Consider the following 142337-nt stretch of genomic DNA (forward strand, 5'->3'; position numbering starts at 1 on the left):
GGTGGCATTGCGTGTGCCATCGTAGGTGTTGGGCTTTGGCACGTCAATGCGGCGCGCATCACTCGAGTTTGCGGAAGCTGGACTTGTGGAGAGTGTGCGCTTGTGCCATGCCCAATCCGAGCGGACTTCATCCACTTCCGCACGGACAGCACGTAGTTCGTCCTGAACAAAACTACGAAGTTTGAGCAACTCATCATGGAAAGAACGAAACTCACCTCGGAGAATGTTTGCTTGCTCATGGATGAGAGCTTTTGTGGCCACCGTGAACTCGGCGTATTCTCCCTCGAGACCATCCACTCTTTCCTCCAATCCCACGAGGCTATCTTGAGCGGCGGACAATGCTATTTCGAGAGTGCCTACACGAGGCTCCAACGCATCCACGGATAGGGCCTTGGACTTGCCGCGAGTCTTGCCTTGGGCGCGTTCTCCCTCTCGGCCACGGCTTGGTTCCGGTGGAACATCCACACCAACAACACCCTCTTGTGCTACGTTCGAAGGGTTGGCCATTGCTTCGTGAGCTAATTTGCGTGCGTGCAAACCTTAGCTCTGATACCACTTGTCACGGGATGAGTGTTTTGCGCAGCTAACCCGTGCGGCACTTAGACAACTTTGCCGAATGTTGCTAAGTAAGCCTAGAGATTCTCGAACAAGAGAAGAGAGCAATTGAGCCAAAGAAACTTGTATTGCACAAAGAGAGATTACAATGCTTGTTGGATACAAATGCCTAATGCCATTCCATATTTATAGGGGAGGCTTTGCCTAACTTTGCCTAACTTTACCTAACTTTGCCAAACTTGGTCAAACTCTAGAGTATTTTACAATTTCCTAGCTATTTGTATGTGCTGGAATTGTATAAAGTATTCTAGAATATTTACATGTTCACATGTGCTAGAGTTGCCTAGAACCTTCCGGAATTGGGCCAAGCTAGCACTCTTGGCCTTGTGTTGGCTCTCTAGCCCGAAATTGTGGGCAATTGGGCTAGCGAATTGGGCGGTCTGCAACATAATGCAAAGTTATATGCATGTAACTTAGGGGATCCTAAATTCAGACCTGCGTTTGGCTGCAAAAAATAATTACACTGATTTAAAAAGATTGTGCGGCAATCGATGTGCAAATAGGACCCGCCCCCCTGCGTGTCTAAATACACATGTATTTTTCTATTTTAACTATTATTTAATATTAGCTATTAGATTCAATATAAATCAAATATTATATTTCTTTAACATATTAATTTATGTTTAATTGATAAATAAGAAAAGATGTTGAAATCTACTGCATATAATTATATTTTTATTAATAAACTTAAATAATAAATTAACTTAAATATTAAAATATTTATTAAATTCATATAATATTTATTTAAAAATATAAATAAATAAGTCCATACTCTACCAAATATAATATTGTATTATTTAATATATTCCATTATAATTTAGTACAATCTAATACAGTGCGGCACACCAAACGCACCCATTGTGACAACTTTTAGCATAATGGATGCTACAAAGAGGTTCATTCAAGTAGGCGTTGAAAACAAATTTTTGCCATTACAATTTTAAAATAAATTGTTTAATTCGCTTATGATGCAGTATTGTGGCACTTTGGTGGTTTACAGTCAAAGGCCAGTGTGATTGACTTGGTCGTAATGTTCGCCATTATCAAAATTTCGATAAAATATCATTTTTTTAAATGAAATTAAGGCAACAAACTTATTAAATGAAAAAAAAAAGCAATTGAACTAGAATCTGTTAATTTTTCAATAAGATTGTTAGGGCTTTAATTTTTTATTGTATGCCAAGCTGTTCTTTTAATTTGTAAATTACTAGTTTGATAAACTTATGAAATGTGTTTCCGATGTCAGTCGACATATTGTGCTCATTAATCTTACTTATTTCCTATATTATCCTTATTTAAATATAAAAGTTAATCATTTTTTTTAAAAAAATTGTTTATTCTCTCTCACCAGCGCCCACTATCTCATTAGGCTTCCTATGACAAACTTGATGTAACAAATTTAGGCTATAAGCCCTTGATCTTGCATTTACAAGTAGACACATGCTTTAGAGAGAAATTCAAGTTCGCACCTTGGTTGGCCATGATTTTCATATTCCAAGCTTGCTGTGAAGCTTATATCACAGCTGCTGCCTCCATGTTTTTAAACAATCTCGGCTGCAAAACCAAGCTTCGAAGCCACTAGAAACAAAGAAGCAAGAGAGAGAGAGAGAGAGAGAGAATGAGTGCTACTCTCTTGCCAATTCTTGAATGAGTGAATAGTGACTCCTAATGGGCTGGAGTCACTTAAATATTTGACCGAGTGTAGAGACTTCTCATGTGTTAATACAAAATCATCTATTTCATTTTGAGTTAAAAATAACACAATTAATACCAACGATTGGTTGGTTCAGTTGGTAACGAACTGAACCCCTCAAGCCTCGACTGGGTTTGCTCCCCAGTTCGAGTCTTGGTGGAGTCGCCTACGTTGGGAGGAGAATCGCCCTCTCTCCGAATCCGGAGTAGTCGGGGCCCAATGTGATCACCGGATACCGGATGGTTTAGACCAAAAAAAAAAAATAACACAATTAAAGATTCCGCTTGTTCATAATATACTACTATATACATAGAGTGTGACAGGATTAGACTTATTAATATAACATTCGATCATTTAATAAATGAGTCATTAATATTTGATATTAATCACTTATTAATCTGATAAAATATAAAATAACTCAAACGATTTTATGCTGGTGCATGCAATATGAGAAATAAATCCAACAGAACCATGAATCAAAAGCAATTGAACAGAGCAATATGAACTAAATAATTGAACTAAAAAAATATTAATTAATTTGTTTTTGTGGATTTGCTGCCTTACACAGTGGCCATCTAATATTGCAACTCATGGCAGTCTATAATTCTGAATCAGAATTGAGAAGAAATTATCTCTGCACGACGATGGAGACTGAGAGAGAAATCGAGACGAGAAAGAAGAAAGAGTCGATAATAACAGATAGTAAGGGCTGCCGTGCCGGTGTCTCCCTTCTAAACCTATTTGGCCACTTAAATGAAACCCGTTGGATTGAAATGGGATTAATCCAACACCTGATTATGAACACGATATAATTCCGGGGTTAATTAGCGCTTAGGCAAAGCAGCTCAAACCTGAATTAATTCAGAGCGAGTCTCAACCATATTTCTAATCAACGTTTTAGTCTCATTGTCATCACGATATTATTTCAATAGCCGGCCGGCGCCGTTAAAACATATTTTCTGATCTAATTTGTTGTTTTTATTTTTCAAAATAGTTCTTTTTTAAAAATAATTTTCAAAACAACAAATTTAAAAAAAAAAAGGCTATCCAGAAAAAGACAACTAATTAAAAGTTAAGAAAAGTTTTTTTTTTTTTACCTAACCGATCGTGATTAGAAATTTCATGGCCGTATAAATAATATTCGAAGCTATGTGATGATAGTGGAGTGATACATCCTTTCAGGAATATATCTCTGATAATTCCTCAATCTCGGCAGCATGAAGTGGACACACTGTTGCTTATTTTTAATTCAGGATAATTACCATATACATCTTTCAGGTGAATTTTGCGACAAAGTAAAGGAATTTTATACGGTCTTGATTCCAAATTGCTTTCCCTTGCTATTAAACTTCTTTAAAAATAAAAAATAAATAGTGATATGTTATAAATAATAAAAATATTAGTTGTTAATTATTAGTTCGTTCCTATATATCTTATAAAGAGCGGACATCTGTACTTGATAATTACTACTTATGAAGATATATGCCGAGCAAGTAGCTAGCTAAGATCAATGTCATTTTACAAATTATCTATGCCGCTGCTGCCTTTTGATTGAGTCTAAAATCATACTCAACTTACAGTTTCCATTGTCAGAAAACATATTCAATTCTTCATGTGTACATTTATGTATAATAATTATAACTTAAAATATGGAGTCGATTGATGTTACATTATCTGCTATAACTCAAAAATACAGCATTAAAATATTTTGTAAACACTAACTGTTGTATTTTAAAAGTTAAGTTGATTTTATCAACCACTTTTATGATGAAAACCTATAATATCTTTACTATTTTTATTAAAAGTATCATTTAAAAATTATAGTTAATATACACTAATAACTTTTATTCTATAGTTACGATTTTTTTTTCCCACGAAAACTGTAGTTTAAAAATGACATTACCTTAATTAATACCCAACAAAACCTTAATATATTTATTATCACCTTCCTTCTGTTGCAATTTCTATTGTTGTTAGCTTCATAGCACTAGAACCAATTGCAAGTACCATTTCAGTTAAGGCAATTAGTTAAAATCAATTAAAATTTGTATCTAAATCAATCTCATTTCGTTTCTATTATATCTGAAATCGTGACATTTGAAACGATTGTTTTGGATTTCCCAAATGTATATTTGTTTAGATCTTTGTTCTTTATTTATTTATTCATATTTTAATCTGGCAATGATTATTTTCATTATCTTTTTTAATTTTTATTTTTATTTTTTAGAATTCTGAGGATATATAATTTGATTTTGCCGACACAACCTGGAAGCATATACGACTTTGTGGATATTTACAAAGAATCTGCTCTCGAGCATCCCTTTCTCGGAGGTCATAAAATCCAGGTTCATTTCGTTTTTTACTTTATTTACGAACAAGTATATATATTTTTTCTTTTTCCAAGAATAAAATGTTACATTTGTGTACGTTCTTTAAAATTGTCTGGAATCTATGTCTCATAAAATCAATGGAAAAGTCGAAATGGGAAAAAAAGCCAAAAAGGAAAACGAATAAACGTGATCTTTATACTACATAATATGTGTGTAACCATCAAGGAATTTCGAATCTCACAATTCATATTGAGAAGAATAATCGAAACCAAATAAAGATGGACTAATTCTCAAAATCCTACTAATCATAAATTGGGCCCATGTGGCCTTTGTTTTTTTTTTTTTCAATTTTCTGTCAATATGCATTATATTCCTGAAAGTAGCTTTTTGTAATAGGTAAAAAGAATATTTGATTAACAGATGCAGCCTAGTTTTGCTGTGCAAAAAAGGCCCCGAAACATCTCGGCCGCGTCTTCGAAAATTGGTTTGAAGGATGAACGCCCAAAGGGAACTGTTCCCATTCTAAGGATGGCAAGTATATTTTACCAAGCATCAGTTTTCAAATGTGTATTAATAATTATTAGTTTCCAGGAGTCTGCTTTGAAAAACAACTCTAACAAATATCATGGAGCTGGAGGATTTGTTAGCTTATATATCATTCGTAGCTGAATACTTTGTCAAGTTGTGTACTTTGGTACTTACAATTACAAAACCCGGACAACGAGTATCATAGCAACCATGCATGGTGCCGTCCACTCCTTGCTGTAAGTGAAATGAATAAAACCTGTAAATTAATCAATTTGTATTATAGCCATAATGATCTTTTAAATTAAAGAAGAAGAGCACCCAATTAAGATAATGGACAAGAATGATGCACCATCCATCCAACCCTAATTCTTCTTTAGCTTGCATGTTAAATGATTCCAAAAGTGACCAAATTATTTATATAGTCAATAGAAACTTAATTACACACACACACACACACAAACACACATATATACATACAACTTGGAAAAAGCTGGAGATAAGAGTAAGCCACTTCCAAGCTATAGCAAGAATATCAACTACTGCCGGCTTCATAAATACATGTTACCTCCTTTTGCTTCTTAAGAAATATAATAAATCTCATTGTAACAATGAGTTAGCCTCACATAATTGTACATTTTACATATTTTTTTTATCTTTAAATGAAACCTTTTAAGACAATTCAGTGAGATTTTTGTCCTCCTGTGATGACCATCAAGGTACACCTTAATTTCACCTTCTGTCTTCTCCTTTTTTTATTTTTTTCCCTCTCTCTCTCCTTACTGCTGAGACTATATGACGCACTGAGGATATGTTAATTGTTGTTGCAGACTATATACTGATACTTTTTTCGATTGTGTGGATCAAATAACCAGCCAGCTCTTGACGATCCTTTGCTCAAAGATCATAAGATACAGGTTAGCTTTAATCTCATTGTTACAAATATGTTTGTCTCATAGATGAGAACAAGCTTCAATCAGAAACCGGATGTATCCAAACCTACAGGCACTAGTCCTTCAAGCAACACCATGGATGCCGGTTTAGACGATGAATGTCCATCAGGAACTGTCCCCATACGTAGGACAACAAAAGAAGAACTAGTAACAGCTGAAACCTAATTCACAGAGCATTTCAAAGGTTCATTTCCGGTAAATGCAGATGAACTAGCCAAACTCATTGTGAGTTACACATATTAATCATCTCTTCCTTTTCCTTTAATTTTTATATTAATTATAATACCCTTTGAACCATCTCAAAAGATTTTGTGATCAAATGTGACGAAAAAATGCATACATATCTTCTTAATTTGCAGGACTTTCTGCAAAACCAACAGCAACCAAGGGGCTGCAGGATACGGTAGTATATGCAATCCAGTTGGCCTTGGACAACTCGGTGCATCCGTAATTTCACTTCATCAAGGCGGTCCGCCTGATTCTTTCAGCACTATTAAGGGTTGGATTGATGGTATAATATCGCGAAATTTTCATTATGTTTCCAATTATGTTTTCTGTTACCTTTCTTGAGCTTCAAGTTACATCTTGAAGGTCAATATAAACATCTTTCAACACAATCGTACTCGTCTTTACACCGTCTGGGGGTATGTATCGCTTCTTCTTTATTTTCTTCGTATTGGTTTCTTTAATTACTTGAGTTCGAAAAGCACTTACAGGATTACATGTTTTCTTCATCGGCAAAGTGTATGTACGGATTTTCATGGTTGCTACAACACATATTATTCAGGTTTCGTACAAACATGCCACATTAACACTTGGGATGGTCCTTGAACCAGTTTCAGTTGTTCGGGGTCCACAGTATTATGTCAAAGTAGCAGTCAATCAGGCAAGAATGAACTGCTATATATTACTAGATAACAACAATTCATATGTTTGGAAGTGCTTTTAAACAAAAGCACCTTTTTATGTGTTCTTCAAAAATAGGACAAGGCCGCGGGGAACTGGTGGCTCCTACATTGTGAAACAAACAAGCCAATCGGGTACTGTTCAAACAGTTTGTTCACTTATTTAAAGGGTGGAGTGGCTTAAGGTGGCACAGAACAGGTGCCGCCGATGGGAAACGGCGACAATGGCAAACTTCACAGCTGTCATTTCAGACAGACTACTCTTCAATATGATTCAGGTTCATCCCTGAATGGCAGCATGGATGTGCCATTAAGTATTATAGATTCCAAGTGTTATAAAGCTGGTGATCAATTCCTAAAAAGGTGATTTTTTGGGATACAGCTTTTATTTTGGGGGCCAAGTGTGGAACTTGGAACCAATGCTTATAAACAAATTCCTTATTAAACCCAACTGGGAGAGGATTACTTTTTGGTCAGGAAAACGACGTTTTTGGCCATGATCAAGGCATACATACGAGAGGTAGATATGCATCAGACAAACTGCTCTTCAATGGGCTATTGTTGAGAAATTTGAATTGAATCCGAGTTTACCTTGAGTTTTAAACAAATGGACACTGTTGTGAATTTGCCATGTGCTTTGTTGCGTGTAGCCTAATCCTATTAATATTTCAACTAATTTTGGCACTGGTTGCTTCTAATTAGATGGGTCAACAGATCGTGTGGCGATTCCCACTCCTTCAAGAATTAATATCGCCTTGGTCTTTAGTCAATCACGATTTTTTCTTCATTATTTTTTTTCGTAAAATAATGGTTAAAAGATGCGTCCATCAGAATCCCAAAATATTTCGGTCACAGAAATAAGCTTGATGAAGAAGAACAAGGAAAGGAAACGATGGTGGGAAGTGTTTGGCAATGCCAACAAACCCATCTACGTTGATGTTAATTTGCTGACTCGACTGGAACAATAAGAGGGACTCCGCGATAATCACTTGGCAATTGCAAATTAAAACTTACACTATTTCCTTATTTTAGACCACCCACTCATCGACTCATGAAGACGCAAAGGAAGATAATTGTCTTGTACATCTCAGCTCACAGGATCTAAACCCTTCGAGGCTACGGGGCCATCAGGATTCATTCTCTCTACTCGACGTTGGAAGAGAATTGACAAGGGAATAACAAACTACCTTGCATACAGTGTTGTAGTACTACTGAATTTCCCATGACCTAAGCTGATATTTTGCTAGTCTGTTTGGTATATACTAGGGGTGTTCGCGGATCGGATTTTACGGATTGGACATCAATCCATATCCGATCCATGATTTTGTGGATTATAATTTTTCAATCCAATCCACGGATTGATAAAATTCAATCCAAATCCAATCCATACATCTGCGGATCGGATGCTGATTTGACTCAATCCATATCCAATCCATACGTCTGCGGATCGGATGTGGATTTGACTCAATCCATATGCAATCCACCATTTTACGCATTAGTTTTCGAATTAAAAATTTTTAGTTCTCTCCAACTAATGAAATAAAAAAATATAATATAAAAATAATTTTGCTACCAATTAAATTTAAAATTGAATAGAATTTAAATAAATAAATTGTTTAAATAAAGCTAAAATAATACATTTAAAGTTTCACAATATAACACAACGAGACTAAGTATTCAAATAAAGCTACAATAATACGTTCAAAGTTTCAAAATATAACACAACAAGCTTAATTGTTCAAATAAAGTTACAATAATACGTTAATATAACACCGAAATTAATTGTTCAAATAAAGCCACAATTAATTGAAATGGCGAAGTTTCGGAAACCAAACATAGTCTGATCCTTCACCAGGGCTGTTGCGCTTGTCGAAAAGTGGTGATTATGGAGCCATCCACGATGGGAACCAGGAGAAGCCGTACGGGTGGCGATTTTGAAGGTTGTGATAGTGAAATTGTTCAACTGGAACCAGTGAATGTGAAGTGGCTCAATGGACTTGAGAAAGAAGATGGTTTGCTCTCGTCGGAATCGCGCGACCGATGTCCTTTAAATCCGTGTTGAGAGTGTATTCAACTAGTATTGAGTGTTGCTAGTGTGTGTGACGGCGGGGAAGCTTAGGGTTTTTTGTTTGCAAATTGTTTGTGACTTGGCGTTATGTTACTTTATTTTTGCTAGTGCGTGTGACTTTTCTTTTATTTTGTTTTACAATTTTTACAAGTTATATTTGTATATTTGATAATTTAATTATTTTTCATTTTATATTATTATTGGGTAATGGCTAAGATATGTTATAGTGCTTAGTAACTATGTAATGTCACATTTATAATTTTTTAATTAAATTTATAATAATTTTTAATTATATATATATATATATGTATATTTTTTTTTTTTTGCGGATTCACGGATTTCTGCGGATTTACAGAAGTAAATTCATATCCAATCCATCGACTGCAGATTTTTAAATTTTCAATTCATATCCAATCCACCAATCCACGGATCGGATTTATACGGATCGGATTCAGCGGATCGGACGGATTGAGCGGATTGGACGGATTGAGCGGATCGGATTGGATTCTGAACACCCCTAGTATATACCTTCCTTGTTCCACTCTTATAAAAAACAATATAAATGAAAAAAAAAATTCCCGAACAAAATGTATGACCAAAAAAATTATTTTTCTACTAATAAATCGGAAACGCAGATTGAGAACAACAATCTTCAATCATTCTATGAATCTATTCTCAAACAAAAAGACATGATAAAAACTTGCTGAACCAAAAAAAACAAAATACCGCGAGGAAAGAAGGGAGAGATAAATTTGCTGTGTATAACGAGAGGGCCAGCTGTGGAACAATTAATCTGATTCGTAGCAATGACATTTACTTTTTCCTCATTTCATTGTACAAGTTTTTTTTTTTTTTTAATTATAAGATTATTAATTAGATTACAACTCATATTTCATGAGATTAATATACCAATATTTAGAATAACATAATTACTGAGATTAATTTACAAATCTTATATAGTATAATCCAGAGACGTCTACTTCACTCAGACGTCTACTTCACTCGCAATTCGAAAAAAAAAAACCCCAGGAAGAAAATTAAACCCCACAATACTCGAACCCATAGTTCTAACCACTAGATTAAAGCCTACTAACTTATCTGTGTACAATTATCTGTGTACAAGTTAGATTGCAAAGGAAACTAAAACAGGCCAGGCAATCCAGGAAAGAAAATGGTGAGTGCATGGCTTTTGGTCTATGAAAATGGAAAATCAGGGAGATCACTTTCTCGCGTACAAAAAATTGCATAAGAAAATGTCATAACATCTGCGTATATTAAAAGAAAAATGATTTATTAATCACCTGGAAACATCAGTGATAACTATAACAAAACTTGAAATGCAAGTTAAAACATCTCCAAAGACACCACTCAACAAACTCTCAGCCCTCCAACGCCATTACCGCTCTGCATACTTGCAGCTTGTACGTACATGATGCCAATAACGAAGGCATTTTGATGGAGATTCTCAGTTTCCTTTAGCCAAAAAGTACGATTTTGTTATTCCAACCTCTGCATATATCAGTGTAGCTCAAAATTTTCTTCACTCGACAGACCCTTCACATCGGACTCGAGCGTCACTCCCTCACTGATCAGCCATTTGTCAACTATATATACTTCTTATTGTATCTTGAAAAGGTTTTTCAGCTTCACCAGCAACCTCCACTCATCCATAGAGAGATCATCCTGAAACATATTAAATTTTCATAAGCAACCAGCCTGACTTTAACCAGAAAGTCGATAAAAGTAGAATTTTTTAAAACTTACCCGGTAATTGGCTTTAAGAACATCAATTGATTTCCTCGAAATGTGGCTCACAAGTTCATCCTCAATATCAAAATGCCTGCCAAACATTTTCTGCTGCTCCTCAGAATTGGATCCAGCTATCTGCAAAAAAAAAATGCGTAGATAAGATCAACTCCAATGAGAGATCAAAGAAGTAGAGCGCAAAAGCATTCACATAATAGTTCAATCACTAAGAATAATCATTTTTACCATCAGCACATATATTGCAAATCAACTCTAGAACTAATAAAGATTCCATGGGCCACATTTATCGGGAATCCTAATTCTACCCATGTCATTCTAGATGTGTTTTTACATTATTTTAATTTCTTTGTTATACATAATCTCCACAATTTCCAGACACAGATAAACCTGAAAGACAACTAGAATCTATTGATTCAATGAAAACTATTTACAAAGATGTATGCTGATTAAGAAAACTTAGAAAAAGCACCATAAAACCAGAAAAAAATATAGCAAAAACTGTGTACCAGAAATAGCATGAGTCTGAGCAGGACCTTAAAAACAGTACAAGCAGTTTATCCTTTAAGGCTATAAACAAAAGATTCTATAATAAGCAACAAGTCAGATCTCATACCTTGATGGCTGCTTTCTGGCCTTTCTTGGCAGTATCAACGGGTTTATGGTTATTTTCAATAGACGCAATTCGGCCAATATCAATAAAATCCCTTTGGGGAATACAAATTGGAGTTCCAACCTGTATAAAAAGGCAGATAGTATCAGAGGGCTGTAAAATCCATACAAGATATCAATGTACAAAAGCTACTCATACTCATTGCAGAACAAGTTATAGGGCACCACAATTCCACTTATACTCAAAATTTCGGGTCTGGTAACTAGTGGAGGCTACGCTATCCCATCCCCAAAATGTAACCCAATTTTTTAAATAAGGTGAAGATGAACATAAAGATTTGGTGGGTCTCAGATTAATTTGAAGTGATGGAGGATTAAATGTTTCTTTGCTACAAGAATTAAATTTTGAGCTTCTATCTCTCCGGAGTTCAAAGATATACTTTCTTCTTTATTTTGATTAATTGGGAAGCAGCTATGGTGTAATATCGTTAGTTAGAATATATGATCTTGTAGAAGTTGAAACTCTTGGACTTGGAGAATTTTTATATTTTCCTTCTCTGTGGACTTCTTGTCCCTCCTCTATGTACACTTCCTACATCTAATATACTTATTTTGTTTCTGAGAAGAAGAAGAAGAAGAATAAAGGCAAGAACAAATTGGAACGCAGACATTCGTACCTTTGCTATGCCTTCAACAACATCAACCCCCAAGACGATTGGATCTTTCTTGTTGAAAACACAGTTTGGTAAAATCTTGAGAACACATGGGAAGACAGCTTCATCAGCAGCTTCCCTCTTCTTCTCCTCCTTGAGATTATTAATATAAGCTGTGAATTGATCGAATAAATGGTAAATAATATCAGCAATGAAAATCTTTACACCCAGTTCTTCTGCAAGTTCCCGAGCCTCCGGTGTAACTTTGACGTCAAATGCCAAGATAGTTGCATACTCCTTTTTCTTCTCAAGCATTACACTGGCCCTCATGACATCTTTCTTATGTACAGGACCTATGCTTATACCACTGACAGGAATCTTAACAGCATCGGACTTCAAGAATTCCAGCAATGCTTCCAAAGAGCCTAAGGTAGATGCTTGTACACAAACACCCTCACCACTTTTGTCAATCCTGCTCATGACTGATTTCATATCTTCCATTGCTTCTTCCTTGACATCTTCCAAATCATCATCAGGCCCAACCACATACAGACCAGTGCCAGCAATAGCATGCTCGAGGCCCTGCAGTAAAATACAAAACTCAATTAAACAGGAAATTAATCTAACAGTACAGGTCACAACTCTACGAAACTGCTAATAAACAAAAAAATTGCCAAGTATGTCAGGCAAGTTACATCACCTGGGCAGTAATCTTAATACCCTGTGCAGCCTTGATCTGTTTATGGTGCAGGTAAGTCCCCTGAAATTCAGCAGCAATAGCATCATCAAAGTTGAGAATAAATATGTTTCGCAACCACAACACTGGTAGCATACCAAACAGCCATACTTTGAGCCATACAAAACAAACAGCATACCAATCTGAAAGATTGTACCATCCATAAATACAGATACAATAGGTGCTGCTCCAATCATTACATGACTATTATGACATCCATTATCTCTGAGAGAGATGTGAAGAAAACGAATATGCTTTAATCAAAAAGTACATTTACCAATATCCAACATTCAACATATTTGTAATGCATTATCTTATCTTTTAATAAGATTGGACCAGATTAATGGAAGAATGGAAAATGGTAACCTATTATCACTATCTTGAGTTTACATGATATAACCAGAAAACAGGCAGTCAATGACAGATTTCCCAACAGGAATTTAATCATTTCCAGTCTTCAGTGAATACAACAGGTATGTAAAGGCTTTCATTTATTCGGTTCAGTGGCAGTAAACATTCAGTTTCCATAAGCATTTTCAAAATATCAAAAATTCATAGGACAAAATTATTTCTTCAATCGCAAACCAATTTATCATTCTATTGTTGGAGAGTAGAAGTCCCAGTGTAGATCCTTACCTTAACACGCAGTTCCTTCATTGGATGGGGTGTCAATAAGGCACGAATCGTGGTGACAATAGGTCCCTAAATATAAAAGTATATTTGTGAGAAACTTAAAACAACATTTTACCAGATTTTATATGAAAATAAGTTGTCAGATCCTTGCCTGCAAGCCACAAACAACAATCTGATCTCCTTCATGAAGCACACCATTAACTAACACAACGTCAATTGTTGTCCCATGGCCTTCAATTACCTTGACCTCCAACACCGTACACTGACAGAAAGATCCAATACACAATTAAGACTCCTCATGCTAATGCAATGCAATATCATTGAAGCAACCAAGGACCAAATGAACAAAATCAAACCTGCAATTCATTTCTGAATGTCAGTTTCTCAACCATTGTTTTCTGAGTCCATTGAACCAGCAATAATAACAAATCAGGGATCCCTTCTCCACTGTAACACCAGAAATTCAATATTATTAGGACAATAACCAAGAAGTAATTAAAGATTTTGCAAGTAACAAGCATTGAACAGAGTTGCTAAAAGCCTAGAGATAGAGGAGATAGATTCCAAAGCATACCTTATTGCACTAGTGGGTACAATATTGAAAGTTTCTCCCCTATCTTTATTTTTGTAGTATAATTCTGTATTCATTCCTTGCTCCTTAAGTTGAGTTACAATCTGCCAAACCAAACAATAACAAAAATAAGAAAACATAAACAGAATCAACAAACAATAAAAGCTAATAGTGACAGAGATGGCTGAATCTATGTCACCTGTACAAGCCTCATGTTAAATTCATTTTGCACATCTGTATTTTGTTGTTTGATTGCTTTCACAATAGGTGCATTGCGGCAAGTTTTCCACCCATAGAGTCTGTCCACCTGAAAAATAAAGCGGTAAAGAAATTGAAATTGAAAATGAAGTGCCGGAAAAGCAAATAACAGTTCCCCTAGAAACTGAATCTTACCTTGTTTAATGCAACAATGAACTCTGTATTCCTCATTTTCAAAAGATTCAATGATTCTATGGTTTGTGGCTCCAAGCCATGCATAATGTCAACAACCAAAATAGCAATATCACAAAGTCCTGAACCTCGTGACCTTAGATTAGTAAAAGACTCGTGCCCAGGGGTATCAATAACTAATAAACCTGGAACCTTCAACGTCGCATTAGCTTTCAATTCCCTAGTTCTCTCGCGTATGTTCTCAGCAGGGAAATATGTTGCACCAATCTGTTGTGTAATGCCCCCGGCCTCACCTTCCTGAACATTAGTCCCTCGGATACAATCCAGTAGCTTCGTTTTACCAGTATCGACATGGCCCATAATGCAGCAAATAGGAGAGCGAAGGTTTTCTTCAGCCTGCTTTGGGGTGGCATCTACTTCTGGTTCTTTACTTTTTGCAGCAGGCTCTTTCTTCCTGGTCACAGCATCCTGAGACTTCAATGGCTGCTCAGGAATGGCTTTCTTAACAGCAACAGCTGGCTTTTCAGCTGAAAACAAATATATTAATACCACAAGGATAAAAAACAAAAAACAAAACAACCGATAGCGACTCAATGGCAATATAAAGCAATAAACCTCACCTGCATCACGTGGAGATGGTATAGCACTCTTTATCTCTTTCTTCACCAGAGGTTCAGGTTCAGAATCAGCCTCTTCATCATCAAATGCCCCTTTGACATTGAGATTAACATCATCCCAGCTCTTTGCATCCCATTCCTCATCATCATCATCATCTTCTTCTTCTACTTCATTTTCCTTGGGCGCATCAGCAATTTCTGGTTTCTCCTCCACAGTTAATGATTCCCCTTCTTCAACTTTCTCTGTTTCCCCAACATCCACCTCCAATAGAGTTTCTTGCTTCTCTTGCTCTTTTTCTTTGGACTCTATGCTGAGCTCCTTAAGAGGCACAGCACCATTTGCTTGATGGTGAGCTGATTTCTTTTTTGTCTGATATTTGGGTCGTTTTGATGCAGCTTCCTTGTCACCAGTGGGAAGAGGAATACCTTTAGCCAGAAACTGGTTCCTCATAGCCTCCAACCGACGTGCTTCTTCCTTCTGCTTGCCAGTTAAAAGCTTGCCTTCCTGTTTCTTCTTCAAAAGCTTCTCCTTTTCTTTTTCCTTCTTTCGACGCTTAGCCTCTTCTGCTTGTCTCTCAAGTTCTTCTAGCCTCTTTCGCTCCTCTTCTTCCTTCCTTAACCTTTCCTCCTCTTCCCTTTTCTTTCTCTCTTCAGCTTCTTTTCGTCGAGCAAGTGCTTCCTGCATCTCCCTAACTTGCTTTGACATTTTCTTCTCTGGTCCTTTACTCTTCCCATCATTCTTTTTGGTTTCCACAGCTTCGCTTTTCCCCTGCTGTTTATCTTCTGCTGCTGCAGCCGCCGCTGCCTTCTTCTCCTTTTCCTTCTCCTTCTTCTTTTTCTTCTTCTTTGATGCGGCAGACTCCTCTTTTTCTTCTTCACCTACCTTCTCATCAGCAGCATCTGGTGGTGCAACAGGTTCAGGAGGCTGAACCTGAACTTTCTCCTCTTGTGGAGCAGGGCCTTGACCAAGCTCTGCAAGAATTTTTTCTAGATCATCCTCTTCTTGAGCTGTCCTTTCACTCCTAGGCTTCTCCTTCTCCTTCTTCTTCTTCTTATTCTTTGATGTTTGTGCCACCACTTCGCCCTTATTAACTTTAAAATCATCGGATTCGACAATACTACTATCCCCACTTTGTTGCTTCGTGTCAACAGCACCTGAAACATCACTTAGCACAGGAGCATCTTCAACAACATTTTCCTCATCAAGCAATACTTCACTAAATGAACTAACAGTCTTCTTTGAAGACTTGGTCTTCTTTTTCTTGTCCGTGAAAATAATAGGTTCATCTTCTTCATCCTTGTCTTTCTTCTCATCATCATCCTCATCCTCATTTTCAAGCAGATCAAATGCAGAACTCCTCATCCTGCCACCCTTATTCGACTTCTTTTTCTTGTCCGTGAAAGTAATAGGTTCATCATCTTCATCTTTGTCTTCCTTGACATCATCATTTTCATTGACAAGCAGATCGAAAGTAGAACTGTTCTTGCCACTCTTCTTTGATTTCTTTTTCTTGTCTGTGAAAATAACAGGTTCATCTTCTTCATCTTTGTCTTCCCTCACATCCTCATCTTCATCATCAAGAAGATCAAAAGCAGAGGCCGAAAATCCAGTAGTACCGCTCTTCTTCTTGCCACCTTTCTTTGACTTCTCCACCACATCATCATCATCATCATCACTCTCCTCCACAGAATGATCATCATCAATCACCTCACTTTCACTACCACCATCAACTGCATCAAAAGCCGCTGCCGCAAACAGACTACCACTCTTATTCCAACCTTTCTTCAAACCCTCCTTCGTTTTACCCTTACTCGCCAGAGAAACATACTTCCCCTTGCTAAGTTTATCCCCTGAATCATCATCATCATCATCCTTATCTGCCCCCTCAAGCAACTCAAAGGCTGATTTAGATAAAGCATTATTACCCCCATTCTTTTTCCCTTTCGACTTCTTCTTCCCAGTGAACACAATTGCCTCTGCATCATTCTCTTCACCCTCCTCCCCCTTAGAATCATCATCTTCAGCCTGCAAATTCTTCTGATTTCCCTTCTTCCCTTTCTTCTTCTTATTGTTATTCACAGCCTCCTCTTCTTGCGGCTCCTCCGTTAGTTCAGTACCTATAGAATACTCATCATCATCAATAACAACCGCCTTCTTCTTCGATTTACCACCGCCCTGAGCCACCGCAGGCAAATTCGCTTCGTCTCTCACTGATGGCTTCTTCCGACCCATCACAATCTAGGGTTAGGTTTCAACAAATTTTGGCTTAATATAACAAGACTTAAGTCTCTAACACCCTGGTTCCAAATCAACAACCAAAAAAAGAGTACGCTCGTATATAGATATCAACGCATGTAACTACAAAAACTGTTCAATTAAATTGTAATAAAATAAATAAAAAATCCTGATCAGATCAACATAAACCCCAACTTTCTTTAATCTTTAATCTACACATTCAATCATTAAATATATACGTGCAAATAATGAATAAAGAAAGAGCAAGAAAGAGCGAAAAAGAGAGCCAACTTGAAGCGATAACGTCGAAAGGACGAACGGAATCGAATGAAAGATTGAGAAGAGATGAGTTGCATAAAATTTGAGGGTCTGTTTTCTTCCCTTCTGCTGTGAGTAACGCACAGAGACACAGCGACAACGAAGAGAGATTTGTTAAGAGACACGGGAAGAGTTGAGCGTGAATTATAATAATGAAATAAATTCTACGCATGATCCTTCTCCTAGGGTTGTGTTTATGGGCCGGGCCGGATCCACAGTGAAATGCCAATCGCCGCCATCTGTTTGATCTGATCTTCTTGTCTGGGATTTTCTATAAATGTTTTATATACAAAATAAAATAAAATAGGAAAATAGTCTGGGGAGTTTTGTTCTAATTTTTTTATATTAGTTTACTGGGATTGGTATTTACTTATCTTATTTTGATAGGATTGTTATGAAATATAATAATCTTACTAATAGGATTGTAATTAGTTATTTTATCATATCATATATAATTCTCAGCGTTGGATTATCCCGCTTTCTTTTCATACAAAATATGATGATAAATGAAGATTAAAGCATATATTTTATAATACATTTGTTAAAGTTTATGCATATTAGTTTTTGATAGGACTACTTAATGATTTCCAATATGCATCGTAATTTGTAGTTCTTCAAAAAAATAATAATATTAATCAATTTTGACATTTTCTGTGAACTAATTTTAATTATCATTTGATTAACTATTTAAAATGTTAGAAAATAAATTGACGACCCAATACGTTTCTAATAGAAAATTTGAACGAAGGTTCATCATATTCCAATTCCTGATATTATTCACATCATAATGAAGGACGCCTTTTCTTTATTATAGATCAGTTCTCAATCCAAAAGGCTGGAAGGGGAAAGCCATTAGCAAAACCAAAATAAACGGTAGCTAGGGGATGGATGAACCAATAAACCATTTGGCTATGGTTGGCTGACATTCGCAAAGAGGAAACGAGAATAAGGCAGCAGATATCCTATTAACTTCATAATCACTTCAGCTGGATGAATAGCTTCGGGGCAACCTGCAAATCACAATGCTGATATGAGCTGGTGACCCCCGGAGGATCTAAATGAACCTTACTGATAATGAGTAGAATTCTTACACATTTATCAACACACGATAAGTAGTCAAAATACTGCCCAGTGCAATGCTTGCTGCCAGTATCATCAGCTTCAATCCTTTTAACGCAAGCCTGTAACAAGTAGCATAGGTTCAGGTTTTAATAACTGAACAAAAACTAATCCTGGAAAAGACCAATTCCCCCTGTTTAATCCCATTAAAATAAAACAATTTGAAAGCGTGACTGATTTATCATGCGCATTGCTTTCTCATTGTCTTCTGTTTTTACTACCTCAAATTTCAAAATGAGCGAGGGAGACAACCAAAACAAAAGCAAAACACAGATAGTTAATGAAGTAATTCGGGGCAACAAGATAAGGAAAATAGTAATATGAACAAAAGAAAGGACAGAAAAACAATCGAATTTCTCGTACTTCATGTCATAAAATTATGACAACAACATGAAAAATAAACAAAAGGTCAGAGTAGCTGTGATACGACTCTGCATGTGCTCGTCGTTCGCACGTACACGCCATCAAGATCATCCCGAAATATCATGCATGAAGTCACGTTTGCATGCAAGGGCAATATCATGCATGAAGTCATGTATCCATGCAAGCATGCAAGGGCCACTTAGCCAAGTTCTTGTTCCATTATGGCCAAGCAATTAGGAGGGATAATAACCACATGCAGGAATGTGTCATGGTTTATGTTGTTGTTCCCCCCACCCCCAAAAAAACCCCCCACTTCTCCTCTGAACTTTATGGTAGTGGTATGGACCTTTAATTTCAGCTATAGTTGCTGAAGTTGGGTAGTGGAATGATTTGCATTTATGCTCATTGGAATCAATTAAAAAAATATGTCAAATATTTTCAATTCCATTTCCAGTGTGGTTTGTTCTCACCCTAAGAGAATATTTACTATTCTTTGCCACCGTTAACAAACCTTTCACTGGGACCTATCAAGCTGCTGCACCTACTAGCATTTCAAAGCAAAATTTATAGTTCAACTCCATGACAACATTTTGAATGTATTTTCAGTTATGTACAAATGGTTAAAAGTACTGGTAAACGTTACTACATGTTCCCAATTGTACCCGCATCCCGTGTAGTTCAATTTCTACAGCAACCATAAATATTTAAATGAAACCTTTGATGATTAACACTTTACAGAATGTCAGAAATTGGCATCTATGATCAATTACACCAACAGACCCCATCGATTTCTGATCTTCTGGCTTCAATTCTTAGTGTTTTGATGAAAGCAAGTGTCCAAAAAATGGTTTCCCATCAGTTATTATCCATTAAGTGCCTGAATATGGACAAAATCTTTTGTCACTATTTTCCAAATATATTCTGCATCCATTTCTCTGCATTCACAAACATATAAAATATCTAACACCTTACTATTCCAACGACCCTCGAGCTCGACTCAAACCAATCAATTTCTCTCAAGAAGGATGAATGAAATTTCACCACCGATGTTGCAAACTACTCTTCTTTATTCATTCCGTACTGTGTCTAAGGTCTGCTCGACGCTCCACTGTAAGCTAAAATCATTCTTTAACCTGCCTAAAGGCATAAATAGAGGCATTCCTCTTCTATTCTAGTAGATCCAAGCCAGATCGAGCATATGTACAAGAATAGCTCTTCCCCCTCTGTGAGAATATTCCATATTACCAGAAGGAATACATTATTTCATATTTGCATCATCACTGATTTCGAATATAGCCACCAGTTAGATGCAAATTGGTGCAAAGATGAATGTATTATTTATCAATCATGAGTTAGATTTCTTTAGATCTTCAATTCACATTTAACTTTCAGACTTCAACCAGCTAATAAGGCCATTTTCTCACACAGTTTCAACTTCAATTAGGACCTTTCAGTGACAATGATATATTACCCATAAATGCACACAAACAGCATTTTCAATGTAGGCAAACAACTAATGAAGTCAAAATGGATGCAGCAACCGTTGGTGGCCAATCAATAGCCACATCGGAGATAGTACACATATCTGCTTTCTCACCCTCAGTTCCTCACTATTAAAAAGCTTCTGCAAGCTATTTCATACTATCTTAACAGCCAAAAAGAATGAAATAAAACAATTTGATAACTATAAAAAACTAAAAGCTGTTATATAGAAACGTGCAACTGTAACTAAATGCATTTCTAAGATTAAAAGATGCAGTGGAAAATACCCAAAAGAGAAGTACAAAATAAGAAAAGAGAACACGGGCATACTATAAAATACATAAAGCTTTACCCATAAAAATTCTCACCTCATATTCAATTAAAGACTTCACACATTTAGGCTTGCAAGCTTCCTCAAGATACTTCTTCGGATCAGCAATTTCCTCATCCGCCCTAAATGTCATCAAAGGAAGACAAGCAAAGATTAGCAAGCATAAATGATCTAAGGAGCAACACCGCTACAGCAAGTGAGCAAATGGTACAATTCTGTAATGTAAATGGAGTTGAAATTGTAAATTACTCACATCTAGTTGTCTAAAAGCGAGTGTGTATGCATGTTTCTAGACGATTATAAAATCACATCATAAAAAATAATTAATTTGTCACCACCAAAACGATCATCAACCAAGAAATTTTATTTTATTTTTAAGAAATTATTTAATCAGCTGACAAGTGCAATATAAAATACTCACATTGGATTAAATGCAATATGAAAAAGCTGAATTGAATTCAAAGCACAAGTGCTTGTTTCCTGCACGAGGCCAATCACTGAAAAAGTCAACTCATAAGATTTACACTTCATTACGCTGATTATTTCACATTTGTATCCAATTTGGAAAAATTCAGAAAGAAGAATCACAAACGTCGAAAAATGAAAAATCTGATCGCAAAAAATTAGGTATATTATGAGTAAATGAGTAAGAAACGAACCTTGTTTTTCAAGAGAAACAGAAATCGGCGGCTCGTGCGATGCGAAAGCTAATAATCTCAGAGTTAGTTCTACCAAAAAAACGACCAGTCAAAATAAGCGACAGCATAAACAACAGCTGGGCCGTTCGTGGGCCTTTTGAATCCAGGACTAGACCGATCTGGCCTGATCCAGTAAAAATGGTAATTAGGTTTATTTACTGACCAAATTACCCCTTTATTTAGAATAATAACCTCTGGATCCCTATTATTTACATCATTTCAAATAATTGTATAACTTATAAATCTGTGTCGGATAGGTCCTCAATCCTTCTAAATTGACTGAAATACCATTTCAAGTTTAATATTCTCATATTGTGACGGTCAAATACAATCTATTTCATTTTATGATGTTGGCATAAATAAATCTCGCTTAGGGTTGGTTGTGACTTGTGAGTTTACATTTATCTAAACTTTTAAGAAAGAGGAATAATTACTTTTTGGGGAAAAAAGACACAAATTTATGCAATAAATCTACCAAATTAGTCTGGAAAACGTGCTGTTCCCAGTTTCAAGCGGCAATTTCAAAACTGATAAAAGTAATGTCCACAAATTTCTAACTTATATACCTGTTTGGTAGCTAAAGGTTTCAACCAGCTACCTCTATAGCATTGACTATTTCTTAAGGTAGTTTGAAACTCCACTTCCAAACATCAGTGATTATGATAACAAACTATGAAGCCTCCGATTGAAGCCCATCAGTGATGACATCTGCACTTAAGAGATTCATAAGTTTCTTGGTCTACAGAGTGAAACTTGGACCTCACCAATCACCATACCATTCTGGTGTCATACTCTTGTAACAACTAATCTGAAAATGGAGAATGATAACAACGGAAAATTTCTTCATTTCTTCATTTCATGCATATGTGAAAGTACACAGACTGAAATAACAAGTATACCTCCTTTTTAATTTACGAGGCACCATCATCAAAAAGAACTTTATAAAATCGTTTTCTTTCTTCAGGATCAAACAAACCTCCCAGCTTATCCCCTATAACATCTTGTTGAGAAATTTCAGTTCTCACATCCTCGCTTTTCTCTGATCTGACTGGCATCATGCCTCTCTTCTTCTTCTTCTCTAAATTCATTAAACGGTGCCTTTGATTATATTCATGAAGCCCCTCCTGCATCAACTCACCAAATTTATCCTTCACAACAACAAGGGGATCCTTCTCAATCAACTCTGACCCATTATACGCTTCCCTAAGGAGAACAGTATAAATCTGATACTTGTTTGAAACATAGAAAATTCCAGGATGCTTTAGCAGCAAGACATTCAATTTCTCTGGCAAAGAAAACTCTCTTTTGAAATGACCTAGCTTTACAATTGACATTTTCTTCCATAGGGTCAAAGACAATAACTCATGCACCACACCTATTGTCCTCTTCTCCATCTCCTTTGATCCCTCTCCTAAACCTTTAGTATCCAAATAAGGTGAGATGTAGGGTGTTGCATTAAATTCTTTAAATTTCTCCCATGATTTCACCCAAGTTGAAGGCAAACAACATGAAAAACATGGCTCAGTACCCTGCTTCTGAGCTGAGGCTTCCACTGCCGAAACTGCTAACTCAGGCTTCCATGAAACAAGTTCAATCTCCATTGAACTCTTTCTCCCACTATAATTAACAAGTTGAAACATATCTGGGTACTTAGGTAGAATCCTAATTATATATTCATCCGGAAATCCAAAATTTCGCTTAAGCTCATTCAGTTTCACAACATTAAGCCTCTGATTCCTGCTCATCATTAACAATTTCACCAAGCGCTCAACATATGCTGACTCCTGCATTTCTTTCACAGACTCCTCCTCTTCTACCAGGGACATCATTCGCTTCGTTAATCGACAGTAATGCTCATTGTTCTCGAAATACACCTCAAAGCAGCAAGGATATTTCTTAAGCCAATTGATAGCTTTGCCTTGAAGATCAAGAGTCTTGAACTTCTTCTGGAGATATTTAACAGTTGCCACTTGGCTTGGAAGTCGAAGTATTATGTTCTTTATCTGATTATTGACTATCCATCTACGATTTCGCGAGAGAGCTGATTCGAGTTCTGGGACCTTCTTCATCGACCAAAGAGAGAAACTTCGAAGGATATTGTGAAAGCATGGCAGAGTGTAGAGTCTGCTTTGGCAGGAACTTGTGTTCCCAAGATAAATGTTAACAATGACCATTCCTTAATGTATCTTCTCTATAGTATGAAAAATCAACCTGTGAAAAAGCAAGAGGATAGTAAGATAACAAAGATAGGTGTCATATCTAATGTTTCTATTTTTCCTTTTTAATACCTTGAAAATAAACGGAAAATGCAAAATTGCTGAGTCAATGGTCAACTAGTGCCAAGTTGCGTCTTGCAGACCGCAGAAATGAACACCAGCAATTTAGGGATCGATATGGACTAAAAATTACACGAAGATGTACTTAATGCTGCTTAAGAAATAAACACGGGGCTAGAGTTGGTTTCACATCAAACATTGCATACGACCGCCAAAACAAAAATTGCAGAAGAAATTTTGCCATAGCGATCCAAGGTTACAGTTCATATTTACATTAGCTAATAATTCAGATGAACCAGCCAATAAATCGATTATTCAAAAAACGAATAAACAAAGCAGTTACGATGCTTTATCAGCTTAGACTCGAATTTGGTTGACCCGGCGAGTCGGTGACATTCACTTGATGAACTGGAGAAGCTTAACTAGCTGGTGCAAATGTGAGCCCGCTCACTGTTTTCCTTTCTACTGCGTCTGAGTTTTCGTCTTAGAACTGAATGACAAAATTACCCACAGAAAGAAACAAGAGTGGCGACCTGTTTTTAATTGGACAAGTCATTACCAACTCTTTCTGGCTTCTGCAACTCAATCTACGGATTAGACAACACGGCTGCAAATCTGCAATTGCAAAGATTCGACAAATTAATGTTATGGAGTGTGGGAGATGAAGAAAAAGTTACGTGGACTGGGGCTGATTGGGAAATAACATGGGGAACATTATCTTTTTCACCTTTTGAGTTATGTTGTCCACCAACCGCCTGTCAAGGAGCGAATGATAATATAATATACGAGATTTCGACAAACTTGTAAATATAGATACGAGAAAATTTGAAATGTAATATTTAATTAAAAGAAAAAATTTACTGTAAAAAAATCAATTTCTCATCACAAAATTGCAACAAACAACTGATGCAATGTTTACAAAAGCCGGAATTCAGGATCGGAGAAACTTGCACAATAACAGAAGTACCAAAATGGAGGAGGAAAGAGCTTTACTGCTGTTACAACAATTTCAACACAGGCTGAAGTTTATTAATGACATTTCTCAACTAAGTTAAATTCCCTCGACTCATCAACAACGGAAGTTTAAATATGAATGAATTATACACTAAATATGACAGAAACCTTCCTTTTTTTCAGTATTTGACATATCAAAATCGAATTAGAAACTGAAAACTACAGCAATACAGGGTAGAAAAAGCCACTTAATCCTCATTCTTGAATCCGCAACTACACCAGGTAAACAAACTCTTCTCATGTGCCCATAGATGCCACTTCAAACCAAAGAGGCCTCCCTTCGGCTGCTACATTCATTTGTGACTGCTTTTATACTTGCTCTTGGCATTTCTGAACAAGAACACGGTAACAATCCCAAGTGGGAATAAGAATCACTCAAACTATACTAGGTGGGTCTCCAATCCAATTGCAAACAGCACGAGCCCAACGAGTCCTAATGCAGTCCACCAATGGTGCATGCTGGGGCGGCTCAGGTTTAGCCGCTTCAGTTTCTTTTCCACTCGATTCGTTCCCACCAGACGCAGATGACACTGCCACATCTGCCATGAACTCCTCAGGAGTCCACCTTGGGGGAACTGAAACCCTCAACTTTGTGAGCCTAGGCCTTTGCAGTGGAGTATCGCCCCCAGAAGAGCTCACTTGGCCACCATTCAAATCTGATTTTGCAATCCCATTAAAGTGATAAAGATCAAACACCTTCTTGCCCATCAATCCAGTTGAATCCTTAAGACCACCTAAGCTTTTGTCTAGATCCAGTATAACTTGCCAGAACTCACTCCACACAATAAACCCTGAGCCACAAAGGTGATCGAGTTTTTCGCGCGGAAGTCTAATGTTTGTATCCCTGATGACTTGTTGAAAACCTTCCACACTAATAAAACCACCACCTCCACTCTTATCTTGTGCATCAAAAGCTTTACGAATGTGTGATTCTCTTTCTTCCAATTCATTCTCATCTTGGACAGAGGTATCAAGAGCAAATAAGACTGTATAATGAGACTCACTTCCAACAACCCATATTGGCCACTTTGGGCATTTTAAATGCTGACCAACTTTACAGAAATTGAGGGATTCCAACAGAGTAAGGAACCCAACTTCTACACTGGTTGATATGCCTTTCAAACACATGCCACCACCTAAATCCATCCTCCCATCAAACACATTTGGGACAGCCTGTCCACAGAGCAGTAGGTTCACAATTTCCTGTTCCATGGCACGCAGTACTAGGTCATATCTTGTAGAAAATGCTCTTATACTACAAGATTTGATCAAGGAAACTAGGAAAGAAATCAAAGGGGACCAATCATTGGAGTAACAGAAAAATTAATGCTTCATTAATCTAAGTGAATACCTGAGAGGCATGCCCAAATGGTGCAGTGACTAAAGATGGGGTAGGATCATCCCTGTCAGCTTGAACATAGTCCTGTGAAATAGAAGAGGTCGGAACACATAAGTAACACAACCATCCAAGCAGACTTAGTAAATAAATGTTGAATTTAAGCCTGTAATATAAGTGGAACTGAGAGTGTGATTAGTAACAATTTGAGAACAATTTCCAAAATATCACTCCAATCCCAAGGTTAACGCTCTTACTAGATATTATTCTGACATTCTGTGGAACAAAATATTTCAAACACATGTACCATATAGAATACTCAAATCTGATCAAATACAAGCTAACAATTAAACATGAAGTTTAATGTGGCTCTATAGCTTTAAAATTCATATCCCAAAAATGTCAATTTCAAACACCAAAAAAATAAAAATGATAAATCTCAGAAAAACCCAACACACCAACAATTTCACCCCAACAAAATGTTGAGGTGGGATTTGTTACTGCATATTACAGTCCGGTTTCCTTCAATTCCCCCATACTGGCATACTATACTTACCAATCTTAAAAGTTGACCTCAGTGAGCTCAGACTTTGAAGCTCCCTTACCTCTAGGTGGACAGAAAACTTTGACTTGCCTTTTGTTTCAAGAATAAACCATCCAATATCACTTAGGCCAATATTCAACAATTTATCCCTTCGATATCAACATTAAAATCAAGAAATCATGAACAACTGCTCATGCATCACCAAATTTTACCTAAACAATTGATTTGGCATGTTATGAGCTAATAGATGGTAAAATGAGGTCAATTCTGGCAGATGGAACATAATTTAACACTTGAAATTAAACGTGAAAGAAAGTAAGCTTGCAAGAAAACATACCAATCCTCGGGAAAGCAATGCAGAAATAAGGAACAGCATCGCTCCCATGCGACTTCGAAAAACAGGAAGTGCTTCTTCAAGTTTCTGAAGTGCAGTTGCTTGAGATGTGTATGCATCCACTCTTATTACTTTCTGCATATCAGAGCCTGATTCGATTGAAAGACCTTCAAGGGCCTTTGCTAAGACCTGTTCAGTTGAACATAGAACAAATCATCACATATAAAGTAACAAAATGCTACACAAACACATTGATTTCAGCCAAATGCTGCAGAACCACATTGATATCAATTTACCTCATCCTTATGACTGTCCTCCGACCCCTCAATGTCGTGTCCAATGGTAGTTAAAGTAGCAATCACAGCCCTTTTATTACTTCCACACGAAAATAAAATCTCACCCATACTTTTGACTAGGGCTCTGTAAATTGAGAGGGAAAAAGGAATGGAATAAATTACTGAATTTGATTCAAGGTTACAATGTTGATACAAACATAAAATGAAAAAACAACCACTAAATCTTCAAAATAAACCAGTGTTGCTTCTTACTGGTTTGTCCCTAATTTAAGCACACAGTGATGGACATTAGCATAATAAAAGAAATAATGAAGGTTGATTGAGATTTTAGCTTTTACTCACCCATAGGCATAGTCGTATAGATCAGCATTCATACAAGTGCGGTAGAATGAAAACATCAAAAACAGGTATTTAAGGTATAAAATTCAAATTCAACTTGGAGAAACATAAGCCATCATGTAAGAGGAGGATTTAAAACAAGAATCCTATTTATCTTATGAAAATTGCATGGCATTTAATTTAGAATCTACCACCAGAATAATGATGATAGAAAAATAATGTGAGAATTTTATTTCTGCGAAAATTTTTTTGAGCTGTATTTGTTCTGTGAAAATTAAGTAAACAAAATCATATGACTCAAAACACATTGAGCACATGTAGAGACTATTATTATTTGTATCACCAACATAAGAAGATTGTTATAATCATCATAGAGTCTAAAAGCAAAGAAAATTGATGTATTAACAAACATGGAACTATTAAAATGAGAATTGAATCGCAGCCACTGGATATACCATTTTTTATGCTTCAGGAGCTAGATTAGCATCATTCTTACAAATATGCATATTGTAAGACGGTACAAATGCACAGATTCCTAATTATTGAGGGTCCATGGCCTTCCCTTTCATAAACTCAAACCATGGAACTTAAAAAGGTTAATTTAACACATTTCAATATCATTATCCAATCTAATGTTGTATTATCTATCACGACAAATCAATCACCTTGATTTTGCATCTTCAGTTGGAGAAGCAAAATTACTCGTTGCAACATATCGTTTTTTGGGGAAATTCTTGGAACCCAAAGTTTGCGGTGCATTGGGTGCTACTTTACCTAATTCATCTGGAAAGAAAAGAAGGTGTTTGAGCACAAATGCCTGCACAACCAGCCAATACATTCAACTTGTTAGCAATAATTGTTTGAAGATTATGGCATGCTTCAATAATCAAAATATCAGAAAATCACTTAGCATAATTCACATAGAATGCATATGAGAATACAAATAATATCACTGTATAATACAAAAAAAGAACAACTCCAGAAGTAAAATCAATTAGCTATGCATGAAGGTTACAAATATTATTAATAAGTTCCCTGTGGTTTAGAAGAATTCCCATGAATCCATGACAATTAATACTGTGTGTGTCAAGTGCATGTTATGAATAAGATAATTCAGCATTCCTGTATACTACATACACTTGACTAGAGAAAAAGGTAAATCAGAGTCGCACAGTGGGAGTACTAGTGCACCAGGATTTTTTTTCTTTTTTTTTTCAAAAGAAAAAAAGAAAGTTTCAAGTAAACCTTCAACACTATCAACTAACCACAAAATTATGGCAACCAAAGAAATCAACATCACCCATTCCCATTGAAATTGCAAAACTAGCCAGTATTGGTTAGGATTAGAGACATAGCCAGTTTTGGAAAATATGATGGTGCGTATTAAAATACATTGATTGCTAGGGGTTTGGCGAAATACAGTTAATCAAACTCATATGTCTATGCTACAATAAATTATGTACACCAAGATCAGAAATTGGAGAATTACTTGTATGGCTGCTAAAACGCCACAGGGCCCACCTTCATGCTGCACTAAGCCCATGGATGTTTCTGAATCGGAGCTAAACCTATAGGAAAGTTTTACATAATATCAGCTAAAAAGTGCATGCAAATGAAATCTGTCATAAAAATTATTTTCAAAAACATCAAAAATAACATCTTATACCCATCTAAAGAAAATAAAATTTCAAAGAGAAACATCAATACACACAAGCAAACAATAAAACCAGACTACAAACATAAAGACAATGTTAAGTTATCCCAAGAATGGATTAATAACTTATGATTAATAAATGAACGTATGAGCCAAAAACAATTTATACCTGATACAAATGGAAAAGAAAGCAATATGCTACGAAAACACAACTTGCTTCAGCACACTGTCAATTATACAGTTCATCAAGGCAATCAAAATACACCAACTAATCTTAAGTGCCACTCTGCAACAGAATTATGATTCTGAACTTACTAACATGACACATTTAGCATCAGAAACAACAATAACCTCTAAATTTAGCTCACCAGCACACAAGGGAAAAAAAATGATAAAAACTGGGTCAAGCAAATTTGCAAATTCTGCCTCAAGTTTGCATAATCAACAACAATTCTTTCGCAAAACACCTATAACTGCAGATAATCCAGAGCTGATCTGGAATAGAACCACGTGCCATCAAGTATATGAAGGTAGGTGAATGGTAACTGGAAATATCAGCTGCCAAGAGAAAATGGCAATCACTTTGAACTACCACGTTTCCAAAACTAAGCACAATCACAAGAATTCCATTGCCACTTATATCTACAATTTAAAACGAACTTCCTGCATTCATGATGCTCCATAAGCAAAAACCAACAATACCCAACAAACATATTAACAATTACACATACCTTATGCCCTGATTGCTCCACTGAGCAAGTATGTCTTTTGAAACTTCACTCCCAAACATCATCGAAAACAACTGATTCGCTTCTTCAATTCCCAAATTCGCTTCTTTGGGTGCAAATTCCCTGCTTTTTGCGACTTTTGGCAACGGAACTGACAAATTCGAAGAAGAAGGCGCGTTTTTCAAATCCAAAACCCTCTCTTTCGATGTAATTTCACCGCTTTTTACTATCTTCGGCAACGAAGCAGACGAATTCGATGTTGGAGACGAGTCTTTCGCCTCCTTCATCCGCTTCTCTGCGGCGGCGGCCATGAGCTCGCGCTGTAGCCTACGGCAATCCTCCGGCGAGGCTAGCGGAGCTGCGGCAGCCGCCTCCCTCTGCTTACTGCGCTTCGGCTCCGGCGGGGTGTTTTGCATGCTCATTCGCAGAGCCATTTTCAGGTCCTCATCTTCTTGATCCGCCATTTGAATTAATGAATGTTGTAATTTACAAATTTAGGGTTTGGATTTGGAATTTCGAATATACTTTTATTGTTTGTGTATAAATATTCTCCGATTTGAATATAAATTACATGATTCGATTTGAATTCAATAAAAACAATTAATAATATCGAACAAAATTGGGGATTCGAAAGAAAGAATTTGATTTGATGAAGAACAGCTAGGATTGGAATTAAAACTCTGGTCAGGGACAAAAGCGGGATGAAAAATAACTTCCAGCCCTTTGAATGCCGAATAGACAAAGACAAACGACACCGTACTACACCCGTTTAAACTGTCCTAGGAGGCATTTTAAGGGAGACGGTTGCGTGATGACTTATTTACCCTATTGTCATCCTTGATTGATGGGATACAGCGAAAGAGGATAGGATATTTTAGTAATTTAGAAGTTAAATGCTTTACTTTAATGTAGAGTAAAGCGTTTCGTTTTGCGCTGTCAGAGAATCTACGCTGGAGTAAATTATGGGGAATGGCCGAATGGGATCCTGGGGGAGGACACTTGGATTTGGTTAGGTGATTCAGCTCCTAGAGTGGAAAAAAGTTTTTGATCGTCGATCTTGATTGTGCTGAGATTGACGGAAGGAATGTTGATGGCCATCGGTGGAAATCATTGAAAACGTGAATGATGAAAATTTTTTCATCGGCGGAACTAAAATGAGTAAATTTACATATAGTTTAGATGCATGATTTCTATACCGACTCACATGAAATCTTAAATGTGTATTAGAAAATTAACATTGTTAAAAGATAATAAAATAAACTAATCCATCTCGTATGAATGACAATTATGAATATAATTAGGGCTCGTTTGGGAGTATTTTTGAAAAATTTAAAAGTGATTTCAAGAGGTTAAAAGTTAATTTTAATATTTGGTAAATTTTTTTATAAATCATTTTTGAGAAAATCACTTCATCATAAGTGGATTTTGAAAAGAAGAGAAATAGTAGTTTTTCACAATATGATTTTGAAAATCAATTTTATATTTAATACAATTTCACATTTATTCTCTCATATATATCATAAAAAATAAAAAAAAAATATTCTTGTTAATTAGGAAATAGAATTGTTAACTTTAAAGAGACTATTATTATTATCAATTACATTGAGATAACAAAATAAAAATAAAATAAAGAACATAAAATATTATTATTATTATTATTATTATTATCCATACATACATACATACATACATACATACATACATACATACATACACACACACACACACAAAATAAAAAAGATGTAAATAAATTTTATTGAATATTATTTTCAATTCAGTCATTTATGTTCTTATGGTAATTTAATAATAAGATTTACCAAACACATACGATTACTTTTAAAATTCACAGTACTTTTATCAAACATTTAATTGATTTAATTAAAAACTGATTATTTTTACAATACAACTAATAATAAATATTTAAAATCTATAGCATTACCAAACCGGCCTTTAGTGTAAAGAAAATATATCATGTTCCTTCTACATAAGACGAAAGAGATTGAGTTTCTAAATATTTCTTTGCTTTTATTGTTGTGTTTGATAATCATACATAATTTTCTCTTTTAATTCAAAGTAATTTTATTTAATAGTTATTTGATTAAAAAAAACTTATAATAAATTTAACAGTTTTCTAAAAATTACTATTTAAAAATAATTTTTATAAAATTTTATTTTAAACTCGAATTTTTTCTTCATTGCACACATTTATACCAAATCAACCCTAAGTCTACTCCACTATTGTCTTCACTGACAGTACGGGCTTTTTTTTTTTTTAATCTAAAGTCTTAATTTTATATTTTAGCAAATATTTTAAGAGTTTTGGTTGTTTGTTTTTTTTTTTTTTCAAACTTGTATCTGACTATAAGACATTTACCTATAATGAAAAAAATTAAAATTTATAACTTTTATCTAAATAGAAAAAAAAGTTTGAATGAAAATTAATTTTTTATTCTCAAAACTGCCCCTATCAAATATTTTAGTTTACACTAAGAAACCAAAATCATTGGTTCTAACACTTTTATTTTATCAATTTAGATATGGGTTGAAGACAATACTCTTCAATCTTTAGAGCCGACTATAGTCATTTGCGCTATCATGGTAATATAGCTGAATTTCCTTTCACATTTTTAATCTTCTAAACAATCTAATAATCATAATAAATCTTATAATTTTTTTGTATTTGGAGCAATAGCTAACATTTTTATATTATTTTAAGATAAATGATTAATTGATTCTATGTTTGCTCATATAATTAAACAAAAAATAGGTAATATACGTGTATAGACAAATAATACTACTAACATTGTATATGTTAAATAATGTACATATGTTATATAAATATTTAATAAACTATTAGGAGAACAATATTTTTTAATTTAGGCTAACTGTAACCCAATTCCCTCCCTACTTATATGGGTAGGGTTTGATTTCCCGACCTCTTGTTTTCAAAACAACATATTTTATCAATTAAATTAATTGATACCCACAATATAAATTGTGTGGATATATATTTTTGTAATTGTTATTTTTTAGTTGTAATTTCTAATTAATTAACTTACAAAATATATAACAATTATATATCTTGCATACAAAAGACATAAATTCAAAATACTAAATTTAAGCCACTTTTTATTTATAAAACTAACAAATTACCATTTATATTAAGATGTATGAAAAATAAAAATAATTATATCATTCAGATAGCTATATTTAGACCTATTCAGATTTGACAAAGAAAAAGAAACTACCTAAGTTCAAAGGGACAAGAATTACCAAATCTCTTAAAGCTTTGAAAGCTAAATAAGTAGAGCTTCTCTATTTTCACTTTATATATAAATGAGGTTCGGCACATGAGAGTAGGAAATCCTTCTATTTTAAACTTGTGTCTTCGTGGATGGATGAAATGCAAAGATTTAATATTTTGTGTTGTGGACTATTGTGAATTAAATGCAAAAAATAAAAATAATTGTTGGTGTTTATGTTTTGAAATAGGAGGAGAATGATAATAAAACATTTCCCATTTCCCAATTCCATACGGGATTGGGAAATGGGAATCAAATTCTTATTTATTGAACTCACCATTTTACCCAATCCAAATTTCATAATTTTACTTTTGTCCTTAACTAAAATCTTATTATATATGTGTGTGTGTTATGAAATACATAGTTAATATTTGTTGATATATAACTTTGCTACCAAAGTTTTATGACAACTATATCTTACCATTTGATGTTTAATGATTATCATTTTACTACCAAACAGTTAACTCCTTTTAAAAAATGATGACATCACAAGGGTATTGGAGGTACTTCAATTTGACAAATTTGAAGTGATGATTGATGTAATACCGAAAAGGCATAACAATTTGACAATTTCCCAATAAGCCAAGTGTAAATTGATAAATTTTTAATAAAATAATAAGATTATTTAGGGTTATTAAATTAATTATTGTAATTAATTTATACTTACTAATTTGATTTAAATAGCTAAATACAAATATTAAAAGAACACATATCCAATATAAAATAATTTTCTTAAAACAATTAGTTATTTTTATTAAATTTATTATTATAATTTATTTGTATTTATTAAAATTGATATAAATATAAATATTAAAATAACATTAGTTTATTAATATAATCATTCATCTTCAGAAGCTTTATCATTGAAAATATTTGATTTTTGGAAATTTTTTTATTTTAGAGAACAAAATCATTTTCTACATATTGGAAGAGGTAAAATAGTTTTTCAACAAAAATTCTATTAAATATTTTGTTACTTTTAAAAATTTAATAATAAAATGATAACAATTGAAATATTAGTAGTAAGGTGATAAGTTAGAAAATATTATGTGGTTATTTGATAATATGCCCTTGAGTATGATTTGGGCTTGTATATGTGTTTGCCGCAACCCGCCTTATATATTTTATGCTTTGGAACTTGGTTATAAAAATTCTTATATGCGTAGGGGTGATAAAATTGAACCGGTTAAAAGAAATTGGTGGGTTCGATTTTTTAGTGTTTTCGTATTTTTCTTAAAAAATAAACATAAAGCGAGCTGAATACAAATATTTAGTTTGATTATTGGTTCAAATTCTCAAAATCAGAATCAAACTGAAAAAATAATAATTTTTTTATATGTGACATAATTTAAGAGTGACATAAAAAAATAAAATAAAAATTGTTGAATTTTGTAAGAAAATTTAAAAAAGATATAAATATTTGAAGAACCAAACTGATCCAGAATCGAACAAAAAACTTCAATTTTGGTTCGGTTTTATTTTTGGTTCGATTTTTATCGACTTTTGAAAATTTAATATCCAACCGAGCTGAACTGAAATTTTTGATTCAATTGGATACCAATATGCACCGCTCGTTGTCCACCCTGAATACGCCCATTATACCAACCACACAGCGCAAAGAAAATAATATTCTAATCTATGATTTTTGCAAAAAGTATTAATTTCAAGGGTCCTGTTGCAAAAGTTGCAACATACAACAATTTTTTATCTTTCTGTGTTTGATTACACTACACAATCTTATATTTTCACAAAATTCAATAGACACTAAAAGTTACAAACTTTTATATATAAGTCCATTTTTAGGATAAAATGGCATTTGAAACAAATTTTAATTTATTATTATTATCATTATTGCTATTAAAATTTTCTTATTTTTATTTATTTTAATTATTATTATTTATGATTATAACTGTCATTATTATTATTAAAATTTATTACTTTTTTATTTTAATTGTTATTATACGTAATTAATTCATTATTATTAATGTTTATCTTGTTATGATTAAAATTATTGTTATTATTAAAATATATTCACTTTATTATTTTAATTATTTTTGTTATTATTTTTATTAATATTAATATTATTAAAACTTATTAATAATTTTTATTATTTTTGTTATTATTTTTATTAATATTAATATTATTAAAACTTATTAATAATTTTTATTATTTTAATTATTATCATTATTAATATTATTAATTCAGTTAATTTTGTTGTTGTTGTTATTATTATTATTATTGTTTTAATTATAATATATACAATTAGGGACGCAATTAACAAAGGGCATTTTAATAACTTGTAATAGTCTATTCCAATTCTAAAATAAAGTAAACACATCAATAGGAATATTGTTCATTCCGATTCCGATTCCTACATCTCAAGTAAACAACTTATTCTGATTCAAATTCCTTATTACGATTCTAGTTCATTTCGATTCTTGTTTAATAAATGCAACATTAGAATGTGTTTGGAACAGAGTATTGTATATTGTTATAATATTGTTCACATTAATTTATTGATTATCTATGTTTGGAAGTTTTGAAAGTTAGATTGTGGTTAATTATATAATTCACCGCAATGTGCTAACTTTTGCCTTAATTGAAACATTAAATATATTTAAATTATATTTTTATTTTTACTATAATAATTATAATATTAAAAATAAATTATTTTATTATTTTATTTTATTCTATCATAGTATATTTATATATTAATAATTAATATAAAATAATAATTAAATATAATTAATAATAATTTTAAACGATAAGAGTAGATTCAGAAATGATAGTAATAATTAGATAATTATGAAATACTTATGAATTTGTAGAATAAATAAACATATTTTTCTTTCTGAAGTTAGGAAGCAAATACATGCTTTATTTTATATTTAACGGGTTGTGGCTCTTACAAACGAATATTGAATCATGTATTGTAATTGCCTAATATTAATAATAAAAGTTCTCTTAAAATTTCTTTTTTTTTTCCTTATTCATATTATTTAACAACTAAACCAATAAATAAAATAATAATTATATTTTTTCTGATATTTCAAAATACAAGAGGAATTGCAATGAAAATAACCTGAATAAATACGTTCGTTGCATCATTCTTGCCTTGAATCCGATGGTTAAATTATAAAATGACAAAAGTAGTGGTTTGTTGCAACATAAGTGGCCCCTAATTTCAAAATGATATTAGTCCCCAAGCCGCCAAGCGAAGGATATTAACCTGTTTGCAAGTACACAGCGAAGCGAGAGGCGACAATGACTCAACACAGACCAAATATATTATATTATATGTGCCAATTTCCTCGAAGTCCACCACCTCGTCCTCTTCAACATACACGTCCTCTTCAACATACACGCAAAACAACATAACCGTCGAATCAGATCGTTTCATCGAGTACAAGCTGACGAAACACGCTATCTTCACTTTTCAGTGACGACCACCCAACCTTTCTCTCACTTTCCACCCGCCACGTGTCCTTCCACTCTTCCATTTCCTGCCGATAACACAATCCCCTACGCTTACACATATATCCGCTCTCAATCTCACGCCCTTGAATCCAGCGCTTTATCTTTGCATATCTCTTAGAAAACGACAGCGTTTCTCTTTTAACCGCCGAAGAAGATGGATCACGAAGCGGACGCGCACCGGACGGACTTGATGACTATTACTCGTTTTGTGCTGAACGAGCAGTCGAAGCACCCGGAGTCCCGCGGCGACTTCAGCATCTTGCTTAGTCACATTGTTCTCGGCTGCAAGTTCGTTTGTTCTGCTGTTAACAAGGTCGCTTCGTTTTTTAATTCCCTCGTCTTGTTTGGTCTAGTGATTTAGTTCGTTGTCTCTGAAATTCGTATTTTCGGAAATTCGGGAGAAACTCTGTTTTGTGGATCAAAGAGAGAGGAAAATAGATGGCGTAATTCTTAATGTTGTTGAAAGTTATATTGGAATTGTCTTTTTAGTTGAAGGTTATTTTAGGAAATAATGTGCTATAATTCGAATGAAATCACTAGCAATGTGAAAGCCAGAGTTAAAATATTAGCTGCAAGTGAAAAATAGATATTTTATCTAACATTTTAACTGTTGTACGCTTGGAGTTACGTGGAAGCAGAAATGCTTCAAAGAACAAATCTTGAAAACAAAGAGTAGAGGTTTCTTGGTCTCTGTCTTTGAATTGCTGTAATCATGTGGACCGTATACATAAAAAGAAGTCTTCTTTGACCCCTGTTTTTACTTTTTGCAGGCGGGTCTTGCCAAGCTAATTGGACTTGCTGGAGAAACCAATGTTCAGGTAAGTAGTTGGTGGATTTGATTATTTTATTTTATTTTATTTTTGCTTATATATGCTCATTAACTTGAGTTTATTTGCCTATATATTGACTAAAGGGTGAAGAGCAAAAGAAATTAGATGTCCTCTCTAATGATGTCTTTGTCAAAGCTTTGATCAGCAGTGGCCGAACAGTAAGTGGCCTTGTGTTTCTATGTTTAATTTATTGAAACCAGTTATGTTATTTTTCTGAAAGTTTTTATCTCCTGCCAGTGCATCCTTGTCTCCGAAGAAGATGAAGAGGCAATATTTGTGGAGCCCTCTAAGCGTGGAAGGTGTGTTCCTTTGCTCTCAGTTTTCTTTTGTTCATTTATCTGTTTTAAATATTCAATTTATACTTTCTACACTCTTTTTACTTACTTGGTTCTATTTTGTTCTGATGGCAAAGGTACTGTGTTGTTTTTGATCCGTTGGATGGGTCTTCTAACATTGATTGTGGTGTTTCCATTGGAACGGTTTGAAACCTCATCTGAGAATAGTCTGTTTTATGTTGTTTTATCAAAATTTTGCAAATACTGACATATGTATAAAATGACTATTCTTTCCAGCATGAATATTTTGCAGTGATCAATTGACTTATTCTCTTTCATCTAGATATTTGGGATTTATATGATGAAAGATAGCCATGAACCGACTCTAGATGATGTGTTGCAACCTGGCAACAATATGTTGGCTGCTGGCTATTGCATGTATGGAAGCTCTTGCACGGTATAGAAGGATCACTTTTCTTGTGTTTTAGATGTGTAATTGTTGTTCAGAAAACCTTATATTAATAAATAAAAGAATTAATTCACATTGATAGTCAGGTTCAAAGAAGAAAGTTTAGTGATTTATGAGGGTCCTTTTTTTTTTTTCTCTTTTTCTTCCCTTGCGAAAAGTGTTAAATTCTTGTACTAATTCAAGTATATAATTGTCCTGCAGCTTGTATTGAGCACTGGGAGTGGTGTCAATGGGTTTACGCTTGATCCGTCTCTTGGGGAGTTCATACTAACTCACCCAGATATTAAGGTATGTCTTATCAGCCAGATGCAGGAGCATTTTGAGAAAATTAATTTATCTTCTTATATTTTCGACAGCTTGCGTATATATAAACTCCAGATTCCAAGTTTATTAAGGTGAATAAGTGTATGTGCATTTTTTTTTGACAGAACTAGCTTAGACGATTATGATATGCCTCTCTCTTCTGTTTGAAGGGGGATTTACGATATGCCCTATAAAAAAGCTTGAAAGAGTTATTGCATGTGTAGTAGGGATATCTATCATCTCCATTCACAAAGTGTGCATTGTTTTACAGTTTTCACTTTCTCTTTTTAATATATTTTTTATATGACAGATTCCAAAGAAAGGAAAGATTTACTCGGTAAATGAAGGAAATGCTAAGAACTGGGATGGTCCAACAGCCAAGTGTGCATTATTCATTTAGTAATCTCTTATTTCTCTTCTTCTAGTGGAATAGTTTCCTGACATCTCTTATTTTAGGTATGTGGAAAAATGCAAGTTCCCTAAAGATGGTTCATCACCAAAGTCCTTAAGATACATTGGAAGGTATTGTGGTTCCTAACAACAGTATATTGAGATGTTGAAATTATTCATTTAGTGTTTAGCTCATGACTGATTAAGTATTACCATTGAATTTGAATCCTATGCTTCCAATCATAAATTTCTGATCTATATGCATGGACTTCCAGAAGCAAAATAAACCATTAATCTATCGTTGTGTAAGTAATAACTTGCGTTCTCCTTTCATAAAGCATTTTTGGCAGAAACAGATAATTCACGTAGGTAGTTAGAAGTTAGTGTTGAAGATGAGTATTGACACTTCCAAAATCAACCCAACCCAGAGTGTTAGCACTTCCAAAATCAACCCCATCCCTTTGGTTGTGAATTATTTAGCTCTTACATCAGATTACTTCAATAGATTCTATCCAAAGGTAATTTCTTGTATGTTTACATTGGGTGATTTCTCGACCCTAGTAATTGCAAAAATCTCACACATCTGAATTACTAGTCATCTCTTTCTAACGGCGTATGATTTACAAGTGGTGAAAACATTCCTTTAGGATTATTATTGGGCTCCAATTACATGAAATTCAATGCTGCCTAGTAGTTTTCTTGTTCTGCTATTTGTCTTTCATCACAAACTAGCATTTTTCCTTGAAATGTCAAAACATTTGTATTATCTGACGATAATTAAGATTCTATAGTTTATAGTTTGTGATGATGCCATGGTTATCAACAGCATGGTAGCTGATGTCCACCGCACATTACTTTATGGAGGTATCTTTATGTATCCTCGTGATAAGAAGAGCCCCAATGGCAAATTGCGGTATGTTTTTGGGAGCTGTAGCAATTTTTTTTGGTTTTATTTCTTTTTCCCCTTAAGGTCCATGAGCTTGAAAAACTACTCTGTCATTACAAAACCGTATACTAATGTTTTGAGTAAGCCATTGTGTGGAATAGTGTGCTCTATGAAGTCTTCCCAATGTCATTCTTGATGGAACAAGCCGGTGGTCAATCTTTCACTGGCAAGCAACGGGTATGTATATACTTGTCGACTCTCTTCTTATAAATCCAGTTTACGCTACTGTTTCGATTTGTTCAGCTTAACTTAGTTTATTGTACTCTTTGTTTTTGTTTGTTTAATGCTTATAGCAATTTGAGTGAGGAAAAAGAAATCATTAATAAAATCTCTCGGGACTCTAATTAAATTTCAATGTCTTGTGACCGATGAATTGACATCATTTTCTGTGCAGGCACTTGACTTGGTTCCAAAGAAGATTCATGAACGTTCTCCCATATTTTTGGGCAGCTATGATGATGTCGAAGAAATCAAAGCACTCTATGCTGCAGAAGAGAAGAAAGAATGAGCTTGTCAATTCTATCTTTCATGATGCTTACATATCTCTATCAGATCCCATTTCTGATCAACTTTCCATAACATGTTACAAAACTTTCATTAAGGTTCCTTTATGTATTGGAAATGATACAGTTCCAGTCCAAGCTGTATATTTTGAATAAAATGAAGGTGAATGTTTCAGTTTTTGTATTATTATGAAAATTTCTATTCATTTATTGATATAAAAAGCCTGCTCCTCAGCAAAGAACATTCTCTGAATCTCTGTTATGAATGTCACAATTTCCAATTTCTGTTGGTAATAAGTAGTAGCTAGCCTTTGCCACCAAAAATGAGAAAACATGAAAAAAAAAAATGGTTTTACCTGGGCCTAGTAGTGTCGTTGATTGGTAGATAATTTTCTTTTCTTTTACTTGAAACTCGCACGGAATTTATTTGAATTTCCAGTAATTGGGAAAAGAAACCGGCAAAGCTTTGAAGTCAAACCGCAGACTCGGAAAGAACATCTCCTACAAGTTTTTCTAAAATTCATTGGCCAAATTAGATAAAATTCAAAAATAGAATTTTGAATTGACTGATATTTTAAATAGAATTTTGAAATCTTACTAAAAAGAGGGGATGATGACATTAAAAAATATAATAATATTATTGGATATTTTAATTTTTTTTCACTCATAGTATCTATTTTCTTTATTTCATATTATCATTACCGTAAAATGAATATTATCATATATTTCATTTTCGTTTATTTTTGAAAAAGAAAATCTATCTCCTGTCATTATTAACAAACTTTCAAACAGGTTGATTATAACCCACGTGTCTATCTCAACCCAGTACCACGCTGAAACGGCCACACCCAATTACTCCCTCTCTTCTTCCTCTTCTTGATAACAACACGTACAGGGCAAACAAAATCACAATTACATAATAAACAAACAATTAATCATAAAAACGAAAAAAGTCATCAGATCGAAACCAAAAATCGATTGAAATTCAAAATGTCCAGCGACAGCGACGAGGACGAGCTACTTCAGATGGCGTTGAAGGAGCAAGCGCAGCGCCGCGTCGTCTACGACACTCCGCAGCCGAGGAAACCGGTGACAAATTACGTTCAGCAACCGAAATCGGCGGCGACGCAGAAGGGTGGGAGATCGCAGGGGAAGAAGTACGAGGAGGAGGAAGAGTCCGAGGTGGAGATGCTGAGCATTTCCAGTGGAGACGAAGAGGTCAGTAGAGATCGAGGTTTAGCCGCTAAAAATAGAGCTAGAGGAAGAAAAGATGACGACGGCACATGGGATGGCGACGAGCCTAATTGCTGGAAGCGCGTTGATGAAGCCGAGGTCTTGCTTCATTTGTTTTTTAGTTAATTTATTCATTTCTTTCTCTTAGTCCTTAGTTATTCGTTTTTTCGTTTTTGAATATAAACCTGAAAAACGAGTCTAAGTATAAAAACAATAAAATTATTTTCAAATTGTGAACCAAATGCCGCCTTTAATATATTGATAGAGCTCTTAGGATGCTACTTTCACTTGATGAAGAAGGACATTTGATTTATTTTGATGACATTGTTATTTGTCTACAGCTTGCTCGCCGCGTTCGTGAGATGCGTGAGACGAGAACAGCTCCTGTGGCTCAAAAGTATGAGAAGAAGCCTTCAATGGCAGCCGGTATTAAGGGTTTTAGCACTTTGCAGTCCTTCCCCCGTGGCATGGAATGTATTGATCCTCTAGGATTGGGGTAAATGTTGTGGTCTTTTCTTGTAACTCATTTGGGCAAATAACTATCTTAATGTATATTATTCTGTTGCTTTGATAACTCTTAATCGACACTTGATAGAATTTTGAGTTCAAATCATTTGGTTGTTGAAACTGACGGTTGCCTTCCCATTTATGGCGACATTACCTGTTCCTTTTTGTACTGTTAGTAATAGTTTTTTTTTTTTTTTTTGATTACGTACTGTTAGTAATAGTTGAACTCCTATATAAAGAAAAAAATGAAGTATTACATACTTAGTAACTTTAGTAGAACAAGTTACTACAGAATATTAGAGTGTTAGCCTATGCCCTAGAATATTTACACTTAATATCATTTCTGCTGACATTTGTTTATCTTGTCTTGACAGGATAATAGACAACAAGACATTAAGATTGATCACTGACTCATCGGGAAGCACTCCAAAATCTGATAGAGATAATGTAGACAACAGCCTTCGTGGTATTTCATTTTCATCTAGTTTTCAACATGTTTGGCAATTTTGCTGCTGGCTATTGAGTTTTACTTTCATTGTTAAAACTTATTTAACATCTTTTTTAATGTGGTTTTCTCATAACATTATCATTTTTTTGAAAATATGATTTTGTAAAAGGGATGATAGGAGCTTATACTTCTGCTTCCCAAAATTAACAATAACGTAATATTTTTTGTTTGTATCTTTTTAATTGTTCCTGCTAGTTTGAAATGTTTATTGATAAGTATCATGCATGCGTAATGAAAGGTTTAAATTAGTCTTCCATTATTAATTTTCCAATTACTAGGAGGATAGAATCTTGTAAATCTTTACTCTTTTCATTCTTGATGTCGCTGCATTGCTGATTTCTCTTGAATGGTAAGCTTTTGCTTTTGGAGAGCCATTTATATATTTTTTTCTCCTTAGAGTGGAGATATTTTTGTGTAATCTTTTGTCCTACACTGGAGCCTGTAAGTTATAACTTTGCCTATTTTATTATGTTATTTTTTGGATTCCTCAGTTATCATCTTTGTGAATATTTTTCAAACTTCATCCTGGCCGCATGGGTCGGTGATGTCTGTTGATTGTCTGCTTTGTATTAATTGTATGGACTGTGGATGATTCTATTTTATATGCAAATTTTTGCAGAGAAGTTGATGTATTTCTCTGACAGCTTTAATGCAAAGTTGTTTCTATCACGAGTTCACCAAAATACCAGCTCAGCGGACTTAGAGGCTGGTGCTCTTGCTTTAAAAACTGATCTTAAAGGACGGACTCAGCAGAGAAAACAATTGGTTAAAGACAATTTTGATTGCTTTGTCTCTTGCAAAACTACAATTGATGGTATGTAAACATCTCTAATCTATCTTGGGGCTACTCTTATTTTCGGGAATGGACTCTTTTGCTCTTGGTTTTTGATGTTTAAAATATATAAGAGTGTTATTTAACGGGGATAATTGCAGTCTTATGGTATTTAGTTGGAGTATGTTAATGCTTTTGTAGATATTGAGTCAAAATTGAAACGAATTGAAGAAGATCCTGAAGGTTCAGGCACTGCTCACTTGTTCAAATTAATGCAAGGAGTTAGTTCACAGGCTAACCGTGCTTTTGAGCCTCTATTTGAGAGACAGGTAGGTGAGATCCTAATTTTACATTTGCCTGGAAATTCGCATGTCTAGACTCAAAGCAATGATGAGCTTCATTTATTTCTTGAATGACTGTATCTTAGGCTCAAGCGGAGAAGATAAGGTCTGTCCAAGGAATGCTTCAGAGGTTCAGAACATTATTTAACTTGCCCAGTACTATTCGTGGAAGCATAAGCAAGGGTGAATTTGACCTGGCTGTCAGAGAATACAAAAAAGCAAAGTCGATAGCACTGCCCTCTCATGTATGCTAGAAACCTAACTTTTTGTCATGGCTGTTGATGTAAATAATTTCCATTCTAATATTTAAGTGTTAAGTGATACATTTGCTGTATGTAAATGACAAGAATACATATTATGTAACATTTGTCAGCATATATGCTAATGTGTTTATTAGTGTAGTTTATGTATGTGAAAGGAATTGTGATGGTATCTCTAAAGGAGAGAGCTGGATTTCCACATATATTTTGATCAGTGGATGACCTACTAACTAGTTTTACTCTGTATTGTTTTGTTACTTTGCTGTTTGCATGCTCTAATAAATTTCAGATCATGTCTTTCCTGGTTTATGCTGATTAAGATCATTTTTGGTTGTGTCCTTGAGCTGTGTTATCTAATGCCATAATTTTAAACTTGTATTGCTTCAGCATGTATTACCATGACCATGCTTTTCTTTCATACTTGAACAAATATGTTTTATTCTGCATATTTCAGGTAAACATATTGAAACGTGTTCTTGAAGAGGTTGAAAAGGTCATGCAGGAGTTCAAAGCCATGCTGTACAAGTCTATGGAAGACCCCCATATAGACTTGACAAATGTGAGCTTATAGTAGTCCCCTGTTATTTTATGAACTGTCTGCAGTCACATTGAACATGATGCCAAACAAGTTACTGCTTTTCGCTACTGCAATTATGGGAAAAATGCGCTCAAATAGTTCTTACTGATTAAATTAAATAAATAGAAAACAGGAGGGAAATAAAGGATAGAAGAGAAGAGTAAATGAGTTAAGTTGACAGTTAGGTTAAAAAACTGCTCTACTCACTTAAAATACCCTATTTAGATAAATATTTAAGGAGTCTTTCTCTTATTTGACACTTATTAAGTTTTGGGCAACCAGAAGTTCATATTTATTTCTTTAAATTTATGTACTAGATCTACTGATCCTTCTTTGTTCGCAATGATTGTTGATGCACTTAGTGGCTGAATATTTAATCCTAAAGCTTTTAATATTCGGTAGAGTATTGAAGGAACTTTGAATCTGAATTAAACCCAAGTGACCAAACATGTATTTATTCTTCAGTTGCCTAGGTGTTTTTTAAATATCCCTTATCTGCAGCTACTAGGACCCCGTAGACTGGCGATGGATAAGTGAAGTGATGTGCAAGGACTAAGCTAGAGAATTTGAAATTTATGCTATGTACTTACTGAATATCTCTTGTCACTGGGATATCACTCATGTTTGTTGAGAATCAGTCTTAGTTATTTATTGTTAAGCAGCTATATTTCTTGTAGCTTGAGAATACTGTGAGGCTGTTATTAGAGCTGGAACCCGAGTCAGACCCTGTATGGCATTATTTAAATGTACAGGTAAGTATATCTGTAATTACGTAATTTTTTTTTTTTTTTTTGGGAGTAAGATTGTAATTCGCAAGCAGTTTATAATTGAAATGACTGTTTGAACCCCATGTGTAATTGCTTCTAGGCTGTGTTTATTGTACCCTTATTATGTGTCTTAGGACTTGAGGACCTCGGTCTTTGAGCTGGTGAAGTCAGTCCTCAGTTGATGTCCTGTATCTTTCTAAACACCAACGTTCACCACCAAGTCCATCAAAAGAACTGTTTGCACTTAACAAATAGCAGCTTGTAATCTTGAATTGACAAAAACAGAATTGCTCACACTTGAAAAAAAGCCAATTGATACTTTTTGGCCAAAACTATATCTGATATCAATCACATGACAGCTTTACTGAAATTCTCAAGTTATCTTTGACAGAACCACAGAATTCGAGGTTTGTTTGAGAAGTGCACCCTAGATCACGAAGCAAGGATGGAAACGTTGCATAATGAATTACATGAAAGGGCTATGTCTGATGCAAGGTGGCTGCAAATCCAACAAGATCTAAATCAATCTGTATGTGCAACTATAAAAAATGGTTATTGTGATATTGAAATCCTTTCTCTTTTTTATGGATAATGAGATAACCCATTGGTTGGTGGTTTCTGATTTTGTCTTACATATTCTTTTGATCATTGTCAGTCAGGTGCTGACTACTCTGTTACTTGTGGGAACATACAACCAATAGATTCATTGCCTGTAGAATTAAGCGGTGAAGAAGTTGATGCTTTTAGAGGAAGGTATATCCGGAGGTTAACAGCTGTACTCATCCATCACATACCAGCCTTCTGGAAAGTTGCACTTTCTGTTTTCAGTGGGAAATTTGCAAAGGTATTCTGAATGCTCTTTATTCCAGAACATTGGCTTATTAATGGGTAACAATTATATTAATTATATAAATTATCCTCCAAAAAAAATAGGCTCTATATTATATGTTAAAGGCTCTAGTTGTTGATAATGGTAGTAGTTTGATGTCAATTGTATGTTTTTTGACGAGGAGGCATCAAGGGAAATAATAAATGGAAGAACTAAAAGACTTAGTTAATTCATTGAGAGTGGCTAAAAAGAAAAGTAGAGGAAATTTATGCATTTTAAGTTAAATTTTAGGGACGTCGGAGGTTTAATTTTAATTTTAACAAACTTGTGTTTTCTTATTGTGGCATCTGTTTTCTGTTGTAATATTCTTCGATGTGTTTCTTCATTTGGAATATGTCCTTGCTTGGGATGGATTGTAAATGAGAATTAATATATGCTTTCTTCTTTTGGCATATTTTATGTCATATTTCCTTTTTTCCTTTTAAGATAATTTCTCACTCTCTTTTTTATTATGGATTTTTCTTAGTCTTCTCAAGTTTCTGCTGAGTCAAATCTTAATGCTTCTGGAAATAAGGCCGAAGAAAAAGTTGGAGAAGGGAAGTATTCGATTCATTCTCTTGATGAAGTCGCTGGAATGATACGCAATACAATATCTGTGTATGAAATCAAGGTGAACATGCACTTATGTTCTTTATGTCAAAACCATTACTATGTTTGGACTAGCAGTTATAGAAGAAACTTTGGTAGCCGTCTTTGGTGTGGGGACTGACTCATAGTACGGTTTACTAGGAGTAAGGTCTAGGATTAACTTAGGATTTGTGAGGATCAGATAATTTGGAAATGTTTCTTGTTTTTTGAGTCGTCTATTTCAGTGGTCTACAACTAAACACAGTTCACAACAGAAATTTTGTGTACTTGGAGTTTGGTACTTTTCTATTTCAAGATCTGTTTACATTGCCAAAAGTTATTAAGTTCGATCTGAGTGTGGATTCTTGTCTTTTTTGTCACTGATTGCAATCTGGTCTTGTGGACTTTGGTAGTATTTTATTTTATTTTTTTAGAACTTTGAAATCTGAATTAACTTGACAACACAGAGCAAGAAATGGAAGAAATCCTAATTAGATTCAAATTTATTAACTTTTAGGAATATTTCAATTAATTTGTATTCCAGTTTAATTTTGTTGCCAATTTAGAGTTTTACTGTTTAGGTATTACTTAATTGAGTTGTATCCTAATTTAGGTATGAGTATTATTAAAATTGGTTTTCTAGTCAAATTAGGATAAGTCATAGTTAGTATAAATAAGTGTTTTTTTTATGGCTTTTACAAGTAGGCCTTGGTTATTTGTTATTGATTATTTCTTGAAATAAACTCCAGATTTGAGTTCAATAATATTTTCAGTTTTCAAAGTTCTATGTGAGTTTTTTAGTTTAGTTAATTCTTGGTATTTTGCAAAATCGACGAGTTTTAACCCCTAGGTTCACGGTATTCCTCCGATCTATCCAGTATTCTCAAGAATCAATTGAATATTAGAATATTAAACTTGTGTTGCATCAAATTTGGTAACTCTATTTCGAAGTTTCTTTTAATCTTGAGCAATCAAACTCAAAATCCTTAACATTCTAACCAAAACATCTTCTTTGGAGATGAAATTTTTCATAATGATGTTGTGGTTTCATGACTCAATTTTTTTTCCTTTCTTTTTTCAGTCACTTTAAAATTAGAAATAATAAAGAAAAAGGGCAAAACAGCAATTAACTCAAAATAGAGTTACCGATGGGAGTAATCGGAAACTGGATGAGGTGGTTGGATCTGAAAGAGTTGCAGTTGTTGTGTTACCAAACTGATGCAGCGGAAGTTTAATGTTCTAATATTCCGTTGATTTTTTAGAATACTAGAATAAGGAACGATCTAAGTTCATCTTGATTTCAAAAGAATACCATGAACTTAGGGTTAAAACTTGTTATTCTGCAAAATACTAAAAATTAACTAAACTTAAAAACTCACGCGGAGTTTTGAAAATAAAAAATATTGTTGAACTTAAATCTAGAGTTTATTTGAAAAAAAATAATCAATAAAAAATTACCTAGGTCTGCTTGTAAAAGGTACAAAAGACACTTATTTATACTAACTATGATTTATCCTATTTTGATTAGGAAACTTAATTTAATAAGACTCCTACCTAAATTAAGAATACAACTTAAGCAACCAATGCCTAAACAATAAAACTCTAAATAGGCAACAAAATTAAACTAGAATACAAATTAATTGAAATATCCCTAAATATTATAAATTTCAATTTAATTTGGATTTCTTCAATTTCTTGCTCTGTGTCGCTTGAAGCTTTAATAGGTAAACTTTACATGATAAGGAATAAATAAAGGTTTACTTCATCTTTAGACATTTGTATTACATGTTAAGTCAAAAAGGCTTACTTAATCTTTAGATGAGAATATCTTATTTTGAGTGTTCAGTCGAAAAACAGGCAACCCAAAAACATCTGAAAGTCTTAACATTCATACTTGAGTTGAAAACACAGAAAGCCCTTAATCGGAAATATGTCAATTTTAACTTCTGATTATTGCATGGTCAGTACACTTCAGGATTGAATCCCACTGACACAATGGGTTGGGGAAGTTTCTGATTCATATTAGGTGTGGGTGAAAATAAAGGTGTAAATGCCTAGAAAACATATACATTAAATCGAACAAAGTTGGAAGAAAAGTATCTAAACATTTTATAATTTTACTTTTAACATGTTTTATTATGTAAGCATACCTTATTTGTATTGGAGGTGGCATTGACCATTTTTAAAATGGTCAAAGTGTTTCCAAGTGATGAGCAATTTTTAATCCCTTGGCTTCTTTTATGGGATAGCTGTCTGTGGGGCCAGTGCTTCTGTTTTACTTGTTCAGGTTGTTAATTTAGGATGTAGTTCTAAAGAGTTTATTATTGGTCACAGGTTCACAACACATTTAATGATCTTGAAGATTCAAATATTCTCCGATCATACATGAGGGATGCCATAGAGGAAATCTCTAAGGCATGCCAAGCTTTTGAAGCAAAAGAGTCAGCCCCTCCTGTTGCTGGTATAAGTTATTCTGAATCTCTGTATTTTGACTTCTCAAATTACTATGTTTGTTTTACTTCTTTCTCCTCACTCTAGGTACATATTTATAATAAACTTTTTTTTTTTAATGTTGCTTTTTTGTTCCTCAGTGATGGTTCTCAGGACACTTCAGGCAGAGATCACCAAGATCTACATAGGAAGGTTATGCTCTTGGATGCAGGGCTCAACTGATGGAATATCAAAAGATGAAACATGGATTCCAGTATCTATTCTTGAAAGGAATAAATCTCCCTACACTATCTCTTATTTGCCTCTAGCGTTTCGTTCAATCATGAAATCAGCGATGGATCAGATTAGTTTGTAAGTCTCTAAATCTAACTAGCAGAGATTTTCTATGAACCTAACTGCATGCTCTGCATAATACGTGTATGACATAAGTGCTAGGTTGTGAGTGCAAGCGTCAGTGTGTCAGTGTTTTCATGTGCTGTTAACCAATCTTTTTTACTGATGTTAGCAGGTATAAGGGACCTTTATTATTATTATTATTATTTTCGGGGTGGGGGATGGTAGTTTATTTGTTACCATGGCATCAGTTTCAACACTGGAAAACCCTTGACCTATTCAAAGATGGTTTTAAATTTTCAAAGAACATCATTAGATACAAAAATACTTCTGGATGGTAATGTTTCTTTCTTTCTATAAGCATTTTGCACTATGTTTTTGCAGGATGATTCACTCTTTAAGGAGTGAGGCTACAAAATCAGAAGATATGTATGCACAGCTTCTAGAAATTCAAGAATCTGTTAGACTCTCATTTTTGAACCGTTTCCTGGATTTTGCTGGTACTGTAAAGTAGCAACTCTTTATGTTATGTTTGGAAGTACTTTCAAGATGTGCCAATTAACTTTTATGCTTTTGGCTTGTTACCATTAATCAGGTCATTTAGAGCATATTGCAAGTGAGCTTGCCCAAAACAAATCAAACAAAGAAAGTCAACATTTACAAAATGGATATTCTTCTGATCCATGCACAGAATCATTGTCTGATATCCCTGGAAGTGTTGTTGATCCACACCAAAGACTGTTGATTGTAATAAGCAATATTGGGTATTGCAAAGATGAGCTTTCTTCTGAGCTATATAACAAGTATAAAGATATCTGGCTTCAATCTAGGTATTTTCTCAATTTTTGCTCCTTGTCCTTAATATGTTGGAAATACCATTACTGTATAAGGGTATGTACTGTGCATGGTTCTTGTGGCAGTCAATGTTTTGGACATATACATCCAAAATACCATTTGGTATATTGGATAAATGGACGTCCTGATTTGAAATCCCAAATCTTTGTTGATTTTGCCATTTAATACATTGTCACAGAATAAATGCTATTTTGATGTAGGAAAAACAAGTGTTAAGACTTCAAGGGCGAGACCACTAGCCAGCTGTGTTTTCCTAAAATGTGATTTTAGGCTCTATTTGGGTTCTTGTCCTCTGAATTAGGAGCAGTGCCATTTTCTTCATTATCCATAGTTGGGATGTGCTGCGACTTGATCTAGGGTTGATTTAGTTGTTTTTACTCTTGGACATGTCCTGATCTCTTGATTTTGTGCTATCTGGACCTACATATGTTGAGCACACTAGGCTGCTTGTTCTCTTTTTTTATAAATATTTTATTCTAGTTTTTTTTTTTCCTTTTCCATTACTTGTTAGAAAGGATAATGAGTTTTGCCCCTTTCAAAATGCATGTCTTGGGTAGTTATTTCTGTAATCAGATTAGATGGTTGCGCTGTCTGATTTTTTGTAGCTTATGTGATTGAGTTTAAGTGTTTAATTATTTCCAATCTCCAAGCCTATTCCCTTATCTATGTGTTAGTTATTTAATATATAAAAGATACTAAAGTCTTGATATTGCCATAGTTACTGACTGGTTTTTACTTCATAATTTATGACTGTAAAGTGTGTATCTATCGTAAAGTCCATTGTCATTACCATGCTTCCATTGTTCTCCATTGTAGGGAAAAAGATCAGGAGGGCACTGATATACAAGATCTAGTGATGTCTTTTTCTGGACTTGAAGAGAAGGTCCTTGAGCAGTACACATTTGCAAAGGTATAAATGCACTTGATACTTGATGGCAAACAATAAGGGAGCCTGCCTTCTTTTCTTGCTCAAAGACAAGCTGCAAATATTTTTCAACTCTTTATTTTTGTCATTTTGGGTCATTACGTGAGCAACTTTACATCTCCCTCCTCAGGCAAACTTGATAAGAACAGCAGCCACTACATTTTTGTTGGATTCTGGTGTTCAATGGGGAGCAGCACCGGCAGTCAAAGTGAGGAACTAGTGATAACTCGCATGGTTATTTCTTTCTGAAACTACTTTGACAGATGCTTTTTACTCAAGCAGCCATGAAATTCTGGTATTTGTAGGGTGTGCGTGATGTAGCTGTGGAATTATTGCACACACTGGTAGCCGTACATGCAGAGGTACTACATCTTGGATCTTGTGGGGTGTATGTATAAAGCTTTCTTAATTCTTGTAATGTAAAAGCTTTGTTAGCTTTAGTTGAGCTATGTATTTCTCATTGCAGGTCTTTGCTGGTGCTAAGCCCCTCTTAGACAAGACACTTGGCATTCTTGTGGAAGGTCTGATTGACACATTTCTTAGCCTGTTTGATGAAAACCAATCCAATAATCTTAAGTCACTTGATGCAAATGGTTTCTGCCAGCTCATGCTCGAGGTAGTATACAATGTTCTTATTTCCTCTCTGAAGAGGTCTAGTATCCAACTGTTGATATTCTCGAAAGTCCTTCTACCAGTTGTTACTCATAGCTCTACAGTAATGGAAAGTTCAAAACAGATGGGGGTCAAGATGAATCGGGAGCAGTAATGCTGCTTGTGTTTTTTATTTTGCTTCATTTGTTCTGAACTCTGCTAGCATATTTATTCTTATGAGATTTCCTTGCTGATTGTGCACTTAGAAAAGAAAAGTTATAATTAAATGGAAAAATGTTGAATGAGGTTATTGCTTGTTTACTTATGCTGTGCAGGTTGCTTTGCCCTCTGATTGACTTGGTTGATTTTTTATTTTTTTCTGTTTTTGACTTCTCTTCTGCAGCTTGACTATTTCGAGACCATATTGAATCCATATTTCACACATGATGCTAGAGAGTCCTTGAAAAATTTGCAAGGGGTGCTATTGGAAAAGGCCACTGTAAGTGTTGCTGAGGCTGTAGAGAATCCGGGTCATCATCGCCGACCAACTCGTGGAAGTGAAGATGCACTTGCAGATGAAAGACAGCAAGGAATGACTGTATCACCTGATGATTTGATTGTAAGAATCTTCATCTTAATGTGTTGCCTTCCATCATGATTTGTCGGTTTTGTTTGTCATATGTGATATGAGAGTTATAGCATCATGTTTCACTTTCTGGAAAGCCTGTGATCTCAGAGTTTTGATATTGAATCATAAAAATATCACAACAGCACTGCGATTCCATTGCATATGTAGACGAGGCCAGAAATGATACCATTGCATATATTATTTTGTTTCATTTGAAAATTATATTACTCGTGCCGATTTAGCTTAATGTTGAACAGACGATAAAGCTTCTTTACTGCAACCATATCACTTTTGTGCTTCGAGTTCTATCTCTAAATGTGCTCTCTTAATATTGCTGGATATGTTGTAGGCTCTTGCACAGCAGTATAGCTCAGAGTTGCTTCAAGCAGAGCTTGAGAGGACTCGTATCAATACAGCATGCTTCGTGGAGTCACTTCCATTGGACTCGGTACCAGAATCAGCTAAAGTTGCTTATGGCTTCAGAGGTTCAATGGATCCTTCCGGAAGAAATTACCCTGCCATGGATTCTCCCAGCAGAAACTACAGAAATGCACAACCAACGGGATCTCCAAGTTTCGCACGGCATAGGCGTAGATAAATTAGTCAGCAACAACAGTTTTGTCTGTTCCATTTTCCCATGTGTATGCGCAATTGTTGTATTCTAGTTGTTCATACAATTAGTTGAACGAAATCAATTATTCTTTTCGTTTGTAAATCCTTGTGCAAAATATTTATTTTTCCCTTTGGCCTAGACAAGCCGTATTTTGCTATCAAATGCCCGTCCTGATTGTGGCTGTGTGCTCATATTATGAGTTCGGTATTTTGAAAACAATAGTGCTATACATCCTAAATTTTTTATTCCAAAAAATTATTTCAAATGATGTGTTATTAATTGAGTGGTTAATAATTCTTTATAAAATTTAAGTGAATTAATTAAATTATCTCATCAACTAATTGATAAATGATACATCATTTGAGATAATTTTTTAGGATAAAAAATTTGAGATGTGTAGCATTAGTGTTTTGAAAATGATTTTAATAAATCCTACGCTTGGTACATTCCTGCATTTCAATCATCTCATGACAATGCCTCTCATCTCTTGACAAGAACATTTCACATTCTGACCACAAAAACTAATGCTAAAAATAAAATAAAATTTAAAGAGAAACAGTTGCTTCAAGTTGAAGCCTTCAACTCCTCGAGCTATAATGCGTTAAATTCAGAAGTCAGATATTGCACCTTTGCATGGTTTCTGATCTGATCCAGATGGCAGTTTTGTTTAACGGCTATGGGACAATCTGTCAATCCATCTACCGTTCTACATCATGGAAAGTGTGCGTTTGGTGCGCGATGGGTACACAAATTGAACATACAGTCAAGTGAGGAAAGCTATGTTCATACAACAAAAGCTGATCCGTAAATTTCTAATTGACAAGATTCTAACATAATACAAATTCAAGGCCCGCCGTAACATGTGATATTTCATGATTGCCAACTTAGCATGTAATCAGTTTGAGATGTTAAACTAGGAAATGCAAAAACAGTGACAGAAAGAAAAGCATTAATGTAAAATTGGTGGTTTCTTCATCGAGTGTGCACCCTGTTCTTCAATTTAAGCTGTCCTCAGTGGAGGAGAAACTAGGATGACACCATCCCCTCTTACAAAGAGAAACGGAACAGTACGCCTTGTAGTCTGAAATAAAACGAATAAGTTCAGTAAGTTTACCACCCAGAAAGTAAACAAATGAAACTCTCCTCTCTTTTTCTAACCATATTTACACAATTTTTCGCTTTGGCAAACCAAGATATATTTCTCATGCCATATAAAACACAGAAAAACATCTATTTTACCTTCTCTTACAAATTTTTGAAGTACTTGGATTACAAAATTCAACATATGAAAAGGTTCAGCAAATAATATCTGTTTACCCAGACAATGCTGAAATGCTGAAAGCCCTGACCTTCATAAGCTTCCAGCAATCGCTGACGCAACAAGTATTAAAAAATACTGACACAATCTCTAGCTTAACATGATAGCTTCTCTGCAGCAGATACTACTATAACTTAAAATTCAATAACAGAATTTTAAGATTACAACATACCCGAACAATCTCTTCATAAGTTTCATCATCGATTTCCACTGTAGTAACAACTTCTTCGACGTCCCCAAGAATCATGTTTAAATGTTGATCATATGCCTGCAAAACCAGATCGCCACCAACAGAAATGATCAGAACTCTAGTAACCATTAAGAGATAAGTAACTAACGCGTAATTACTGAATTGCAGCGGCTACATTACTGAGTACATAATTTGCTCCAAAAATTCATGCTCAAGACAATTTCAAACAAGTTTCTTCTATTTATGTTCGTATTGACACCAACATATCTGCGAAGAAATAAACTCAAACAACTGTGCCCTCAGCAATAAAATCAGTCTTAGAAGAAATCGGTCCAAACTATAACTTCCATTAAACACAGTCTTTCATTACTCATCACTTCACGAACCCTAAACACAATTTCCAAGCAACATCCTGACAACACAAGTAACCTTTAATTTCCATAAGAAAATAAATAAGATAATAGATCACTTTTCATTCTTTTTCACAATGTCATTAAACTTATAAGGAGCCTAAGTTAGCACTAAAACCACATTAAACAATCTCTGTCCACGGTAACCTTTTACATCCTTGTGTGTTTGTTTGCCTCCATTAAAGCCAGCGACACTACATTTAGGTTTCGAAAAAGAAAAAATCGTAATAATTTTTATGCTAAAGCCTTTTTTTTTCTTCTTCAATAAGAACTAAACTAAAACCCTAAGTTGTTGAATACCCAATTCATAACACGAACCCTATAATCAAATAACCAGAAACCCACGTGCCAATGTTCAAGAATTCGTATAAGCATCCGTCGTACATATAAAATTGTCCCCAAAAGGGGGGAAAAAAAAGAAGGGAGAATTGAAATATATACATGGAGTTTGCCGCGGAGTTCACGGTCGGATCGGAGCTTAACGTAGATGCGCTCGTCGAGGCTGAGCCTTATGAGATCCAACGGCTCCTTCACTGCGCTTTCTTCTTCGCTTGCCATTCTTGCTCAGTCGCTCTCCCTCGCTCTCCCTCTCTCCCCGATCTTTGTTGCTTTTCCCAGTAGCTACTTGTATTCGTGTTGGCCACGATCCGGATTTTAGCTTGGTCACCCGCCCACCCGGACTTTTAATTTTTTTTTGTAAGCAGAAAAATAAAACGTAAGGGCTTTATGTAATATTAAAGTTTTGAGTAATGATACAGCCACAAACTCTTGTACAAATTTATTTTGTACAAACTGACGTGGCATTAATTCATTGGTTGAATGAAAATATAAATGAATAAAAATAAATCGTGTAGGCTAAGTGATATTTAATTCAATCAATCGTATCATGCCACATCAATTTGTATAAAATAAGTTTGTACAAGAGTTTGTGGCTGTATCATTACTCTAAAGTTTTAAGGGGTGTATAAGTTTATTAATTTTTTTCTTTAATTTGATTTAAATTACCAAATTAGGTCCCAAATTTCTGGGTTTTCCTATGACGTTCCACATTTTCTAGTTAGTTTGAAAGGATCTGCTTTGATACATTTTATCATAAAGTAATAGTACATAAAAATTGTTTATTCAATCGTCTTTTACAAAATTGCGGAAAAATTATTATATGATTTTCATATATGTGGTTCATATATATTCATTTACTTTTATTTGATTGACCTCTGTTTTTCTTTTCCTGTCATATTGTTATTTAATATAATTCTTTATCTTAAATAAAGAAAATCTCAATCATTCAAAAAATATATATAACAAATAAAAAATTCACAACTTGTTTGTTGGTTGTACATGTCAAATTGTAAATGAGTGCGGCATTCAATTAACTAATCGCATTCAAAATTATAAATTTTTAAATATATTCTAAATGCCAAATTCCAATCACATCTCCAATAAAAAGTGAAGGATAATATTAAATTTTTCAATCACAGAATATAAACTCTTCACTATTGTTGGGACTTGGGAGTGTGCCGTATAGAGTAAATAAATAAATAAACAAATAAAATATGCCACAGGGGTCCCACTAGATCCTCCCATACATTGAATTTGAGCTTTGCTTAACGTCAACATATTCATTTCTTTAAATATAAAAAGAGTAATAACTTTAGTGTCCCTAAAGTTTTAAATTTTCTCAAATAAGGGCAATATTTATCCATTTGCTTCAAATAGATTCTAACCTTCGTCGAAGTAACTTTATTAAATTAATTTTGACCATTACTGCAGTGGCATAAAACTTAAGACCTCATTTCGGAATATTGTCTTGCAGTCCATCGCGCAGCAGTTAAAAGAGTAATTCTAAACTAATTATTCGTTATACAAATTGAGCTCTTACACATCCGACTTGTTTGGCTTGTAATAGAAAGTGGGATTGGTTAAAGTCAATTAAGAATTTGAGTGATAAAACTACTTAAGAGTATACTGTTGTGAGTTTGGAATATTATATTGCATTATAATGTATTACATCAGTCATATTATATTAGGATGTATTTGCATTATATAACGGTATAGCATGCATTATTATAGTTATAATAATTTTTTATATTACTATTTACATTACAATTATTTTTTAATTATCGATATTCTAATGCCTTAAATATTTATTTCATTAAATTTATTTTTTAAATTTTTAAATGAAAATAAAAATACTCACCGACAGCACCGCCAATCACCATGAATAGCTGCCGGTGGTCAGATTTTGGTACTTGTTAATGTCATTTAGATACCATTGGAGTCCTCATCACTAGAGCTACTCAATGGTGCATGTATTTTTTGGCAACAGAGCTTCCATCCACCATAAATCGATGGTCAAAGTTTCGAGATTTAAAACTTTAACCGTAAATTTACAATAAAATAAAAACTCTATTGACGGTAATACTTATACCTTTGCGTAGATTTGACAGTAAGGATTTTAGACACCAAAATGAACTTTGTTGGACATAAAAACCAATGGTGGGTGACGATCCCAGCAGTGGTCGGATGTGGCTTCAGTTAAACAAATATCCTTAAATTAATAATTAATAAAAATAAATAAATGAATTGATTTGATTTGATGAAAACTAGTACAATAAAATAAATAAATCTAATGCTATGCAGCATAAACCCAAAGTGGGGTATGGGAGTATTTAACGCTGGAAATCCTGCATTTATTCAAAATTTAATGCAATGCAATTTCATTCCAGACATAGGATATGAGGAATAGTGAAATATGATGCAATTTCATTCCAAACATGTCCTAGTCGACTTTAGGGGAAAATGACTTTTGCCTTTGCTGTGTAATAATCTAAATTTGGCACCAATTATTTATAATAAATTTTACCATATATTATTTCTATTATCCCATAAAAAAAAGGAAAATATTAATTACATAAACACTAGCAACCCTGATATCATATTTCATTTCTAATCACCGATCATCATGTCTTAAAGTATGCTTTAGACTTAAAACACCTTCAGTACTAAAAAGATACTCATCATCAGATCTACTTAATGTAAGAAGTGCTTGAGTTTTTGTTTGACAACAAATAAGGATTTTCGATTTGGGCACCTTCTAATGTGACCATCAAATGATGTCAATTGAAGGTGCATCGTTACCACTATTTGTAGCCCAACCAATATTGAAGATCATGGCAACGGTGATGTATCTCCAGTTGCCATAATTTAACGGAAATTCGACATGATCTAACAAATTTAATCTTTTTTTTTTTAATGATAAAGAGGGCTTAATCATTGAAAACATTTATATGACTGTGTAGATCAAAAAAAGATGATTGCAATCTACTACCGATGATCTAATTGGCGATTGTTGATTGTAATTTGCGTTCACCAATAGTGCCGACAACGAACAATGATATTTGCCGGTAACGTTTTTATTTTTAATATTTAAGACAAAATAAAGAGACAACAAAAATAAATAATACATCATTATATTTATTAAATTATTTAATATAAAATAGTAAAAATACAAATTTAGTTGTATGCTACATTAAACATAATATGGTGCTAATTTTTAATTTTTTTTTAATATAGTCCAATGCGGTACACTAAATATGGATGAGAATTTTTCAGTATGGACATGAGATATCCAATTTCATACACAAACTCAGAAAAATAGGGAACCAAAGAAGAGTAAAATTCAGTAATAGCGATAAGGACAAAGGAGCAGTAACTAACAGAGTAAGTGGACCTGTTTGACAAAATAGACAGACTATACTATTACACGAAATGTTGCTAGAAATTAGGGACTGCAAGCGTTATTGTTGCATAATAATTAATGAAGGCGTGTGTACTTATAAAACAAACCAAGGTTACAAATGGGTACAAATCTCTCTTCCCTGTTGTCAGTCTTATGAGCTCGAAAGGAAATGTTTTCCGTGATCTTTCGCGCTGGATTCTCGGCTTGATTTTAGGGGAGTTACCTTTAGGCTAAAGCGAACGTTTTTTTATGAGGTGATTTTGTACAGATAAGTTGTTCTGCCTCCTGCTCGCTGATGAACAATTAAGTTTGATTTTGTTTGGTTTTAGGTTTTGAATTTGTATTTATATAGTTAATTGTTGGTGATTTTGGAGCTGAAATTTTGGTGGTATATTAAATTTTCGGAAATTTTACTCCCCTGTTTTTGAAATTTGTGATTAATTATTGTCATATTGGAAACAAATATTTGCTTGGTTTGAAGTGATGGGATTTTTGGATTGTGTGTAAATCTTTGTGTAGAGGTTAGAGGTTAGTTTAATAAGTGGAAAAGCTTTGGTAGGGGAAAAAAGGTAATGGGTGTGCTTGGTTTTGATGTATAGAGTCCTTGGACCTTAAAAAATTAACTAAGAAGAAGGATTAAGTTCATGTGCAGCAGGGTTATACAGGAAATTGATTCATGGTTCTGATCTAAATTAGTGAGATCGTACAAACAATGGAAGGTAATTTATCACAAGGAGGTATGATTCCGGGTGGGGCCTCCTTCGGGGGTATTGACTTGCAAGGATCAATGAGAGTTCACCATCAAGCTCAACATCCGCATGCCATGCATCCACATCATCACACTATTAATCCTCGTCAAGGGCCTTCGGTTCATCCCTCAATCCATGAGGGATTTCCTCTCACAATTGGAACCATGCAAAGTTCTGATCAAACCATTTCCATGACTGATTATAACAAGGGGGAGCGAGGAAAAAACTCGTTTAGTGACGATGATGATCCGAGCTTGACTGAGGAGGGTGGTGAAGGTCATAATGATGCTGGTAAAGGGAAGAAGGGATCGCCCTGGCAGCGCGTGAAGTGGGCTGATAAGATGGTGAAGCTTTTAATTACTGCTGTGTCTTATGTTGGTGAGGATACAAGTTCTGATTGCGGTGGTGGTGCAAGAAGGAAGTTTGCAGTTTTACAGAAAAAGGGAAAATGGAAAGCAATTTCAAAGGTCATGGCTGAGAGGGGTTTTCATGTTTCCCCACAGCAGTGTGAGGATAAGTTCAATGACCTTAATAAAAGGTATAAGAAGCTTAATGATATGCTTGGCAGGGGCACTTCTTGTCAGGTTGTTGAGAATCCTTCACTTTTGGATGTTATAGACTTCCTAACGGAGAAAGAGAAAGATGACGTTAGGAAAATATTAAGCTCCAAACATCTGTTCTATGAAGAGATGTGTTCTTACCATAATGGCAACAGATTGCATCTGCCTCATGATCTTCCATTGCAGCGTTCACTACAGTTGGCTCTCAGAAGTAGAGATGATCATGATAATGATGATGTGAGGAGGCACATACATGATCCTGATGAAGACGATCAGGATATGGAGACAGATGATCATGATGAGTTTGAGGATAATCATGCTTTGCATGGAGATAGCCGAGGAACATATGGTATAGCAGGGTGCTCTGCTAAAAGGCAGAGACAAGGTCAGGGTCATGAAGATGTTTGTCTTGGTAATTCTATGAATCCTCTGGACTTCAACAAAAGCTCTTACCCTCCACAAGTTGCACAAGCTGATATGAATCAAGCGTTGCCTGAAAGCATGAAATCATCTTGGTTACAGAAGCAGTGGATTGAATCTCGCTCACTTCAATTGGAAGAACAGAAGTTACAGATTCAAGTTGAGATGCTGGAACTGGAGAAACAGCGATTCAAGTGGCAGAGGTTTAGCAAGAAAAGAGATCGCGAATTAGAAAAGTTAAGGATGGAAAACGAGAGGATGAAGCTTGAAAATGAGCGCATGGCATTAGAGTTGAAGCAAAAAGAAATGGGTGCTGACTTCAGTTAATGGATTGGTACCAAACTCTGTTAATAGCGTTGGTGGGACTTGCATGCAACGCATGTGTTTCTTTCTTGGTAAGATATAGTTGATGTTAATTGGAGCATCACCTATTGTAATGGGGAAACTTGTCTGAAATCATAACTTTTCCTGCATATATTGTGTAGAAGTAGGATTGTGACAATACCAATGGCTGGTTTTCATGGTTTCGCCAATAGTGAAAATTAAGCTTTTGGTTGAAGAATTTTGTGGGAGAATCTTTTTGTTTAAGCTTGTTTTGGGCTTAATAATTGTTGTAAGTTTGAATATTTAATATCAGACTTTTGTTTGGTTTCTTTGGTTGAATTCAGTAATATGCTTTCTGCTGCTCACTGTCTACATTACACAAGCCTTCATGTCTATAGGTATTGACAACAAATATGAGAAAATCTTCTTTATTAACCGAAGGTCAAAGATTATGCACTAGGGTGTTTATAAGCAGTTTTAACATATTACCATATGTGTTACTTTGGGTGTACTTTTCCTTTTCCTCGTGCCAAGGACTGGTTAGTTTTAAGGAGGTTCACTTTCTTGAAGGTTTACTTTTGTAAGATTAGCAAATATTTATCATTGTCTCCAACCCTTGAGAGATTACCTTTATTTTGTGAAACAGGAATTTATTGCTCTCTTACTATTCAGTTATCGTCTCTGCTGGAGATAATATTCACCTTTTGGGATTTCATTTGAATCCTAAGCGGGTGTATTCTGTAATATCATCTTGTGCTTTTTAAAAAAATGGATCTTATTCTTACAAAGGTAATAGTATGCACTGCTGTTTATAATGCGATTAGATACGGGGAAAGGTAACAAGGCAGATGCAGGGATGTCCACGCTCTTTTTTATTTTGACTACTTAAGACTGCTTATTGGAGCTGTCAGTTTCTTATGCTGCAGTTAAAATGATCATTTTGTTTGGAAGACTTGTTTTAACAATTTTAATCTTGTCATTCAGGCCATAGGTTCTCATATCACATTTTTATTTTATTTTTAAAAAATCAGAGATGAGCTTGTAGAAGGCTTTTGGACCAATTTCATATTATGCTCTCATAAGTATTTGGAGACTAGAGTATGAAGTTATTGAAGAATTTACTACTCACTATGCTTGATATCGTCAATAGTTATTTACAGTCATATAAGTTCTCATAGAAGGGAGAATGTGTGGATTTTTCAAGCTGTGTACAAGTATGATTAGGGATTCAAAATATTTTCACAAATATCTGAGTGTGTCCTTATGTTAACTGAACTTAATTTTAAGAAGTTAAAGTGAGAAGGTTCTGTGGCTTTAACGTGAAGCTGGGAACTGGTATATGTGGAAGTGGATATAACTTCTCTAAATTCACTAGGATACTGTATATTGATAGTTGTAAGAGCAGTAAAAGCCATAAGATATGTGATGCCAGACTTTGCCACCACTTCTCTGAATTCTTTGTGTGTCTCTACATATGTTTATATATGGATCCCCCTAAATTGGAATATGATAATCCAATAACTTGGGGGATATTTAAATTTCAGTTTTGGGTCAAAATGTGGATTCTGACAAAAATCATTCCTGAATATGATCAATTGCCGCTATGCTGGAGGCAAACTTTTTCATTATGTCATGTTTTTGCTGTACATATTGCAAGTTGATAAGCGACAGTTTAGACCCCTACTTTCTGTAATTGCATTATTTGTTATCTCATTGTAGCATGCTTCAGAATCTGCACATATAACTTGCTTTTAGCATTGTAACTATCTTGATTGACATCTGTATTTGTAGATTATCACAGTTTATCTCAGTGGTTTCAACGGTGGCCCAAAGTGTAATAGTGAATGCATTTTAGAGCTTCGTGAACAGACTCTTGGGTGCGGTATTCTTTAATTGGATGGGAGCTACTCCTAACTTGAACTGTTTTGTTTTGGCTACAGCCTATAGGTGTCATTTAGCTGTTTGATGTATGCCAAACAAGTTCTAGCAATATTTCATAAGTTGTATAGTTTGCTTGCATTGAAGGGCAATGTGTTATGTGCCTCCTACATTTGTCTCCTTCACAGAAAGAAAGAAGCTGTGGTAGAAATCATCACCTTAATATTAGATGGCGTGTCCGTTGATGTGGGTGCTGTAGCTGTTCAGCTACTTGCTATGCATACCATAATATTTACATACGTGTTGGGAAAGATCTTTCTCTGATTAGCGAATTTATCAACAGATGGTTGGCACTCGGCAGGTAGGATTGCTTAGAGATTCTATGGTCCATGCCCTTGGTGAGATGCTATACAATCTCGGATTTGGATCTTAACAAATGAATATTTTACAATGATGTACTCTTCATTGCACGGTTCACTCAAATTGTTTTACTGTAATTGTATGGTGGAAGAAGTGATTAGCGAATACAGCGAGAAACAGCATTATTGGTCATTGTAAATTTCACCTGAACTACCCCCACAAAAGTTTCATCAAAAACAAAGAAGTACCGGTACATGTAGTTTGTTATTCTGATATGAAGAAACGTGCTCTGTGATCAAGATATTCTGTTCTTGACTTGTGTGGAATATTTTGCTTGTATGCATCTCAGGTGGAATCTTTGTGGAGTTTTGCTGAACATTTTAACTGTAATAATGGTCAGTCAGATCTGAAAATCGATTTGGTAACTGCAGTTTCGATGTATGCTTGTTTCATACAATTGCTGAAGACATGTAGGCTATCTGACCCACCATTTGTCTTGCTACAAGCTGCAACTAGCTGCTATCAGGTCTTTTTACTTTTCAAAACTTTTTAATATTTCTTTTGATTCCAACAGTAGTTGATGATGACCTCAAAGGTATTTTAAAATATGTGAATGGTGAAGAATTTTAGCATTGCTTTCATAATCACAACAAAGCCTTTTTGTTTGCCCAATGAATTTTTTTTTTTTTTTTTTTTTTGTGGTTTGAAATTTTAAATCACATGATAACGATATAGATTATAGCAGTGTTGTGTCAATTTGTATAAGATAGTTTGTATGAGCACAAATACTCTTGAAGTTTTGGTAAATTTCGAAATTAGTGTAGGCTTATGTTCCATTCAAAATTTTGGAAAATTCAATCCATCATTAAATGGTCGGTCCATTGAATGAAAGTACAGAGAAAAGTCTCACACGGCATCAGTGAAAATGTTAGGAGAATAGCTGCGGCTAAAAGCACTTTTTTCATGCGTTGTCTTGGCAAGAATCAATGAATCATTTTAAGCAGATTTTGGACCACTCTTTTTCACTTTTAGCCATAGCTGAAAAGCAGATGGGTTTTCGATCATCAGTAATGCAGTCATTGGTCCATTTTTCATGGTTCACGCATGTTAATTTCAACTTTCAAGCTTTGTGGTTAGTAACCCTGCAACGGGTAGAGCTGGCTTATCTTGAATAGGGTAATATTTTGGGCTTTGTTGATGTGTGACAGTAATAAGGGTAATATTTTGTTCTTTGTCTACTTAGAAAAGCTACTAAAAAATCTTTTAAATTTTTGGGAACATAGAAATATAAATTTTATTTTTGTTGTTTGAGAAACGTTTCGGAAACTGAAAATTAACCTATTGGAGCATTAACTAAAAAAGAAAATGAAAAATTTTCTTGTTATCCATTTGTGTCACGCTCACAGCAAAAGAAGTGGACGCACTCACACAAGGAGCCATGGATTAAGGAGGGGGAAAAAGAAAAAAAGAATGGGGTAATTAAAGAAGTAGACATGAGAAGCAACCTGGGTTTTCGTAAGTACTCTCCCTTTTTTTTTTTTTTTTTTTTTTTAATTTCTCTCTCAACTGCAACCTCAAATGAAATCTCATCCGTGAGTCATTGCTCGTGCCGCATGATTGGGGCCTCCGCCTTGCTATATTGCTAGCTCTGTATGGCCCTTTTTCTTGAGTGCTAGACTTTGACGCTTTTGGGGGTCCATTAGTTTTAGCGACCTTTTTCACTTATCAATGCTTTACTTTGGTGGGTGCACGCTGCACCAGAGTTCTTTTTCAATCTCTCCTGCTAATGATAAGGTTTTATTATTTCTAAAGCATTAACGGTAATGTTTAGTAATTGTTACTCTTCTGCTTGAAAAACACATCAACTTAAGTATTTCGTAAGTATTTACTTTTATTTGGTATAGCTAATTAAGTACCAAAATCATTTACTCACTTTAAATTGACTGCAAGTAATTCGATCTATTTTCTAAGATAAATTATTGTGATAATAATATGAAGGGATGCAAAATATAGAACTTGTAACATGAAGCATCCAAATGGTAACATTAAATTTTAAATTCATTGAGGAACTGGGATTTGAATGTATAATTCATAAGGTCAATTTTTAGTGCAGAGACAAATCCTACTTGTATATCTAAATATCTTCCTTTTTATTAGGTATTGTGAAGACTCTATTAAACCATTCCTTCATTTGCACAACGTGCCACTGGGTGGAGCAATATTGAATCATTTTCGAAGACCAACATTGAGTTGATCATATTTTAATTATTAAAATATGACTCTGATACCACATATTGAGAGCACTTAAATTTATATGTCTAATTCTCATTCCCCACACACACCAAAAAAGAAAAGAAAAAAAGTTTTTTAAATAAAGTAACTCATCATATTCTCTAAACTCAAATGTCTCTTATTTACTAACCTATATATGATATAATTGTCATAACTGATAGCAATGTTAGTATTTATATTCATAGGGAGCGTTTGGGGCAGCTGTGCCGTCATAGTATGGATACTGAATTTCAATTTTGTATTAAAGTTGGGTTGTTGTAACTTAAAAATTATAGCATTAATGTGTCAACATTGAATTTTTTTTTTTCGAAGACCAACATTGGGTCCATCATATTTCAATTAAAAAAATATGACTCTGATACCATATATTGAGAGTATTAAAATTCATATGCTAACTGAAAAAAAAAAAATTTCAAACAAAGTAACTCATCCTATTTTTTAAATCCAAACGCCTATTTTTTACTAAGCTATATAAGACATAACTATCAAAATTGATAGCAATATTAGCACTTATATTCATAGTATCAATACTAAATTTCAATTTGATATTGAAGTTGAGCAGTTGTAACTTAAAAGTTATAGCATTAATATATTTAATAAACATAAGCTATTATACCTTGAAAGTTAAGTTGATTTGTTTCACCACTTGTATGATGAAAAATTTATAATATCTTAACTATTTTTGTCCAAATTTTTTTTAATAACATATTTATTACATATTATTAATATTTATTTTGTAGTTACATTTTGTTTAACACTAAATTAAAGCTTAAAAACTATCGAAAGTAACATGGCCTGCTTCCATAATATAATCAATTCTCAAATTGGCATGGTTATGTGCATGCACATGCTTCCATGTTCCATTGACACAACTAATTGAATTAATTAAGTTGTATGCCATGGCAGCTTAATTAACTTGAAGAGCTGTAAACTTTAGTCTTAAGTACTGAATGAGATCTCGGCACATCATTTGATTGCTTGCAATTTACTCTCACGAACTCACATTCATTTTTTTTTCCCTATTATTGTTGATTTTTTAAACTCGCTCGCTCGCTCGCTCGCTCTAGGTGTTATAATATGCATAAGACAAATCACCATCGAAGGTTCTAAATGAATGGCTATTAGGTAGATATAGTTGTTAATATGATATTGGTTAAAATTAGCGGCGGTGACAAAAAAGAAAAAAAGAAAAATAATGATTGAAATTCATAGCATAATGTTGCTTTATAATGTTTAATATGTGGCTAATTAGAATGAAGAAAAGCATAGTCTATAAAGCTATGAGAAAAGTGACAAATGCCATAATTGATGAAAGCACACAGACAAAGTCATGCTCACAATATTTTTATTTTTTTCAATTTTTTTAAGTCCATGTTGATGGGTCACACTCAAGTGATAGGTGATTCGCCAAGGCAATTGGGGTTGAGGGTTAACTGGTGTATGCTTGGTGGGCTCATTGAGAAATGTACGCACATGCCAACTTTTAGTAATTCTTTAAAAAAAGGATGAACCAAATAAAAAAGAAAATTCTTCTCTAATGTTTGTCAATTCACCACAAATTTTTTTCTAAAATTCATCGCGTTAACAAAATTTATGAAGCTTTGCCACAAAACATCATAGACTTATTCTTCAAGGCTTTAAAAATCTTTTAGGATCCGAGCATTCACATGAGTAAATATATATTCGTGAGTAATAATTGACTTGAAATAAAAAAAAAAAAAAAAACTTATGAAATAATAAAAATATTCGCAGCTCAAGAGAGAAGGTAAATTCTTCAGAAACTTTCTATACGAGAGAATTGTGCCCATTTTCCAAATTGGGAAGGTAAGCCCCCAATTAGAGTAAACTTTTAAAATCGGAAGATGGATCTAATCAAAACTTTCCTAAAGATTGTGCTGCTGCAATGAGCTCAAAAGGCGAAGAAAGATAATAAAAAATGAAAAATAAATTAAAAGAAAGAGAAAAAAGAAAAGGATCAACTTGGTGGGTTGCTTAGCTGGTGACAGATAAATGAGAGAGTTTTAATCCACATGGTAGACAGAAGAAGATGTAAGAAGAGTACATTCACATATCACATGCACATGGCCACCATGTGAAAATAAACCTTTTGTCTACATCTGTAAATCTTTTCAATTTCCAGCCAGCCAGCCAGCCAGCCGGCCAGCCAGTAAAATTAAAAATGTCAGCCATACATCTATTTACCTTTTTCAGCCGCTATGTAAACTCATTTGTCCGCATATGTTCTATTTATTTATTATTATTATTATTTGCCATCTCAACAAATTGAAAATCCATGCTCCAATCTTCTTCTTATTTTTTTTTTTAAATATATATATGTAAATAACCTTTTGTCTCTTGTAACTGGCAATATTAATGCTCATTTTTATTACTTTATAAATAAATAGCCTCTTGCCTGGTGTGACTGGCAAATTAGTTTTCCTTTTCTTGCAATTTCGTAAAATTTTAAGTATTATGAGTGTCTCTCTTGTTTCTTGTTGGTACAATAATTTATCTTAGAAAATCATAATTGTTAAACCATCGTTTTACGTTATTAATATTTTTTTGGCATGTTTTACTTGAAAAATACTTAAGCGAACAATAATACATGTTGCGAGTACATTTTAGTATATGTGTTAGATGAAATAAACATCTTGCTGCCACGATAAGAAAACAGAAAAGAACAATTATGCATATTTAATTTGTTAATAGAAGTTTTCTTTTGTAAGTGGCAGGTCCAAAAAAAAAAAAAATAAAGACCTTAAATAATCCCAAGGTATCCTGATGATTGCTGCATATCAACTGCAGATGATTCTTTTTTCTATATAGCAGCAGCATAAGTAAGTTGTGGCGCAGTCAGTGTTCTCTCCAATGACGTGATCAGCAAACAAAAATTTCCATTAATTGTTTTTTTTTTTTTAAAAAAAAAAAAAAAGGTTTTAAGCACTATCATTGTCTCATTATTTTTCAAGCACTGACCACTTTCGATTACGCATAACATCAGTTTTGTTGTGGGTGGATTCTCCGCGTTTTTGGCATCAATTAATTGACTATCATGATATTTCAGGTTTCAAAATGGTAGCAAGCAGCAGAGAATATATGTGCTTTCACGTTCTTTGCCGTCAACTTTTCATATTTTACTTCCACGAAATCTTCAAAAAACCCAAGCAGCAAATCCATATCTGCCGCCGCCGTAGTTGCTCTGCAATGATAATAAGAATGGGTGTCCGATGATTCATGCCTTAATTAATTTAAACTAATTCATTTTAGCCAATAACAATGCGGCGGCCTGTATAATTATCTTACTAGACTTGGATAAATGGAGCAATGCTAGCTAGCTGCCATGCAATTTCGTGTGTGGTAGCATGCACCCATCTCACTTTTCATCACAAGTTCTAAGTATTTGTTTGGTGGTGACTGGTGAGAGAGACTAACCACACTTGTGACGTTTAATATAATCATGCAAACTTTTAGGGCAAATAGGATGTATTATCAAACCATCAAAATCTCTTTTCAAATCAATTTCGCTATTTCTGAATCCATATTTCATGAATAAAACCACTAGACTTGACTCGACTTAATTAAAATATCAATGCTGGAAAAATACAAAACCATAACATCGTAACAACCTTCATTTTTTTTTTCTTTTCTCTCTTAATATTGTAAATGCAACATGAAACTCATATTTACGTTATTGGATGACAACTTATGACAAAATTTAATTTGTAAAATTTGTATCAATGAAATAGTCATTACTGGGCATGGACGGTTTTTCCTTTGTTAGATCTAATTTCTTTTTTGTCCATAGTATTTTCTCAATGAAATATGATCATTTCACATGGATATTCAAATTGATTATATATAAGATTACTACAAAATTAAAACTGATTTGTTTATGTGTTAAAAAGTTTAGTGTTATACACACACGTACACCCACATGCACGCGCGCGCACACACACAGAAAGATAGAGAGAGAGAGAGAGAGAGAGAGAGAGATTTAAGGAAGTTTTTGTACGTATAAGTTTAGCGTAGCTAAGGCTGTAAATAAAAATAACAATAATAGAGTGGGCATGAAATATTGGATAGACAAAGTGGGAAAGCATCAATCCACCCAGAGAAAAATCTACAAGGCATCTAATACGTCTGTCCAGCTATTTTCATAACTCCTGCCAGCGAAGCATCCTTTATATAAAAAAAACAAACTAAGTAAATAGTTTGCTTTCAGTCCCAAGCAAAGTATACGTAACAACATCAACATTACAACATACATCACTCAAAAAAGAAATATTTTAGAAATACAAGATCTCAACATTTAAATTTACAGTGTTCACTGTGTAATATTGAGAGAGAGAGAGATTGAATACCAATGTTTTTTGGATATATTTTTCTTTAAACTGGTTAAGATATTATGAAATGATTATCTGGCTGCATATTCGACTACATAATTATAAAAGCATTTGACTATTTTTTTAACAATCCATATATGAAATTAATATATAAATTTTGATAATATAGTAGATTTGTAACATCAAACAACGTCTTATTTATGTTATAAATGGTTGTTTTAATATTATAAAAACAAAAAAAAAAAAACTTTTGTTGTATGTTATCGAAATGGCTTTAATTAGAACAAAGTAAATGTTGCTATGGTGATATATATTAAATTGATAACTTTTTGTAGTGATTAATTGCGTAGCCTTCACCCTTCTCTAAAATAGAATTAAACGGTGCCCGCTCTCCCTCGGGTCGTTACCTACCTTATCACACTCTTGGACTAAAATACCCTTCTATGTTTCTTGCAAAGACCAATAATTTACCTCTTTTTAGTTGACAAAATTGCCCCTAACATTTTTTTTTTAATTTTGTAATTTCCGCACATAATCATGCTGTGATAGTTTATTAACTTCTCCTCTGATTATTTCTACATTTATTGCCCCTTATTCATTAATTGGGTCCCACCTTCCTTCGCATTATGTGTCGTGCAAATCCTACTTGGGGGTTTTTTTTTTTTTTTTTTTTTTTTTGGCTCAATAATTGAGCCACTGAATTTGATGGGTACACGGTTAAAATTAAATTCTCTATTTTTTATTTTTCTCCCCAATTTTCTTGGTGTTTTGATTTGATATTATGATTCCTAACATTTGCTTTTCTTTCATTTTCACTTCAGGTTGCGAAGGTCTTTAAGTTTTGACTTGTTAAACCTTTTGGCTTTGAGAACATTTATTGATCCAAAAAGTCCTCACCATTTATGAGCAAATTTCTCCTTCAATGACAAAACTTTCATCAAATTTTGAACAAATAATTTGGGAAAGCATCTAATCCCATATAATCAGATCCTACGTAACCCAAAATATCTGCATTTTCTTTAGAACATCTTATTCATGTTCCCTATGTCGTTGGTTTCATTATAGGAAATATAACCAACGAAATGTTTAATTGGATAATTAAAAAAAAATAACAATTATATTCTTATTATTTCAGAATTATTTTTTAGGAGTAATATTAGGTTTTACATAGTAGAGATATACTTAATTTGTATACCATAACGCTATTGATTTTTAATCATGAACTATGCATACAGTTAATTTTTTATATATATATAAAAAAAAAAAAAACACATACACACAAAAGCTAAAGATTAGAAAGGAATTTCAAGAATTCTTATCACAATAACAAGTCATTTTCTATTGTAAGTGCATTGAAAAAGACCTCAAGATTTTGAAAACCAAACAACAAATGCTCTAAAATTAGCACAAGCTAGATAATTTGATATCACAAATTTATGGTTCCCACACTCAAAAGACATGTAGAGTCTCTTCTTAATTAAATCCAACAACAGAACATCCAAATAAATCAAAAGCTATATCAATCAAAATGGTCCCCCAAAAAAAATCACAATTATTTTCGAATCATGATTGATTGTATTAATCATAGCCATTAAAATTTGGATCTTATTTATTACGGTAGGTTTGCAATCAACTGAATTTGGACACCATTTACTTCTATTCATAAATGGCATGGCCTGTTAGCAAGACCTACATCTAACAAGTTTTTAATTCAATAGTGGATCCCACCTCAAAATTTGTCCCTTTTTTTTTAATTTTCATTTTCAAGATAAAGCTCATGGGGTGAAATTTTTTCTTTTGAATAATTATGAAATCAAAATAATTTCGTTTAGAACACACACTAGAATTGTCGCCATCAAAGTCGGCCTTCTTACGCTACCACACAGTCTCAACCAACGAGTTGAATCTCAAGACATGTTAATTTTTAAGCCATTTATTTGGAGTTTAAAATTTAAATTCTACTTTCCATTCTTTTTTCTTTTCAAATAACACTTATAATATTAAATGTTATGTCAAGAATCGACTTTAACAATATTGTCAGGATCTTATCTATAATCTTAAGTTTTGGATCAAAAAATTAATTTAGTATGATATCAAAGGTAAAATTACAAGTTTGATCTCCGACGTGTAAACCCTAATTCAGTTATTTTAACTTCAATTTTTCGGCTCACTCTTCCGTTTTCTTGGCTTTTGGTCCATGTACGAGTTCTCATTCTAAATTTCAATCCATATTTCACCTGAGGGGGTTTGCTAAACTTGTTTTTAATACTATTATTCCACTCTAATATGTAACTTTAGTTGTTTGATCAAACAACTCATTTAAATACATTTTCTTCCCCTAATGTTCGACAAACATTTAATACAAAAACTTGGTAATTTTGAAATTCATGAAATATCTTTATTGATATTATGAAAGTCTTTATAAAATTTTTCTTTTGAAAGTTAAAAAAAAAAAATTTGGAGATTACCTCTCCTAAAAGTTAACAAAATGTACTGCAAATCTTCCTATAATAGAGATCTTTGCTTATTATTATTATTATTTTTTAAATATAGGTTTGTCTGTAATTAGGTCAAATTCAGGGGGTAAAATAACAAATAACAACTTCCTTTAATTGATTATATTAAAGTAATTTTAAAAATAATTGTTTTCATGTCAGAAATGAAGAACCAAAATTGTTTCATTCAATCAAGGGCTTTTTGGGCAGATGCAGTATGCCCTAATAAAAGGAAAATACATTTTTCACAAACAACTAAAGATCACTAATCTGGATTTCTTTCAATGATTAAAGGTCAATCCGACCCCTGTTAGGGGTACGTAAGTCATTTCGTAACAAGAATAGGCAACCGCTGCTGCAACTCAAAATGTTGAATTGCGCCGCATTAAAAAAAAAACCTGACATAGCCTCATTATTTTATTCATCTCCAAAATGAATAAAAGAAAAAGTAAAAAAAAAAATAATAATAATAATAAAAAGTTGAAGACAATGAATAAAAATTTTAAAAATTTATATAAAGATATAAAGCTGACCTACATGAGTCGGCTCTTAACTAAATTTAGCTGGACAGACAAAAACCAACTAATTATTACCATCGTCTCTTTGTGGTGCTGTTGATAAATTTTTATTAAATACTCTTATTTATTTATTATTATTATTTTATAAATATATCTTTCTGTGCCTCTATTATTATTACCGAGAGACAGAAGCCCAAGTCACCACTCACCACGCTCTTTAGTGATTTTTAATCCACAATAAAAAAAAATAAAATAAAAAAGACTGAAGATTCCGCAGCTAAAAGAAAAGAGAAAAAAAATAATTAAAAATAATTTTAATAGATTTTTAAAAAGGAAAAAAAAAAAAAAGAAAAGAAAAGAAGAAAAGAAGAGCAGCTTCTTGAGATTGACAAGCAGATCCCACAGCTGAAATAAAATAATAAATTCAGCGTACAAGCCATCTTCATAAAACCCTTTTAAAGCGAATTCACCCTTCTTCTTCTTTTTCTTCTACTCTTATTTCTCTTTTGTGACATAATTTTTACTTATTTATTTTTCCCTTCCATTTATTTTCTTTCGTTGCTGTAACCGTTACAAGGAGGAGGAGGAGGAAGAGTCCAAGCTGCTGTCCCATCTATGCTTGTAGGGGAGGCAAGTGTATCTGGTGATCTTGCTGCCGCCACCACCGCCACAGCCACCGCCACGGCAACGGTAGCTGCCAGAGAGGCTGAGAATGAAGGAGGTGGTGAAGCTGCTGGGAGCATATTTGGCAGCTCAAATTCTGGTGAAGATGATAAAAGTAGGGTTCTGGATGAAGCCGAGAGAGGTTTCGGAGGGAACAGGTGGCCAAGACAAGAGACTATGGCTCTTTTGAAAATTAGGTCAGATATGGACGTGGCCTTTCGTGATGCTAGTGTTAAAGGTCCATTGTGGGAAGAGATTTCCAGGTGAGATTAATTAATTATCAATTGAATTGATTGTTGATGATAAGTATAATTAATTCAATTGAATTTTGAGCACTTAGGTCGAGATCTATGAGCTGAATTTTCTTGAAAAGTGTTTCCTTTTTTCTTCTTTTGATATATTTTTGAGCTTCCTTTTCACAGTTTATGCTTATTCAGACAGTCACATTGATAGTAAATTAATTTTCGGTTATTTCATTTTATTTTATTTTACCTTCTTGTTTCATTTTTATTAAATATATAGATATATAAAATAAAATAAAAATTGAATGCTTATTTTAAGAGAATTATGCAGGATCAAAAGAAAAGAATCAGAGTCAGAATTTAGATTTTTAGACACTTGTGATATTTGTTTTGTTTCGCTTCTGCCGGCACTGGCCTTTTCCAACATATTTCATAGGGAGTAGTAATAATCTGAAATTGTGTTTATATGTATTATATATATAACGGCAGGTTTTGTATGTACTAGTTATTTTCAATATCCAGGTTAACTTCAGAAGAATTGTAAAACTTTCTTTTTATCTTATGTCTACAAATTTACCACTACTGCAAATTTAAACCTTGTTCCTAATTCAATGAATAATCAGTCTGAATTAATGCATGCTTATGTTCATTTTATGTGTCAAATGCTCTTAATTCCAATGTATTTTGATTCATTGCTGAATCTGATAGAATGGGATAGTAACAGAAATGGAGTTTGATCAATCTAGTTTTAAATTGAACGTTTTACTGTTCTGTTGCATATATTATCAGAAAGCTTGGGGAGCTTGGTTATCATCGAAGTGCCAAGAAATGCAAGGAGAAGTTTGAGAACGTTTTCAAGTATCACAAGAGAACCAAAGATAGCCGAAGCAGCAAAGGACAAGGCAAAACTTATCGGTTTTTTGATCAATTAGAGGCTTTTGAACATCACCACCCACCACAGCTTCAATCTCCATCACTAAAGCCTCATCAAGCCTCAGTGTCGGCGGCGGCAGTATCAGTGGCAATGCCGGCGGCTAATAATCCTCCAAGCAGCACTACCATTGTTCCATCAACAACAACACAGCACATCACAGTACCCCACTTAACAAACCTGACAAGCAGTGGTGCGATTCCGTCATTTCCATCAGCAGCAGCAACAAACCCTACAAATTTACCCCCACCACAAGCAACGACAAATTATCCATCACAAAGCAACATCCCATCTTCATTTCATAACATATCACCAGACCTGCCATCGAATTCGACATCCTCATCGACATCATCGGACTTGGAACTGGAAGGGAGGAGGAACAAGAAGAGGAAATGGAGGGACTTCTTTGAGAGGCTGATGAAGCAAGTGGTGGACAAGCAAGAGGAGCTACAGATGAAATTCTTGGAAGCTATAGAGAAGCGCGAACATGAAAGAATGGTTAGAGAAGAGGCTTGGAGAATGCAAGAAATGACAAGAATCAATAGAGAGAGAGAAATTCTAGGCCAGGAAAGATCAATAGCATCAGCCAAAGATGCTGCTGTCATGGCTTTCTTGCAAAAGTTAGCCGAACAGCAAAACCCCGGCAGCCAAGTTGTTATAAGTACTAGTAATAACAGTATTCCTGCTCCACCAATAATATTACCTCCAGTCCCCGCACCCGCACCAGTTCAATCACAGCCGCCCCCACTGCAGCCAATTTCGACGCCAGCATCTGCACCGCCGCCGCCGCCGCCGCATCAGCAGCAGCCTGTTTTTAGTATAGAGAGAACGAAAACGGATAACGGTGGAGAGAGAAACAATTACACGGGAGGAACAAGTTCATCAAGATGGCCTAAAGTTGAGGTAGAAGCGCTGATAAAGATGAGGACAAGTCTTGACTCCAAGTATCAGGAAAATGGACCAAAAGGGCCGTTGTGGGAAGAAATATCAGCTGGGATGAGGAGGCTAGGCTACAATCGGAGTTCCAAAAGATGCAAAGAGAAGTGGGAGAATATAAACAAGTATTTCAAGAAAGTGAAAGAAAGCAATAAGAAAAGGCCTGAGGATTCCAAAACGTGTCCATATTTTCATCAGCTTGATGCTTTGTACAAAGAGAGGAATAAACTTGAGACGTCGTCATCAGTACTTTCCAATCAACTACTCAAGCCTGAAAATTCAGTACCATTAATGGTAAGGCCGGAGCAGCAATGGCCGCCGCAGCCGGAGCATCAGCAAGATGATCAGGCTATGGAAGATATAGAAAGTGACCAGAACGTCGAAGAAGATGACAAAGATGGCGATGATGATGAAGAAGAAGATGATGGGGGTGGCTTTGAAATCGTACCAAACAATAAGCCAGTGAATTCAATGGATGCAAATGAGTGAGTTCCAGAGTTAAGTCCAAGAAGCAATTATCTGGGGGCATTTTTCCTGAAGAGCGTAGCCGCCATTGCCGACGGCAGCGGCGGTTATAATAGCGGTGGGGGAATATTTGGAGTTAAGTATACGCAAGAGCATGCACATGGGCGGTTTGTTGCTAGCTCATGGTCTGTGGGATTATATGTTTATTTATTATTTTTATTTTCATAATTTATTTATTTTTTTGGGCTAAATAAATAGGTTGAGGGAAAGAGAGAGTAGAGAGAGAGAGAGAGATTCAGGTTCCACAGAATAAAAACAAGCAGAAACTAGCGTTGTATTTTTGTTTATTTATGTTGTCAGTTCATGGTGGTATAAATGTGAAAAATGGTGACTTTGCTTTTGTTCTGATAATTTTGGCTCAGCTTTTATTATTATTATTATTATTATAACATTTTTAATGTGCCTGCAGAGAAATTTTAGAATACGTCGGACATATTACATCAGTCAATCATATAATAAACAAATGATATTGTGTCATGTGTTTATTTATTTTAAAAATTAATATTTTACCGTTAGTTATATTAAATTCAATCACACATGTTAGTTATATTGGTTTTAACGTTGCACAGACTTTCTTGTGTGGTAAGAGGAAAGGTAATAAAATTTTGATAGATGTTACAGTGTTGCAGAATTTATTGATTTGATTTACAACTACAAACTATATTTTAATATTATAAATTACAGTATAATTTTTGAATTAAAATATATGTTCTAAAATACACTAGTATATATAAAAAGGTTAAATTGTGGGGATTTTTAGCCAGCTCCTTGCAATTGGAACTTCCCCACACAAGCGGGCAGCATCACATGCGGTAATGGACTTTTAATTTAGAGGGTCCACAGGGGAATCTTTCCAGTTTTTTCATGGAAAGGGAGCTATTTACTCATTCACAAACAGTTTCCTTTGTATCAGCATCAGCTGCTAATTAATTATTAAATTTGGTGCCCACTGAATTCATTGTGTCAGTACCTAGAAATCGATTAGGGATTGCAGTTACAGGGGGATTACCTCGTTTGCTTCAGCGTTTTTTTTATTTTTACATACCCTCTTATTCTTAATTAAGAAAAATAATGCGAAAATATATAATAAAACGAAAGATACAGTGCTTCTCTATAATAACTAAAGCTTGGAGTTCGAATATGAATCGCTATTTAATTTATAGATCAAGCTTAGTTTACGGGTCTAACTCATACCTTCGGAGTTTGAAGATGTATCGAACAAGGACTTTAACTCTTATACCATGTTAGAAAAAGAACTTATTAAATCTATAGAATCCAAGCCTAAATGCCTAGTTCATTGACAAAAACTAGCTAAAAAATTAATAACTATCTCGAGTTTATGTAAATAATCCGACAGCATCCTCGTTCAACGTGAGATAGTGTCCTAACATAATCTAAAAACACACCTAAACTGGTGGTGGGTAAGTTCGAGCAATAGTGTGAAAGATAGTGGAATTGAATGAATTACAAACTATAAATTCCAATCCCCATAAATCTTTTTAACGGACAAATGCAACGAATTGTATTCCTCCCATAGATGCGAATCTAATGATATTTCTTGACATGTCCTACGTACATCAATCCGCCGAGATACAGTTTCAACTTCATCATTTCTTAGGGTGGATATTAATGGTGCGTTTGGGATTGAGATTAGGCAGTTGTAACTTGAAAGCTGTAACACTTAAATATTTAGTAAACATTAAATGCTGTAATTTGAAAGTTATGTTCATATGATTTTTCACTTGTACGATGAAAAAGTCATTATATCTTTAATAATTTTGTCAAAATTATTATTTAAAATTTATATTTACTACATATTATTAACTTTTGTTCTATAGTTACAATTTCTTTTTTCTTTTTTACTGCAGCTGTAACTTAAATGTTACAGCATCTTAATTCCAAACAGGACTTAGGTGGAGTTATTTCGAAATCGAAAATTCATGTATAATCAACCTCATATTGTTGATTCAAAAAAAGAAAAAAAAAGTTTTGTATTGTGCCTTTGAGAGAGTCTTTTGGCCATTTAGTACAGCTCACGCAAAATGCTTGATTGATCTTATAACATTGCATTTGCAAGCATTATCTTCAAATGAGTTATACAACAAAGATCTAGTTAAAAGTGGGGGGAAAAAAGGCATAAATCAATTATTTATCAGAAAGCTAGCTACCTGTCCATTATATGTGTCCCTTATTTGGCATTATATGTGAGGCATCAGCATTTCCTTTTGACTTGATGTCGATGATGATTGATGAGTGTATACCCTACAAATTCATGCAAGGTCTTGATGATGAAAATGCTGCAAATGTTGCCCACTAAAAGCTGCTGAGCCCCACGAACGCGAATTGATTGCTGTGAATAGAGATATTCTGCTTTCGCCGCTAACAGTATAAGACAATAAAACCGCTTGCTTCTATCACATACACACCCACAAAAACAAAAGTTTCATCTTCCTTTCTTATGAAGACCGGGACAGCATCTTCAGCCTCTGCTTTAACTTATCACCAACATAGATAGCTAGGAATCCATATTAGTGAAAAATGAAATCATGAAACAAAATAGAGAATGAAGTCAACGATGCTTGGTTACTCGGCTTTCTTTTTTTTTTATCATTTTCTGCAAGCAATTCAGTGAACTGGACACTACAATAAAATCTATAGGTAATTTTTTCACTTTACTCGAACAAATATTTCACCGTGGGAGTGATCGTTGTTAGGGTTTCCTTGAGGTAAAATAAAATGACTGTAATTTATAGTTGGAATTAATCATAATTAAATATCAATTGGCGTAGATTTTTAAGTATAGATTTAATCTAATTAAAGTCTTGGGTGGATGTGTTGCTATAAAAATTAAGAACAAAATTCTGGAATATTTGGTCTTAATAAAATGATTACGTATGAGAAACCAAAGAACAAGACTAATCCATGTATATGCATAGCTTCTTCATGTATAAAGTTTTTGCTCTCATAAGAGAATACGAACATCTTAACAAAATTTCCTGCATTTACGTATGTCTGCTGTGTGATTATCGATCGTGTGAATGCTTCAAGGAGAACTGGAAGTTGTTCGTTGCTGTTGCTGTTTTGTTTCTCAAGCTTCATATTGATATTATAATTAATATTTATCATTTCTTAACTTCATTTCGAAGAAATTAAAAAAAAAATCATTCTTTTAATGTAAAAATAAATATTTACTCTACACATATAATCTGAACAAAAAGGCTTTTTTCTGCAGACTGTAGCATGCGGTCTTTGTTTGAATGCCAAATGTGGGCATTTCCGAATGCTATGTGCTATTTTGTCTGGCTTTTGATATTTTCGGTGCCCCTTTTAAATAGTAAATAAATAATGAAAACAAAAGGCAAACATTTCTTTTTTTTAGTTAAGGGTTATATATATTTAAAAATAATAATCATTACTATAATACGTCCAATAAGTCATTTGCATACATACTTCATTTTTTTTTTAAAAAAAAGGCAGACAAGAAAATGCTGACGGTCTGCCCGTTGAAATGCATAAAAGAAACCATCAGCTTTAATAAACCTAAAGGAAAATTGCATTCATTATTATTATTATTATTATTTTTAAAGACGTCCATTAATGTTAGAAATTATTTCTTGCATGCATCTTAATAATGTCATAACCAGTAGTTTCTAACATGTATTTACACGAGGCCAAACTCAGTTAAATGAATCTCATCTAAGAATCATGCTATTTATACGATCGCTATATCTATTTATATTGTCCTTGAAATCTGAGGTCATTATTTTATCGAATGTTTTTAAGATTAAAATTATATTTTAATTTGATATAATTTTAAATTGGAACAAATTTGATGAGCACCAATTGAAAAACTGAGAATAATTGAGTATATTTTTACGAAACAAATACATTTTAAGGGTGTTCATTAGTTTTTTTTAAAAAAAATATAAGAACTAATTGAACAATTAATTCAAATATTAGGAATCAAAGGAGACAAAGATAAACTGGGCCATGATTGACATATATATGTGGTTCAATCTAGTGGACTTGGCCTGAGTTTACATTTTAGGTCCAGACACCCGTATCCCAAGCCGAATAGTATTCCCCACTGGTTTCCTCAAACTCAAGGTAAATTTTTTTTTTTTTAAAAAAAAAGGATAAAAAGATAAATGCTAGGATTTTTGAGGAGATGTACGTATTTTAGCCACTGATAAGATACTTCTTTTTTTTTATTTTTTTTTTGAATTGCTGATAATATACTTCTTTAAATAAGTAGGTTACAAGTAAATAAGTCTCATTTAGGTTTTACAATAATGAACTAAAATTTCGTGAATTAATGTGAATTCTTTTTCATTTTTTTACGCACTTTCAGAGTGATATGAATACTCTAGTAATGTTTTATTCTATGACAAATACCCTTCTGTAATGAGCAATTGATCGTTATGATTCGGTTGAAGTAAATAAATAACCCGTCATTATTATTTTATATATATATATAGCACAAATACTCTCTTAACCACCTTTATGTGATTGTATTTATTATTACGGTGGGATATTTAAATCCATAATTTTCCTCTCCACACCCATTTTGTCAATAAACCTATAATATAAATTTAAAAAATTAATTTTTACTCTATAAACCCCCTTAAAATCCAAAAATAGCCCGACATTATTTACTACTACCAGCAAGTGACCAACTAGTCTTCTTCTTTCCTTTGTTTTCTCTACTTCTTTTCTTTCCTCGTTTTTATACGGTGTTAAACGATCTAAATTAAAGATATTCGAATGGGCCTGACCAATTAAAGTAAGTCTTTGGAGATTAATTTCTTGAAAGAATGCGATTCAAGTTAAATCAATTTGGGAGAGAAATTACATTCCACAGCCAGTAAAGGAACTCACACAATATTTTCACTAAAAGTTCTAAAATGATAGAATGAAATTCTTTATTCTGAATTGATTTAGTTTTTTTATTGTTTTACCCACTTTCAGGAAGGATTAGAAAGCCACAGTTTATGCTGAATTTTTGTTCAATTTAAAAAAAAATGGAAAAATAAGGAAAAAAACCCTTAAAGGTAATATTGGTGTAGATTATATTAGTAATAAAAACTATTATAAATGAATGGGTATAGAGAGTATTTTTGTGGGTTTAAATAATTCCAGCGTTATTATTAACATGTAAAATTAGGGATATTTTTCTCACTCCGGACGTGTACGATAAAAAGGTTTACTTTCCTATAACTTTAGAAAAGTTTGGTAATTAATGGCCATAAATATTAATATGCTAAGTTCATCAATAATATAATTATTCTAAGCCCACACCCGACGAGTAGGTATCACCGAATACTAGTCTCTCCAGTTCCTTCAATAGTAAGCGTCAGCCATCAATAAGGAATTCAATCCATTAAAATATTCAATTCTCTTCAACCCGATGCGATTTGTAACGAAATATGAGCAAATAGTCCATTATGTTGGAATGTTTATGAATTATTGATGATCTTTAATTACAGGTTTCTTCAAATATAATAATAGCACTTATTTGCAGGCCGAAGCCAAAAAATTGGGTAATACAGGACAACACAATAACAATAATTTAAAAAAATAAATAAATATGAACTATATGCTTATTGGGCAATTATGTAACTATATAATTTCATTAAATACTAAAAATTTTATATACAAATTTAAGAGAAAATAAAAGTCTATCAAAGTCAATTATTGTATATTCTGATTTCCATACAAAAATTTTATATCTCAACTAATATGAAATTTTTATAATGAATCGGTGAGTAACACCAATTATTAAAAGATAGTACAAGTATCAAATTAGTAGTAACTAAATTCATTTACAAAAGAAAATATCTCTTGTGCACTTTGCACTTTTTTGTCTGTTAAAAAAGAAATGGTTTGAGTGATTGTTACCGTCTTGGTGCTTCTAGAAATGGCAAAATCCTCCATAGGTTTGGGGCCTCATGAGACTCCACCCCAAATGAGATGAATTTTAAATAATTTTTAAAAAATGGGGTGTGGAATAAGAGAAAAATAATTTTTAAATTTTTAATGGGACGGGGTTTAGTTTTGTACTCCTCACCCCAATCCCCATTATATATAAATATATTTTTTTAATTTTTGTTTAATAATTTTTGTTTAATCAATTACAATGTTAATTAAGAAAATTTCTTTTTATCTTTACTTGACATAAATTGGCTATAACTAAAAGAAAACCCTACAATATAATTTTTATTTAACCAAAAATATTGTTATATTTTCTTTTCTCTTTTAAGATACTGCTCTTTTCAAACATTTTTCAATTTTGATATCATTTCAAGATATTATTTCAAACATTTGAAGATTTTTTTAAAATAATTTAAATACTTTATAATATGGTAATTATTTTTTTTAAGTTTTTAAATTTTTATTTATTAAAATCATGTATCTATATCTACTATAAAATAAATAAATGGGGAATGAGGTGGGGATGGAAAAATCATACCTCACATGGGGATTTCCCATCCCCACCTCACTAAATTTATTGAGGAATGAGGCGAGGAATAGAGGCGAAATTTTTAATGGGGTGAGAAATGAGATAGGCCTCTTCATCCCCACCCCATTGTCATCCATAGGTGGTTCTTGTTCTTTTTATCTGTTGATCGAATGAATTTTCTTTTTCTTTTTTTAATTGTGAACATGAATCATGCATGTTATTAGGTATCTGTAAAAGTAATTTTAGTGGAGGTCAGGCATTATTAAGTCAACACAAATCTACAAAATTTTATTGGGTGGATAATTGTGAAAATGGTGTAAGCATGGGACAGGGTAGTAGAGTGACGTTAAAGTCACAGTTTCCAATTTGAGATGAGCTCAATCAATTAAAACCTTATCCTATCCATGGAAATAAAACTGAACAAAAGGATAAAATTTTTGTGTCCGACTTATGATAGGAACAGAAACTTTAAGTAATCATCTTCCAATGGAAAATACTGTACATATAATATGTTTAATATAATATATCTGGTTACATATCTATCTGTTTCTTGCTGGTATAGTTATCACCACTCAAAATTTGTGGGCCATCTCTCCTTTATTCTATAATGGGTATGCATGCTATGCACCATTAATTTTCTTTGCATCCAAACGAAGCTGGGAAAATTAATCATATTGCATATTGCTAGATGCATTAACGCATAGAAAGGTCAAAAAGATATGAATACATCAAATTCGTCAATCAATTTTGGGAAGAATTAATTGGATTTATATATGATTAAGAGAGGAGCTAGAAGCTCGAATTTATGATAAAATGATGAGTCGGTTGATCAATATAAAATAATTAACCATTATCAATGGCTATGTGGAAAGTCAACACAATCGATATATTAATAATTTGACACATTATTATTACCATTATTAGGGTTACAATTATTATTTAAGATAACTTAGAAGATTCTTCTTGGTAGGACCATTTTATATATATATATATATATTAATTGCTTATTCATGTGTGATGTTGGCATGTTATGGAAAGAAGCTAGCTGCAGCTTCCTCTTCTCTCTCTTTCATGTTGGTGACAGACTGGTATTTACCTTTTCTTTTTCTTTTTTTTTTGTTGGCTGAGTTATTTTATTGCTGAAGTTTGAAGTTGCAAGTAAATATTCTGAATTCAATCAAAAACAAACACTACAAACCATTTTCCCCATTTACAAGTAACAGCCGACGAACAGAAATGAAAGATACAACTCCGAAGTTTTACTTTTCTTTATTATTATGGCCTGTAGAAAACTCAGCTAGCTATCTGCCTATGAACAGACTGAAAAATTGAGAAAAAATTAAAAAAAAAAAAAAGGTACAAATTAAGCTAGAGCTATAGTTTCTTTATATATTTTTCTATTCAACTGATCTTTCCCCACCATGTATCTTTCTCAGCTCCTCCCACTTTATTCTGATTCATCTAATAATTAATAAGCAATATCAATATAATTATATATATATATATATATATATAAAGTAAAAATTAATCCCACTATAAACTACAACCCACGTGTAAGTACTCTCCAACCTAACTTCATGCATATTAAAATCTTGGCCAGCATCTTAATTCATCAAGTTCGAACACACCCTCCTGAAAAATTTAAAAATTAAAATAAACATTACCCCTCGTCTTTTAACCGCAATGAAAAATTTTCACAGAAATGAATTCACAGTTTTGTGATTTGTAACGTCTTTGTCTCATCTTCACTCACTCGGCATTCCCCATTGAGGCAGCAGCTGCTGCTGCAGCTTTGTTTGGTACAATCTCATAACCTTCATTGCCTTCTTCTTCTTCTTCTTCTTCGTCACCCTCTTCACTGTTTCCTTCTTCTTCTTCTTCTTCTTCTTCGTCATCTTCTTGAATTTGATTCACATTCAATGGCGGCTGGTTTTGTCCCTGCAGATGATCATTATTGTGTAGTGGCCATTGCTGCTCCGGTAGCACCATCAACGGCGCCGTGTTATGATTCACAGCCTTCACATTTCCATAACAACCTGAATTATTTTCACTACTCTTATTGCTTTTCTCTCTATACAAAGCATCAAGTTGATCAAAATACGGACACGTCTTCGAATCATCAGGCCTTTTCTTGTTGCTCTCTTTAACTTTCTTGAAATACTTGTTAATATTCTCCCATTTCTCTTTACACCTCTTAGCGTTTCGATTGTATCCAACACTCCGCATTGCCGCTGCGATCTCTTCCCATAGAGGCCCTTTCGGTCCATTTTCTTGATACTTATTTGCCAGCTCGGTCCTAAATTTGATCAAAGCTTGAACTTCAGCTTTTGGCCATCTTGAAGAGCTTGTTGACATAACAACATTTCCACCATAATTATTATTATTAGCCGCCGGCTTATTATTTGGAGTAGTCGTAGCCGGTGGCTGAGGCTGAGGTGGAACTGCTGGTACGGGCTGTACTACTACTGTTGGCGGTGGCGGTTGGGGATTTTCTTTAACGGGGATTTGTTGCTGGCCTGAAATATTTTGCAAGAATGCGATGACGGCAGCGTCCTTGGCAGCTGCTGTGGCTCGTTCTTGGATTAGAATCTCATGTTCTCTATCGATTCTAGCCATTTCTTGAACCCTCCAAGCTTCGTCACGAACAATTCTTTCGCGTTCGCGTCTCTCCATTTCCTCCAAGAATCTATATTGCAGCTCCTCTTGTTTCTTGATCACCTGCTTCGTCAACCTCTTGAAAAACATCTTCCACTTTCTCTTCCTCGTACCAGTTGGCCGCTCTTCAGAATATTCCTCTGACGCAGTTGAAGATGATGTTGAACTCGAGAAAAGATTCGGCGACACATTTGCAAACGAATACGGTAAGTTATTCACAGGCTGGGCTAATGGCGGCGCTGCTGCTGCAGAAACCGTAGGGTTTGTGGGAGGGGCAATGACAGTGCTCTGAGGCACGGCTTGTATAGGGTTTGCGGCTGATATTGATGTAACAACATTCTTGATATGAGCCGGGACTGAACTCGGAGGATTCATAGTCCATGGAATTGCTTGCATTAACGGAGCTTGAGGTTTTGTTGTTGCTTGAGGAGCGATTGAATGATGATGATGATGATGATCAAGGGCTTCTAATTGATCAAAAAACTTGTAATGCTTGCCTTCTGGCTTTCCCGTGCGGCCATCTTTTGTTCTCCTGTGGTATTTGTAGACGTTCTCGAATTTCTCTTTGCATTTCTTGGCACTTCGATTATAACCAAGCTCAGCTAGTTTCCTGATAATAACAGTTCAGCAACAGCTTTTTACTTCCTCATCCCATGTTAATTAATAACTATGTTTAATTACCAGCATTTTCACGCATAAAATTAACATGAAATTTGATCGTTTCGATAATTAATCCAAGAAAAGATAAAATTTAATACTAATTTTTAATTTTTTGATTAAAAAAAAAAGGGAAAAGGAAAAGAGATGACCTAATCGTCAGTGACCTCATGTTAATTTCTGAAATCGGCAAATCAACTAGAGTTTAATTCTAACAGTAACATGAAAATTTTGAAACGCTAGATTAATGAAACCTAGATCACAGAAGAGAATTGAATTTGAAACCATTTAGTACCAAGAGAATTGTAAATTTTGCAGAAGAGGGGGAAAAAAAATGAATGATGAATACATAGATCTCTCTGTGCATGAATTACATACCCTATTCAATCAAAACAAGCTAGAAATTAGCTTTGACAAAAGTTAATAAAATCATCACCTGGAAATCTCTTCCCATAATGGACCTTTGAGACTGGAGTCTCTAAACACTTGATCCATATCAGAACGTATCTTCAACAAGGCCAAAGTTTCTTGTCTAGGCCACCGGTTACCACCAAAACTACGGTCACCGTCATCGTTTCGTCCCGCTTTATCTTCTTCAGTAGCTGAATTATTCGAGCCACCACCACCGACATCAGAAGCAGCAGCACCACCGTCTTGAGCTCCTCCAATTGATGCCACGGCGATTGCGTTAGCATCGCTGGAGGAGCTTGCTAGCAGAGCACTTGAGCTGTCACCCTCACCCAGCATCATAGCAAGCTAGCTAGCTAGCTTTTTCTAGCTCCAGAAATAGCTAGTAATATCAACAAAATTAAAAGATGGTGAATTCAGTATTCAAGGGTTTTTATGAAGATGGATGAGTGTGTGTATTTATTATTATTATTATTATTATTATTATTTTTCCAATTTGATTACTTATTGATTTGTGTCTCTGTGGGATCTCCTGTCAATCTCAAAACAAACCCAAAAGTAATAATAACAATAACATTATCTATAATAAAATATGATAAAGAAAGCAAGATCATTTTTTTTTAATATAAATTAAGCTGCTCAAATGGAATCTTCAGTTATTTTGTTCTGTACTTCTTTCGTGGTAATTAAAATAAAAATAAAACAAAGAAAACCGCAAGGGGCGTACTATTTATATTATACATATATCGGTAATAAAGAGAAAAATTGGAAAAGAAAATGTATCTAAATATTGCAGTGGAAAAAAAAAATAAAATAAATTGTATAATTTGAAGAAATAAATTAATAGAAATTTTATCAAAGGGAGCTGTGGCAACAGCTGCAGATAGCGACGATGGGGATAATAAGTTGGCCCACGTGTAGGGTCGCCTTTGCTTTTTGGGGCGTTTTGGAATTCAGTGGCCGTTGGGTGTCACTTCTCCAAATGACCAAAATGCCCCTAACATGTATCCCATTGACCTTTTCTAATCATGCAAGCTAATTAAAGCAAATATTTTAATTTATATCAGATCAGGTGATCCGTAATTGCAAAGTTTATTCCGTAACGAAGATTACTTTCACATCTGGAGCGTGCTTCTGTATTCCCAAAATGCCCTTGATTATTGACCCTTTTAGGGGAATAATCAATCAAATCTAATAGTTAATTTAAACCCCAAGCTAATAATGTGGTGAAGTAATTAATTATATTATTTATTATTTAAACCAGCCGTGATGCTCGTGGAGCCACGTGGGCAATACGGGACAGCCAGGATGTCAAACATCACGGCTTGGAAAGCCTTGCAATCAAAGTATCTTCTCAATAATTTGGTATAAATAAACTGGATTTGTTGTGATACGGATGAAATTTTGTTTTCCATATGAATTTACTTTTTTTACTTCATATTATTCTGTGTTGTTGGTTTTGTGTTCTGGTATACTATTGATTTTATATCATTGCGTTTCATTGAAATTTCTTTAAGTTTCTCAAAATATGAGACGATAAGTGAGAAATAACATTAATGGATGATGATCAGTATTTTGTTACATTCAAAATCAATCAAAATGTTTATTTTTTGACGGATAGTTTAGTTTTTAATTGTTTTTTTTTTCGGTTGTCAATCTTTATGACAAACTGATGAAATCTCAGAGAAGGTTTATGGTCTCATGCTCCAAAATTATAAGTTTTTTTGCTTGAGATTACAAAGGTAATTAATTATCTAAGTTATAATTAATAATTTCATGTTATTCATAAACCACAATAATACACTTGTGCATGTATCATTGTCATCAAACCCACATAAGAAAATGAAAAATGAGAGGAGAGCTTATCTATAAGCTTTATGTGTTTTATTTTAAGTGGTGTATAAAGAATGTAGAATTAAACTAGTTGGATAGAGGTCATGTTATTAGGCAAAAACATTTATGAGTTGAAAATAAATAGTGGCAAAATTAGTTCGGTTGTGGCCTACGCTAATAAATAGTATTGAAATTTCACTGTGCTGGAGAATATCTTATAATAAATAATTTTATCATGATTCACTAATTATTTAAATATTCATCATGGACCATATACATAGTATTGTGGTAGCTATCTTTTTGTATACGTATTATATAAGTTGTTTGGATGTTACTGATATTCAATTATTTGTCAAGGCCATGCGATATGCATTGCCTTGTAGCCATGCAATTGATAAGACAAGTAAGAGAGGCTCAATTATTCAGTTTCTTGCATTAACTTTGAATGGGAAACGCCAGTTTCTATACGTAATCGATTGACTGATCACGCTGTAGTCTTGAAATTTAAAACAATAAGTTAAGGAAATGACTTCAAGTACAGTTCAAGATCGCAAGTAATTACCAGCTAGGAGTATCAGTCAATTCAAGACAATTAAATTTTTGTTGGTTTTGATGACTTTTGCCAATCAAGTTGAATTGATGACTTGGTTGGGGGGTTAGAATTTACTCTAGAATTCTTTTTCTTTTCGGTATTAATTTGTTATTTGAATGGGTATTATTAATGTGTACTTATTTATTTTTCTTAATTGGTTGATCGAGAGGTATATTAAGGAGAAAATATCCAATAAAATAGGTGCAATAACCTAATATTTATTATCGTTTTTAAACAGTATCATTTGAAAATATTTTAAATGGCACTACTCCGTTAAAATTATACATGGCTAGCTGTTGATTATAATTGTGTTATTTATAGTATTAAAATCAAATTATGAGTTTGTTATTAATTTCTTCTAATTGTAAAGTCAGATGAGGTTTAATGGATAAATTCATAGTATTATTTTTTATATTTTTAATTAACGAGAGTTGAGTTATTCATTTCACAGTTATTGGAATATTCTCAAAATCAACAAATACCTGGACCTATGCACTTGTATTTTCAGTTATGTTGTATAAATTAACTCGATAATTAATCCACTTTACACACTCCAAGCTTGGGAGCGAGGAGACTGGCAAATACCAATCACCTTCTACGGCAAGGCTTATTGAATAATTAATTATTCTATTGTAGCACTTGGTGAAATTAATATAGAGAGAGAGAGAGAGAGAGAGAGAGAGAGAGAGAGAGAGAATGAAAAAGAAAAAGAAAAAGGACATAAAAGTAAATTTAGGAGGAGGAAGAGGTGGTGAAGGTTGGTAAACATCAAAGAGAATTGGGGGGGGGGGGGGGCAAGGTGTTTTATTGCCATAAAGGAAAGTGAAGGGTACGTAATTGACAACGAGAGAGATATTACAATTGCTAAGAGATAAGGCAGGGAGGACGTGCTCACATTTCCTCTATTTTTCTTTTTTCTTTTTTAATTTTTAGTTAATTTTGTTTAGAGATTTTGAATTATTGTCTCACAAAAATGACATTATTTTTACCGGTTTGCTTTTTGTGCGTCCTTTTTTTTTTTTTAATTTTATTTTGTTGTATGTTGCTTTGCTGGCGTTACATATCGATCTGAATAGCGATGCATGCTTTGCCCACTAGGTCACCATTAATTGGTCTTTATGTACGCTTTACATACATATCATAAAACTCTCTCTCTCTCTCTCTCTCTCTCTCTCTCTCTCTCTCATCCATATGCATATGGACACATGGTTGGATAAAATCAATCGATTAATAACCGTAATCTTTCTTCGATGCTGACGTTCCCACATTATATAACTTTAATTTGATGAATAAGGTCAAATTCAGATTTTATGACATGCGAATTTTACTCATAATTTTAATTAATTATTAGTGCATTTATTTTATTTTAAGTTGAGGATACTGAAATTTAACAAGTTCAAGGAGTGTTCGTGTAAAATCTTATAAATAATATGAATGCATCTGAAACTACTAGATCTTAGACGGCTCAAGCAATTATTATGTTTGTAAACACGACACTCCCATATAGAATTTTAGAAATATTGAATGATATTTAGATTAAAATTCACATATACCTTTAACTTATGAGCAATCATTGATTAATCTATATGTGATTATTGGCAAAATATATATATATATATATTCGTTTAGTCTCTATATTTTGATTTAAGTGGCTATTTAGTTCCTATATTCTAAAAAATACATCAAAATATCTTTACAGTTAAATATATTACATTCCTGCCTTTACTTTTTCTTTTTAACTTTTATAATAATATCCTTACAACAATATTCTTGACACTAGTTTATTTATCTTTGAAAAAGCTAATTTTGGCAAATTAACTAATAAATACAATATGAAAGAACTAGTGTCTTTTATAGCCGTACGACAATCTTGCTAATAATTATCTACAAATAGATTAATATCAGTTAACTTAAATCATTGTTTAATATTCTTGTAACAACCTTACTAATAATTATTTTATAAATAATTCATTTACCAAATTAATCCCAAAAGTAAAATAATAATATAAAATTTTGGGTAAACTTTTATTTTAATCTTAAGGCTATTTCGATAAATTATCATTATTTTTCTTTTCATTATCATCCTCAAATATATTGTTGCAAGAGTATTAATACAAAAGAAAAGAAAAATAAGAGTAGGAGTGTAATAAATTTAACAATAGAGATGTTGTGAGATATTTTAAATTAAATACAAGTATTAAACGGACACTTAAGTTAAAACATTAGGACTAAATGAGCATTTACTCTATGATTATTTTTCAAATTTCTTTTTCATGATATTAAATAAGATTTTCTGCCATCATATCTATGAAATAACAAATTCAAAAGAGAATCCCTACGTCATAACATATAAATTCGAATAAAATCTCTTGTAGCCATTCATAATCATTAATCAATCACCCTCTCAACCCCCCCACTCAGATTTAACTCTTATCATCTTAATAAAATGAAGGAACGACTTATAAACTCAAAAGTCGTCGATTGATTCATAAATTCTCATCAACAAAAATGAAAAAATAAAATAAAATAAACATCAACAATTACACAAACGCCATGAGTTACACCTTTAACCGTTGTGCCTTGAAAAAAAAAAAAAACAAATAATTGTTTTAGCTTTTAAGCAGAGGTCGGAGGCAAATCCAGGCTGGTGAAGTAATGGCATTTACTCTTATTGATATTTGAGGTGATTATGAAAAGCAAACAAGTAGACAAAAAGAGTCGCAAATAACATGAAGGCCATGTGAATGCACACTCACATCATATGCCCTCCATGTGTATTGATTAACCTTTCAAATTACCTAAGCTAACTCAACCCTTATTTGGATTCTGTTTTTCTTTTCCCTTTCTCTCCCCCCCATATTTTCTTTTATTTTTTTTATTTTTTCCAGTTTCAAGTTCCCCCTTTATAAGATAGATGCCTTCGACAATTTTATTATTTTTTCTTTCGAAAGGAAAAAATATTGATTGTCTTATTCTTAACACATAAAAGAAAAGATTTTTCTCCAAATATTTAGAATAAATCTGATTCTTCATGTTTTGTGATTCGTTGTGTTCCCAAATTCTGAACTGTGTTCCTACATCGAAGATTTCTGATAAACTTTTAATCTATGATACCACTCCTTGGATTGGAACCTAAGCGTCATTCTCCCTTCGTTTTATAACATTAATTATTCTACAATTAATCATACTCAACAAATCCAATAATTTCCCCACTGATGTCAATATATATCTATATATATATATATATATATTATGTTACAAACACAATCGCATGCATACAAGGATTCATCTTCATGACAATACAGATCCTAAAATAAAATAATAAATCAGTGAGAGAATTGATCATACTCTGTCTGATAAGACCCAAAACATATGTTACATTGCCGTCACGGCTACAAAAAAAAGAAAAGATAAATCATAATTAACATATGATGGACCAAATGCTTGTGTCAAGCCCTGAATGGCTCGAAACTTGCTGTTTCGTTGCAGTTTATAGCCAAACAAGGACTTGTCAAGTGTCTAAAAGTACTTCCAACTTATTGAGTGTTGGAATATATTGATTATTCATTTATTTCCATCCTTTTTTTCCCCTTTTTTTTTAATTCGAATTCATTAGTCCTACATAGATTTTATTTTACATTTCATGACTGAATGGTCAATGATTTTTTTTTAAAAAAAATAAATAAATAAGCATGCACCAATTCTCTCGGAGCAATGAGCCGGATTAATCCCTAATAAACAGCTTACTTTGACAGAAACCTCAACTAATTAACCAAAATGCTTTCTTAAAGAGTAATATATGACCGTGCGACTAAGCATCTAAAACACTGGCTTCATTGAATATAAAGGCAATGACAAAGCCCTATGCAGCTGTCTTTATACTAGCCCACTGGCGAAGGGCCTTATCATATCATTTTATATGACAGCCCAAATTCCATCGGAGGCAGCCTTCCTTTCCAAACCGTAGACTCAAAGTCCACCATATTCACACGTGTAAAATTACATTTATACGGTACGTACCTAATTTCGAACACAATTTTGATTAGCAGGACAAAATCAGGTTTGGTACTATGTTATCTAAATATTATTATTATCTTTTTTTTATATATATAATGTGGGAATTCTCTTTTCTTATTTGAGTCCCAATATTGGGGAGTGGCTTTATAATGGGGAGATTATGCTACTTGTTTGATTATCTTTGATATATTCTCTCAGGAACTTCCAGTAATCCCCAACGAAAATGGCACAGCGATCCAAGGAAACAGGTACTTGAGCATCCAATTAAATTGATTTGTTTCTTTTCACAGAAAAATTAATATTTAAGAGGTAGGTGCAGGTTACATGAACGCAAACGCTTTGCATGACTCAGTGTGAGTGACGTGAATGCATATATTAGTAAAATGGAAATGCTTCGCCCTGGATGTTGAATTCTTCAATTTTGATTTCCTTTTAGTTTTTAGTAGGTATCGAAGACATTAGAAAGTGGCCCAGCTGGTGACAATAACCTCACAGAATTGCAGGGTAATGTTATATTAATGGCAAACTGGTAGTGTTACAGGGAAAAGAAAAAGAAAAAGAAAAATCATTTTCAGATGCTGTCGAAAACAGTGTTGCATCAGAAGCACATGTTGGTTTTGTTGGAAACTATGGTCTGTAATCTATCGGATATACAGTCCAAATATAGAAACTATTAGTTATTGCTTCCACTGTTTAGGTTTCTGACATAATTATTGATACAAGATATTTTCATATAAGTAGGGCAAGATTTAGTTTTCATTTGAGAAAAGGAGATGTCTTGCCCTACTTTTTATTTGAGAAAAGGAGATGTGTAGATGCAGGCTCGATTTTCGTCAAATTTTCCCCAAAAAAAAAAAAAAAAAATTCTATATCTAAAGATTCTCAACTATGTAGGTAATATTTGTTTTTGACATATACTACACCCCATTAATTCTTGTTATTACGCTCTATAACACAAACCACAATAAATTAATTAAGAAAACCAAAGACTTATAGACTAGCCGAGAACTTTTCTCATACAGTTAATGATGCAGAATGTTACGATAACACCCAAAGCACATTCAATATGTTACAATTTTATTCTTTAACACCCAGAGGCTTCCAAAAACTATTTAATTTGCTGAATGAATATTACTTGCCACATCGACAGAGGCTATATAGTGCACCTGAAATATAAAGTATACCTATTGTACTTTATATTCTCAATATCAAACGCATTCCGTCACACTAATATTTAGTTTTAACTAATGTTTAATCCGTAAAGCTAAATCAATTCACCACTTTTATGACATAGAAATCATAATAATCAATGTTTCATTCGAAAATCAATCCAATATGCTATTAATTTCATAATGGAGGGACATATATATTATATCAAATCAATTTTCAAATCCAATGGTTGATATATGTGTTGCTAAATCCCAGAAAATCATCTCCTCATGACTATACTTCATATTTTATTACTTTAAATTTGCTTATTTTTTGTTTTGATTTTGAAGGAAAAAAATTACTTATTAATTTGTAGTTCAAGATTTGATACATATAATTTGTAAGTAAGGAGGATAATTATGTATAATGGGGGAGAGTTCTTATGGAACAATAGTTAAAGTGATATTGAAAATTTGTAAAAACTTCCTGGTTTGGATGTTTTGGTGCTGTGAATGAATGAATCAATAAAGAGGAATCTTTTAGGGTAAGTTTAGAATTTGAAGAAATGTACAAAATAAAAATAATTTTTTTTTAAAAATTTAATAAATGATTGTCCATAGCAAATGAGTATTCAAAGTAATCCATAGACTACAAACAGCCCTTGGAATAGTGCACTGATTATTATCATTACAAAGTGGGATCGATCGAATGAGGGAAAAAGAAAGAATGTGGGAAATTGCAGCTACATATGCTTGGATTATATTGAGTTCGTCGATGTTGACACAGCAAAATAAGTAATTAAAATCACTTAAGGAATGCCACACCAAGTCACCAGCATGCTTGTGCTTGGAAAAGTTAGCTGAGTGCGCTCTATCAATGGGTGATTGAGATTCCCAATGAGGAAGCAATTTCACTATTCTACAGTAGCCACCTTTGTTTTTTTCTCTTTTTTAACTTTTGTAAATTTTTTAACTTTTTCGCTTTTGTTCTGTCGTTGTTCGTCCATTACAGAAAGATAATCAAGCGAATGACGATGAAGTTGATTTACCTGCTTTAATTTCACCGCAGGAAAATCAGTTCATCAGCCGATGCTTCTGATTGCTAATTAATCGTTCCCCATTTGGCTTCAATTTAATTTTGTTTCTACAAGTGGGGGGCTGAGGGCACTTCTCAATCGGCCATTGTAGCTTTTGCTTATGTTTAACTCCGAAATTTACAAGTATCTTGTTGAATCTACATGAGATATAAAATGAAGTAACGGTGCCATATCTTCTTAAAACCAATTGATGATTAGAAATTTTTCCATAATTCTTAAAGAGAGTTGGCGGCGAGTCAATTAATAATTAATTTTCAACTTTGAAACCTTTAAGAGTGTCAATGATAAACCATTGAACTTTGTCGGGTAGATGATACTTGTCCACAATCCTACAATGAAAGAGATTCATCATGTAACAAGAAAGAAGAACAAGTTGCATGACATCCGGCTAAAGAGCGAAAGGGATTGCAGAAGTTTAATGATTGTAGAACGAGGCGTGGGTGTAAAAGTATCTAACTGCACAATATGTCTGCACCAGTGCACAAATTTTGTTGAGTAATGAATTTTTCTTTCAACGCCCAAATAATAAATTTAAGGAAATAACTACTTTGGAGCAACTCCAACAATTATAAGATCATAACCACTCCCTTTGACCATTAACCTATGATTATGATTGTACGATTAATGGAGTTGCTCTAAGAGGGAGCAACTCCAATACAGTCGAATCCTAAATTTAATATTAACACGATAAAATTGTTTGTCTTTGTGTTCTTGAATTGACATGTGGGATAGTAAAAAAATTGATCATTTAAATTGTTGTATATGCCTAACTTATAGAAACATTGAAAAAATATATTAACTTTATAAAATTACAGAATAAAATGTTATATATTATAACCGCTTTAAAGAGATTAATTAAGTGATTTTAATCAGTTTTATTTAACTAAGTATTTGAATTCAAATATTGAGAGAGATTGGAGGCTAAAAAATCAATTCAGCCCAACCCTAATTCATTTTCAAAAAAAAAAAAATCTACGCATTATAAGTACTAGACCCAACTATGATGACTACCAATATGACCAATAAAAATTTGCAGAAGCATTATTCCTCTAGATTAAGCACGTTGTCAATAAGAGTGCACAGACCTAACTTGCTGTTCCTGACTTGCTGTTCAAGTACTGTAATGATTAGCTTGTTAATTAATTATCTCCAGTGGCTTCTAATGATAGGGCTTTGTCCGCATACATTGTGTATGTTTCTTTCGAAACCCACTTATTCAATTAACACGTTGATTTTCTGAGACGAGGATATGAAAGCAACAACTTTCCAAGGGCTTGACACTAGTGGAAAATAAGGAACAGTCGTTTTTATCTTGAAAACTATCATTCGTTGATCGTGTTGTCAAATTATCCACATAAAAAGGATATGAATGGAAGCATTTACAAACTGTTAGCCTTTGATTTTTTTTCCTGTTATTCATGATTTTTGTCATTGACTTTCTTTTTATTATTATTATTATTAATTTTTTTATTTTTAAACTTTATCGTTAACTTGAACACTGCAATGATGATGAAATTACCGTGGCAAGAAGTAAATTTGTACTCAGAGGATCTTTCCATGCACATATGCATGTAATATGTGTAATAAAAGAAAGGGCAGATAAATGGTGGCAAAATTACAGGGATGAAGTTGTGTTTATTTGTGAGCAAATTGACAAGCTTGTCTGCTATTGTGAATGCGTGATGATGGTCGATCAATCAGCTGTATCGCATAAGCAAACGTGTCACGTTTCATAAAAAGCGCAAAGCATTAATGAAGCTCACCATCGGCCATCGGAGCTATTATTATGGTGGTGACACACAAGTAAAGCTCCATGCACTGGCTCTGGGCGGTTGTTCTGATGAATCGTGATTGGAGCAATTAGCAAAATAAAATTTAGACACGTGATTGATAGTGGTTACACAGTGTGATCGAAAGATTTTTAAATAATTATATTTGGTTGATTATTTAGATTCAAATTTTATAAAAATAAAAAGTTAGAAAATAAGTTTTAAACTTTATTCCGCTCCTTATATCTAAAATAAATAAAGTGATAGATAATAAAAAAGAATAAAACCCTACCAAAGCCTAATCATATGCATGTAATGTACATTGTTGTCTTACCCTTTTTTTTTTTTTTTTTTTTTGGGTACAATAATTTGTTGTCTTACTTCTTTCCGTGCTCATTACCCCCACGTTTATCTCATTCAAGTCTCGTTTCCCTTCGGTCCGGGGCCGAGCTTCGTTAGGACCTCAAATTTGGATATATTTTCATGAGTCATGACTGGCCCTCTGTAAATTGTGTCTTCTTCTTTTTTTCCTCAAATTATGGCCCCCCGAGCTTCTCAAGTGTAGACCAGCCTTGCTCTAGTGGCTCGCTGGTTCGTTACGTTATGTTACCACTTGACGCAAAAGAGAGATTCAAAGAAGAACAGACAAATGAAAATCAAACTCTCTTGACAGGAGGGATCAGGTCACTGTAGCCATTGATCCCCATATAATCAATCAAACTCTCTAGCCCAGTGACACCAACTTTACAAATTGCATTTGATGGAAAATCCAATTTTCAACATCTCAATCCTGTATTGTTGACCAGCTGTACTATTTTCAATTAATAATATGTATTTTTCTAGGAGAATTAAGCTCATGGGACCGACATATTTTTTGCTTTTGTTGGTTGTAATTTGATACTAATACTTATAAAACTAGCTAAAAGCGAGATGCACAAACATTACGTGCAATTCCATTTTCGCTTTTTCTATCTCTTGGCTTTGATTTTCATTTTACACAAAATTAACTCCAAATTCTGCCATCTTTAATTCATTTTGCTGGCAAGTAAAATTCAATATCAGAGACGCGACCGTTTTGGCCTTATAACTCTCAATACCAAAAGCAACAGCATATTCCAAGAACTGAAAATCTGAAAATTAACTTGGGCTTGTAGCCCAGTGGTGGACCATTGCCTTCAAAGTTAAGCATGACTATGAGGGCAATGGTTCGAGTCCCCACGGACTCAACATCCCTCAATTAAACATAATTGTGTGGAGATTTCTTATAGCGTCTTTCTCCCTTGCGAAATGCAAGTGGAGTAGAGACATCCCTCCTCCGTGAGGGGTATTTGGATGGGCATGTACTTCATAGATATATATATCTGATTGTAAGAATAAAAATATAATAATATAAGTCCCATATATATATATATATATCTGATTGTAAATATCAGTGTAATGACCTGCTGTCATAGTAGTTGTATATATCTCTGTGTAATACAGTAACCTGATGCTTAATCAGTTTCAAAAAAAAAAAAAGGCGATTTACTAATATTGGCCCCCAGTAATTGTCACTTTCGATCATTCTTTGTTCTTCAAATACTTACCCAATAGATAGTATAAACTAACTAAAAATCAATACTTGATAAATTGATAATTTTAATTAAATTAATAATTTTATCAGTCTTGATTTGAAGTTAATGTAGTAAATTAATAATTTGACGAATTAATTAGATAATATTTTTTAGGATTATAATTTTTTTAAAGGGCCCAATTAATACATAAATTGATAATTAATTTAAAGATTAATACATATGATATGCCTATAATTTTCTTTGTACTGGTATAATGCTTCACACATTTCATCGATCAATGTTACTTTCTTTACGCCTTTTAAATTGAAGTCATTTATTTATGCTCTATGTGTTATATTTAGATAAATAAGGGAGATATCAACTTAATATATTACCTCTAAAAAGTCTTTTTAATTTTGATGAGTAATTATGTAATGATGAACCAGCCATACAATGTAACCAAAGGATTATCAAGTAAATAATTCACTATATTCTTTATTACACCATCTCTATACTTTATAAAAATTCCTATTATGAAAGTAATTTTATCTTTATTTCTCTTATCATTCTCTCATCTTTCTCTACATTTAGCATTTTTTAATTATTAATAATAGTTAAATTAATAAGTTTTTTCATGATCTCAAAACTATTAATTTATCAAAATTTTACTGTAAACTGAAAGAATCCACATCATTCTAGCATTTTAGAGAAATTATTGTTTCTCGTACTACCAATATCCAAATTTAACTTATATCGTAAGTAGTGCATATCCACTCAACCATCTTTAGTGCTTTTCGATAGCTTCAGAAAGATGTAAATCCAGTTAAAACAGAGAGCTTTAGAGATGTTAGTCTATACAATCTTAAAACTTGAAAAGAGCAGACAAGAGGATTAATTGCGGTCTGATTCCCAATTGAAAAAGGAATCCACCGTTCTCCTTCAATTTTCAATGGTGCTGCAGGTCATGACAATGTGCCAAATTAGTGCTCTTGACAAGGAGACATATGCCTTTGACTGGAGCACTTTTACCTTAAGCACTACGTAAACTTTTAGGTCGTTTACACTGAGAATATACGTTCTTGTCTAACGGCTTAAACTTTTGAATTCGATAATTAATTAACATGTTATTAGAAACACGGTTCTATATTTAGGCCCTCCTGTATCACTTATGCCACTCGATCAATCCATCTGATCTCATCAAGTCATATGATATCTTTGTCATGCTAGGGCACAGATTGCGCGTCTAGTGGTCCTCCATGCCTTGTCCATACGTGGCCAGAATTCCTGAGTTTGGAATTTTTCATAGGTGAATGAGTGATCTAAAATAGGATTCCGGTTTTATAATTTATAGTGATATAATTGACAAGTAGTAAGTGGGAAAAAGTGCCACTTCCCAATGGAAAATTAATTAAGTGCTAGGCTCTATATATTGAAGGGCTTCCATCTGAATCAAAAACACATCTGCCTAGAAGCCAAATTAAACTTATGCAAAATGAAGAGCTTACTCTGTAGAAATGCATTCACAGCGAGCCAAAAGCCTTATATTGCCTTGATCTTTGTTCAGTTTGCGTATGCAGGCATGGCCTTGTTTTCCAAGGCAGCAATTGCTAAAGGGATGAACCCTTTTGTCTTTGTCGTCTATCGACAAGCTTTTGCATCTCTTGCCTTATCTCCATTTGCTTTCTTCCTTGAAAGGTTGCTTATGAGAATCACATGCTATTATTTTGCTTCATTTAGAGCCATTTCCATTCTATATGCTAGCTTGTTGATCATTTTTCCGCTTAACTATTTGCAGCCAAAATGCCTCACCTTTATCATACTCCTCAGTGTGCAAGATTTTCTTGGTTTCATTATTTGGGTATGTAATAATAATTCGCTCGCTTCAGTTTGATTTTCTCAGCCACTTCGCTTATTTTTCACATTTCACAAGTGTTTCTTGTATGGATAAATTTCAGGCTCACTCTAAGCTTGAATCTCTACTATGTGGCAATCAACTACACTACAGCCACATTTGCTGCTGCCACCACCAACACAATTCCTGCCATCACCTTTGTCCTGGCTGGTTTGTTAAGGTAAAACAAAATTAATTAACCTAATCTTCAATAATTTGTAGACGCAGACCCTTCCGGTGGACAGACTCACTTGGGCTCTCCGAATCAGAATTAGGGCCCACAAGGTATAGGGCCCACAAGGTAAACAGTGTCACAACCTAAAAGCTTCTTCTGCCCAATTAATCCTGACACGGAGAAACGCAAGTGACGCCTGCACCATCTACCTAATTCCTTCTGCTTTTATTAGAAACAAAAACATATATAACCGGTTTTGAAAATTTTCAGGATTGAAAGCATTTCCATAAAATATCTGCATGGAATTGCAAAAGTATTGGGCTCCGTTGTCAGCGTTTCCGGGGCTTTGGTGTTTGCTTTTGTCAAGGGGCCTCCTTTAAGGTTCCTCAACTGGTACCCTGAAATCCAAAAGCAGGTGTCTGAATCATCGCCAACAAATGATTGTCCCATTGGACGGTGGATAAAAGGTGCTCTCATTATGATTTCAGCCAACACAGCTTGGTCTTTGTGGCTTGTTTTACAGGTTGTTACTTCAATAATTTACTTTTATTCTTTACACAAGCCAAATGGGTTTTAATTTCTGCACTCAATTCATTTAATCCATCTTTGACCAGTGTTATCGTTTTTATATATTTCAGGGTTACATTATCAAGCAATACCCAGCCAAAGTAAGGCTCACAACTTTACAGTGCTTCTTCAGCTGTATACAGTCAGCCTTTTGGGCTGTTGCAGCAGAGAGAAATCCATCGGCATGGAAGCTTGGATGGGATATCCATCTTGTTTCCGTGGTCTATTGTGTAAGTTTCATTAATAACCAGTTAACCACACAAATTCAATTAGTGCATTTATTAAATAAATCCTCAAATAACAAGAAACTAGAGTTATTCACTTGCAGATTAAGTCTCAACTGACATGAGACTGTTTTAAGATTATGATCATTCACATGATAGCGGCTCATAAAATCACAAACTAGGGCTTCAGTTATATTACACATCTAATTGAATGACCAAATATAGGTGAATTTAGCTTCTGTCTTTTCGGTTGAGTTGATTAACTTTAAACGTGACCGACATGTGAATGTACAATCAGATATTTATGATGATACTTATGTTGGCACTGGACAAACGGTAGTCCCAGATTGCTGGACCATCAACTCACTACAGAGATTATTAGGCAGTGCGCCACCATCTTTATTGGTAAAGTGGGAGATTTTTACCCAAAAAAAATAGCATATCCTCTGTCCGATGAGACAATCAACAATATTTTGCTCCTTTTTCAATCAACCAAAAACAATATCCTGCTGAATCATCATTTATTTTGATTTTTGAGTGGTCTCATGTGGTTAGTTATGAATTAGATGAAATATACATACGACACACATGCGCGCGCGCACACAGAGAGAAATTTGACTAAATATTTGTCCTTAGTACATTTTATTTTTCTGGTACTCATGTGTATTTGTTTGAAACATGGCAGGGGCTGGTTATCAATGGCATTACTTACTGGATACAAGTTTGGGCTATAGAGAAAAAGGGTCCTGTTTTCACAGCAATATTCACACCATTTGCTCTCATTATAACAGCCATCTTCTCAGCGTTCTTGTGGAAAGAAACCCTTCATTGGGGAAGGTCCATACACAACCTTTTCTTCAATGAACAAAATCACACACACACACACACACAAATAAACGTATATATTTATAAATATACAGTTTATATTTCAAAATGTGAATTTGAAATAGACGGCGCAATCTAATTACAATTCAATATCAAATTTGAGTTAAACTGCATTCTCGAGCTAAGCTATATATGCTGTCGATTTTAAATTAAATTTACATCTTCAAATATGTGGACATTTGTACTTCAGAATTTTCTCTTATTTGCGTAAATATAAATAAGCGATAGAGTTTGTAAAATGCAAATTGTGTACCGTTAATGAGTTGATGACTTAATTTATTTCATCGATATCATAGGTGACGAGAATTGACAAAAAGCTTAAATTTTATTGGCAGTGTTGGTGGGGCTGTTCTGCTAGTGGGTGGTCTCTACAGTGTGTTATGGGGAAAAAACAGAGAAGAAAGGATAAACAAAATTGTAGGAAATGATAACGATGAAGAAAATCCTGAAGGCAAAGAGGAAATCACAATGGAGAGCACTATAAACAATCACTGACTTGTGACGACTGATGGGATATAAATAATAATCAGACAGCAAATGGATTTGATTACGAGGCATTCCACACTGAGTACCAATTACAATGCTCGACTCTCCATTTGAGATACCAAATATATGTATAGGCATAGCTAAGCCTGTCCTGTCTTGAGTTTTAATTTGTACGAATCAAGGTTAATCAATTATGAAAATGTCACAGTTGTTTGTGGGTAAAAAGTCATTTTCACCCTTGAAGTTTGATATAATAACTCATTTCATCATTTCTTTTTAAATAACAACTCATTTTATCCATACTTTTAAAACAACTAACAATTAAATAAATGCAATAATGATTAAATAACAGAATTTTTAATAATATATAATTCATTGAAGGCACATTAGAAATTTCAATTAAATAAATGTAAACTATTTTAAAATAAAAATCTCAAGTATGATTAAATAACATTTGAATTTCTGTATGTGTGTGTGTGTGCGCATGCGCTCGCCCACATGTGTTCACTAAATCTTTTTTAGTTAAGTAAACTATTTTTTTATATAATAATAATAATAATAATTTTCAATCAGTGATCATTGTCTATAATCAAAGATAAATAAAAAGTTGAAAAAAATATATTATAATGCATTGTATTTTATTATGTTGTATTTTAAATTTTTGTTTTTTTTTTATGTAAATGAAAAAGTATGTGTTTACTTTTGATAAAGAAACAGCAGTGATTGATTATTTATTTATTTATTTCGGCCATATTAAAGGTAAGGACAAAAAAAAACTCTAGTGCATGTGAAATCTATGTTTTTTTTAAAAAAAATTTGTCTTTAGTATATAATTTAGTATTATTTAGTGTTATTATTGTTTATTCATTAAATTGTTCTCAAATTTTAAATTTATGCAAAAAATTAGATATTATTTAATTGTATTTGAGAGTTTTATTTTAAAATAATTCATATATCCCTAATTGAAATTTTTTATTTTGCCCTTAATAAATTACACAATAAACTAACAATAAATTAATCTAAGGGTGTTTTAGACTATTGTTTAAAAAAAGGATGAATTGAGTGATTATTTAAATAATAAAAATAAAATGAGGTGTTACATCAAACTCTAATAAAAGAAATGGGTTGGCTCATGCCTCATAGCGCCGAGAATATTGGGACTGTCATTTACATGTGATTAAACCAACAAAACAAATTATATCGTGCACATGATGCAAAATTGTTACTGTTCTGAAAATCTAACGGGTAAAAGTTCCTGCAGATTGTATGCTCAATTTTTAATCAAATAAAAAATGTTGCTTTATCAAACTTGTTTATCACTTCTGATACTCTGATTATCGTGATAGTTATTTTATCAAATAAGTCATCTACATATGTGATTTACTATCTTAGAATGTCAAACGATGGTAGTATGTGACTGACTGACTATGTGCAATCGGGATATTTTAATTTACTGTTTAGGCCCAACAAAATTCAAGCCCCTGGCATTTGGGCTAAGTTTTAGCTGTCGACAAGGCTGGGTGACTCTATATATGTCTGTGGGGGCAAGAAAGAGGGTGTGAAAGAATAAATGAACGGATTTGCGGAGTTTTTTTTTTTTTTTAATATTATTATACAGGATTGTAGGTATTATAATTAATATTTATAAATAGATTTTATAATTAGAACTTTTTTCGTGGCATGTACTCCTCTGAAGCTCTGCTCAAATTCTTCAAATCTTCTCAAATATTCGAGGGTTGTCCACTCCACTCACATTTCGTGAGAGATAGACTGACTCCACTCAATTATTTGATAATTGAGGAGTTACAAATCCTCTTAAATATTCTACAAATTAATTCGCGGAGTTAAAAAGGACGGAAGGCGACATCATTGAAATGTGTTGCACAAAAAATAAGGGACAACCACGATCTTAGCTTTCAAGATTCAGCGATCATATCCATCCATGCATTGATGGGTCAATAATAAGTTAACTTTAATCTTTTATATATATTGCGTGAACAGGATCTTTTAAAATCCAAATTCCTGCGAAGGAAAAGCATATAATTATGAAAAGGATATACTATACATTGAAAAAAAATCCCATTATGTAATACAGTGCATCACAGCTTGGGAAAAAAAAAACAAAAAAAGAATATGCAGTAAAAAGCACTTGAATGATTCATCAGGATTTTTATCAGACATATATAATATGCATTGATGGAAGAAGTGTGGATTTTTATCTGACGGTGAAAAGGGTGTCTCGATTTTTCTGGAACATTATGGTTTTCTATCACATTTATTGTACCAAAAACAGATTAAATTAATTGGCTGGAAAATTGTTGTTCACCAAACAGTTTAAATTAATCCAGTTTCCAATAGCAACATTATGATTCACATAACATTCTAAGTATTAATTAATGTGACAAATGAATGCGGTATGCTTTATACTTCGTCCTTTCTAGTATGATTTCTTTTTTCTTTTACCTTTTCTTTCAGATTGTATAAGACTTTGAGAATAATCAAATTCAAAACTGCATGTTAGGAAGCTGTTAAACAAATTATTAACATAAGAGATATAAATGTGTATTTATAATATGAAGTTTATTATTTGTATAATTGCATCCAAAAGAAGTTTTGAAATGATTCCTCTCAAAAGTTCGTAGAATCTTAAAAGAACAAGCAAAGCCCTAGGCTTTCTTAATGATGCAATATAAAGAATCACTTTGAGTGACCTAGGATCGTTGATGCCTTAATCTCTATAATTATGAAATAAATTAACAAGTTTAACATCTATCAGCATTAAGTGCATAGCGTCAAAGTGGAAAAAGTGGAGCAAAACCTTATTTTATTTCCTCTTTAAGGAGCCGAGCCGGGACAAGTACTAACTGAAAAATTACAAATCGACATGGAATTAATTGAACTTGAAAGTGATGTTTTATAAATTCTACTAAATAATGGGATAAGGACAAATTTTCTTTCATTTTTCGTTTTCTTTTATCTTCCACTAATCCTTTAAATCCTTTAAATCATCAACTACCCCATCCACCATTTCTAAACAGTCATAATGAAAACTGTCAATATCTCCTTTCACGGCAAGATATGTTGAATAAGTGAATCCACCAAAATAGAACTATACATGCTTTTTTTTTTTAACATAAATTTTTTTTAGCTTAAAACTTTCACAAAAAAATATATATGAGAACAATTTTATTAATAAAAAAAAAAGGAGAGAAAAATTACAAGTTAAGAAACAAAATGATATTTAGGTAAACTCCAAACATCTTTTAAAAGGTTTTTTCTAATGAAAAATAGTCGATAATCCCACCAAGTAAAAGAATTGTAACCTGTAAACCTTAAAAAAAAAAAAAAAAAAAAATCTCACCAGGCCATTTGTATATACATTTTTTTGCTCTTGAATTTTTTCTAATTTGTTATTCATTAAAAAATGTTTGTGGGCAACTAAAGCAAGATGCTTACAGTTTGCTAATATTGTCCCACATGTCCTTTATTTATACACCACCTGATGAAATATATTTCCTCTCCTAAAAAACTTCAGTGACCAATTAATCAGCATCTAAATCCAATTTTAACTTTCGGCAAGATTTAAATTATAAGTCGAATCTACATCGTTGTTTCGTAATCATCTTTGTCATATTATATTTGTCTTAAGAATAAAGTAAAAGACAAGTAGCATTGCATCATTAATGGGTAAATGACACGTGTTATTATATAAACCTTTTTTTTTTTAACACCTTCTAATGAGTTTAGGTTGGAAATTGTAATCTCTTCACGGGAAGAAAAAATGAACCCCCAAAGAAAAAAAAAAAAATTCCAATTAGGTGAAGAGAGTTAGTTATGTATCATGCCCTAGCACGCTAATTATTTTTCGATTATACATCATTGTCAATTAGTCGTGTTTCAAAACTACCAAAAAGTATGAAACGTGGCTTGTTCATGGTCTCTTCAATCATAGTGAGAGCTACTTATTGAGTTATGACATTGCTTGCATAGGAACCTTGTGTTGACAGTAGATCGATGTCTAAAAACCAGAAACAAACTTTTGCGGACATATATATAGATATATATATTTTTTTCATAATCCCAAACAGTGAATTTCAATTTTTTTAAGATTTTGCGCCCATTTAAAGAAAAATTATATAACTAACTATAATTTACTGTACCGTAAATAGGATTTTAACATGCTAATATTCTTTTAGTTGGATCATTCGGTATTGTTTCACTTAATTTTAGAAAGGTTCGAGTTTCCTTATTATTTGTGAAGAGTATTTTCTTTCATTTATTATCATAGGCCTTGGTTATATATTAAATTTTGATTGTACACATTTATACTATGTGTTTAGCTCTGTTGTTTTATTGCATGTGATATTGAAATTTAAAAAAAAAAAAAAATTAGCACGCCCTCTATAGGAGATATAGAGACTGAGAAAAATGCATGTTAACAAATGAAATCAAATAAAATGATTATAAGAATACATATTACTAGAGACGTAAATTTAAAAAAAAAAAATCATGAAATAAGAAGAGAAGGAGAGATTTTAAATAGAAGATTCTGAATTCGATACCACGTTAGAGAAACATCTAGAAACAACGACCTAAAAATATATAAACTAAAAAAGAGAACCAAATAATTCAATTCAAGCACAATACCTTAGATACAAGACAGTGTCAGCCAAATGACTAAATCAAAACTTAAATGAGCAAATCATTTTAAAACCATGATTTTATCGGCTGCTGCTATTCTACGTTACTTTTTCAGTATCATTTGGCCGGCCAAATGTCAACGGGACTTGGAAGATGCCGAGATTAATTACATTAAATTTTGTTTTCTAAGAAGCTAACTAAGCATTCGGCTTAGAGATTCTTCATTGTAGATAAATATTAGTCTTAGTGCCTGTTTGGTATAGCTTATTTAAGAGCCATAAGTGCTTATTTAATCGTATAAGCACTTTTTAAAATTTTTTATGGTGTTTGGTTATTTTTTTAGTAGAGTTTTTTTAGCTTAAATAAGCTAATTTACCTCTACTAGTAAAAGCCCAAAATTTGAGCTTTTGGGAGTAGAGGTTAGAGAGTTTTCTAAAAATATATAATAAAAAAATATCACACAGTTTAATGGTTCAAAAGTACTTTTTTTATTAACAACCAAATACCCAATGACTTTTTGTCCAAAAACTCTATTGGTATAAGCTCTACTGCTATAAGCTCTACTGTTATAAACTCTATTTAATAAGTTGTACCAAACGGAGCCTTAGTCTACATCAAATCTCTATTAGTTTGACATAATTTCCGGTTAATTAAATCGAAATTTGTTGAAATATTCCAATGAATGTATAATTCATAGCTCTGTGAGTTTTCTTGAGAAAGAAATCAAAAGCACGATAAATGAATCAATCAAGAGATGTACATGTCAAGGGATGCATCGTCACGTGAATTTAAATAAATAAGCAAGTGGATAGAGAGCTTTATTCATGCCGGAAGCTTCAATTTTTTTAGTTTATTTTCCAAAAAAAAATAATTTGTCTACCCGCAAGTCTATAAAAAGCTACCACTACAGTGTATGATGTATTGCTCTGGTCCCAATTGGTTAATTCAAGACCAAATTGTTACATATAAATTGCTTATAAAGAGATTAACCTAATCCATTATAACTAACTAATTCGAAAAAAACGTTAGATTGAAGGATTCTAGGTTGGCAAAATTTTCAATATTACAATGCCAACATCACTTTCTGCACAAGGAAATTACTAACACACTGAATTTGTAATTATTTTGTAGCGAATTTTTGTAGTATATTCTAAAAAAAAAATTACAAGAATACGTATTTGAAAACAGATTAATTTCCATTTGTCCCTAAATAAATTAATACATTTCAACTTATCTCAAAACTACTGAAAATATAAACACACCTCCATTTAGGTTCATAAGATTATGATAAATGAGATTCGTGTTGATCAAAATTCTCATCAAAGTTTTTATCTTCTTAATGACAAAAAAGTGTAGATTGGGTGATAAATTAAAGTATGTCAATTTATGAAAAAGGATAAATTGAAATTTATACACTTAGAAAAAGACATCTCCTTTTTTAAATAGTATGAAAAGTATCAAAGTTAAATCTGGTAATTGTAATTTTAGTAAAAGAGTAACTTTGATTGATTGATTTTTTATTTTTTTTGGTTAATGTTAATTATATAGGTTTTGAAAAAGTTGTAAAAAACAAAAAAACAAAAAAACAAAAACCAAACAAGATCTAAATTGTAAATTCTCAGTGTATTGCATCAATCTCATTCAATAAAACAATGTCATGATGTTAACCACTAGTCAAATTATGAACCAGACATGCCTACCAAACATATGCTCGGTTTGGTTAGAACTTAACCTAACACCAACAACAAATACGAACCCAATCCTAATCTAAAAGACTTCATTTAAAAAAAAAACAAAATTCAAACCTTTCAAAGAATTTTTTTCCTTTTTCATTTTTAAATATTCTTCCCTTTTTTTTTTTTTCAATTTTATGAAAATAGAGCAATACCGACTTTTTCGTTTAATCAAGGGCAATACAGTCATTATACACGTCCCGAAAGTCCACCAAGCTCCATGATGGCAGCGTGCCCCTTGTCATTATTTTGGTCACATGAATGTTTCACATTGGGTATGCCAACTACGGCTCTTCACGCCCCGTTATAAATTATTATTACAAAAACATCAAAAGAAACTAATTTTACAACAATTTAATTCATTTATTGTGGTCCTCGTCTAATATCTTTTATAGCCATTTTTTCCCAAATAATTAAACAATTTAATTTAGTTTCAGATCATTTTCTTGAAGAAATGACGTATGATTTTTATTTTTTTGAATCTGAATTTAGAGATTACTTTTTTTAAAAAAAATTTAGTTTATTTGATTTTACTACAAATACAAAATCTGAAAGTTAGAAAATAACTACTTTTGTGTAATTAATAACAGTAATGCTCGCTTGCTAATTGCTTGGCTACTGACACGCGCTCACTGCTTGCGCGCACCCAAACAGCGGGGTCCACCTAAGTCTGCCGTTGGTCAGCAACGAGAGTTAGGAAACGAGAAAGTCAACCGTTAAGGCTAAAAATGTAATTTAACCAACCTTTAAAAACAAAGATGGAAACGAGGGAGTACATGTACAGTAGAATCATTATTTTTATCAGTGTTTATTAATTAAACAACAAGAGATTATAAAATCTAAGCACCTCTTTATTTATTGACATTTTTTTTGTGAAATGGATTTAAGAATTTTTCAAGTCCGGTCTCCACTAAGACAAAACTAAAGTCTAAAACCTCAGAACTGAATTTAGTGCCTTTCAAAGAAAGAGAGAGCGCAAAAAGTCTCAAGGATCTGACACGCCGTAGAAGAAGAGGGTGAGTTGCCCGTGATCGTTCTTTAGATCTCTTTGACTTTCCCGCAATATTTTTCATGTTCTGGTTGTTTCTCGGGAAAATTTTCAGAAAGTTAGTTTTTGTTTGCTTGGGTGTCTGATCGGCTGGATTTTGTGATTTGCTCATCTGGGTTTATTCCAAATATCGTAGAAGTGTCCAAGTTATTTTTTTAAAACTGCCTTTATTTGAATTCTTTTTTTAAAGTCATTTTTTTTTATGAAGTAAGCTGTGGAGATCAAAGTGTTGTGTAATTTCATTCTTTTCAGAAGCAATTTTTTTTTTTTGTTATTTCAATTTGTGAGTTCGTTTTTTCTCTTTATCCTTATTGTTTTCTTTTTTTTTTTTGGCAGAATTAATGTGAAAGCTGTGATCTTTTTCTAGAGGTATAACAATGGACCTTTGATCAAGATATGCCATGAGAGGTCAGTTCTAGCTTCTATCCTTGTTTTTTTTTAAGTTTTTTTCCTTTTTTTTGGTTTAAAACAAAATTTTAGGTAGAACCATAAACTTTTTTAGATAAAATGTAAATTTTTTATTGCCCACTTACTTTGTATTTCATGGTTTTTTTCACCCTTCAATTTCCCTGTTTCTGTGTTAGATTGACTGGTCACACACGGATAAATATTGTAATTTTTTATCAAAAGAAAAATATTAGTGTAACTCTTTTTTCTTTCCATTTTTTTTCCTTTGCTTGATTTGACTGAGCTGAAATTTCTTTTTTTCTTTTCTCCTGTTTTGGTTTATAAATAGTGTTTCTTTTTTTTTTTTTAATTTAATGTTCTTCTTTGGTTTAAAATTATACAAAATTGGAAATTTACATTTTGAATAAATGGTGATTTTGGATTTTGAGATCAGATTTAAAACCCGCCCAAAGATGGTTTCTGATAAAAGTCTGGTATTTTAGGTGCCTTTGGTCCATGTGAGGCTTTTCTTTTCTGAGAATCTTCTTTTCTATCTTTGTGCTTTTCCCCCATGTCTTCTTTCTCTTTATTTCTTGTATATTAAGCATGCCATTTAGTAATGAAATAGAGATTTTCTTTTTCTGTTTTCCAAATTGCAGTTACAACTCATAGGCAAGCACTATTATTTCCAGGTCATCAATAACATTAGTGGAATCAAGTGAATGCAGTAATTTTGGGAGGTGTATTAGGTTATTGGTGTCATCAGTCTACCGGAGTAAATGTCCTTCCGAAGTATAGTCCGTGATGTGAGGGATGGATTTGGGAGTCTATCGAGGCGTAGTTTTGAGGTGAGGCTGCCTGGTCATCATGGTAGGGGGAAATCTCATGGGTCGGTACATGAGTTGCACGACCAGCCTGTTGTGATCCAGAATAGCCGTTGGGCTGGTCTCCCACCTGAGCTTTTGCGTGATGTGATAAAGAGATTGGAGGCCAGTGAGAGCACGTGGCCTGCTCGCAAGCATGTTGTTGCTTGTGCTGCCGTGTGTAGGTCATGGAGGGAAATGTGCAAGGAAATTGTCAGAAATCCCGAATTCTCTGGAAAGATTACCTTCCCGGTTTCCTTAAAGCAGGTGAGATATTTATGACATTCTGTTGAGATTACAAGATAACTTTATGGGAAATAACTGATTGTCACTTTTATATTCATTTGGTTGGCTTCTGTTTCTTTTGAACTGTGATTTGATTATATCTTTACTTTGAATGAGATGTTCTTGTTGACCTGGGATGGAGACTGACAAGAAGTTGATTTACTTCCCATTTACAGCCAGGGCCTAGAGATGGTACCATCCAGTGTTTCATAAAGAGGGACAAATCTAATCTAACATACCATCTTTTCCTTTGCCTTAGCCCAGGTAAGCTGCTTTCAAAAGTGAATAAAATAGTTATATCCTGGAACTATTTTAGCTGCCTGAGTATAAATGTTTTTCCTCCTTATTTGCATGACATTTATTACTCATCTGTGGATTAATCACGTGGGATTGCAGCTTTGCTTGTTGAAAATGGAAAGTTTCTTCTTTCTGCAAAACGAACCCGGAGAACCACTTGCACTGAGTATGTAATCTCTATGGATGCAGACAACATATCAAGATCAAGCAGCACTTACATTGGGAAACTGAGGTAGGATTCCTTCTCTTTGTGGCTCCCTGGCCCTTTGCTTTGCCAGTCAGCTCCTTAGTCCTTAACTGTATCTGTCGCAAATTAAGAGTAGAGCTGAGGAAATGAAAATTTGTGATGAATTCTATTTAGTTGAGTACAATTGAAATTTTTCTGTAGCGTTTGTGCTGTCCTCTAACAAAGTGCATGGACAATGGAAAGAGAAAAAAATCTTGAAATTTAACCCTAAAGACATTTGAGGTTTCTAGACGTGTTCTTGATGAATCTTCCATGACCTAGCATGTTAAGCAATTTTCAGTTTGTTGGTTTCCCAAATTTATGTTGGATGAAGGGATCTTAAAGGCAAGTGTGAGGGGTCATCATTTAGTGCAGTTTGTTAAAAAAAAAAACTTCTTGGTTGCTAATTTTCATTTACTTAATGTTCTTATATAGTATATTAAAATAGAATAATTTTGCTTGGATGTAATACTTGTAATTGTTGATGTTATTTGTATTCCACATTGCATGGTTTGGATTTTGACTGAGGAATTTGAGAAATTAGATCGTTCTTGCAAGGCCACTTTCTAGAGCTCTTTAAATATAGAAGTTTATCAGCACAATAACACTTCCACTCCCCGCCCAAACTACAAATCTCAAGCCACAGAAAAGAAACTTATATGGCTTTGGATTTGGTGGTTGTGGGTTTAGCAACATATAGAGAATGCACAAATAGAAATTTATTGTTTGCAATTCATTTTCCCTTCTTATCAGATGGACACATATGGTTCTTGGATTTTAAGATCACTGTATATTTTTACTATAAACCCTTATGATGTAAATACTTTCTTTGATTCAGGTCAAATTTTCTAGGCACAAAATTCATAATTTATGACACGCAGCCTCCTTACAACAGTGCTCAGCTTTCCCCACCTGGCCGAAGCCGCAGGTTTTACTCGAAAAAGGTTTCCCCAAAGGTTCCCACAGGTAGCTATAACATTGCTCAGGTCTCTTATGAGCTTAACGTTCTTGGCACTAGGGGCCCTCGCAGAATGCACTGTACAATGCACTCAATCCCTGCGTCAGCTCTTGAGCCTGGCGGTAGTGTCCCTGGCCAGGCAGAGCTTAACCCTCGTTCACTTGAAGACTCGTTGCGGAGCTTCTCAAAATCAATTGACGTTTCAACCGAATTTAGCAGCTCACGGTTCTCCGATATTGTTGGACCCCGTGATGAAGAAGATGAGGGAAAGGATAGACCCCTGATTCTTCGGAATAAGGCACCAAGATGGCATGAACAACTGCAGTGTTGGTGCCTCAACTTCCGTGGGAGGGTGACTGTTGCATCAGTCAAGAATTTCCAGCTGATTGCTGCAACTCAGCCTGCAGCTGGTGCGCCCACACCATCGCAGCCACCCCCGCCGCCCCCGTCAGATCACGATAAGATTATTCTGCAATTTGGCAAAGTTGGTAAGGATATGTTCACAATGGATTACCGGTATCCTCTGTCTGCATTTCAGGCTTTTGCGATCTGCTTGAGTAGTTTCGACACCAAATTGGCATGTGAATAGAAGAAAATAGAGAGGCAAGAAGTAGAAAATTTTAGTTTGTTCTGCTTGTTTTCTTTTTCTAGAGTTCTATATAGAATGAAGAAGTTGTATGCAGTGTACAACACATAGCTGGACTTCAAATTACAGGACACCATATCTGTGATCATGGGAGAAGAATCCTGTTCTGCTTGTTTTCTTTTTCTAGAGTTCTATATAGAATGAAGAAGTTGTATGCAGTGTACAACACATAGCTGGACTTCAAATTACAGGACACCATATCTGTGATCATGGGAGAAGAATCCTGTTTTTTCTTTGTTTCCTCAAATTTCGTTTATATTTTTAACTTTGATTTAGCTTTCTCTGTATGTTTCCTATTGTTTAATCTAAAAAGAAACATTTCAAAGTTAAATTGGTTTTGTGTTCTAGCATATTCTGGTTACAAATTGAAGACACTAGGGGCCTCTTATGGTTCAGATAATTGACCTCCATTTAGTCTTGAGTGTGTGTCTATCTAATTTACTTTGGCTGCGTTTGACTAGAGGTGGCAAAAATACCCGCTCGGTCCGGACCCGGACCGTACTCGGGCATTGCGGGCCGGGTAATACCCGGTCCGGGTATGAAGCCGGGTCGGTCTTGGGCATCACTTGATAAACCCGGAATCCAGATTTTATTAAAAAAAATTATAAAATATATATTATTTTAAATATTTTATATTTATTTGATTTATTTATTATACATATATAAAGTTTTAAACACTTAAAATTTATATTTTCATGTCAAATTTTATTGAAATAAATTTAAAACTTATAAAATTACCAAAAAATAAAAAATATATACACATAAATATTAAAAAATATAAAATCTGGGTACTCGGATTAAAACTCGGCCCGGACCCAGACCGGTTGCATCCGGGCAGGGTCCGGTCATGGCAATACCTGGACCCGGCCTGGGGTTTTGCCATCTCTACGTTTGACACATTGCATTGTATTATGTTGGATTGTATTATTTTAATATAGATGTATCGTATTATACTTATTATATTATTATTGTATTATAATAATGTTGTACAATATTTGATGTTATATTATATTATATTAATTTTTTATTATTAATTTAAATTATATATTTAGAAAATAATATTGATCAGTACTTAGAAAAATATTAAATATAAAAGTTTTAAATTTTAGAAATTTAATTTTTTTAATAAAATATTGAAAAAATCATAATATTTCATAAAAATAAAAGTCTTTATCCTTAAATTTTTAGAAATATAACAATTATTTTTCAGTATATTCTAAATATATAACATGTGAAAAAAATATCAAAATAAATAATTTAATCAAATAATCTCTAAATAATATAACAACATAAATAAATAGTTAAAATTTATAAGATGAGTTCTAAAATCATTTTATAATGATAGAATAAAAATTTATATATACAAAAAGATAATTGCAAAATAATAAAGTTATTAATTGTTGTAACATATTCACTAACAAAATGAATTGTGCTAAATTATCCAATAATTATTTATATTATTAATTTTCAATTATTAAATTTATTCATATTTAATATTAATTATTAATTATATTAAATTGTTGAATAATAATCAATTATTATATATAACTAAATAATCAATATTATGTCATATTTTTATTTTTACATATTATTTGAGTATTTATTATTAGTCATATTAACTTATGAAAGATTAATCATTTTTATATATTAATTATTATAATAAATTAAATAATAAATAATACATTATTTTATTATATATTTAATATAATAAAAATTAAACTAAAATATAATATTATTGAATAATAAATCATGAATTTATTAATTTATATTAATAATTATAATGTAAAAATAAATATTATATTATATTCAAAATTTATATTTATTTATTACTATTACAAAGTTAAAATTAAAAATTAAAAAAAAAAAGGAGAGAGAAGCTAATGCTGCGGTGACTAAAGGTCGAGTTTAGATAACGCTAGAAGTTAATGCAGTGTAGTCTAGTGCAGCAACTTGGTGCCCCAAACATGGGGCTGCAGCATTGCATTTTGTAATGAGTCTGAGGCCTACCAAACACCCCCTTTCCCTGCTTTGTGAGTGATAGAGACTCCTGGCTGTAGAGATGGCAAAACCCCGGGCCGGGTCCGGGTATTGCCATGACCGGACCCTGCCCGGATGCAACCGGTCCGGGTCCGGGTCCGGGTCCGGGCCGAGTTTTAATTCGAGTACCCGAATTTTATATCTTTTAATATTTTATGTGTAGATATTTTTTATTTTTTGGTAATTTTATAAGTTTTAAATTTATTTCAATAAAATTTGACATGAAAATATAAATTTTAAGTGTTTAAAACTTTATATATGTATAATAAATAAGTCAAATAAATATAAAATATTTAAAATAATATATATTTTATAATTTTTTTTAATAAAATTCGAATTCCAAGTTTATCAAGTGATGCTCAAGACCGACCTGACTTCATACCCGGACCAAATATTACCCGACCCATAACGCCCGAATATAATCTAGGTCCGGACCAAACAGATATTTTTACCACCTCCACCTGGCTGGCGGACAGGGCAAATAGCCTTTTACACCAACAGACAAAAGTTACTATAAAATCACTACTTTACCACGAAGCTTCGTTGGTTTCTGGAATTTAGCTCCTGTGGGTCTTCTGCACGGCTCGTTGTGGGTGGCTTAGTATACGACAGTATATTCCCAGTTATGTCCTTTTGTCTTTTGGACGTATCAATCATGTTATCATCCGAGCGATAACATATTATTATGTTTAGTTTATTGGGTTAAATGCTTCTTGATGTATCTGGAGAATATACACATGAATGAGCCGTTTTGATATTTTATATTTATTTGTTTATTTATTATTTTTAGGTCAACGCAAATCCAGCTAGACTGAGAAATTGTTGAATATTTGTTTGGCTTTTGTTTAGTGTTGAAGTATTATAGTTTTCACTATTCAAGTCACAACTACAATGAAAAAAAAAATGTTAAACTATAAAAGTAAAAATTAATAGTGTGCATTATTAAGCATATCTTTTGAATGATAATTTTGATAAAATATTAAGATATGATTGTTTTTCTTCAGACATGTGTGAAATCAAATCAACTTAACAATTAATGTTTATTAAATATTTTGATGCTCTACAATTACCCAACCTCAGTATTAACATTTATACAGGGGTCTTAACTAAATGATTCATTTCTAACTAAACGACCCTCATAAGGGGCAGTTATAATTACTCAAATACCCTCCTATTTTGTTATAGAACTCAAAGTTAACGATATAAGATATAATAAGAAAAGGCAAATGCGAAGTTACAATAATTGTAACATACATCTCTCATGTGAACCACACAAATTGTAAGTCCTATAATTTTATGTGATTCACATAAGAGATATATGGTACAATTATTGTAACTTAGAGGTTCCCATAAGAAAAACCTCTCGATTGCCCGGGTGGTAACTGGTAAATGTCTAAAGAAAAGAGTTGTCGTTCCTCTTGTGCGTATGTGTCAAGATTTGAGCGGCTCGGAATCTAACTACATACGAATGTATTAGACAGACAGATGATCCTTCACTCACCACCGTCTAATTTAATTGTAATAAAACTGTGGTGGTCCAAAGTTGAATCGACAAGATTTACAAAACATGTGCATGCAACAAGGGGCATGCCGATTGGCTCATCTAACTGACTGACACTTGAGTCCCGACAAAAGTAGATGGCATTAAGGTCCATTTGACATGGAAGGGCATTGATTGAGATTGAGATTGTGATTGAGATTGAGATTGAGATTCATTCTTTCAACTATGGTGGACATAAAGACATTAAAAAATATTAAACTATTGTCCTTTTGAAATACCCAAAATTTAATATGCTCATGATTCATGTCATATTATTGCTGTAACCATACTCCTTGCGACACTCGTAAGGTTCTCTAAAATTTGGCTTATTTTGCGCTTTCTCCATGATCTCCACTTAATTGACACGTGGCGAAGTGGGCGTGCATCCTAAAATGTGGACCAAATGATCATCGAATCAATATCCTTACATTATTAAATGATCATATTGGGTTTTCAATCTTCAATGAATAGAGTTGGAGAACTTCATTTGTAATTGTAATCATCACTATGCAGTCTCTATTCAATCAGGGCAAATCTTCATAGCAAATTAGGAGCAGGAGCAGCATATAATTTCCTCATCGACAAACAAACTTCTTCAAATTTGCATTTTAAAAAATAAAATGAAATAAACAAACCTTATAATAATAGGAAGCCAGGACCATGAGCACTTAATTACACTCATTAACTCCATGTCATGGAACAGAAGCTTTACACTTATTCGATAGAATTCTTGACATCACAGCTTTACAAGGTAAATCAGCAAAAGATGGAAAAACCAGAGGGTCAACACTACGTACAATTGTATAGCAAAATGATATGAATTTGACAGAGTCTGAGAAGTGAGCACTGCTACTCGTTATTTGCCATCCAAACTGAAGTGTGCCGGCGCCTGTGCCCCCGGGCTGCTGCAGCATGGAAGCTCAAGGAGGCTTGTGTACTTCTGAAACTGAGACCATTAGAGACGGTGAGCGAGCGAGCGAGCGAGCGGGTGGGTGAGTGAATGGAGAAGATAAGGATGGCTCTCTTTGTTTCTCTTTTGGAAAAATATGCAAAAAGAGACACAAAATGCAAAGCCCTGGCCACGCCTGCAGTATATAAATTATATATGCATATGCATACGTGCTAAAAGACATTAGAAAAGCGTGTGATGGCATCATTTGGTCTGTGGCTGACAGAATATTGTATTGTATGTATTCTTCTGTTATCCTAGCTACTTAATTATCAAGTCACTTTATCTTTATCTTCAGCTTCCTTTTTTTTTTTTTTTTTTAATTAAGGGTAAATTTTAATTTACCTGCACAATCTTCAATTTATTTCTTAATGTTTTTAAAACATTAATTTATTCTTATTTTCTATACATGACCAGATAACGATATTGGGGGGGATTAACAGCCCATTGAAGTTACATTTATTTTTACACTAATTTATAATTATTAGATTAAAGATGTAGTATTGGTGAGGATTAAATGAAATTAGTAATATAATTCTTAACAACATGTACTTTCTCTCTCTCCCTTTGTTATTTGTTATTCTCTTTTCGTGGCTAAGCTTCCATTGAAGGCACCATCAAAACCCACAAACTGGAATGCCTTGGTCATAAGAAGCTATTACATATTAAGAACATACCCATCATCAAATAACTCACAAATGGATATTATTATTTCAAGAAATTTGTGTTCTTATATTCTGTTTATTGTAAGTGGTTAATTACTTACAAATTCAGTGGTTTTCTTCGATTTTTGAACAAAGAAATCGAGAGGGGAGAAAGAATAAATATTTTTCTTAAATTAAATAAATCGCTAGCTTGCTTCTTGCTTAGTCATCACCACTTGTACTGAAACACAATCTCAAGAGTACTTTTGACTTAGATTCAACAAGATTGAGATGAAAGAAAAAAAAAATTAATAAAGATAAAAAATGGGAATAAAAAATGTTTGAGGGAGAGACAGAGAAGAAAAAGTTAGAGAGAAACAAAATTTTTATCAAAGATTTATTACGCTTCACAAAATCTTAGCCATTCATTTCTCTTAAATCTTATTGCTATAAAGTAATGTAAAAATAGGTATAACTTTAGAGGATTGTTGATCCGCCTCTATATCTACACACACACACATTGCCGTAATTAATTTATGTATAAATTAATTGGTGTACTTGTCAATGCCAATATCTCATGAGCAGTACTGAGTACACTCGCATTAACATTGAAAGACTAAGTAAATTGTTTCTTACTTTCCTCCGTCGGCCTTAATTTAATATCCATTGAAGGGGGATTGGAGTTATATAATAATGGGTATCTCTTAAAGTATCTAATGGGCCACCTGCTATTCGAAAGTTGTTGCACAAACTGTACATGGAGCCGATTTGAAGAGAAGATGATAAGCAAAAGATTTTGTGCAATATTGGGCCCTTCTGAGTTATGACCTTAGATAGTAAATTCCAATGCGCAAGTAGGCAAGTCATTCTCTATTGGGAAAGTTGGTGGAGCACTAAATCTTGATACCAAATCTCAAGATTGATTCCAAGTATAAAAAATTGTGGTTGTAATGAAATTGGTTTTGCATTTGGCCTCGAGTAATGATACAGCCACAAACTTTTATACAAATTTATTTTGTACAAACTGATGTGGCATGATAAGATTGGTTGAATTAAATATCACTTGGCCCACATGATTTGTTTTTATTAATTTATATTTTCATTCAACCAATGAATTAATGCCACGTCAGTTTGTACAAAATAAATTTATACAAGAGTTTGTGGCTGTATCATTACTCTTTGGCCTCACACTCCACATAGTGCTCACTATTTCTTAACTTTTCACAAGATAATATTACCAAGTCGGCGCTTTTGTCAAGTTATAACTAATAAAATATTAGAGATTGCACGCCTAGATGAACACATAAACGAATTGGAATGCTTTTTTTGTTATTCTTTTAACACTTATGTGTTATAATTATAAAGCTATATATATATATTAGAGATCTACTAACCGTTATCAATTTTATTATAACACAATTCACATATATTTATTGTCATTCAAATTAAAAAGGATATATCTACGTTAAAGGGTTTGTTTTGACTGATAAAATTACGTAAGAACATCATCAAAAGACTTTTTTAATTTTTATTTTTAAATACTAATTTGTTTAAATATGTGATAAATAGAAGTTTCCTTTCAAAAGGTTATTCAAATAGAAATAAGTTTCTATTATTTTAATAAAAAATTTTCCTCCACCAAGATAATAACAATTCTAACATTCTCTCCCATCAAGAATGATAAGATAAAAAATAATATAATACTAACTTAAAGGATCTAAAAGGCTCTTCAAGTGATATGAATTGAAGGAATCACTATCTAATTTAAAGATCTTTTTAAAACTCCTTTTACTTTTGTGGCTTTTCTAGTGATGCTCTAACTTACTGTCTGTATGTTAGTTTTTAGGTCATGTCTACTTTGGAACTGTAATAAGACAGACAATAAATCACAATTACACACACAAAGTGATAAATAATAAAACATATATTATAATTTTGATCGTGTGGTTATGAAATGGTGTACCTTAGAGCAGTTCGAACATAGGCAAACACTTTTTTTTTTCTTCATTTTATCTCCATTTCAAATTATATAATCAAGTGGAGAATTTTGAGTTCGGAAGCGTACGCACCAAAATTGGAATGATCTTTCTTTAATTTTCTTAATGAGCCGTACTGGGCCTTCAAATGCAGCTACTCCACGGAAGCCGAAGCCCAGAACCAATCTCCAATTTTCTTCACTTGTCGTGACTCATTTCATCTGCTAACTGCTACATTAGAACCCTAAAATTTTGCTCTCACCTACTCGCTTCTTTTCTTTCTTCCTCTCCAGTCTTTACCGTGGTCTTTATTTGGGTTCATTTTAAATTATTTTATTCTATAAAAAAAGTGTTTTGTTTTATTTTTTTTAATTTTTAAATTAGAAATTTACCCGATGATGGAAAAACTGTGCAATGTATTGAGCGGTTGCCGTGGTTTTTTGTTCAATCGCTAGCCTTTACTCACCGCCGCCGTCTCCACCACCACCTCCACCACCACCACATTTACCTCTTTATACATACACGCATACACACACATATATATATGCACGTGCGGCGGTGTGTAAAGGCTTCTGATGAACGACATTGGCAGTAAGCCGTGAATGATCGGTTCAAAGCTATGAGATCTGAGGGCTACCACTCACATTACAAATTTTTCTTTTTCAAGAATAATTTTCTTTATTTTGTGCTTTATTTTTTCGGTAATGTTGTGAATTTAGTAATTTGTCGGTTTTTTCGGTTCCACGGTTTTTTCTGCCACCCCTCACATTAAACCGATGCTTTTATTTGGTTTTAAAATTGTATTCGAGTGAATGATGATACGTGCACTGGGCTCTGAGCGGATTTTTCACCGCGTCTATTGATGGAAATGCAGGCTAGAAAGCTTTATCTGATCTTACATTTGCTTACTTTGCGCTGCAAGCTTGATTATTGGATTATAATTTATGCATTAGCTTTTCTTTTTTATTATATTTCGCCATTCATGGCTGCGTATTGACTTGCAATCTTATCACTGTTTGTAATTGGTGGGCTTGAACAATATAGTTTTTATTTTTGGTTTGCTAAAAACATTTGCTGTTATGATGATGGATTTTGGTTGATGAATTGTTAAAGTAATTACTTGCTCGGATAACTGTTCTCAAAATGTATTTGTCTAGTACAAAAAATGTTTTTATTTACTTAATCTTGTATTATAAACTTTTCATAGGTTTTAGGTTCTGTAGTTCAGTCAGTTAATAGTAGCTTTGCCTTCTTTTTTTGTGTTAATATGTTTTTGGTATAGGCTTTTGCCCAATGATGGAAAACTCATTATGTGGAGTGGTAGCATGGATATTCGTTTTGAGTCTCTACATTTATCATTACTGTTGTAATCATCATCATCATCATCATCATCTCTCTCTCTCTCTCTCTCTCTCTCTCTCTTTCCCTCCCCCCTTTTAGGTCAACTGCTAAGCTACATATAATGTAACTTAGCAGCTGCTTTCTTTCTTTCTTTCTAATATCTTCTTGTTACAATGGATAATGATGGGTAAAGGCTCTTAACGAACCCATTTCGCTAAACCATCAATGACCAGTATAGCTATGAGATCTGAGGGCTATTTAATTTTTTATTTATTTCATCTGCTTTGGATGTCATTTCATTGCCTTCTGACTCTTTCCCTACTGTCATCCTTTTCAGTATATGTTCTATATCTCAAGTTTGAAATCTACAGCTTCAACAATGATGGAAACTCGTTAAGTCTAGTGAGTGCATTGGTTTTTGTTATTAGCCTCCATTATCACTTTTCTACCTCCTCTGGATCGTTGTTGTAAATGTTGTTGTTGTTGTTGTTGTTTATTGTTGACTATATCTTTGGAGGTATGGATTGGCTTTTAATGAGAATCATGAACTTCACTGTCTATAAATTGACTTATGAGATCTGAGGTTTCAATGAATCCTTTTGTTACTTATTTCTTCTTTCACTAATTCTTTCTTTATGTTTATTTTGCGTTGATTTTTTTTCTCATATTGTTTATTTAAGTTATGAGCATTTAATTTGAATAAACACTTTCTCATATTGTTTATTTAAGTTATGGGCATTTAATTTGAATAAACACTTTGTGCAGTGCCATCTAGTTGAGATGGCAAAATCTCTTATGTGAAAACAAGAGATCTGAGAATTGGACCGCACTCACATGGGTGGAGAGGGGGTTGAATCACCATTAGGCTGAATATCAAAATAAAAAGCGATGAGCATTTAATAGTCAGTTTTTGGAATTTTGTGAAGACTTGTGAGTTTTTTATTTATGCTGTTCTACTCTTAACTCATATTTTATCATTCATGAAATGTTTATAATCAATCTTCTCAAGCGTAACATGTAATGATTTAATCAATCTTCTCAACCATTAAGTGTGACTTAGGTGATTTTAGTTAAAAATATTTTCTGATTCCAGTTCTTTCTAATTGCAATCTATTCATAATCATGGAACTTCCATTTTTTCTTCCTCTTTTGCTCTACCTGCAGCTATCTTTTTGCATAATGTGCTTTTAGTTTGAGATTCCGTCTGCTATGGCACTCAATCATCTACCATTCCGGTTCCAGTTTCTGATATAAATGTGAATCAATCTTGTGCAATAAAGTATTTTTATTGTCAAAGTTGACCTTTGTACTCCTGATACATGCCTGCCTTGTGCTTGAAATTTCATCAATTAAATTCCTGTGCGTTATCGGTTTAAGTTCATGAGCACTTTGATAGTTCAGATAAGCGACTCATTTGACAAGGTTAGTAATGACCCTCTGTTTAGTCCATGTTATGTCTCAGTAGCATTCTGTCAAAATTGGAAAATTTCAAACTGACTATTCCTTCTGAAACTGTCTTGTTTGGCTGCTCCAGTTTGATTAGTTGGTTTTGGTTAAGTTTTTGTTTGTCAGGCATTCATGCTTCTATAACTTAGATGATTGTCAACTCTGGTGTTTTGTTTATGATTTGCTAATTGTTGAAAGATGGGTTAGATTGTTTACTAATATACCCTTAAAAAGGGTTTTACCATTGTGATATTTTGCATCTGCCCAATGATGGAAACTCGTTGTGTTGTTTGGTGGCTTTAATTTTCATTGCGAACCCCATCTTTGCTGCCACTCTATGCCATCATTCATTGGTGCTAACTTTTGCTGCTGCTGCTTTTGGTTCTTCTTATTCTTCATCGTAATCATCTTTTTCTTCTTCTTCTCAATTATTGTTGTTATTATTATTATTATTATTATTATTATTGTGGTTATTGTTATCACAATTGATGGTGGTGGTGGGTGGTAGCTATGGTGCTCATCTGATCACCATTTAAGATGTGGAATGGCTTGCAGTGAAAATCATAACCTTCTGCATGAACTGACTTGCAATGAGATCTGAGGGCCATGCTACTTCCTTTTGAGTTTGTAAAAGATTGCGTAGTAATTCTTTTGAGCATGGGAGTCTTTTTTATTTTCATTTACTTCATCAATTTAATCTGTTTTTAGTTAGTTTTCGACCTTGCAGGGTATTGGACTCTTGGCCCTTCCTGTTGGTACCACAATGAGTTATTTGCGGAGGTTTCCTTTGTGGCAATGTGATTACAGATCATTGTAAATCTTTAGCAAAATAATAGCAAGAGTTCAATAAGAACTTACAAATTTTTAACGGTTATTTTCATTTTTCCAATGCTCCTCATTATTTGCACTAAGTGTTATATTATTCATTATTTTTGGTGCCTCATTTGAATAAAATTCTATTCCAAGTTTACCTAATCTCTAAATAAGTACCGAGATTGGCAAATGATTCTGCTTATTATCTAATATAATTGAAAATTCATTCTGAATGTTATTAATATGTAGCTTCAGGACACTGGTGCAAGCTTCGATAGCGTCAACTGAATATTAGCATACCCATGATTGTAAATTTCCTAATGATATCGCGAAGAGAGTAAAAAAAAAAAAAAAAGGTGTAGCTTCTCAAGTAAAGTATCTTTTAGCAGGAGATCTGATGATTTTTTTTTTTTTTGTTTCCTTTCGCAAAAACTTGTGAATTTTGGTTTTTTTTTTTTTTCAAAGAATAAGTGAATAACTACGACTATTATTAAATCTTATGTTATTTGAAAACTGAAAACTGAGTTAAATGGTATCAAAACAAATCATCAATATGTAGTTTGGTGTTAAGGAGACGCGTCTCTGCGGTTCTGCTGCTGTGGTAGGCTACTAGTAGCACACTGAGAAAAAGTAAACAAATATACAGTAAATGAAAAAAAAAAAAAAAAAAAGAGGAAAAGGTAAATAACAAAAAGAAGCCAAACAGGGTCTTAAAAGCTAAAAAGCCCGGAAATCCTCGCCTGCTGGCTGCTGGCTGCTGGCTGCTGCATTACATACGTTTCCTAAAGCAACAGAGACAAACGTTTTCCCGCCACGGGGAGATGGTGGTGCTAGAGGCGAAGAGTCTGCGAAAGGCAGAGGTTCCGTTATCTCTGATTGAGAATCCATCTCCTGGAAACATTCAGTCCACCCGCCTCGCTCTCCACGTAATTCATACATTCCCTCTCTCCCTCTATTCAATTTAATTCTCTCTCTGTTCCGTCTGCGTTTAATAATAATCTTTTCTTTCTTTTCGCAGGTTAATGAGGACGGCTGCTCTTGTTTTGTCTACATTGCTTCTGGTTGCCACCTCTACAAGCTCCAGGTTCCTTTAAAGATAGTTTTATTAGTTCATTTCTTTTAGCTGTTGACTTTTTATTTATTATTATTATCTATTTTTCTCTTGTAGGTTATGATGGATGATTGGTTTGTTAGTGAAGGCAAAGACAGTCTCTTCATTCCTGAACAGACACCGGTACTTCAAGCTATCAATTTATTTTCCATTTGTTTCCTTTCCCCTTTTTCCTTTTAAAATTTATTATTATTATTTTTTTATAAAGGTCATGGATTCTTCAATGCTTAACCGATGTCCCCATCGTTCAGAAGTTCAGAGTATAGCCCTTGCTGAGACTGATAGTGAGTGACTTGTGTTTACCTTGATAGTGTTTGATTTCTCTACTCTGTCTTAGAGTTGAACTTTTTTTACATATTTTTGATTCATCATTATCTTCTTGACAATGTTTTGGATGATTTTTTTTTTTAAATTGTTCTCTATTGTCACCTTATGCCTTGCAGGTAGTGGTTATATGGTTTTGGGAAGTGTGGATTCTTATGGTCACCTTATTGTCTCTAAGCTGGATACCAGTGGTAAAGGTACCTCTTGTCTTAATCTTTGTCATGGCAGGCATTGCCTAATCCAAATGTTTACAATGCGTATGCAATGTTCTTTACATGTGTATGTTGGCAATTATCTAATCGTTGCATGTCTCAGAGGGAAAAGATATGAAGTTGGATTTTTTGTCTTACTCGACAATCTGGTGGCTGCCAGGCACAATGTTGTTGTAATGTTTGGTTAAATTTTATTTTATTTTAATTTTAGACAATGTTTTAAATTCTGTCCACGTTCTGCCTTGCTAAATTTACAGAGTTCAATTGTTTGTGTGCATTTGTCCCATTGTCGTATAAATCTTTCCATTGTTCTCTGAATGAAATTTTGTCAAGCATAATTTTACCAATTTTGAGGGACATATAATGCTTTTCTTCATTGAATTACAAGGCTATAGCTGAATGTATTTCCATTATTTGTTTTTCTGGTGGTTTCTGCTTCATTTTTACCTCTATGGCTCTGTAAAACTGCTTATCAATGTATGCCACTGAAATTTTCAGATGTGGACAGGCTTACATATTCAGTATTGCCTCAGGATTGTGGTGTTGGAGAAGGTAGTTGGTCAGGGCTTTGCTTCAGTCCAAGTCAATGGTCCATGGTACCTAGCTTCTTTTATAAACTAATTTGCTAATTTATTTCATTTTAAAATGTGTATCTTTTGCTTGGATTGAAGTTCTTTTTCTCTCTCTCTCTCTCTCTCTCTCTCTCTCTCTTTTTGTATAATTTAAACTCAAGTTATACATCCTTTTCAACTGATTAGTCTCTAATTCTAGGCAGCTGTTGCACGTAGCTTCAGCAAAAGCATTGATGTTTATGACCAAGATATCCATCTTCGGACTTTACGTACGTAAGTATAACTGAGGAAGCTGCCCCTTTCCTCTTTCCCATTTCTTTTTCCTTTTGGCTAATAAAAATTTAGTAGTCTATCTGCTTTATTATTCTTAAATATCTTCATCAACCTTCTATTTGGTTTTCATGTTTCTGTCCTGGACTTTTCCTTTTTTTGTGTATTATGTTGCGTTCTTCTAGTAGTGGCTTACTTTGACAACAGTGGTATTCGACATTCTTCTGTTCTTCAGTAGTACATGAGATCAGGTTTAGTTGTGTTGAGTAACTATTTGTACTGATTTTCCTGTTTACACATTCTGATTTAGATAACTATATTTCAGTCTCTGGTATCCGTCATCATTGAATTTCGTACAAAATTTAAGTCCTGTAAATGGAGGTCCAAATATGTTAGCAGTTACTGAAGGCTGTCAGGTAAATTTTGTGACTTTCTTATATTACGTGTTCTTAATAAATAAAATGAACTTATGCTCCTCTAATCTATATCTTCTTTCGTGCCGGTCTTCACTTTTGGAAATTGCTGCAGCTAACTATATGGGATTTGAGAATGAAAGAAAATGGTGGTTGTCTACATCGAATTTGTGGTTCTGTTGGCGATATCTTGTATGCTGTTTGCAGTTCTTCAACGGGTAATATTGCAGTTGCTGGGGCTGACCGTACTGTGACCATTTATGATCCTCGCAGGTTGGACATCATTAGATTGGTTGAACTACGCATATCACACGTTCTAAATTATGCAGTCTCGTTTGAATTCTTAAGAGTACTATATGTTTATTGTTGATGATTTTGTATATCAGAATACTAATTAGCAGAAAATGGAGATACAATATACATCACCTCGAACTGAAATTGATCCTAACTTCTATTTATATCTTGTATCTAGATGGTCAGCACTATCAAGATGGGTGCACTGTTCAAAATATGAGGTCAGTCGATTTATCTGACAACCTTCTGCTAATTGGTTCTTGTCATTTTTTAGTTCTTTTCCAGTTAGCCTGTATGGAAAATAAGGACAGACTTGGTTGATCCAATCAAATGTTGTTTAATTTGTTTAACTTGGCATTAGCCGTGAACAACATAGGATATACCTGCAATTTCTTCACCATATTCTATTGTTGCCATTCTTGTCTTCAGTAAATTCCACTTTTCATTTGACTACTGAACTTTTGTGGGATATAGCATTGCAGCTAGAGATTACCGTTCTTTCCTTTTTGGCATTGCAGATAACTGGACTTTCTTTTTCATCAATTGACTCCAATTACATCTATGTGCAAGGGGTTGATTATGAGGTGATTATGAAATTTTTAAATCAATTCTTTCTTTTCTCTTAGTTCTTCTTCTACTCAATAATTTGAGCTTCATGTTCAAGCTGCTCATTTCAACATTTGATCGCTCAATTTATTATTAAATTACCTGTGATTTGTTTTGATGTTATTTAATTTGAAGCTAAGTTCATATCATTTTTCTTCTTGTTAATGAAATAAGAAGATACCCATAAAGCAAGCTTGCTTTTGTTTCCTTAGTTCCTGACTGCCACTTTGATGGTAGGTACTTGACTACTTGGACCAATTATAACATGTAGAATGATTAGACTGTAGTGATCACGTGGCATGCAGTTGTGTGGATTCAGGAAAGAAATTGTGGGGTGAGGTGAATCAGTTTTAAGTGTGCATCCAGTGCTAGATTAAGAGCATAAAGAATAACCTTTCATTGCCAAGTTTTTCTCTTATCAAGTTCAGTAGAAGAACTGATGATGTTTCAGTAGTTTGGGTACTAATATGCAAAAAACACATAATGTGGAATATCTTTCTTGATTTTTGATTGCTTTAATTGCTCTGAAATAACAACATATATCGCAGGTCTTTTGTGGACAGTGGAGAGAGAGCAGTAAGGTATTTGCTTTTAGAGGAGACTCAAACTGGCTTGGGTTCAGTAAGGTATTAGATTCTTCTGAAGTCACTGTGTCTGCAGTCCATGCATCACAGAAATTAGCCTCTGATAGCCTGAAATGATGCTGATACCATGCATTCAATTTAGAGTGCATTAGTTTTTTTTTTTTTTTTTTTTTTTTTTTCCCCTCTTTCGGTGATCCTCGACGGAAAGAGGGAAATTTATTAATTGAAATAAAATAAAAATTGAAAGTGGTGGTGCTAAAGCAAAGTTGGAAAAGTTGTCCCGACTTACAGGTTCATGTGCTAAAGCATGCTTTCTATTTCAGTTTGAAGCTAAGATTGATTGCTATTATGAAGAATATTATAACTTTTGTCCATGCCTATATATGATGTGGCTGTAAATAAACTTGTAGAAACCAAAGGTGTAATTTATTCAGAGATGGTTAGCAAAGACATTGACTCAGAACTGAGCAGTGGGATTGTTTCAGTTCTGGAATTGAATTAGTTATGATGAGAGCTTATAGTATTGATATAGGAAAAATGCCGATAATCTCACAGCTTTAGTTGTTATTTCTTGTTGGCAGTGCTCTAACAGGGATGTATTGGGTGGATGGTCAGATTCGGGGAGCATCTTTGTGGCTGATGTTGTAGCTAAAGAGAATGAGATAAGTGCGTTGAAAGGTCTCGTCAATTGATATCCCTAGTGGTTGTTCAGCTATCTTCTAATACCTAAGTTGCTTTTCACTTGCCACATGTCCAAGTTTGATAAATCAGGGGCCTCTCTTAGCATTTCCGCAAGCTGTCATTTCAGGCATTGACACATGCTCCAGTCAAGCATTCAATTAACTGATGATCTCATTCCACAACGAAAATACAAGTAGTCGTTTGCGGTCATTCATTTCTTGTCTTCCTGATATGTAGCATGATTTCAGTTTGGTCTTTAACCATCCAAGCTGGGGTCAGCCTAAGGTAAGGATCTGATGTCTTGGACATTTACTTGTATGTTGTGTATTTTGGTTAAGCAGCTTTATCTTGAGCCAAGTGAACAGTATTCACAAATGCCAAAAAAAGAAAGGTTGAGAAAAAAATGGAGAAGAAAAGTGAGGTGAGATGTAACTTGATTGTATGGAAGAAGACTGCTTGAAATTTGCAATCCTCCCAAGTACTTTTCACCGATTTCATGATCACTTTAACTGTCAATTTTGAAATTTGCAATCCTCCTATTACTTTTCACCGATTTCGTGATCATTTCAACCGTCAACAGATTTCTTTCTTGTAAGTTATAACTTAGTCAATAAGATCTTTCCACTGATATAATTGTTTCAAACTTTCAATGATTCAGTCAGCAGGAATCCATTGTTGTCTGGAGAAATTCATGGCTTTTCTTGGGTTTCTCTTAGACAATTTGTTCCTGAATAAACTTTCACGTGGTCTCATTCTCTTTAATGTCGCCGCAGATCCTGGAATTTCTTTATCTTTTAACCTTTAATTTCCCTTTATTCAGTTTGCTACAGAGGTGGAACACAGAGGAATATAAAAAAAGTTAATCCCAGTATCTGCTTGGGAGCCTGAATGGTAGTTGTAAGATTCCAAAACTTTATTTCGCTTTACTTGCACTCTTTTTTGAGCGTTTAGATTTTGTGGGATTCAAGTAAATGACCATGACTGCTGAGATTAGAACTTGTGGACTCTGGCTAGGCTGTGTTGTTGTTTTATTTTATTTTTTTGAGTGTTTCAATAATTCAATTTGGGGACTCATTCAAAGTCAAGCTCAGGACTCTCTGGTTGGTCATTTTAGGAGCGACCAGAAGATAGGGTCCCATTTTTGAGATCATCATCAGTTAAGTCAGCATCCCTACTGACTGCTACTTTAATTAATAGATCACAATTTCATTTGGCAATAATTTAATGTACCAATTTCATTGGGGTTCTGCTTGACTTCGTAACAAACAATTTCCGCCTTATGAATTATGATGTCGAACATTAAAAAGCAAAAGAATTTTGGAGTGGATGATTCATTTTTTGGATAGACCTCTGGCTATCTCATTAATCTTTTTTTTAAAAGTAAAAATTGCACAATATTCAGGCATGAAAGTGCTTGTTTCCTTGTAATCAGTAATTACTGTCATCCTCGTGATTATATATGTTTCCTTCAGGATTTGGATCTATTTCTTACCATCAATAATTAAACTTGATTGTGTTTCATAATTGCTTGAATTAGGAGTGTCATTTAGCCGAAAAGCATGATCTCAAAAAATTGGAGCGACCATGATCGAGGTACAAACGTCCTACTTCCCACCCATAGCAATTGACTAATAATAGTACAAGAAATTAACTAATAATAAATAAACTAGAAGTGGGTATCTCATTTGCAAGGCATGACATGGACAAGTTGCCATATTCAGACTTTCGGGCGAGATGAATCAAGAAATTTATATGTAATCATGCGCATGTGAGATATTTAATGTCATCATTGCGGATTAGATAGTAATTCTTTGATTTATTTATTTTTATTATTATTAAGTTTGGTTTCTTGCTACATAAGCCAAGAACGAACCTGTCCAAGCGGCCAGTTCTCTAATTGTAATTGCCCCCCCCCCGCCCCCCCCCCCCCACTCCGTGGTAAACCCCTTAATAGTTTAAATAACATTTTAAGGACCACCAATTATGAGCCCTAGCAATAATATTTAATTTAATTGGTCCACAACTTTTCACTCTGAAGTTCTTTATTACGGTGATGTTGAGATGTGTGACTGTTTTTCGTCTTACCAGGGGCAAACATTTTTCCTTTTTTTTTTTTTTTTTTTTTTTGGTTTTGGTTTTTTTAATCTCTTGGGTGAAGAAGAATAAATTTGTCATTGAAATGAGAACAGCCCAACTCAATACCTCACAGTCAAATGTCAGCCTTTTCTAGTTCTGGTATCTTTGATTTAACTAGTGGGCAGGCACGTTAATAATATTAAAAAGTCTAAATATTTCTTTTTTTAAATTGAAACCTTTCACGTGCAAGAATAGAATATCATTACAATTTTATATCTTCGGACGAATTAAATATGTTTCCTTCTTATGCGGGCTTTACTTGCGTAATAATCAAATTATTCATTATTGTTTGCGTTATGATTGCAAGTTATATATTAAAAATTCTTAATTTTGTAGTCTTGGTAATATAATAATTGATAAGTCAAAAAATTGATATTTGTGAAGGTAAAAGTTGAAAATAGAAATCATTCGCTGGAAAAAAAAAAAAGAAAAAGAAAAGAAAGAAACGAAAGAAAGGTTAGGTCTTTAGCTTGTTCCGTAATTTGTTCATTCATTATATTATTGTATATGAAATTAAGAAACATTGTGAAATGTTATCCCATTGGTTTCCTTGAGTCATTAATTTAGATAATATTTCAATGACTCCTAGGGGCTAGGGCCATCGTATTTATACACACGTTCAAGCATGCTCCATTTTATTTTATTTTTTTTTTCCATTGAATAATTAATTTGAGAGTTAGATGAGAATATTGAATAATTCTTTTATTTTATTAGCTGACAAGTTTGACCAAATCAGACTTCTTCCACGTATTGGAGAAAAGATTTCTAGGGACTAGGGACCTTCCATGTGCACTGCACCGGTACATTGAATTGAAGTCTTCGAACTTGAAGGATCAATAACCCTTATTTTGGACCAAAAATTTAATTCTGTTTGGAATCATTCACAAATAGAGTGAATTTGTAGTAGTCCCTTATTACAAGCACTAAATTGCTAATCTACTATCTACAACAAAAAGGGGGAAATTTATTAATGTTTCCACAACTCCTGTGTTGTATGTTATTTTTTTTTTTTGACTCTATTAAAACTTACGTGAAAGTAATAAAATATGCACCGATATATCTTTATTACAATATTATAATAAGCTGCGAGTAACATATATAAACTCAACTTGTTATCTTTCAGTCATGAGATAAGTCACAGCTCAAATGAGAAAATTTTAGAATAATTAGGACAGCATAAAACAAGCAGGGAAAAAAATCTGCATAATAATAATAATAAACAAAATTTATTTTCTGTCTGCAGCATGCTTTTTATTTATTTTGGGAAAAAAAAAAAAACATTATCACATTCTTCTGCTTTAGCTGTGGCTGACTGGCTGTCGGTATATTTATTATTTATGCAACAGCTGCCTTGAACTTGAACCAAACCCAAAGAGTCTATCAACTCAAGACCACACGTTTGATGATATGCAGTTGTTAGTTTTTTGATTAAGAAGACAGATTCTCTTCTGTCATATTCTAAGCTCGTGTTCTTTATCACCTTCATATTATTAATTAATTAATTTCTTTCTTTCTTTCTTATAGTTATAGATAATATGTTGCCATCAGAATCTATAATTGCCAGTCTTTTTGTTGGTAGCTGTCTTAATCATGTTTTTTTTTTTTTTTTTTTTTACAACTTCCATTATAATAATTTGAATAGTGTGCCCCGTGTAATGGAAGTTTGGGAAGACAAAAATTTTGAGATTTTAATGCCTTTATGTTATTTTGATTTTAAGGAAGACGAGGATAAGAAATTGCCATATATACACACACGGGTTTTGGATAATAATACTTGAGATTTTGCTAATCTTGTGATAGAGTTGATGTTTCTTTCTAAATTATTAAGAGTCCCGTGGCCACATACTTTCACTCTATCAACTCTTTACCGCCTCAAAAACACTTGGAAGTTTGAATTTGTTAGTGTTCACTATTTTGAATAATAACATAGATTCAATATTTCTAATTTTTTTTTCTTAATACATATTGCGATTACAATTATTGTTCGTAAAAGGGAAAATATTTATTTATCTATTTGTCATTATTATTTATTCATTTATTTTTTGCAAAAAGACATATACGTTTAATGGTTGGGTTTAGAGATTTAAAAATGAAATATTTTTGTTTTTAAATCAAATTCTTTGACATTGGGATGCGTTCATTTGTTTTTGTCAATCCAACGAGTTTACAAAAACTTTGACAATGCAGTAACAAATATTTACTCTTCAACTTCAATAACATTATTACTCAAATGTTTAGAATAAGATTATGGTATTTTTAAAGATACTATACTCAAATTTTGGATATCATCAAATAACTTTGATACCCAAACTATATCTTAATATGATATGAACCGTTGATTAAAATATATGAAATAGATGAACTGATAACAAATTGTGTTTCACGAATCCATCATTAATTTTACAAATACCATAACTCATAAGTTCACAGCACAATGCAACACAACCAAAAATAATAATAATAATAAATAAATAAATAGAACTTCCAATTAAAAACAAAAAAAACAAAAAACTGACATTTTACCATTACATAATGGCAATTTCAATTTTCGTCAACACAACAGCTTCTAGACGAAAGAATCAGACCGGGACCAATTCCGTCTATCCCCATTACGCGCCAACGTAGACTCAGCTGAACCTGCCACGTGCACATACAAAATGACTGCGTCTTAGCCATTAACGTCTCCGCACGTGTAACCCATCTGAAGACCTAGCACTGTTCATCAGACAAGGACAGCGCGTTTCCGACCAACGGCCCGGATCTCGTCACATCCCGCGTGTCCGCTACGTGTGCGCTGCGTGTAAAAGCTTGACACGATCTTTAATTTCACCAAATTTTGTAAAATTTTTAATTTATCGGATCACATGCAGAGAGAGAGAGAGAGAGAGAGAGATGAAAAATAATGAAGGCCAATTTTCTAATAATGGTAATAATTTAATTATCCGTTCCTTTCTGACCTTTCTCTTTTCAACCACCATAAAACGCGGTCCAAATATCCCCAATATAATGCCGTCTCCTTGCGTTAGGGTTTCTCAAAATTCATCCACCATCATTCTTTCTCTCCTTTAAAAAAAAAAATATTCAAATAAAATATTTTTAATGTGAGAGAGAGAGACAGAGATGCCCGCTACTACGGATTCATCAGCAGCGGCTTCTTTCACCAACATCGGCCGTTCAATTTTGAGTCTCCGACGCGATCAGGTCCATTCGATTGAAGGGATGAATATGCAACACCACGACGCCGACACTGAGCTGGAATCCTTCCAGAAAAGAGTCACCGATCGCTTTCTCGACTTGTCGTCGTCATCTGACGAGTTGTTGACCCTCTCCTGGGTCCAGAAGCTTCTTCAGTCGTTTCTGATTTCGCAAGACGAGTTCCGTCAAATTCTATTTAGAAATAAATCGCAGCTGCATAAGCCGCCCATGGATCGGTTGATTGCCGACTACTTCGAGCGGAGCGTGAAAGCGCTTGATGTTTGTAATGCCATTCGGGATGGGATTGAACAGATTAGACAGTGGCAGAAACTCATTGAGATTGTGCTCATCGCATTGGATAACAAGAAGTTAATCGGTGAAGGCCATTTTCGTCGCGCTAAGAAGGCCATGGTCGATTTGGCCATTAGCATGTTAGATGAAAAAGAATCCGGTTCTGCTTTGGCCAACCGGAACCGTTCGTTTGGGCGAAACAATGTGAGAGACAATCTTCATAAGTCATTGGGTCATTTTCGATCGTTGTCTTGGAGTGTTTCGAGGTCTTGGTCCGCGGCTAGGCAGCTACAGGCCATTGGGAACAATTTGTCCGCTCCTCGAAGCCATGAGATTATGGCGACCAATGGGCTTGCGAATTTAGTTTTTACCATGAGTTTCGTTTTGTTGTTTGTAATGTGGGCTCTTGTGGCTGCAATCCCGTGTCAGGACCGCGGATTGCAGGTGCATTTCTCCATGTCTAGGCAGTTCTCTTGGGCGGCACCGATGTTGATGTTGCACGAGAGAATTATGGAGGAGTCGAAGAGAAGGGACAGGAGAAATGCTTCTGGGTTGTTGAGAGAGATTTATCAGATTGAGAAGAGCACTAGGCTGATGAATGAGTTGTTGGATTCAGCTCAGTTTCCGATCACAGAGGAGAAGGAGGGGGAGGTTAGGCAAAGAGTGCAGGAATTGTCGATGGTTTTTGAATCGATAAAGCGGGGATTGGACCCTCTGGAGGGACAAGTGAGGGAGGTCTTTCATAAGATTGTGCGTAGCCGAACTGAGGGTCTTGATAGTTTGGGAAAAGGGAATGGTCCTGATTAGTTTTTGATTCGGAAATTGATTATAGGTATCCAAATGTGAAAATTTGCAAATGGGGTTTTCATTTTCTCTTTCGGGAATGCCAGGATGATGAAGATGTAATTGAAGCTGGCACTGAGAATGCAAAAAAATAAAAATAAAAAATGTAAGGAGGAAAATTTTCTTTTGTATTTATTAGCATATATTGTGTAAAGAAAGTAGGATATGGAATTGGACCATCACAGTCCATGGTGCTGTTGTCCATCTTTTGTGTTTCTATTGTATAATCAAGTTTCTTAGTAAATTGCATCTTGTTTTTGTAGTTGATTTTTGTTTTCATACTTTTTCCAATTTTTGTTAATGATACATACAATTTTTTCTTTGAAAGAGCTAGATGCTATTGTAACTTTCTTATCACATTTTGTTTTTTAATGCAATGACAAGTTCCTCATGCTATCAGACAAGTCTCCGTTGCTTGTTAATCTTTTCTAATGAAGATGGAATCGGCAAATATAATGGTCCTCTGTCTTATTCATTTTCAGAATTTCAGTTACCTTTTGTGTTGAAAGAAGAATAAAGAATTTAATTTGAAATTCTCCTTTGGCTTAGATTCTGACTGCAATATATTTCATATAAGATGGTGTTTTCTTTTCAATACAACAATGGCCAGTCTTAAACATTCCATTTTCCAGAACCTTTCAATTTTGCAGTTCAATTTCACAAGGCTCTGATTCAAAGAATCAATATTTTCCATTATTTGTTTGTGCTACTACTCCTTAACTAGAACAACACTTTGTCGCATTTTCTTACCTTTGATTTATGCTGTTGGAAAGTGTTTCCTCTTGTATCTTTGTTCAGCATCTTTATTACATTTGATTTGTGCTGTTGGAAGGCTTTGCCTGTTTATCGTTGGTCATTTCTAGGTAAGATTTAGACCTCAGGTAACATTAAATTGTTTATCCTGCTTACAGTAAAGCATTAGTTTGGTTGATTTCTGTGAGCTAGTGTTATTCAAACTAACAAGATGAGTATAGCCATAGTTGACATACCTGCACATTTGTGATTTTCTTGTGGTATACATAATTGCCAAGGCCAATATTACACACTTCTGTGTATGGCACCAGAAAATACCACGTCCAATTCTATGAAATATGAATTCAAATGTCAATACCAGGAAATTGGTTCAAATTATTTTTGGAGTTGGCCTCACTGGCTTCAATATTTAATGTTAACTGTAGGCTTGCTCTATCGATAACACATTGCTCCATTACAAGATTGTGCCACTGGTGATTGTTTTCACGGTTATCAGGAGCCACTTCTATGCTTTTTCAATGGTTTCCCATAAATATCTCAGTTATTACGGTAATTGCCAGAAATTTCTTTGCGTGTCGGCAAGATGACTTATCTGCAGTCAAGAAAGAGCTGCATGGATACGCTTGTAAAATCTCTGCTCTACTAATTTCTTTTGTGGTGTATAAGTCAGTTGTTACTCTTGTTTCTGATCATCAAGAATCTTCTTTGCTATTGTTTTAGGCCATTCTTGATAGATTAAGGCATCTCTGCTGTACCCAGCTGGGCCAATATCTTAAATGCTGAATGGTTTTGCTCTTAGCCTCAAGTGGATCAAAATTTTTCTTCTAAGCACTTCCTTTCTTTATCTCTGATAGGTCAAGGGACCCTTATCCAAACAGAAGTTCTTTTGACCTGCATCATAGCAGCTGCACGGTTGGTGGAACATAACATCCCTGGAAAAGTTGCAAATTTGAGCCACATTTTCGATGCAAATGGAGAGGCTGCCAAAGAAAATGGCCTTGGTGGTTACGGAGTTCGATTTGTTGTCTTTCCAGGTTATGAAACCAAATCTTTAATTTCTGAAAGCTCTTGGTTTCTTTTCCTGGTCAAACTTGGCCCTTACTGTAAATGTCTTATCTAGTGAGAATTCGCATCTTCTACTCTGAAATAAATGTCTTGGCTAGTGAAGTTTAAAAACTACATAAAATTTAGCATGTGTCAATCTATATAATATCTGAACTCAAGCAAATAAAACTTTAAATCAATTAACTCATCAATTAAAATATTAAAGGCAGAAAGTGAAAGTAATTGCAGAAACTTGTCTTGAATACCATAACGCAATAGCAAATACATTACTCATAATAATTTCCTTCAGGGAATCTTTAAAATAAAAACTCAATACTAGGAAAAGAAATATTACGTCATTCATTTATGACATTTCATTAAATCAAAGCATTGCTATTTGAAGCTTGAGAGTCTTGAAATGTAAATGGAAATCCTGTTAAGTTTAACTTCAAATGAGATTAATCTCCCTCTGTTCGAAATGTTAGTGAAGTAAGAGAATGAATTTAAACAAAACATTTGTTTCGAATTGGTGAAATCCCTCTTGATTTATATATAATTTTTTTTTTCATTTTGCTTTTGAAAATACAAATTATTCTATATATACATATTTTGCCTTTGAAAATACGAACTATTCAATTGTAGCTTAGATAGGGAAAATATGTAAAGACTAATTTACTTATTATCACTGTCACAACCTAAGGCTTACAAATTGAAGTGCTCTACTTTGAAAACTCACAGAATTTCCAAAAACAAATTTTACGACTAATTATTTATCTGGGACAATTGATAATGTTTATTTTAAAAGTCACCGTAAAACTGAACTAGCCCTTACGGTAAAATTGCAAATGGAAGTAGTTTGCGTTTAGAGGTCTTTGCTGGTGCAAGCCTCTAAACACTTTTTAAACTATATAATAGGATAACCTGCTGTTTTTACCATCAGTTTATACAACAAAAAGATTAAATTAAAATGCAAGAGAAATAGAGTTAAGTAAATAAGAAAAATCTTTGAGAAGTCCGGTGAGGATGAATTTGCTATTAGTTTCTTCAAATATGAAAATTAGACCGGAGGGATCTTTGGTGAGCCAAAGATCAGCCATGGAAGATTGATCATCATCTCTTGTACGAGTGAGCTTAAATCCCAATTCAAGCTCTACGGTTGCTGCTGCTTCTTCTTCTTCTTCTTATTTTAACTGTTTTTTTTTTTAAATAGAAGAACGCCAAATGATTATGTTCTTAGTACTAAATGGAGAATCAAAATTAATACAATTATAGAAAAATTGTAATGCAAGGCATTCTAACACATTGAAGTCACAATTTGGTGGCATTGTTTCTGGTGTGTGAATAAGAGTAAAGCACATGTTTTAGTCAGATTTTGGTTGACCGATTGAAACCGATTGAAACAAATAAAATAGCTTAAGAGAGGAGGAATAGAGGGATGTGAAGCTGCCTTGTTATGTTTGATGCGTTCTCGAGCAGGTTGGCTGGGTGGTTTGAGTGTTTGATAAAAAGGGAAAAAAGATGTGATGAAAATGAAAATGAAGGTCACCAAACATGAGCTAAATATGTCCTTCTAAACATGAGTCGACGGTGGCTGATTACTCCACTCCAACGTTCAAGTTAGATTTTGAGTGATAAGTGGCACCTCAAGGTCAAATGGACCTTAAAGCTATCAACAATGGAGAAAAGTGTTTTGAGAAAGAAGATAAGTAAATAATTTTTCCATAATGAAAGTTGGTTACCAGTTGGAAGAAATCCTTGAGCTTTGTAAAATGTGTTTGAAGGTCATTTTAGATATTTTGGACACATGACATTTAGTTAATGGTTGCCCTCCCTCAAGTGAGGGCGTTTTTGTGTAATTTATAAGGTGGTCTCAAGATGGTGACAAGCTTAGGTTTGGGAGGCAAAAAAAACCACCAGCTGCCTTTTTGCCTCTTATTTTATACATGTGGTAACCTCTCGAGCTTGTGGTTCTCCTACCTTTTTGGGACACTGCAATAGGTAGCTTACGTGCAATTTTCTTATTGCTCATCTTAGGAATCTCTATTCCCATTGGCACCTCATTCTTAGCCAAAAGATAGATATTTTTTATTTCTCACATGATAGCATTCTATTTATTACACTTTTAATTTCATTAGATCACTAATCTCATTATTTATTTTGTTTTTTAAATTTTATTATTATGATTATTGTAATAAGTCTTATAATATCAATCCATATGAAAATGATCTTGATACTTATCATTAGATTACTTATTATATACACTTGCATATTAACTTTTACATCGTATCGAGCACACACCATCATGCACTGTTCACATGCGGCTCCAACCACCAAGATTCGATTTTTAAAAAAATACTGTTTGATGATGTGGAGTTTTCGAAACTGCCCTTTTTTTCGAGGAACTTATCTTTCGATTCCTGGTGAACTTTTTCGGCGTTCTGGTCAAACAACCTGCTCCTCGCTTTACAAACCATCTAAGTGGGTGCATCAAGAGAAATTATTCTAAAAGAATTTCTCCAAAAGAGCTAGGTTGATCATCCCAAACTGGTCTTGATTTTATTACAGGAAACAAACAATTAAGTATTCACTCAATTTCTACAATAACACACAAAAGAACTTTAAGCCTTTAAATGTGAACTAAAAGACTGTGGTCGGTGAGCACATGTGAATGTATGTACATGTTAGATTTATTTCTCACATTATGTGGACTGACATAAATCATTCTAATTATTTTCTATATTTTACCGAATTAATACGTGACTAAAGTCAAATATTGTTGAACAATTTTGACATACCCTGTACAGTAGTATATTATGGACAAGTATATCCTTAATTGTGTTATTTTCGCCCATAATGGGATGGGCAATTTTGTACTAACACATGAGGGGTCCCTGCACTCAACCGCTGTATTTAAGTAACTTCAGCCCATTGGGAGTTAACTGTTGGAAAAATGCATGAGTGCAGTGCACCTCTCTCTCTCCCTCTCCCTCTCCCTCTTTTCTCTCCCGTGAGTGTGTGTACAGCAAATTTTGAAGCAAGCCGATCCTTGAACTGAGGCAAGAGAAAGGAATTCAGAAGCTAGATCAAGCAACTAGCAACTCTCTTGAGGCTCCATAACAAGCTTTCAAGGTCGGATTCATGGGAGATCACGGTAATTTTCGAAATTCCCGAAAATATGTGTTTAATTTGGAAATGCACGATTAAGGGCATAAAGTTTGTGTTTGTTTCATCAATTGGTATCAGAGCCCATGGTTATGCGTTTCCTTGTAAACCATAGTTGTTTTGTTGAAGAAATCTCACTCATGGAATTTTTTTTTTATTATTTTCGGATTTTTCGAATTCTTCGAATTTGGACATATTTCCTCAAACGGTTGTTAAATAATGCATGAGTGATGATTTTGGAGCAAAGATATAATTTTTTCGTGTTTTTTTTTTGTGGCCAAAATCGGGTTGGTATGGATGTGGATGCTATAAATGTACTGTACAATACTGTAGCAACAGCCCGAGGTTGAAGATGATGGGACAATTTCATTTGGATCGCTAAATTTTGTGAATTGTCCCTATGGCCCAAAATCTTTGCAAACTTTTCGAAAGGGTCCTTCGAAAGGGTCCTTGACCGAGGGTCAACTATGTAAAAGATCAGTTTGGTCCCTTGAATTTTGAGAAATTATAGTATGGCCCAACAGTTTATTTTATTTTATTTACATTTTGGGCCAAAAGTTTTAATAGTTAAAACAGTAAACATAATTCTGAAAATTTTTCTTTTTAGTCCAAAATCCTTTCAATTTTGGCGATTTTTCAGAATTTTAAATTTTAAAATAATCCATCAGTTATTGAATCTTATGGGCATATCATTTATATATTTTATTGAGGCATGTAGATATTTTATTTGATTTAATATCTTGTTAATTTCATTTGACAAAATTTATTTAGCCTCAATTTTGTTAATATACGAAATATATATATGATGCAAAACTACAATTTAGAGTGATTGTGTATCTGCTTATCGTAGGACCAATCATGATAAATTATTTGGTGTTTTGCAATTGGTTGTCCATTTATAATTATGAATTATGGATTATGTGATGGATTATTATTGTTATTACCAAGATCCATACGGGTGATGATACTGCCCTGTCGGCAAATCACTACTTGGTAGGATGCTTGGGAAGATAAAGAGATTTGTTGAGTATTTTCTACTGAGTGGCTTAATTACCCTGTCGGTAATAGGTCAATGTTGGTGTTATATTCAACTTGTCTGCTTTATCTTTAGGTTAGTGCATTCCTATATTGTTAAAGGATGCCTAACATATTGTGTTGCTATTGGAGAAACTTAGAATGAGGAGTAATTGATTATAGCATGATTTTAGTTTTGCATGCTTGATAATTCTTTTGTTATTGCTTCCTCAGCTCTAGATATTCT

At 33.6% G+C, this 142337-nt stretch overlaps 14 protein-coding genes, 1 long non-coding RNA gene and 1 other non-coding gene across 29 annotated transcripts; 10 read left to right on the top strand and 6 right to left on the bottom strand.

Moving 5' to 3' along the window:
• Positions 1-5676: 5676 nt before the first annotated feature.
• On the top strand, positions 5677-7628 carry LOC127902649 (uncharacterized). Of its 2 annotated transcripts, XR_008055080.1 has the most exons (5): positions 5677-5882; positions 5994-6080; positions 6123-6341; positions 6476-6760; positions 6904-7628. It is a non-coding gene; the product is annotated as an uncharacterized LOC127902649 (long non-coding RNA). The 2 variants fall into 2 exon arrangements; XR_008055079.1 differs by having other exon boundaries at positions 6476-7628.
• A 2733-nt stretch (positions 7629-10361) lies between these two features.
• Positions 10362-17822, bottom strand: LOC102609379 (eukaryotic translation initiation factor 5B). 2 transcript variants are annotated; one of them, XM_006472977.4, is made up of 13 exons: positions 17593-17822; positions 15069-17363; positions 14452-14975; positions 14258-14365; positions 14062-14162; positions 13844-13934; positions 13639-13749; positions 13491-13556; positions 12819-12878; positions 12143-12700; positions 11470-11589; positions 10854-10973; positions 10362-10772 (listed from the first exon to the last, which is right to left on the bottom strand). In XM_006472977.4, exons 2-13 carry the CDS (start codon positions 17296-17298, stop codon positions 10707-10709), a joined length of 4155 nt encoding a protein of 1384 aa, XP_006473040.2. In that variant the 5' UTR covers positions 17299-17363; positions 17593-17822; the 3' UTR covers positions 10362-10706. The 2 variants fall into 2 exon arrangements, with proteins under 2 accessions (XP_006473040.2, XP_006473041.2); XM_006472978.4 differs by having other exon boundaries at positions 15069-17822.
• Positions 17823-18326: 504 nt separating this feature from the next.
• LOC102609840 (cytochrome b-c1 complex subunit 6-1, mitochondrial-like) lies at positions 18327-21664 on the bottom strand. 2 transcript variants are annotated; one of them, XM_006472980.4, is made up of 5 exons: positions 21574-21664; positions 21336-21394; positions 20952-21036; positions 18711-18800; positions 18327-18629 (listed from the first exon to the last, which is right to left on the bottom strand). In XM_006472980.4, coding segments are annotated over exons 2-5 (210 nt in total). In that variant the 5' UTR covers positions 21338-21394; positions 21574-21664; the 3' UTR covers positions 18327-18596. The 2 variants fall into 2 exon arrangements, with proteins under 2 accessions (XP_006473043.2, XP_052296913.1); XM_052440953.1 differs by lacking the exons at positions 21336-21394; positions 21574-21664 and adding an exon at positions 21168-21186.
• On the bottom strand, positions 21615-24609 carry LOC102610559 (protein WHAT'S THIS FACTOR 1 homolog, chloroplastic). Of its 4 annotated transcripts, none has more exons than XM_025095991.2 (2): positions 22512-24609; positions 21615-21736 (listed from the first exon to the last, which is right to left on the bottom strand). In XM_025095991.2, the coding sequence occupies exon 1, from the start codon at positions 23784-23786 to the stop codon at positions 22524-22526; it is 1263 nt and encodes a 420-aa protein (XP_024951759.2). In that variant the 5' UTR covers positions 23787-24609; the 3' UTR covers positions 21615-21736; positions 22512-22523. The 4 variants fall into 4 exon arrangements, with proteins under 4 accessions (XP_024951759.2, XP_024951758.2, XP_052296912.1 ...); XM_025095990.2 differs by lacking the exon at positions 21615-21736 and adding an exon at positions 22277-22420; XM_052440952.1 differs by lacking the exon at positions 21615-21736 and having other exon boundaries at positions 22435-23823; positions 24232-24609.
• Positions 24610-24852: 243 nt separating this feature from the next.
• LOC102611276 (uncharacterized) lies at positions 24853-30991 on the bottom strand. Its single transcript, XM_006472985.4, has 7 exons — positions 30137-30991; positions 29241-29319; positions 28417-28568; positions 27413-27536; positions 27120-27305; positions 26254-26325; positions 24853-26105 (listed from the first exon to the last, which is right to left on the bottom strand). Exons 1-7 carry the CDS (start codon positions 30595-30597, stop codon positions 25278-25280), a joined length of 1902 nt encoding a protein of 633 aa, XP_006473048.2. The 5' UTR covers positions 30598-30991; the 3' UTR covers positions 24853-25277.
• A 5773-nt stretch (positions 30992-36764) lies between these two features.
• Positions 36765-40815, top strand: LOC102611558 (fructose-1,6-bisphosphatase, cytosolic). The gene is made up of 12 exons (XM_006472986.4): positions 36765-37225; positions 37683-37730; positions 37826-37900; positions 37980-38041; positions 38155-38221; positions 38361-38474; positions 38688-38774; positions 39100-39170; positions 39246-39311; positions 40006-40092; positions 40227-40302; positions 40520-40815. Exons 1-12 carry the CDS (start codon positions 37067-37069, stop codon positions 40631-40633), a joined length of 1026 nt encoding a protein of 341 aa, XP_006473049.2. The 5' UTR covers positions 36765-37066; the 3' UTR covers positions 40634-40815.
• A 695-nt stretch (positions 40816-41510) lies between these two features.
• Positions 41511-53607, top strand: LOC102611852 (exocyst complex component SEC5A). Of its 4 annotated transcripts, none has more exons than XM_025095983.2 (22): positions 41511-41960; positions 42203-42357; positions 42743-42834; positions 43496-43690; positions 43850-43977; positions 44076-44234; positions 44704-44808; positions 45504-45578; positions 45985-46122; positions 46249-46437; positions 46997-47092; positions 47877-47906; positions 49384-49510; positions 49641-49851; positions 50218-50333; positions 50429-50663; positions 51505-51598; positions 51744-51821; positions 51919-51975; positions 52080-52229; positions 52608-52823; positions 53182-53607. In XM_025095983.2, the coding sequence occupies exons 1-22, from the start codon at positions 41619-41621 to the stop codon at positions 53428-53430; spliced, it is 3237 nt and encodes a 1078-aa protein (XP_024951751.2). In that variant the 5' UTR covers positions 41511-41618; the 3' UTR covers positions 53431-53607. The 4 variants fall into 4 exon arrangements, with proteins under 4 accessions (XP_024951751.2, XP_015384317.2, XP_024951752.2 ...); XM_015528831.3 differs by having other exon boundaries at positions 41513-41960; positions 46949-47092; XM_025095984.2 differs by lacking the exon at positions 47877-47906 and having other exon boundaries at positions 41513-41960.
• A 606-nt stretch (positions 53608-54213) lies between these two features.
• Positions 54214-56015, bottom strand: LOC102612141 (sm-like protein LSM3B). The gene is made up of 3 exons (XM_006472988.4): positions 55805-56015; positions 54936-55031; positions 54214-54526 (listed from the first exon to the last, which is right to left on the bottom strand). The coding sequence occupies exons 1-3, from the start codon at positions 55919-55921 to the stop codon at positions 54446-54448; spliced, it is 294 nt and encodes a 97-aa protein (XP_006473051.1). The 5' UTR covers positions 55922-56015; the 3' UTR covers positions 54214-54445.
• A 3202-nt stretch (positions 56016-59217) lies between these two features.
• LOC102612442 (uncharacterized) lies at positions 59218-61484 on the top strand. The gene has a single exon (XM_006472989.4). The coding sequence runs from the start codon at positions 59815-59817 to the stop codon at positions 61156-61158; it is 1344 nt and encodes a 447-aa protein (XP_006473052.2). The 5' UTR covers positions 59218-59814; the 3' UTR covers positions 61159-61484.
• An 11927-nt stretch (positions 61485-73411) lies between these two features.
• Positions 73412-76689, top strand: LOC102612744 (trihelix transcription factor DF1). The gene is made up of 2 exons (XM_006472990.4): positions 73412-73967; positions 74736-76689. Exons 1-2 carry the CDS (start codon positions 73657-73659, stop codon positions 76300-76302), a joined length of 1878 nt encoding a protein of 625 aa, XP_006473053.2. The 5' UTR covers positions 73412-73656; the 3' UTR covers positions 76303-76689.
• Positions 76690-84035: 7346 nt separating this feature from the next.
• On the bottom strand, positions 84036-86985 carry LOC102613356 (trihelix transcription factor DF1-like). Its single transcript, XM_006472992.4, has 2 exons — positions 86547-86985; positions 84036-86063 (listed from the first exon to the last, which is right to left on the bottom strand). The coding sequence occupies exons 1-2, from the start codon at positions 86858-86860 to the stop codon at positions 84548-84550; spliced, it is 1830 nt and encodes a 609-aa protein (XP_006473055.2). The 5' UTR covers positions 86861-86985; the 3' UTR covers positions 84036-84547.
• Positions 86986-99964: 12979 nt separating this feature from the next.
• On the top strand, positions 99965-102980 carry LOC102613646 (WAT1-related protein At1g43650). Its single transcript, XM_006472993.4, has 7 exons — positions 99965-100222; positions 100323-100385; positions 100483-100599; positions 100864-101116; positions 101232-101390; positions 102070-102221; positions 102605-102980. Exons 1-7 carry the CDS (start codon positions 100020-100022, stop codon positions 102762-102764), a joined length of 1107 nt encoding a protein of 368 aa, XP_006473056.2. The 5' UTR covers positions 99965-100019; the 3' UTR covers positions 102765-102980.
• Positions 102981-109980: 7000 nt separating this feature from the next.
• On the top strand, positions 109981-114170 carry LOC102613939 (tubby-like F-box protein 8). 2 transcript variants are annotated; one of them, XM_006472994.4, is made up of 6 exons: positions 109981-110145; positions 110514-110585; positions 111224-111694; positions 111889-111976; positions 112109-112241; positions 113074-114170. In XM_006472994.4, exons 3-6 carry the CDS (start codon positions 111344-111346, stop codon positions 113780-113782), a joined length of 1281 nt encoding a protein of 426 aa, XP_006473057.2. In that variant the 5' UTR covers positions 109981-110145; positions 110514-110585; positions 111224-111343; the 3' UTR covers positions 113783-114170. The 2 variants fall into 2 exon arrangements, with proteins under 2 accessions (XP_006473057.2, XP_006473058.2); XM_006472995.4 differs by lacking the exon at positions 110514-110585 and having other exon boundaries at positions 109988-110145.
• A 7623-nt stretch (positions 114171-121793) lies between these two features.
• LOC112497785 (small nucleolar RNA snoR118) lies at positions 121794-121881 on the top strand. Its single transcript, XR_003064768.2, has one exon. It is a non-coding gene; the product is annotated as a small nucleolar RNA snoR118 (small nucleolar RNA).
• Positions 121882-125144: 3263 nt separating this feature from the next.
• LOC102614815 (uncharacterized) lies at positions 125145-130168 on the top strand. Of its 4 annotated transcripts, none has more exons than XM_025096168.2 (14): positions 125145-125511; positions 125604-125669; positions 125754-125819; positions 125905-125980; positions 126140-126217; positions 126731-126828; positions 127004-127077; positions 127400-127490; positions 127603-127760; positions 127960-128002; positions 128300-128365; positions 128936-129013; positions 129553-129637; positions 129730-130168. In XM_025096168.2, exons 1-14 carry the CDS (start codon positions 125407-125409, stop codon positions 129732-129734), a joined length of 1089 nt encoding a protein of 362 aa, XP_024951936.2. In that variant the 5' UTR covers positions 125145-125406; the 3' UTR covers positions 129735-130168. The 4 variants fall into 4 exon arrangements, with proteins under 4 accessions (XP_024951936.2, XP_024951935.2, XP_006473060.2 ...); XM_025096167.2 differs by having other exon boundaries at positions 129553-129633; positions 129714-130168; XM_006472997.4 differs by having other exon boundaries at positions 125146-125511; positions 126140-126211; positions 129553-130168.
• Positions 130169-134761: 4593 nt separating this feature from the next.
• On the top strand, positions 134762-136384 carry LOC102615305 (protein ROH1). Its single transcript, XM_006472998.4, has one exon. It carries the CDS (start codon positions 134909-134911, stop codon positions 136079-136081), a length of 1173 nt encoding a protein of 390 aa, XP_006473061.2. The 5' UTR covers positions 134762-134908; the 3' UTR covers positions 136082-136384.
• Positions 136385-142337: the final 5953 nt, after the last annotated feature.

The sequence above is a fragment of the Citrus sinensis genome, chromosome 5 (genome assembly GCF_022201045.2).
Source record: "Citrus sinensis cultivar Valencia sweet orange chromosome 5, DVS_A1.0, whole genome shotgun sequence".
NCBI classification, from domain to species: Eukaryota; Viridiplantae; Streptophyta; class Magnoliopsida; order Sapindales; family Rutaceae; genus Citrus; species Citrus sinensis.

Coding starts and splice junctions, on each gene's coding strand:
- LOC102609379 (XM_006472977.4), bottom strand. CDS start 17,298: ATGGGTCGGAAGAAGCCATCAGTGAGAGACGAAGCGAATTTGCCTGCG. Junction 14,976..15,068: donor ACCATCTCCACGTGATGCAG/GTGAGGTTTATT, acceptor ATTTGTTTTCAG/CTGAAAAGCCAGCTGTTGCT. Junction 12,879..13,490: donor TGAAGGAACTGCGTGTTAAG/GTAAGGATCTAC, acceptor GCTGAATTTCAG/GGGACTTACCTGCACCATAA.
- LOC102609840 (XM_006472980.4), bottom strand. Junction 18,801..20,951: donor AGTCTTTAATTGAATATGAG/GTGAGAATTTTT, acceptor TACTTGTTACAG/GCTTGCGTTAAAAGGATTGA. Junction 18,630..18,710: donor TATCGTGTGTTGATAAATGT/GTAAGAATTCTA, acceptor TGTGATTTGCAG/GTTGCCCCGAAGCTATTCAT.
- LOC102610559 (XM_025095991.2), bottom strand. CDS start 23,786: ATGGTCATTGTTAACATTTATCTTGGGAACACAAGTTCCTGCCAAAGC.
- LOC102611276 (XM_006472985.4), bottom strand. CDS start 30,597: ATGGCGGATCAAGAAGATGAGGACCTGAAAATGGCTCTGCGAATGAGC. Junction 26,326..27,119: donor CATTGCTTTCCCGAGGATTG/GTATGTTTTCTT, acceptor TCTATTTCACAG/GACTATGTTCAAGCTGACAG. Junction 26,106..26,253: donor CATTTGGGCATGCCTCTCAG/GTATTCACTTAG, acceptor GCCATGGAACAG/GAAATTGTGAACCTACTGCT.
- LOC102611558 (XM_006472986.4), top strand. CDS start 37,067: ATGGATCACGAAGCGGACGCGCACCGGACGGACTTGATGACTATTACT. Junction 37,901..37,979: donor TGATCAGCAGTGGCCGAACA/GTAAGTGGCCTT, acceptor ATCTCCTGCCAG/TGCATCCTTGTCTCCGAAGA. Junction 39,171..39,245: donor TGGGATGGTCCAACAGCCAA/GTGTGCATTATT, acceptor CTCTTATTTTAG/GTATGTGGAAAAATGCAAGT.
- LOC102611852 (XM_015528831.3), top strand. CDS start 41,619: ATGTCCAGCGACAGCGACGAGGACGAGCTACTTCAGATGGCGTTGAAG. Junction 46,123..46,248: donor AACAAGATCTAAATCAATCT/GTATGTGCAACT, acceptor GATCATTGTCAG/TCAGGTGCTGACTACTCTGT. Junction 52,230..52,607: donor TCTGCCAGCTCATGCTCGAG/GTAGTATACAAT, acceptor TCTCTTCTGCAG/CTTGACTATTTCGAGACCAT.
- LOC102612141 (XM_006472988.4), bottom strand. CDS start 55,921: ATGGCAAGCGAAGAAGAAAGCGCAGTGAAGGAGCCGTTGGATCTCATA. Junction 55,032..55,804: donor AACTCCGCGGCAAACTCCAT/GTATATATTTCA, acceptor CTGGTTTTGCAG/GCATATGATCAACATTTAAA. Junction 54,527..54,935: donor CTTATGAAGAGATTGTTCGG/GTATGTTGTAAT, acceptor GTTTTATTTCAG/ACTACAAGGCGTACTGTTCC.
- LOC102612442 (XM_006472989.4), top strand. CDS start 59,815: ATGGAAGGTAATTTATCACAAGGAGGTATGATTCCGGGTGGGGCCTCC.
- LOC102612744 (XM_006472990.4), top strand. CDS start 73,657: ATGCTTGTAGGGGAGGCAAGTGTATCTGGTGATCTTGCTGCCGCCACC. Junction 73,968..74,735: donor TTGTGGGAAGAGATTTCCAG/GTGAGATTAATT, acceptor ATATATTATCAG/AAAGCTTGGGGAGCTTGGTT.
- LOC102613356 (XM_006472992.4), bottom strand. CDS start 86,860: ATGATGCTGGGTGAGGGTGACAGCTCAAGTGCTCTGCTAGCAAGCTCC. Junction 86,064..86,546: donor TTATGGGAAGAGATTTCCAG/GTGATGATTTTA, acceptor TGTTATTATCAG/GAAACTAGCTGAGCTTGGTT.
- LOC102613646 (XM_006472993.4), top strand. CDS start 100,020: ATGAAGAGCTTACTCTGTAGAAATGCATTCACAGCGAGCCAAAAGCCT. Junction 101,391..102,069: donor TTGTTTCCGTGGTCTATTGT/GTAAGTTTCATT, acceptor GAAACATGGCAG/GGGCTGGTTATCAATGGCAT. Junction 102,222..102,604: donor GAAACCCTTCATTGGGGAAG/GTCCATACACAA, acceptor TTTTATTGGCAG/TGTTGGTGGGGCTGTTCTGC.
- LOC102613939 (XM_006472994.4), top strand. CDS start 111,344: ATGTCCTTCCGAAGTATAGTCCGTGATGTGAGGGATGGATTTGGGAGT. Junction 111,695..111,888: donor TCCCGGTTTCCTTAAAGCAG/GTGAGATATTTA, acceptor TCCCATTTACAG/CCAGGGCCTAGAGATGGTAC. Junction 111,977..112,108: donor TTTCCTTTGCCTTAGCCCAG/GTAAGCTGCTTT, acceptor GTGGGATTGCAG/CTTTGCTTGTTGAAAATGGA.
- LOC102614815 (XM_006472996.4), top strand. CDS start 125,407: ATGGTGGTGCTAGAGGCGAAGAGTCTGCGAAAGGCAGAGGTTCCGTTA. Junction 125,512..125,603: donor CCACCCGCCTCGCTCTCCAC/GTAATTCATACA, acceptor TTCTTTTCGCAG/GTTAATGAGGACGGCTGCTC. Junction 128,366..128,935: donor TGCAAGGGGTTGATTATGAG/GTGATTATGAAA, acceptor CATATATCGCAG/GTCTTTTGTGGACAGTGGAG.
- LOC102615305 (XM_006472998.4), top strand. CDS start 134,909: ATGCCCGCTACTACGGATTCATCAGCAGCGGCTTCTTTCACCAACATC.